Source organism: Diadema antillarum, unplaced genomic scaffold, assembly GCF_040938485.1.
Source record: "Diadema antillarum isolate AM-2024a unplaced genomic scaffold, OU_Dant_1.0 scf00000071, whole genome shotgun sequence".
Classification (NCBI taxonomy): domain Eukaryota; kingdom Metazoa; phylum Echinodermata; class Echinoidea; order Diadematoida; family Diadematidae; genus Diadema; species Diadema antillarum.
The window spans coordinates 10,801,326-10,945,504 of record NW_027270960.1 but is presented as its reverse complement, the minus strand read 5'-3'; the positions used below and the strand labels follow the sequence as shown (position 1 = coordinate 10,945,504).

Below are 144,179 nucleotides of genomic sequence, written 5' to 3'. Positions count from 1 at the left end.
GGAATTACATGTTGTTCTAATCCTTTAATATTCACATGAATAAATCTCAACAACTTCTGTATGTGGCTTTCCATAATCCCTCCACACCTGATCTAATTCTTAGTATTGTAACTAATTTCCAAATGCTACTGTATGCTCCTATGAATTGTCACCATGTTAGGAGTCGTATTTACGTGCTTGTTTGTTTCTTTGTTGTTTATATATAGCCCACATCGTGTGTTCTCAGGAGGAAATCAAATTTTTCAGAAATTCGGAAATCAGAAACAGAATCGCACTAACCTTCCACTGGAAAGAAAGAGAGAAAGTAATAGAGACACACACATGCAGACAGACGGATAGATATAGACAGACAGAGATGATAGAGAGATAGATAGAGAGATGGTCAGATAGATAGATGGATAGATAGATGGATAGATAGATTGAGATATAGATAGAGGATTATGAAGAAAAAGAAATAGAGAGATAGATAGATGGAGAGACAGATAGATAGATAGATAGATAGATGGAGAGATAGATAGATAGATCGATAGATAGACAGATAGATAGACAAAAAACAGATGAATAGACAGATATTTACATAGATGGAAAAAGAGAGAAAGATAAAGGAAAAAAAGATCAAAAGACTTCACAATGAATATACTGACCACATTCTGAAAGCAGTTAGACTTTAAAAAAAAAAACCAGCATGAGAACGAGAGATAGAGATAGAGAGGGAGGGAGGAAGGGAGAAAGTGAAGGAGGAGGAAAATGCAAGATTCCTCATGGGACCACTACCAAAGGAAAGCTGGATGAAACTGGGCACCACCAATTGGCGAAAGTGATACGGAAGGGCAAGAACATCTTTGTTTATTCGCCGATGCTGTTCCCATTCAGACACGGAGGACGCCGCGATCAAATAGGAGAGACAATGGCGAGCAAACAGGGGGACCTAACTGGGCACCTGCCTGACCCTGCACCTAATGTAAACCAGTTGCTTTACCAAAGAGAAAAAGAAAGGAAGGAAGTGAATATTTCGGGGGAGAAGAATGACCAAAGAATAATTTCACTCTGTGCTCAGCAAAGAGAGAGGCGAACGCACCCAAGGTGCACTATCCACATCTAACGCAGTACCCGGATGAAATGACGCTAGCAACGACACACAAGAGAATCTTCCGTTACACTGTCTCAGCGGCTACTTAGTTTTTCTGTATCCTTCAAATCCACCAACTGGTCTTTCCGCTCCCCACCTCAATCATTTGTAAGAGAAACATTAAAAAAAACCCAAAGGAATGAAGGAGAAAGACGAGACATTAAACCAACTACAACTCGTATGATTTCCAAATATCAATACCAAAACATTCAGGATGCTGCATGCAATGACAACAGACTGCTTCTGTGATGTATTAAAATTCTATGGATGCTTTGTTCACAAGCGATTGCCGTAATACTACAAAGCTTGCTGGAGGATTGCCCCACGTAGCAATCAACAACTGACAAATCCTACGGGAATTCCTGCCTAAGAAACTTCATTGAAGGGAGCATGTAATTCTATGTGGTTCATTACTAGGCTGTACGAAAAGGAACATCTATGAATTCTAAGACATTACAGGAATGGTCTTTTCTTGTGAAATCTACTAGTACATCAACATGAATGAACTATATCTAAACAATATCCGGAATTCACACTGGTGCATATCACATAGAAGGCATACTAGGATATTTCTCTTGAGTATGAGATCAAGTGTACCTTCTGATTGTTTGCCTGATAAAAGCATGTGGTCAGAACTGGATGTGGATTGTGCAATGTCCATCCTGAGAGATTCTTCACCAGAATGCAACAATTACTTCAATGACCTTTGGAAAAAAAAAAGTTCAGAAAAATACTGATGGAGAACATCATATTTGAGAATTCACTGGAAATTTGGGATAAGTCAACAAATCACTGGAAATTTGGGGGGAGTCGATAATTCACTGGAAATTTGAGAGAAGTCATCAGGAACAAATGCAGTCAGCTTTTATCCAAAAGTGTCGAAAAATTCTGCTTACTTTGTGCAATTTTTGTAGCACTCACATCCACGAATGTCACTACTCATCCACAGCATAGGCACAAATGTGCCACAATCTTTTTTTTTTCATTGAAAAATTTCCGACAAATCCTGCATGATTTAGCATCTTGCAATCCCCTCCCCCTTCACATCCGCCATACATAATGCATACATCAGGGCAACTACCTCACCAAACCATGTGATAATGACTTTGGTGTTCAAGCCAAATTCCCACTAACATGTCACCTGGCTGTTTTTATCTCCTTTCTTTCTTTCTTTTTTCCTCTGATCACTTTTCCTTTCAATGTCTCTCTATCACTCCACCCCACCCCCTTTTTATGTTTATCTCATCCAGCAGCACTTTCCAACTTGAAGATGTAAATCCCAGGGCTTCCCTACAAAGGCTTAATGCTTCCGCGACAAGAATAATAAATAATATAATAATTCCCCTCCGTCGGATCATTTATCACCTACTTTTTTAGCACTCGTCGTCTGGCCGCGCGGCTCGGGTTACGCGGAGCTGCCGCGGATCGGCACGCATCATGTTAGATTTGTCGGAGTGAGGATGATGCCCAAATGATGCGGTGTGGAAATCCAGTGCAAATTGATTCACTGCCTCTCCATGTTCTTCTCTCGCTCTCATACACTCTCTCTATCTTTCTCTGCCTCCTTTACTCTTTCCCCCTCTCTCTCTGGCACACACAAGCACACACAAATGCACAACAGACACAACCTTAAATGGTTGTCATAAATTAGCTTTACACTGTTTTTTGAACTATCCTCTTGTCACATTTACCCCCCCCCCCCCAAAAAAAAAAAAAAAAGAAGAAGAAAAGAAGCAAAAAAAAAAAAAAAAAAAAGCAAAAAACCCCCAAATACTGTGAACAGTCTTTTTTACAATGAATATCACGCTCAGAATACAACTGACTGACAGGATATGCCAAAGGAAAAGAAGGGGACATTTAGTCCTGAGCAATTCCATTGTAAAAAGTACATCAGTCAAGTCAAGGCATTTTTATGTTAACATCAAAGATGCACTACCCTTCGACAATAGTACTATCAATGGTTATTGGAAAAAAACAAACTACTGGAAAATGTTGTTTGGCAGGGTACTTTCTCTGGCACCAATGATGAATATACTAATGTATACTTTTTCTCAGAAAAGTCAGTCCAAGAATTGCAATTAACACCTTCAGTCACATGGGCAATATGCAAACAAATGGTGTCAGGAGGATTTTAGGATGCTGGGCCTGAGATACTTAAGAGCATCCAATAAGATATGACTTCCTATATAGGTGGTTTACATCTCGCCACAGAGAATGCATGAAAAGAGACCAATCAGTTTGCAAAACTGTAAAAGCTTTTATTTTTGTAAGGGTTTCATTTTTGTGAATTTCATGAATCACTGTTGGGCCGCGAATTCAACAACACATAAGATATTTCAAAAGGACAGGCATTAGTGCACTTACGATAACCTGTGTCTAATCGCGAAAACAACATCTCGCGAAAAACGTCTGTGACTTCTTCATTGCAAAGATATCTGTATGCCTAAATAACAGTTTTTACAGTATGTAATTTATCAGGATTGGAGCTGATATTCATTACTACATGTAACTCCAACTCTGATTCTAATTTGATGCACATTTCAATGAAATGTGTGGTTGTATTGATCTACAAATATTCCATTGTGTATAGCAGTACTAAACACTAAGTCCCTTGCTGTCTGCACATCCTACCAATAAAGAAATGATTTTCATCCACACAACACTGAATATCTCACGCAGTTTTGTCGTGACAGACAAAAGAAAACCGGATGTTGATAAGTGGTATCATTATGCCAGTAACATGCTGTTGAACAACATTCATTCCCCTTCACTTCCTTCTGTCATTGAATTTCTGGAAGGAAAACACCAGACTTTAAAGAATTGCAAAAGGGGAAGTAATTCTTTTGATTGATGCAAGCCAACTTTTCAAGCACAATCAAATAAAAAGTATAGTTATCCATGAGAGGGAAAACGACTAGCCTCTTGAAATGTGCTGAACAATTGGCTGTGATCCCGACAACAGATTTACATTTCTACGTAGTCCTACATGTTAGTGACTGCTCATGTATTCAATTTGCATACATGTTTGCTAACATTGCTAAGAAAAAAAAAGAAGAAATCGTTGATTTCATCTGAACTGTGTCCTAAAAAGTATGTCAACATTTCCTCATCTTGCTTTGAAATATTTGCTCCCTTTGTTTACTCAAGTGTTCTACGAGAGGAAAATGCTATTAAATCAGTATTTTGCCTTTACAACATTTACCCCTCCCCCTAAAAGGTAAATTATCTTTAAAATGCTTCTACTTGGTAATGGGGTTGGACTTTACCCCCCTGCGAGAAAGAGTGGTCACTCCACCAGCTCCTTGGAAACACCACTTCACAAGATGTCTGACCTCTCTGTCTCACTCTGCTTAACATGAGAGGACGGACAAGAACAACACTTATCCTCTCACAACGGTGATAGCCTAATGGCTATCACCTAATGGTGGGAATACACTCAGAACCAGTCCTACACCAGCACTTGCAAGATGCCCCGACCCTCGAACAAAAAGTGTAGGCATGTCATTGTCGTCGTGGGTCGAGCATCTGTTGCAGTCCGCGGAGGAGGAAAGACAGGGAGAGGAGAGGGGCGATCGGCTGACGTTTGGCGGTACCATCGGGGAGGAGGAGGAAGCGACAGTTGGACACCACAAGAGCCCACCACATGTCTCATGTTTGCCCCACCTCATCCTAGCCCAATGAAGCCAAGTGGAGGTGGGTATTTGGGGGAAGGGGGTGACGGTAGCAACCCGCTGCCCAAATTGCCCCCCATGAATCAAACACTCAGCATGTCGCAAGAAAATGGTGTCCAGTACTCTTTGCTAATGCACGCTCTCCGAGAGACAGGCACCACCACAGCTAGAGTACTTGCAGTCTTGGCAGCTCCATTCTCAATTTTTCTCATTTTCTACAAAGTTTGCCAACAGGCAAATGATCAGTAATTGGCGTATGGCAAATTTAAAGACATTATTTACCATTTGCAAATGAAACAAAAACCTAGCTTTAATGCTTAAAATTGTTCTAAATTATGAGTTAAGGATAGAAAGAACCAATTTAAACATCTTTAGCATGAAAATCAATGTCACGTACTGTTAATATACAAAATGTGAACAATAGTTATAATAGAATTGTTTCTAGAGTAAACCATCTACAGTTATGGTTTAGTGAGAAAAATAGTGATATCTCCTTACGAATATATTTTAGGTTTTATCGCAAAATTTGTATATGCTAGGATGTTTTGTGATACAACTGACCTGCATGTGCATTAAATGTGATATCTCTAACATCTTTAAAATCACTGCTCCCAATGATAAACTGTACCTTTAAGATGTGACCCATTATTTTGACAAACTCCTTTACAGACTATTAGCATGTTGTTTTCCAAGAGGTGGAGAGCATCAACTTTACAAACATCTCAACTGACAAAAAATTAATCTCTATCCTGACATCCATAGCAGAAAAAACAAAAGGAACACTACAAAAGCAATGTGCAGCTACTCCATAATTGTACATCATCTTCTATCAGTTTACCTCAAGACACCTAACCTACTAGTAGAGGCTACTTTATTGGGTTTGTATTCTTTTGTGGGTGTTTTATGTTCTGCATCGGCAAGTTTGAGCCAAATGTGACAAAACACCTTGATAGTTTGAACTTCATAGTCATTATTTTTTAAATTGAATCCCTCTAGCATGCAACAAATATACCACTGTAGTTTGTTTTAATATTGATGTTAAAAATCATATTAGGTTAATAAATGCTGAGCTCTGATGAAAATAAAAAACCTTATCCTGTCACTCCAAAGAACTAAAACACTATAGAAATTCTGTAGATACCATAATGTACCACCTACTCAGACTGATCATGAGCTAGCAATTGACAGGACCAACAGTGGGCTGGGGGAGGGGGAGGGGGATGAGGGGACAAATGCTCAGATGTACCCTGCTTTATCTACACCTGCCACACAGAGCAAGCTACCACCACAAACTAAAGAACAAATCAAAACAAACTAAAAAAACCAAGCGGAGTATTGCAAAATAACTATGATTTTTAGCACACACGACACAGAAAGGAGCCAGAGCGCACAAAAGCAAGAACAGATCATAATTGCCCTTGCTGGTGTTGGTGGCAGGTTTTATTTACACTGCAAATTAAACAAGCCATTCCCAATAAAACTGTCACTGGAGCTGCTTGGAGGCTGTTTGGTGAGTGCGAGGGGCACGCAGAGCAGCTGACATTTATGAAAAATGATTCGACATATGTCTCTGGCCAACAGTCAACAGAATTTTGGAATATTGGGGGCCCCCGACGACGTGATGGCTACTTTTCGCAGGCCAGAATGTTAAGATTAACTTCCGAGCAATCACAACTTTCAAATCTCATTAGACTAATTATGCTCGTCAAACCAGGGGCATAGCTTAATAAAGCTCATGCTTTATGGCAACAGGTTTGGATTTACAGCAAATTAAAACCAATGTGGCAACCAAGCATGAAGAGGAGAGGGGTAATTGAAGCCAAGCTGCTGATTTATTACAGAATGGATTATTTTCTTGTCATCAAGCAACAAAATTAGCAAGATTGCACGTACAGGTAGGGATATTTATATTTCCTACTGAATCATTAAAGACATACAGGTTCATGATAGTTGCCTGAATTCTTCATAAAGTTGACAAACCTTCTCCATTGTACATAGGAAGCTTCTGGTTTAAGGTAAAACATAGTTTTCATATATGACTGCATAAACTGTTGATTTTTGCTCCAAAATGGAGACATATGCATAAGAAATGTGTGAAATACCAATGTGATAATACAATTTTCATAAATAGCACCAGTGCGCTTAGATATACCCATATAAAGAACCATAGTAATGCAATTACTATTTATTATTATTACAATTATTATTATTATTATTATTATTATTATTATTATTATTATTATTATTATTATTACTATTATTATTATTATTATTACTATTACTACTATCATTATTATTATTATCATTATTACTATTATTATTATTATTGTTGTCATTGTTATTATTATTATTATTATTTTTATTATTATTATTATTATTATCATTATTATTTTTATCATTATTACTACTACTACTACTATGAGTCATACTCTACCTATCCATTACTGAAAGGGGAGGGTGCTTCAGGAAAAGTCATGGACATTCATACTACCATCAAAATAATTCAAACATATTTTATCTCAAAATATCGCAAAATGACTTATTATCCTGGCAAATCACATCAGAAAGACAAGTTTCTTGGTAGACCCTTCTGATGTATTGCAGGCAAATTCTGAATGGTGAAAGATGAATTTTGAGTACTTCTGAGAACTATGCTTTACCTTTAAAGGAACATCAATTACAAACATTCTATTTGATAGTGTAAAGATAAAGTTTACATGGCAGCATCACCATTTTGCCGATTCAGATTTGAAAGGTATAACCGAAACATGTTTATTTCACAACATAACCAGCATCATGTAATAAAACATGAACCTTCAGACAATCTTGTTTTCTTTGTCTATTTTCTCCAATCAGCTAAGTAGTTTTGATCTGCGTTACGTGGGGGAATTACAAAGTGAATGGGATGCGAATGAAGGGAATGACAGTCTGCATAAAATCACCTAATGAGTATTTTGAAGATCCCTGAAGATTTGGTGACAAATGTGCTGTCAAGTCTGTCTCACAGTATGTTATCCATCAATCGGTTCGAAGACACACGTTTTCAAACGCACTTTTCTTCTTACTGGTAAATTGATTGCATCAAAGGGGTACTTGCAAACACACACGCACCCGCACACAAATGCACACATATGGTAGGCCAAATAGACCTGCTTCCATAGGATGAGAAGTTGTATGTCCGAAACCAACACAATTTCGTTTATCAAATCTGCTCATACGAATGGTCATACATAACATAATGGCCAACTGTAAGTATACTCACGACTCTTTAATCAACCACAACTAAGAGTGCGCAACAGACATTACGATTGTCAATTCAATCTGAAAGAGTTTCTGCAGGGAACTACTGAATTTATCAAATTTTTTTAACCCGTTTTTACCCATTATGACGTTTTTCCAAGTTTAGTAAAAGAAAAAAAAAAGAAGAAAGTTTACTCAAAATAAAGAGAAAACAAGAAACTAATATAATCACTTGAGATTGACTGCAGGTCTGAAAGTAATGCATATATACATTTATATGAAAATGTGTTTTAGAGATAGAAACAATTTGCAGTCCTCTCCAGCAAATCTACCAGTAATTGTAACTCTAGAACATGTGGTTTTGTTTTGCTTTTGCTTTGTTTTGTTTTTTTCAAGGAAAAGTGTGATCACTTGTTGCATTTAAATCTCTCTACAATTCTACTATGAATGTTTAATAGTTTCCATAGCTGTCTGGACCTGTTAGCTTCTTCTTGTTCTGAATCAGGAAGTCCATGTCACATTAAAAGCAAAGCATTTCACGTTACACTGAGATTTACTGCCGACAGAGAAAAGGGGGAATATCTCTGAATAATGGTGTTTTGACAAATCACTTACAGCACTCAGCGGCACTCCAAAAGCCCAACAAACTGAGTGCCCTTCCAAAGGCTGTCGGTGATCGCCGGAAAGGATGGCGCAGGACTTTCAGGATGCGCGGCGGTCACAGCAGAGGGGAGAAATATTAACGAACGTGCGAGAATGGCGATTGGGGGCGGGGCTGGAGAAACAACAGGCAATTTACGTTCAGAGAGAGGCATTTTGTCTCTCTCCAAGCCGAAGAGCTGATTTGACAGGGGGAACATGGGTGGGTAAGGTGGTGGTGGAGGGGGATGAGGAGGTAAGGGGGTGCACTCGTTTTCAACTGGTCTCTCCAAGATCCTTTTTGCACTGTTTGCAGACACCAGTTTGGCCACTTGACTGCCTAATGGCAGATGGTATTTGCATATCTCTTCAAGACATTTCTGCACTAAGCCCCGGCAAGAGCGCAGGGCGCAACATTGTAGTTTTCATGCATATGAGCATATCTTTGCATTGTGCATTTATGTTCGCCATCCCCCTCTCCAGAATACACAGAAACACAGAAAATTACCATCATCAGTATCATCTCTCCTCAAAACTTTGGATTCTCTCGATGCTAAAAATTTGGCAAATGTTTTCTTGGAAGGACACTCAACCTCTTGAAATATTCCTCCATTATCGCTGTTCTCTTACCACATTCCGAGTGCTGGGGCTGTGTCATTCTGTCCAATCGCTTGATAAATGACAGACCTCTTGTGGTTTTAAACTCCAAAATCAGGGATGCTAACTCATAGTGGAAGGGAAGACAGGGTAGGGGTAGGACTGGGGATTGTCGGGAGGAGGAGGAGGAGGAGGAGGAGGGGATACCAGAAAGGAGATGCTCTGCCATCAATGGTTACATCCCATCCATAAGAAGGGGAAGGGACACTCCACAGGGAATCCATTCGTTGGAGTGGCTGGTATGTTGGGTAAATATACCACAGAGCTTGTGTCGGCCAGAGCTGGGAAGCTCTCTAGGCTGACTGCATGGAGCCCATTAGTGACAAGCCTACATGCATGATGATAGGCGACGACTGAAATAACTTCATCTGTTACCAAATACATGCAGTTGGGGGAAAGGGTGTGGGAGAGAGAAAAAAATGAGGTTTCAATGCGTTTAGACTAAGGCTAGGAAATATCTACAACTCTGACTCATTTTTCACCCATTTGCAAAAGGGATTTTAAATTCAGCTAACACAAAGAAAACATGAAACGCCATGTATGAGGCAAGTAATCACAGATGTATGAAACAGCACCTGGAAAATAACTACCATCACTTGAATACCAGTGTTGCCCTAGCATTTTCTAAGCTTGAAAGTATCAAGATCTCCTGAAGATGTGGAAGTCATCGTCTTCTGATGCTCTAAACCTCGTGCTAAGGAGTCACACCAGGAAGATATACTGATGTATATATGAAACATTTTCTTTACTATCTGATGCTCAGTTGAGTTTCAACAAAATATTGTCATCAGTAAATTCTTACATGATCCAAAGCATGTTCTCATTATTTTTCTTACTTCACAATACATATAGCACAATCAAAACATATGAAAGAATTCTATGTAATAGAGGTTGTTTGTTTGTTTTTTCCTCACCCCGTGGCAATTAAGACAAATGGTGCACCATTCTGCATTAAGCATTTGCAGCTAGAGAGTACGGCATTGCGTCTTGCAAACTCTGAAAGGTAACAAATGACAAATCTCTATTGTACGTTGTCAAGTCATGCACATCAATTATACCTGGTACAACGTATGTCCTTACTGTTTTGGGCCAATATCTCAGATATTACACCTAGAGCAATTTCACTACATTGACAAATAGTCTCATTCACACAGAAGCACACACACACACACACACACACACACACACACACTCAATCCCTTCCCCCTCCACACCAACATTTTCCAATCACTACCAGAAAGCCAACTTTGAATAACAAGGAGAATTTTGCAAACAATATGGTTGACTATTGCTAAAACATTAATCTCCTGTCCACTGCCGCACAAGAGGAAAAGGCTGGACGGGCTCTTGAGAGAGGACGACGACTTTCATACGGGTGGTGACGCACTTTGCGCACACGAGGGGGTGGGGGGTCCTGGTATCGAGACGACTTTAATCAATGGACGGACCGTGTCACACCTCTAACTGGATTACAAGCCAAACCCCCACTGCGCAGGGCAGGCTCCCACAACTGCCTTTGACAGCGGGATTACAACCAACAATTCCCAAATCCCCTCCTACTGCCTTCCCTGCGAGTCACAACGAGGCAAAGATTAGGCACCAAGAAACGGGAGAAGAAAGGCAACTGGCGACGGAACAGAGAGAAGCTAGTAAGCGAGGGAGGGAGAAAGAAGAGAGAGAGTAAAGCAACGAGTACAAGTACACACAAAATGGATACAGGAACACTGGAAACAGAAGTGAGGAAGAAAGAAATTATGACATTGCTCATGCATTAAGCACAAAAAAAAAATGTACTAATGGGAACAGCAAAATTAAAGAAGGAATGGATGGTTTGAAGGGATTAAAGAAACAAAAAACATGGATGAAATAGGATAAAGGAGATTGACAGAAAGAACGGAAGGAAAGAGAGAGATGGACAGATGGGCAGAAAGAAGGGAGGACAAGCTGAAAGAAAGAGATAGAGGGAAGAAGTACACCCATGACTACCAAAGCGGTGTTTTAACTCTTTGAGGGCGAGCTGGTTTTGTTTTAACACATATATTCCAGAGACACCTGCCTGAGCATACTTGAGACTAGTCTGCAACGGGCTAAAGAGTTGATGAGAACATGATTCAAGAGAAATCACTAGGCGCGGTCAGACTGGCAAAAGATCGAGAAGTCTTAAGATCGCGAAGTTTGGGCCATTCGTATGCGCGCAAGAAAGAGTGCGCCGTCCGATGGCTAGTGATTGTGATATAACAATGCACATCTGTACGCTGTACATGATAAAGGCCTCACGCTTCAGAGACACCGCCCGCAAACAAATCGAGAAGTTTCACGAGAAGTTTCGCGGGAAGTTTGCGGTCACACTGGCAAAACTTCGAGATCTTAAAGATCGCGATTTTAAACTTCGCGATCTTTTGCTAGTCTGACCGCGCCTCCTGATAGACACTATGGATAACTCAAGAAGGCTATCACTATAAAGGTGTGACATTGCAACATGTCAAAGTTTTGTGTCAATTGCATATGACAATGCATTCTGCTGATGGAAAGTGTAATGTCATGAGTCAATATATTTGATTGATGCAAAGGTGTCAATGTTATGTGCCAGTGTTTTGTGTTAGTGTAATGTGGCAATGTATCTGGTCAATGCAGCCTGCCATTGTAATGTATCAAATATTTTGTGTGTATGTATTTGGTCAATGCACAGTGTCAATGTAACGTGCTAGTGTTCTGTGTTAGTGTAATGTATTAATGCATTTGGTCAAAGCAGTATAATGTGTCATGGTGTGCGGCCAGTGCAATGTATCGGAGCGACAGTCAAATTAGACAACATGTCTTTGGTTATCATGGCAATGCACTATGTACGGGTCATTGCTACGTACATGTAGCAAAGTTATGCAACAACATAAATTGAGTCCATGTTCTAATATACCACGTACAGCTCTGACATGAACAGCCTACATCAGGATTTGTTAAAAGCAGAATATTTCAATCTGGTCATAACAGATGCAAGGATTATAATTCTTCCTAAGCGGCTTACTGACCCTCTACGGACCAGTAACTCAAAATGCTGCTGATACTGCATACAACAGGGTCTTCAGAGGTAATGCCAGATACGGTATACTTGACGGGAATCCTGCAAGGAGCGTTAGGCCATTTGCTCTATTGTTGTGAGCCAACATCACCTGTTAATAGGATTAAAAGTACAAATCTTAAATATGTACCGGTGCAAGCCTACTCAATGGAGAGATGTATGAAATTTATTGAAAAAAAAAAAGTGGGTGGGGGACCAGGTTGAGAGAGGACGGTTGCAATGTAAATAGGATTAATATTTCCCGTGCCTGGCATGAATCAAGGTATTAGGCAGGAAAATGGCTACCCGTGTCAGAGCTGACACAAACTGCTAAAATCAAATGCAACCACCAAAAGAGCTTTCACAGCACGCCTGACTTTTAAGCCTTAGAGGATAGGGTTCAGGGTGGATATTAATAATGCATCACAGTTCACTGGCAACAACCCATTTTTTGTCTTTTTGCCTTAAGTCTGTCCATACTATGAGCATTCATTCTTCACTGAGCGGGGATTGGTACATCAAACTACTGGTATTGAGAGTGTTAAGATGTGGGGGGGGGGGGGGGGGGAGATGGAACAAAACAGGTTGAAATTGCAGAAGGAAAGTGCCACTCTATATTTGCAAGAGAATATCTGAATGAGGCTTACAAATCTCAGAACAATACAAGCTGTGTTTGCACTCCCACATTTGCACCGATTTAACTGAATTCATTACAACTTATTTCTTTTTTTTTCTTTTTTTTTGGACAGCTAACCATGTTATCACAAATCCTGGCTCAAGGTTTGCGGCTATTGCATATTTTTCCCTAGCAATTGCCAGAAATCACTAGGATTTCATCTGTCATACATTCGCATTCCTACCACTGCCTACCACAAGAGGAATTTTCCTCGCAGGATCCAAAGTGCAACATTACCTCTATCTATCAATTAGTCACCGTACATTCGCTAGATCAAAGGCAAGATAGAGTCGGTTGTTTCCACTTATGACCGCTGCCGCAGCTGTGCCAATCACGGAGGTTGCTCCGTTACGTCTCTGCATGGATAAACTGAGGGTCAACACATATCCTTATCATTTGATAATCATCATCTCATAAGAAACAACATAAACAAGAGTTGTGTACTGCCAATCCAATGCTTTTTTGATACACAACCTACACAATGTATCTCACTCAGTACAACTTATGTTTTTCCTAGGCAACTCAACAAACATGTAAGAATTGAGTCATGTTAGAAATTACACACAAGTAGATATGAAAGTTTTCACCTTTTCACCTAAAGTTTTACCCTCCTTTACAGAATCTCTTCTGTACATAAAGTCATGTCTGAAGTGTACAGTAAAAAAGCAAACCTACAGTAAGATCTTTTTTTTAATCAAAACTTTTTGAAAGCACACTTCTATTTGCTTTGTTGCCTTAGTTTCAAATGATAAAAGAGTACTGATACAGCTTTTGATTCATTTGGTTCTCCACTCATTCTACACTGAACTACCGATCAGAAGAAAAGACATTTGATGCAGTTACAACTTGGATGAATTCGCAAGAGCTGGGCATTTCAATTGTTCTCAATTATGTCTCAACATATCACTTCTCAGTGAATTGCAATGTTAAAGATGAAGTTATTTATCTATTTTTCTACCTCCGCAATATTCAATTATCTGGCCATGTTGTAAGTGTACCGTAATTGTATATCATGTTATTTTTCTTTTAATGTGTCTACAATGTATGTATTTCATGATGTATGTTATAGCATGTGTAGGGCCTCTGAGAATAACAGTGTTTAGCCACTGACAGAGCTACCCTACTGAAACAAAACAAATAAATAAATAAATAAATAAATAAATAAATAAATAAATAAATAAATACATACATAAATAGATAAATCAATCAATCAATCAATCAATCAATCAATCTTCACTGACATTAACCACCTTTGGACAAGTCCATCTAAAACTTGCCTCATCTACTGGCCACCAAAACTGGGAAATTAGACCAGTGATCACACTGTGCCTCTGATGCTATCGTCTCACTCCGGTGAAATCATGCAAAATTTGTTGTAACAATGTTAGATTTGAGGGAGAGCTTCCTTTTGTATTGGTGAAGCCATTGCTCACCCGGAGAAGCCACTTCACAAAGGAAAATGGTAATTCAATGTTTATAGGACACTAGCCTCGATAAATTGACAGTCAACTCTAAAGGAAGATAATCACAATTGTACATCTATGACTTTTGAAATCTTTTTTGAGAACTATACTGCCAAAAGTACGCCTGAGAACGGTGACCGACTTTGAATCCTCAGTGAGTCAATCTCTGGTTGGCTTCGAGAGGCGACAAACGACAGATATGTAAATGCGTCTCGCCAAAGCCAGTCACGGGATGCGTTCGAGGACTCGCGGCTCGAGCCTTCCACGAGTGCACCAAAGTTGTCAGAGAAATGATATTCCGGTTTTATATACATGGGTTCCACCTGACCTACTCTTATTGAATAGACACGATGAATCATGCTCAGGAAATCGCGGCTTGATGAGAAGGCAAAAGGAATTTGAAATGGTGACAGGACGGCAATGAAAAAAAAAAGAAAGCCAGAGAGAGAGAAAAAAAAAATCAGGTGACATAAAGACAGAGTGAGTGAAGAAGAGAAGTTGGAGGTAGAGAGAGAAGAAGAGATAGAGAGAGCTGAAAAAGAAACACTAAAAACAAATATCTGCTTTTGAAATCTGCTTTTCAGGCAACCCTTGCCAACAAGCATGTGTACCCGGGGAGTGGGGAAATCAATTTTTCGGAAGGCTGTCCATGGTCCACTTGAGCCGGCGTTTGCAAGCAGCAGCAGCGCTGCTACTCCTGCCCCAATCCCGGGGGGACCACATAACAGTCCCGGTGGCCTCCTTCAGATGTAATCCGAACAGCCAAAGCTAACAACGGTCTTCCCTAGCAAGCTCATCTTCCCGTCTACACGCGAGAGGGAGAGAGGGGGAGATGAGGGTAAGGGGGGGGGGGGGGGGGAGTGTGGCAGCTTGAGCTAGGGGAAAGTGGTATACCCTAATATCTCCTCTCCCCTCTCTGCCTACCCCCCCTCCTCTTCTCCCCCAACTTTCACTGAACAAGCTGTGTGCCACCATACACCCAGATCTGCATCCATATTGAAATGGTCGACGACAGTGCTCCACTTGTGAAAGACCAAAGGAATATTATCATAATCATAAGAAGCAAACATCTCCCCTCTATATCTCTCCTTTTTCCACCGCTTCACATCCCCCCCCCCCCCAACCAGCCCGCACACTTCTTTTGTGAGCTGGACCTTGTTTTTGTTGATTGGCAGTGGGGATTTCCTTGTTCATGTCTGACACCTAAGACACGGAGGAGAAGCCACTCCAAACCACACGAGTACCCTCAAAGAGCTTGCCTGTACTCCCAACGTCATCCTTTTTTTTCTCTCTTTCTCTCGCTCTATCCATCTCTAATAAATTTCCTCCCGACTCCCCTTTCTCTCATACCTGAATATCTTATTTTCCTCCCTTTCTCTGTATTTTTTTCTCTTCCTTTTTTTTTCTTCTTCTCCATCTTCCCACCAACTTCTCACGTCCTGCGTGGCTCGAGCGTCTGTCGATGCACGGGTACGGAAAAGATGATAGCCCACGATGGCTGTCGCGGCCTGCGATAAGGATTCACTCCACGAGATGTTTTGGCAAGATTTATGAGATAGTAAATCTGCCTCTTCAACCACCCTTACCCCATGCTGACCCCCTTCCCCCTCTCTGCCCCCCCCCCCAACACCTTCGCCATCTTCTCATTGGTGCGTGTAAAATGAGGGCTCTCTTCTCGATCAGTGTTCACAACATTGGAAGGTCAATTGCACACAACACCCAATCAGGCTCGTCTCCAAGACAAAAGGCTCTGCATCTTCCTCCCCCATTCTCACCTTACTCCCCCCCCCCCCCCCCCCCATCCTCATGGACTTCCAAGAGATAACGATGGCACGGGCCTACAGAACTATCGGACATACAATACCTCTCCCATCATCTATGAAACGAGAGACCGGACAAGGACTCAGCCAATTGATGAGCAGAGATTGGCACAAAACAACATTTATCCCACTGCCAAACCTTCCCCAACTTGAGAACTCCGACAATAAGTATAAGGATGAGAAATCTTTGCTTTTGTAGTATAGACCAAAGGTTATTCTGTATCCTGGTAATCACACCATATCAAAATTGTAGACTTCACATACTGTTTGATTTTTCTTTTTTTCTTTTTGAGAGTACCATATCCTGCGATTCCTTATCTTAATGGTTAATGGCGATATCTGTACGCAGTACAGCAACCTGCTGCTAGGAATAGTTTCTCATCTAATGGAGACAGCGAGTATCAACTTACTATTGTGATGTGAGTTTTCTGAACAAAATCTGTTCAATGTTCAATATTTGCAACAAATGTAGTGGAATCATGGAGTTACACTGTGTACATAATACATATGCGTTTGAATGTAAGCTTACTTCACGCATGTGTATTTACATATGTACATACATGCCTAAATACAAATGTACTGAGCCACGACTGTACTTGCCATCAATGCATGGTATTACTCCCTGTATATCATAACCGTAAACTTCAAATAAGAGCATGACATTACTCTCTGTACATCTATTTGCGATTGCATTATCTTTTGAACATAAGTACCCTGGAAGAACAAAATATTGCTCAAGGATTTATTTGTCTTCTCTCTCCCTCTCAACAGTGTTTTCTCTATCTTTCTGTGAGAACTGCTCTCATTTGCTTTTAACGTCACAACTGAAGTTTTCAATTTGTTCATATCCCGTTAAAAATCCATTAAAAGTTTTTAACACTAGCACTCATGAAATACTGCCCTTTGGAATCCATGCACAGCTTTTGTGTTTTGCTCATAGAAGTTGCATGTTAGCAATTAGATGGAATTACTGAAAACTCCATCTACAAATACAAAATTCAATTAAATTTGTTTTAGTACCACATCAGTAGCTGACAGAAGAGAGAGAATACAACCTAAAAGGTTTAACAATCACATCAACCTTACGTGTTTTACGAAGAGCCAGCAAAGACTGCATTAAATAAATAGAAACACACAAACTGAAATCCACCAATCAATTCATTCGCTACAAAACAAAACAATGTTTAACCACTGGAAATATAAAGAGCCTTCTTTGACCCCCTACCACACTGAGAATAGCAGAAATGACTGTAAACCCAAAGAGTACACATAGTCCCTAATTGAGGATTGCAAAGAAAGAATGGAAATGGGAACATCAGGGAACAGAGACCATCTCATAATTTTCCAAATTTCCTGACAAACTTCTAGCTCCAGAAATGCCATCAGCTTTATCACAAATGGCAGGCATTCATCAAGAAAAGGTCAACAAATTGCCAGCGACAAACCATATTTCTTAATTGGATAATTACCATAAGACAATCAGCAAACAAGAGTAGGTAAACACAAAACACCTAGTCAGGAGACTAATTGATAGTTCTGACTTTAGTCCCACTGCTTCTACTTCCTGTGGTAATGGAGACAAAATTGTTTAATCCTTTTCTCAAACAATCTCCCTTACCGGAGCAGGCTGGAATAGTGGGCCTTGATTGAATAATATTTCCATTGCAGAAACTCGGGTCTGGAGAATTTGCCAAAGAATAGCATTCACTAGTAAAGAATGATGCTGATGACGATGTTAATATTAACTTCAACAAAAGAAAAACCAGAAATACTCCCATACATCCTGAAACTTTCGCAAATTTCATGAAAATAAAATGCATGTGAAAGTTTTTTGATTGCACGATGCATTGAATGCCAGTGGTACTTCATAAAACTTTCATGCTGAAAAAAACAAAAAAAACAAAAAACATCGGCTCAAAATTCTTGAAAAGTTTCACGCTGTGATTGTTCTTGGTTTTACTTAACCAACAAAACAATAATACTATTTGTTACTAATGTGATTATATACATCTTATTCTGAGTCTCCATGTCCTTACTTCATGACACAGAACGACACTCCATTACATCACTGTGCACAAAGACTGGTGTAACTTTTATATTCAGATACCAGAAGACAAGACATATACCATGTTTTGTTTTGTTTTTTTACGAGTGCATGAGAATTTTCTGAACTTCATGAGGAGCCAAGATTCACAAAAGTAAAACAAATATCTGCAATACTACTACATGCAGTATACTCATAATCTCTTCATGGTTGGCAATTCGCAATGGTTTCATGCTGCGAAAAAGGCCATCTGCTCCAATTCAGAAAAGTTTCATGTTGCGAATGGTTCTGGTTTTGCAGTATACCACACGATGCAGCTACATGTAATGTCTTAATATTCTTGTGTCAAGAACTCTTGATTGAGATTTTCTCTGCATTATTTTTATGTCTATGACGTGGCTTTTTTTTAGCTGCTGTCTATGCATGTAGAAAAGTTTTCTCTGCCTGTAACTCTCCTATCAATGATATTTGAGCCCCAAAGCAAAACATTGTCAAACAATTGTACCTCACAATAATCTCAGTAACCATGGCAACAGCTGGTATGTACACAACAAATCAGCAGTATATATGTAAATGGTTACACCTGTAATTCCAATCACTGTCACTAAAAAATTATTCATGGGCACTTTTTCATCAAAATGGCACCAACATATAAGTTTACAAGTTCTATGTGTGTGTGAAAGAACTGATTCATATACTGCACAGTTTCTTACGCTTTTTTTCCCTGAAATTATCTATCTTACGTGATTCAACTGAAATCCAATGCCATCATAAAATAGGAACTTTTTTTCACGCGCCCTCTTAATGTACTCTGGTTTATATCACCTATGCATGGGAGCTGAAGAGGTGTGCTGCCTTTAAAGTTGGTGGCGAAGAGCGGAAAGGGAAAAGACAAGTGAAATTACATGCAGATCTTGTCAGTTTCTTGCATTCCAAGAATGACTAAGTAGAGCCGCGCTAATGGGATAATGTGTGTACATTTCAATAATTCACCCTTCCTCCGGACCTCGCTCTAAATGCATCCATTTCCCGCCGAAGGATGGAGGGGTTGCTAGGCGACGTGGAAGCAGCCTGCTTACTCAGCTCTTTCTCAAACAAGCACTTTTTGTCTCCCCCCCTCGTTGTTCTCACTGAAACCACGCAGCGCTCTCATCGCTGTCATTTTCTCTTTGACTTTGGAGCGAGAGCTATTGAGGGCGAGTGTTGTTTCAAGGCTGCGAGAGGGAAAGAACTGTGATTTCTGGCGAGGGCGGGCTTCCCTGTGACGACTGGGATGACTCTGTGCCATGACATAGTGTGATACATTCTACCATTCACTTATCCTAAATGAAGAATGCTGATAAAAGCCCCCCACTAGCACACACCCTTCTTCTGCTCTCAACACACCTCCATCCCACACGTAGCAATCAGCAATAGAACAGCAACAACTCACAGTTCAGATCAAAGTGATTTTTACAATACTTTTGTGCACTTCTGCAAACAAATTCAAAACTTTGACATCATCTCTTCTGCTAATTGCCATATGCAATTGCTACTTATACCACAATTTTGTGAAAACATGTACGTATCCCATCATTTTTCCCAATTTCTGTCCAGGTTTGATGAAATTTCCATCATTCTACTTAATTGATTTTAGCTCCATTTTTCCACTTTTTTTTAAGCATCAATCTGGGCATTGTGCTTTAACCCAACCTGACTGTACTTTAGTAGCCAAGCTGCAAACCATTTTTTATACTCTGTACAGGTTTTAAATCTATCATGAAACCATTACTGTTGGTCTTCGCCAATGGCCATTTGAATATGCATGGCATCATTTCTGCATGAAGCAAAGCAGTCTTTGCCAGGAGTCTACCCAGCATTTAGAGCATATTGCACTTTTAAAGATTCACAATTTGACCCATTTTCAAGCCTTTTTGGAAATTTGAAATTAATGACCAGGATGAGACTGCATGCACCTGTTGGTAAACCCTTCATGGCGATTCCTTTTTTTTTTTGTCCTCATCTGATTGACACGGCAACCATGAGGAATGCATCTATTCCTTTGATGTCCAAATGATCGAGAACTTGGGGCCAGAGGCCGACCATTTAAACCAGGGTGGTCATTGTTTCGGACACACAATAGCACCCCTTTGAACATGCGAGGGAAACAAGACAAGCTGGTGCACACACCAGTAGCTCGCTCGCTGCAGTTAATTTAATTATCACAGAGGTATTCATCGATATTTCATGCTGCCTCTTGCCATTATTGGCACTTCTGATCAAACACGCCTCTATTCTCCACATACCATCTCTCCTCCCCTTCCCCCACCCAGTTTGTGGGAGATGAAATAATAGACGGATGGCATCAATGAAAGGTCTTCATAAATTAAGCATGCAATATGGGTGAAATACATCAGGCAGGATTTGAGCAACAAGAAGAGAAAGTAACACACCCTTGATGATGGAGAGACGGGAGAGAAGAAAACTTCTGACAAAATTCGAAAGAAAATCACAATTCTATTACTTGTTTCAGCTCTTCTACTCCTTTTAGTTCTCTATCTTGCTCTCGCTCTCTCTCTCTGTGTCTTCAGTGATTCTGTGTGGATATACTTGGGTTGCCATGACAACAGGATGAGAGGAGAGAGATACTAGGGAGATGAGGAGATGAGATGGAAGAGGGGGAGACAAGGACATGGGCTGTGGAGAGTGAAGTCAAATTCAGCAAGCAGTGGGGAGAATGGGCACAATCTGGTATCACAGTGAGAGATACTAGACATCAAGGGAAGGATAGACAGAAGGGAAGAGGGATGCAGTAAGGGGAGAGATGAGAGAGAGAAGAGACAAAGAGAGAGGAGGAAGTGAAGAGAGGAGATGGCCATACATGCAGAGGACAGAAGAACAGGAAACCAGAGGCAGATGGACAAACAGACAGACTCACAAAGAACACACACAGATATTCAGAGCATGGCAATACTGTGGGCTAAAACCGACACAGAAAAAGGATGACAACATGAGGGGGGGGGGGGGGGGGGGAGAAGGAGGAAGGGGAAAAAAAAGAAGAGAGAGAAGCAGATTTATAGAAAACATATTGCAAGAAAAAAATATACAGATGAAGCAGGGATTTCGGATAGAAGCTCTTTCTGCGCTGTGGACACCACCAGCTCACTGGGCTGCCCTCGGGGTGGAAGTGGCGGGTGGTTGTAAGTGCATTATTCTCATTTGGGGGTTAAATTGGCGCAGACGTGGCAAATCCGGATACGAAGGACATGTCCTTCCAGCACACCGAGGCCGGGGCATTGCGACGGAAAAACGGGATGAAGAAAGCAAATGAAATGATAGAGCACAACAAAGACAAAAAAAGGAGGGAGGGGGGTAACCGCAAAGTAGAGAACAGGTCAAAATGAAATTGCAAAGGACATGTTCTCTCAGCAAGTCACACAGTAACAAGATAACAGGGAAAAACATAAGATGGAAAGACAATTTCAACAAAAGCAAAGAAGCAGCTTCGAGAAGAAATCAAACCCTAAACACACTGCTGCATTACGCATGGTATGGTAGGTAATTAGTTCACTGAGGAGGCAGTGAAAAGTTGAATGGACAGGTGAAGACGTGAGGCAGAGATTGTCGTTTATAGAAACTGGAATATTATAGTTCCTCTTTGGTGGATGCAATTCTTTGCTTTTGAGGTAGATACCCAACAAATTCCCAAGTACTGACTGAGGATTGTAGTGTGGGAGACAAATGCATACTGACAGAAAGAAAATTAGAAAACCTCGAAAAACGCAAACTATGACAGACATTATGCATACACTGAACAATTCACAGGTGTTACGTTCATTATTTCCCACCTTGTAGATGGTATACATTGGATTTACAATATGAGAAGTAATATCTTATCATGTTGCCGAGTTTGCAATTTCAGTCATCTTATGAAATCTGTGAAAAATAAAACCCCCTTAGTATGATACATAGCTCAGAGCATGTACACAAGCTAAAAATGCATGACTTTACAGCTCCAAAAATAGTGTAAATTGCACTCTGTCATTAAAAGCAATGAAATCATCTTCTTATGGATATACCTCATCACTGAAAAAACCAAACAAACTAATATTTAATGAACACATGCAAAAGGGATTGATAAATGTTTTTTTTTCTTTCTCAACTGGACATGTCATTTTCAGAAATGTATTGTACTAGTGTAAAATGTTCCAAAAGTTGTTTTTTTTTTCTTCACCTGGAGATTGGGTTGGTGCTCCATTAAGTTCAAAGAGAGATGAAACGGATCACTGCTCTGCAGATCTTTTACCGACTATCTTACAGACGACTCGAGAAGAGTGTCTTCCTCTTTAAAAACAATTCCAGATAGATTTTGACTAGCATTCGTAATGCTATTTTCAAGGTATTCTGCCATGAAAACTGGGTTGTTGTAAACTTTTATATGAGCTGATATCTCCACGGTGAGGTGAATAACAATGTATTCTAAAGTGCTGGTGTTTTGTTTCAGTGTTTTGTTTCAGTGTCTTGTACTGCATTGAAATGCATTTCAGTGTAGTGTAATGTCATGTGCAGCTGCATTCCATACTGAGAAATGGTTTGAATAATTTGAGTTTAACAGGAAAACAATAATTTCTCTGAGAATTCCACTCAGAATTAGTAATAAATCAGAGCTTTTCATGAAAGTTGTCAGTCTCTGACAATTTCCGTAAAATCCTTGGTTCAAATTGGTGAGAAGCTCTGGTCACTGACTGTTACTATAGTTATTGTCAGAGACTGACAACTTTCATAAAAACGGTGCCCTGGTACCTTCTCATGTAACTTGTATGTTTGTCTGCACTGCAAAATAGCCAAGCTACACTACTCTCCATCATTCCATTCCTTTGTTTCAAGTGTATAGAGACCTTCACAAAGATATGATGCACTACATCAGAATGGCTGTAGTCATAGATTGCCATCATCAGCATCAGCAGCAAAGAATGACTCAGAACCTACGCATGATAGCTCTAACATCGCGCTACACATAGCAGATAACTAATAGTCGGACATGCGAAACATTTAATGCAGATCAAAAGTACGAGCCAGTCACTTTACCCACATGCGTAGAACATTTGATGCAGAATTCTGGCTGATAAAAAGGAAAAGACACATATTGCTCTTTACATCTTTTCCCTTTCCAATGGCTGCTCTGTTCCAGGGAAATCGAAATCCCCTGCACGCATTACGATAATTGAATCTCAAACAAGGGGCCACCGCGTGGCACCTTGCCGCTGAGATCCCCAGATGCCGAGGGAATCTCCCGACTCCTGTATTTCCCAACGTTCTAAGTTCTCGCATTAATTTCTCACCACGGAAAGGGATAAATGATGACAGAATGAAAAATTAAAAAGGAGCAAAAAAAGAAAAAGGAAAAGAGGAAATATCCATAATAATGCACCTGCATAAAAATCCATTAAGAGCAGTCACTGCACTCAGTCGTAGAACAGCTCAATCAACAAAATAAAATCAAAAATAAAAAGAACCATAAATTTCAAATCTAAAGGTAGAGTATTTGAAGCATTTCAGCCTTCAAAGGTTCAAAAAAATGTTACATGCGTGAAAGCATTATGCTATTAACACATCATGCTTTACATACAAGCAAGCTTCAATCCCTGGAGATTCCATTGAATACAATTTATAACATCTTTTCCTTTAATACAGAGAAATTTCTCGCAATTCATTTTGAAACTCTATGGAATTTATATTTCATTTTTTCACATCATTTTGCAGATAAAATTATTATATCACAATTATGGTCATTCAATGAAAAGATGAAAATATTTCTTCTAATCTATTATGACTCAATGTCTCTCATGTTCCACTATGAAATATTAAATGATATATCACAGTCACCTAATCTTTATATGAATTGTGATTTGTAGGTCGTAATAAATGGCACAATGTGTGATATGAACTTCCCTTTATTCTAAATCTTTTTGCATGAACTTCCTTGTGGACTCAACAGCATAATGCTATACACTGCTGTCTTGTCTCGATAGCACAGACTTAGCAAACATAAAGAGAGCCCCCAAAGATAACTTTATTACTACAAGTGTACCTACACTTTCAAGGCTAGACTTCTTGGGTAAAGGATTAAATAGTACATTTTTGCAGCATAAGCGAGTCTAATTTTTTGTGAATCAGGACTTCCCAACAATTTTAAGAGTGGTTCAATTCATGATCATGGAGTACAAATAATGAAGGGAAACATGTATGAGTACATGCCGCATTAGCCTCAAGGTCAAAGTAAATAATTTTGCGTGATGTTAAATTTGCGAATAGCACCCAACTCGCATTATTCGCTATACCACAAAACACCTTACAAAATATAAAGCATGGCATGTACAGCATATCACACATAAGAGTGACATGACAATATGGAATTGACAATTGACTGTGTATGTCTCTACCAACAGCTGGGGCTCTTTGCTGAGTTAACACAGTGCTCTCTACTCACACACACACACACACACAAGTTGGCCAACCTACTTTCAGTTAAACACCATGTTATATCTATATGCACACATGAACATACACACAGAACTTGCCCAACCCAAAATACACATACACACATACACTTGTACACACAGACAAAACTTGGGCTCCCCAATTTCAGTTAAGGGCCATGTTGCATCAAATACTTCATACTGTTTTATCCCGTCTATTGCCATTGTCTCCAAACTCCACAGCTATCACAAAGAAAGGTTGGGTTTCTCCGGACACAACCGGACAAATGCTTAATCAATCACTTCTATTTATACACCCAAACCAACAGCATCCAATTTTGCAAAATTTAACAATCTGGCTCCCATGTTGTACGCTGGTGCTATAATCTAATGGGGTGTCTCTCGGTAGCAATATGACGTATACAGAATTTTTGCTGAGACTCTACGTATGAGAGGCTCGGCAGTGCAGCTGAACCAATGGCGATGGCTGACAATATCAAGCCATGTGGAAAAGTAAGGGGCATGTTAAAACTGAGGGCAGCACACAGGAAAGATAATAGAGGCTTGTAGACTGATTGTTCACATATACATGATGGTGCAAATAATTACGTGGCTACAATGCGACAAGCAAACTACTGCCTTAACATCACCTACATGAGCCTGACATGTCATTCTTTGATACTCGTGACAGAAATGTCCTTGGTGTTCAGAAATGAGGTGTTGCATATTGATATACTCACCACTGAAACCCTTCTTTTATATCAACAAGCAAAAACATTAACATGCCTCACATCAGTCCAGAGTAAACTCAGGCTAAGGGTGTTTTTTTTTTTTTTGGGGGGGGGGGGAGGGGATTGTGTTACTGTATAAGCTGTTATTTTCGTGAATTTCGGGAATCACTGTTGGACCGCGAATTTAACAACAAGCGAAAATGTTGCCCATGTGCTGGTGTAACAGTGCACTTATGACAGCTTCATGTCAATTCGTTCAAACAACATCTCACTATGTCCCTTACCTCCTCATTCGCAAAAGTATCTGAACGCGAAAATAACTGCTCACACAGTATCAACACGATTACATCACATTAGTTGGGTTTAGAGATATTCTCCAGATTTCACCAGAGATAAAGACTTAAATGAAACTATGAATTTTGATTCAAGTATTAATTACTTGTCACGAGTCACTGTGTCTAACTATCGGCACTTAATCCGGATCTATGTTGCCTCCTACAAGCAAGGAACGCTACCTTGACTTGGAACTCGCAATCTCTTTTTACTGTATATGCCAAAATTTCGCATGGTATTTATTTTCGAGAATTTCACGAGCCTGGTGCTATTCATAGATTTGAAAACGTGCAAAAATATCAACTCTGATCTTGACGTGAATGTGACATGCACACATACATTTCTTCGTTAAGTACTGTTACTACACAACTGCAAATTTAACCACTCACAAAATTGTCGGGAGGGCCTGATTCACGAAAAATTAGACTTGCTATATCATATACATCGATATATCGGTGATTAAGTTTGCCTTTTCCTCCCCTGGCCACCAGCGGCATGCACCTGGAATCACCACAATTTTTATATCATGTAATACGATTTTCTGTTTGTATTTTATGTCCGCTTGTTTTGTACATGTATGTTGAATTGCCAAATAAATAATAATAATAATAATAATATGGCGCATACAGTATTCAACATACCGTTACGGGTTACAGATAAATTATCTTGGCTTTCAGACTTTTCTTACTCTTTGACAACTGTTCAAAAAAATCATGTCTTTCCATTGCCCTTTTATGACTGAAATAGCAGTCATGGATACAATGCTTCCACGCGTGAAATTCTCCTGACGAGGCCGCCGAAAGACTACAGGAAAGTGCTACTACTTCTCCGAAGAGTGTTCTGAGAAAAATGGGACACTGTTCATGTCTCCAATCAATTACGGATGTGGAGGGCACCCCAACACTTGGCACAAATACGATTTTGATCATGAGGAGAATATCTCAGGAGGGGGGGGGGGTGTTTTGGGGGTGGAGGGGGTGTAAAAACACACACCTGGTTGAAGACATGGGGGTGGCACAGATATTTTCAATCACCGCAGTGGTGGCGCTGGTGGGGGCCGCGGGTTTGATTTCACCATTTGAACAGATGCGGGCGTGCGGTATCAAGTTCTGTTTGACCATCCACAATCAGGGCTTGGTTATCGGCATCTAATATTCCGGGTGGCGCAATTGTTGGGAAATTGTGTATCCATGTCAGTTTGTTTTTGCTGCCGGCCAACCAGTTGTTCTCGCTCCAACATGCAGAACACAAAATAGAATTTTAAAAAGAGAAAGAGAGAGAGGGGGGAAAAAAGAAGAAGAGAAGAGCACAACAGTGCAGCCACTGTTTGCGCAAAGGCGGTGGGGAGGCAAGGGTGCGCAATATAGGCACACACCTGATAATCTGACCGGGCTAACAAGGCACACGCACGCGCAGTGCGTATCAAGAAGGATACAGGTAGAGCATAACAGGCTGAAAATGTGAAATTGAAGGGGTGCTCCTTATCAAACGGAGTAAAGAATTACAGAGAGCAGAGAACATGGGGCAAGAAGACAGAGAGAGGAAGGGGGAGAGAGGGGGAAGAGAGAGGGAAGGTGGGGGGGGGAATGTCAACTTTGTTTAGCCCACGTAGAATGTTTACTGAGCTCAAATGGAGCCAGAGTTTAGCTTGCCATTCTTGAATTACACCGGCGTGCGGGTTTTGACAGGAAAGCACAGGTAGGAAGCGGGTCACGTTTATCAATAATGCATCGAACACTCATTGGCTGCCACAACGCGGCACCGGGGAAACTAGTCTGCGAATCGAAACAACACGAAACATCAATACTCAACGCAGCCTCCGCAAGCTCTCGCCGCGCACTTCCAGAGCTGCCGTCACGAATGCTTAAGTGGGCCCTGCATCATCTGGTAAAAGCCTGCATCCACAGTCTCTCTTTGTCATTTCATTCTTCGTATCCCCCCCCCCCCCCCCGAGAACAGCGAAAGCAACACATGCCAGCTTTCCTGACAAACATGTCAAAAGAGATAACAGACAATACCACCCTGTGTCACAAGGAAATATTCCCCAGTTAAAGGCAGATGACTAGAAAGAATGGAAGAAAGAAAAAGCATTTGAGAGAGGCTAACACATTGGAGGGGGGGGGGGGGAAGCAGCACAGCATCAGAAGACAAAATGATCCCCGAGATTTTGTGAGGGAAAACCCCTAGTGAATAAAAGAGAAAGTATGCAAGAACACTGCAACAGACGCTTAAGGGGCAGGATATACATAAAAGAGATGCCCTAAATAGAGAATGTCTGCTATACACCTGTGGAGAAAACCAAGAAGAAGCTAGAAGCATCACAGGATTTCGACACCAGCATAATGAATGATACGTCTTCATACTTCATGCTCCATCTAACCCAAATTGTTTTCGCAGCTAAAATATGGTAACCTTTTCCCATGGCTTACTAAAATCACAGTCTACTTAATTGTCTTTTAATATAATGCAGTGATGATATGCTTTCCATCAAATTAAGTACAAAACAGGCACTTGGTTATCTTGCTGCATATACATTTATTATTTCTTTTAAATTTACTACATTCATACTTTGACCTTCATCTTTGCCCCTGGCTAGCTGCATATTGGATACAGGACAGATAAATGTGAGTCTCATAAGTTCTAACCACATTACAAAGTTAACTATTAAAGGCATAATGTACCATCTACAGATGAAACAAAAACCCAGCATTAGTGCTTCAAAATAATTCTAAAATGTGAGTTAGGGAGAGAAATCACCATTGTAAAAATTTGAACCAGTATAATCGATTTTAAGTATTGTAAAATATACAAAATGTGAACAATAGTTATAATAACAAGGAAAAGTAGAAATTACGCGGTGCGTAATATATGTCCCCGCCGGAAGTAGCATTTAGTAGCAAAATGTACAATATAGGTAAAAAGATGAAGGTCAAAGGTCAAAGAAGTCAAAGGTCAAAATTCTATGTAGAAGTTTTGAAGCCCTCACCTAGTGCCATCACATAAAGCAAACGGAATCGAAATCGGGTTAGAAATGGCGAAGGAGTAGCATTTTGTAGCCAATGTACAATATAGGTAAAAAAATCAAGGTCAAAGGTCAAAGAAGTCAAAGGTCAAAATTCTGTGTACAAGTTTTGAAGCCCTCACCTAGTGCCATCACTTAAAGCAAACGGAATTGAAATCGGGTTACAAATGGCAAAGGAGTAGCATTTTGTAGCAAAATGTACAATATAGGTCAAAAATCAAGGTCAAAGGTCAAAGAAGTCAAAGGTCAAAATTCTGTGTTGAAGTTTTGAAGCCCTCACCTAGTGCCATCACTTAAAGCAAACAGAATTGAAATCGGGTTACAAATGGCGAAGGAGTAGCATTTTTGTAGCAAAATGTACAATATAGGTCAAAAATCAAGGTCAAAGGTCAAAGAAGTCAAAGGTCAAAATTCTGTGTAGAAGTTTTGAAGCCCTCACCTAGTGCCATCATATAAAGCAAACGGAATCAAAATCGGGTTAGAAATGGCGAAGGAGTAGCATTTTGAAGCAAAATGTACAATATAGGTCAAAGGTCAAGGTCAAAGGTCACAATTGAAATTCTGTATAGAATTTTCAAAGCTCCCATGTAGTGCTATCATATAAAGCAAACAGAATCAAAATCGGGTTAGAAATGGCGAAGGAGTAGCATTTTGAACATTTTGATCACACACGGACGCACACACGGACGGACACACGGACGGACACACGGACACACGGACGGACACACACACGTACGGAGCCCGTTTCATAGTCCCCTGCTCGAACTCGTTCGGCGGGGACAAAAATGTTTCCAGACTAAACCGTCTACAGTTATGGTTTAATGAGAAAAAGAGTGATATCTCATTATATTTTAGGCTTTATTGCAAAATTTTCACATGGTAGGATGTTTTGTGATACAACTGACCTACACATATGCATCAAAAGTGATATCTTGAACATTCTTAAAATCACTGCTCCTAAAGGTAAACACGACCTTTAAAGAAATATCTACAAACTTTTTGGAAAAGAAGATAAAAGCTTGGATACGCAACACTACCTCATCTTTGAATATTAGGATGCCTTTTTTTAAGACAACGTAATAGCAGAATCGGAGGCAAAAAACAACAACATATGCATGAAAAGAAGAAAAAACAATAAACAATAACTTTATTTTGATAGGTAAAGTTCATTTCATCAAAGGGTACGGAATTCACACAGTGAGACATTAACAAGCTGTTGAATACTTCTTTGCTGTCCAAGAAAGATCCGATGAAAAACTGTTCAGGTGAGGAATACAGGCAATACACCAACCAAACTGTTTCAGTCACAAACTAAACGGAAAACAATCGAGTAAAGGGAAATGATACAGCCACACAAAAATACAACTGCCAAGAAGTTTGACTGTACACGTCACGGCGGTGCAAAGTGACATCTCCGCAAGCCAGGATTTTTAAACAAAGAGAAGAATAAAACCCGAGTGAAATAATAATACGGAGAAGGAGGCGAAGATTCGGGAGCGTTGATGGAGCTTAGCACCAAATGAGTCAATACCCTTTGCATGCCACTATTGACACACCTGGTCGGCTCCGTGCAGGTTTCGGGAGACGAGCCGGCATGGATTAACGATCTGCTAGACACGCCAGAGCCGATATATCACGGCCCATCACTGGCAGGTAACTTGGGGGACACCAAAAAAAAAAGAAGAAAAAAAGCAGAAGAAAACAGTCGGTGGTTTCACATGTGCCACAGTGGAGAGGTGATGTGGGGGGGGGGGGGGGGGGGTGGTGGTGGTGGAGGGAATAGTTGTGGTTACCGAGTGTCTGTCACTGGTGAGAATACGGAAATATGTGGATCTTTCATTGGAGGATGTTTCCGCTGTCAAGAATGACGTGAGGCTGATCACAGTTCATGCAGTCCTCAGATTATACCGCGGGCCAAAATATGAAGGATCTGGGACGGCGGCACATGATTGAGAACATACTTGAACTTTGTCAACACAGTATGTCAATCAAAGGAAGTATATATGACTTTATTTCACATTCCACGCTGGTTGCGGGGAAACCATCGAGTATCATAACACAAAAGTACCCCCCTCCCCTATATTCCATGCCAAACTACAGAAAAAATCTGATTTCTCCTTTTTTCCTGCACTAATCCCCTCCCCTCCCCCATACACTGTACTCTCTATCTATCAATCTATCTCCACTGTATCTATCTATCTATCTATCTATCTATCTATCTATCTATCTATCTATCTATCTATCTATCTACTTACATGTACCCATCTATCTACCTATCTATGTATCTATGTATCTATGTATCTATGTATCTATGTATCTATGTATCTATATATCTATGTATCTTTGTATCTATCTATCTACCTATCTACCTAACTATCTATAAATTTCTGCTTCAGCCTTTTCAGAAGATGAAAAAAGAAAAGTGATGGGAGTCAGCCAAATTTAGAAACCTCTGCGGTCGGCTAATTTCATTGATATGTCCTGTGATATTCAGGGAGGAGACTCCATAATGTTCGGAGGCTCTGTACTGTATGCACTGCCATATTTGATACAATGAGTGTTTGAGTGATCTGCTTGGTAGACATATACACATGGGAGTGTTGTCTACAGTAGATCTTAACATCACTTTCACACACAATGGCTCATTAGCTCTCCTCACTCCCATTGGTAACATAATTTCAATCATATTTTATGATGGCAGTCCTTCAAAAGGCTTTAAGAGTGTTGGTCAAAGGAACTATATTCACTGGAGATATGGCCACACTATCTATAACAGAAATAAAGCAGTACATTTGGGGTACGTCCTATACACTTGCCACAAACAAATCATGGTCCTGAAAGTTGCCTGTTTAACCAACACAAATAATCAAGTATGGGACTTTGAAATGTGCCAATGAGCAACTCTATGACATCCAATGAATCAACCAAACGCATGGACAGGGCTACATTTCATAATTAACCCATTGACGACCGACTGATTTTGCTACAACACGCATTTCCCATAGACACCTGCCTGAGTATACTCGAGACTTGTCCTTAACGGGTTAAGTGATGATTTTATTTTCTTTTTTTTTTTGTCATTAGCCAATGTAAATCAATGTTGTTTCAGTGTCAATTTCAAGGAGATTACGAAAAGTTTAACATGAAACAATTAAAAAAAAAAAGATTATCAACTTGCAAAAACATGCAAAAATACAAATTAAGTTTGCTATAAAACTCAGAAAAGTTATCAAAATTCTAACCAGAATAAAATCCTACCATATCCCCCCACCCTGTACATCCACAATTAACTTTCTTCGGTGCTTCTATAGTTTGAAGAGAAGTCGGTGGCAAGTTTTTTTACACAATGAATGTCAATCTGCTATGCCCATCATTTCACTTTACCACATACTGATGGTATCAAGGAACATTTATCTACATTTCCAGGAAATATATACATGTATGTGTAACAGGAAAAACAAAATCTTTCTCAATCTCTAAAATGCAGGGTGCTGGATTGACGGAACAAAAATATACATAAATGAAATAAATAAACATATATACCAAGAAGGGAAGCGGGGGAAGGAAGTTCTCTGACCAAGCGAGAGATAACAGAGTGGTTCCGAGCACCTCACAAGATGTGACAGCTCGTCTGACGTGACCTCATCTTCATGCACCAATGTGTTTCTGCGACCTGATGGGATTGGCTTACCCTTGCAAGAAAAGAAACACACTGTTGCTTTTAAGCTTTTTAGATGGAGCGATAGGACGGGGATACGGTTACCCAGAGGACGATGGGAGAGGGTGAAGTCTCAGTCAAATTGATGAATCTCCAGATAAAAGATTTGATGAAGAAAGAAAGAAAGAAAACACACGGCATGTACCTGGTGCTTGTACGAGTGTGTGTGGGGGGTGGGGGGATGGGGGAGGAGTTGGTGGATGAGGGATAGGGGATGGGCAAGTGGTGGGTGGGAGGATTAGGGTAGATGGTGCACATCAAGTTTTTATGCAATCATCTGAATATCTTATTGGTGTGGGAATTCCCTGTTTGACTGTTTCAAACTTATATCTCTGAGTTCAGTCTGGAATGGCAATGCTACACATAAATGGATTGTGGACAGAATTGACAGTGTACATACCACCCTGTATATTATAGAATACCGCATGTTTATGGGTCTGTTTCCTTCCCCCCCCCCCCCCCCTCTCTCTCTCTCTCTCTCCTGCAACCAGCAACCTGAGATCATTACTCACTGAATGTGGATACCTGTCACTGGCTACATATTCATGGATCTGGCTTTTCTTTTTTGGATCGCTGAAAATCACACATACAACACTTTTTGTTACACTACCTAGATGGATACATGGCATGCTTGCATAAAATGTGCAAAGACAATGTGAATACATGTATGACTGAGAGTCTGATATGTGACATTTATAATATCTACAAAACGAACATACTACAGTTTGTGAATACATAAAAAATCTCATGTTTGGGAAACCTGCTGGTATCTACCACCATTAAAAAAAGAAAGAAAAAGAAAAGCCTTATGCCACTTCCATCCCAAGTCCTCCCCCCCCCCCCCCAAAAAAAAAAGTAGAAAGCTATATGATGAAAATAGCTAGGCACAACTAAAGATACATTGCATGTATACAAAAGTATGCAAATGAAATAAAAAGTTCATGGTACATTGTATGTACTGATACACACTCATACACAGACGCAAGACATAAACCCAAACATGGAAGCTTCTTACCGTCTGCAGCCTCTACAGAGGACTCTACAGGAGCATTGACCATGATAATATCACATCCCACGATGTGACTAACAAAAACAAAAAAGTCCAACAACAACAAAAACCTTCTCACACAACATCCAGAGACCCACAATTCCTGGATGCTATCAGTACAGATAAAGGTGGTGATAGTGGAGGAAAGAAGGAAGGGGGGGGGGGGAACTCCGGCAAAGCTAATGCCTTACGGGAGGAAACAGCTTTTGAGTAAGACATCTTGCTGTGTCTAGTTGGAAAAGATGAGGGGAAAAAAAGGAGCGGAAAGCAAGTCAGAGCTTAATGCGGCCGCTGCATGGTGGGAGACGGAAGGAGCGCATGACCAGGCAGATCCCTCCGGTCTCCTGGGAAGCGAGACTAGCGCCTGTTTTACCTGATAATCCGCTACGAGGCTCTTTTCCTACCCAGAGGGATTCCACCTGGATTAGAGTGGATTAAGCCATAAAGACTCGGGGAAGATGGGGGGGAAACCGGGAAGGGACGCGGGGAATATTCGCATCACCACCGGACGACGGCGACGGTCGCCACCACTCGGCATTGTCATCACGTCTAAAGCCCGCATCACTTTCTCCGGCTCTCCCGCATCCATCAAGCCAAATTCAGATGCAACTTTTGAGTACCCGTGGACTCGCACTGCATCATGAATCAATCTCTCTGGCATGCATAAAATCAAAGGACTTCATCAACTTTCAGTTCACAATTCACCGGGACATGTGTGTCGGGAATAATGAGGGACAAAAAAAAAGATGAGAAGCCACTCGGTTTTAGACCAATATTCTTCAATACTGTGAAACCAGACATTTTCGCAAAATTTAAGAGGAACCAAGATTTGTGAAAATAAAATGTATGTGGAAGTCCTTGTCTACACTATATCCATTGAAGGCCAGTGGCAATTTGTGAACACTTCTTGCTGCAAAAAGGTTGTCGGCTCCAATTAGCGAAAATTACGTTGCAAAAAGGTCATTGGCTCCAATTTGCAAACATTTCATGCTGCAAGAAGGCCATCAGCTCCAATTCTGGAAAATTTCATGCTGCAAACATTTCAGGTTTGATAGTACAAGATGAGTGTATTCCCATTATTTACATAACAAGCAATAAACAACCCAACCCCCCCCCCCCCCATCTCTACAACACAGCACATGGGATCACATGTATGGTAGTAATGACATACGTAGACACACAGAGAATGAAATGCATAATAGATGTGGGTAGAAGAGGCCCTTAGTCTGACAGGTAGGTGCATAGCTACCCCCCCCCCCCCCCCCACCACCACACACACATGCACACAACGTCCTCCATGACTGATAAGGTAGAGGGGTGGTGGGACTTACACAGCCTCAGAGAAATGCTGAGACTTGTCGTCTATTGAAAGCCATATCACAGGAGAGCCCAGCTTGGCATCAACTATTAAAGAATTATCCTGATTAACATTAAAGGAAATTCCCCCTCCTCCTCCCCCCCCCCCCCCCCAAACACACACAAAAGACCAAACTCTCAAGTGTGTTGTGGAAGGAATGACCAACCTCACAATAGACACATTTTTGTTTTCTTTGGTGATTTTTTTTTTTTTGGTCATGTAAAAAACATATGCATCTCAATCTTGAGAAAACCCAATTCACTCTGCTGGATTCTGGCTGAATGAGTGTATTGAATGGCATGACAAAAATACTCCTACATGAATAATCCAGTAAACCTGGAGGCATATAATCATATGCAGCGAATACAGAACAGTGCTCATTGAGAACACTGACAATGCCTCCACCTCCTCCTCCTTCTCCTCCCCTTCTTCCTCATTCTCCTCCTGTTCCTCCAACTTCTCATTACTGTCTCTCTCAATTTACTTCTTATTCTTTAACTCCAGTAAGCATCTTGTACAACCCCTGCTCCATTCTTCCTCCTCCTCTTCCTCATCTTCATCTGCATTATCACCACTGTCATCATCACCATCATATCATCATCATCATCACCATCATTACCATCACCATCATCACCATCATCAACATCACCATCATCATCATCAACATCACCATCATCACCATCATCATCATCACCATCACCATCACCATCATCACCATCATCACATTATCCTCCTCCTCCTTCTCCTCCTCTTCCTCATCATCATCATCATCATATAATCACCATCACCACCATCACAACCATCATTATTATCATCACCACTATCATCACCACCATCATTATCATTATCACCATTATATCATCACCATCATCACCATCATCATCATTATCATCATCACCATCATCCTCATCATCATCATCATCATCATAAATATATGCACTGTAGTTACATATATGCACACACACAAACATGCAAACACACCCACATACAGGTACATATCAATCTACTTCATTATCAAAGAAAAGCCAGAAATGTTTGCGTGCATTTGAATTTTGCGAATTTCACAAGAGCCAAGATTCACAAAATTAAAATGCATACAAAAGTTCTTGTCAACATTATATGCATTGAATGCCAGTGGCCATTCACAAAAATTTCATGCCGCGTAAAATGGCTGGCGGCTCCAATTTGTGAACATTTCACACCCCCAAAATATCTCGCTTTACAATCAATTCAAAGAAACAATGCTGTGTTCACTTGGAGTATTTGAGATATTAATCATCTTGAAGCCATGAAGTCTCTCAGGGGATTTCAAATCTAAACGATTAACTATGATATCCACACACACACGTTGTAAGAGCAAAATAAACTGAATATGTTGTGACAAATTTCTTCGGAGAGCTACGATGACAAGCCGAGTTGACATCTTCTCAGCAGAGAGTAATCCTTTACCTGGATGCAGTTCTCCCCTTCATAGTTGTCGCACCTTGTTTCTATTCAACCGTTTCAAGCCTAGACGATGCACGGCAAATCCAATATTTCTCTTTAGGATTCTCCACAGCGTCAACAGAAAAGACCCGGTAATCCCACCCTGGGAGGAAAACATCCTTCCAAAATGTCACGATGTTTCCACGGGGATACAAGAATGATTTTTTTTTCTTCCGAGGTAACACTTGCTTGTTTAGATGGTGGGCGTTTCAATAAGTCTTTTACGGCATAAAAAGTAGGTGGAATATTTGAATCCACTACATAAAGACGTAGTGTGAGAGCACACATCCTACAATTCTGCTTTCTTCAACTCCTCTCTCTCTCTCTCTAAACAGTGACTACATTTTCTTCAAATGTCAGGAAGGCAGACTTCAACTTCTTGTAAACTTAGCCTCTCACCTTTGACCTTTTGACCTTTCATTTTCATTTTCAGGGAAAATAACTGTGGTTACCTCTATTCTTCAAATTCATGAATCAATCACTTGCAATACTTCTATTCTTCCTTTAAAATTTGCTTTTCACCAGACCTTTCTAGTCAAAGATATGGTGGGAAAATGACACACTCAGCAAATTTATTGACCCTTGACCTTGAACTTAGTTCGATAACCCATATCATTTAATGTAAATGACTGCTAATTCAATCCTAACTTTCCCACCAAATTTACTACTGTTTACCAACCCTCTGCCTGCCCCCCCCCACCTTCCTAGCTCAAGTCATGTCCATAAAATGAAATGTGTCATATAGCTCTGTGACCCATGACCTTCGACCTCAAGGATAATGCACTTAAAATAATCAGCACATGTAAACTCTATGTGCCATATTTTGCACAAGTATGGGAGAAAGTCCACTCTGGGGTTTTGGTCTTATTGCCATAACAAAATGTAGGACATACGGACAGACAGACAGGGGGCAGCTATAGACAGACGGATAGACACACAATGTGAAACATCACTTCTCAAGCACACTTTGGGATAAGAATAACGAGAACCCAGCTTTACCACTTCATTGCCGTTTTTTCCAGATATTAACACAACACAGAATATATATGACCTATATACAGTGCGTATCAAAAAAAAAAACGCAACAAGATTTAATTTCGAATTTGTGAAGACTGTGTTAACTTTACACCAAAGTGAGTAGCAACATCTTAAAGCCACATATCTCCTCTATCCAATGATATCTTATTTATTCTTACACGGTCATGGATGGCTGAGTAATCATTCTTTTTGGACAATGGGTCAAATTGGACTTGGGACCAAGTTTCAGTTTCTGCATTGAACTATGACGTTGATTTTCGTAGAGAAAAGCTGAATGTCTGGGCTGGACTTTGTGGAAACGGTTTGCTCCTAGGGCCCTTCTTCTCTGAAAACAACATGAACGGAAATGGATACTTACAAATTTTAAAGGAACATGTGATTCCTGAATTAATGGAAAATTTTCCTGCGCAACAAAGGGGTGTGTTCAGACGCCTATGGTGGGCACAGGATGGCGCACCAGCCCATCGACTAGTTGCAGTAAGAAACAGATTGGCTGAGGTATTTGGAAATCGGGTGATTGCCTTGTATCATGATGTGGAGTGGCCACCACGATCTCCGGATCTGACTTGTTGTGACTTTTTTCTTTGGGGTTATCTCAAGAGCAAAGTGTTCATTACCCCTCCACCTGACATTGCAACTCTGAGACAAAGAATCACTGATGAGTTTGAAGCTCTACGCCACCAAGCCCCAATGATTCGCAGGGCTGTGCGTGAGATGGAGAAAAGAGCTAATCTCTGTGTGGAAAGGAATGGTGGCCATGTTGAGGGGCATGGGATGTAATGTTAAAAAGAGATATCCGAAAGAAGACAATGGTAAGTGGCGATTATTAATTTCATTATTCCATTTGTTAAGTTAATTTCTGATAAGGTGCATTGATTCTTGCAGTGTCTAAACTTGGTCCCAAGTCCAATTTGACCCATTGTCCAAAAAGAATGATTACTCAGCCATCCATAACCGTGTATGAATAAATAAGATATCATCGGAAAGAGGAGATATGTGATTTTAAGATGTTGCTACTCACTTTGGTGTAAAGTTAACACAATCTTCACAAATTTGAAATCAAATCTTGTTGCATTTTTTTTATACACACCGTATATATGTATTGAAGACAGGATTATGTAGTGCGTCAGTTTCAGTTATATTCTTTCCCATCTCTTGGTTATTATTGTATAATTGTAACTTTATCCAGTGTGATCAATGGAACTATTTTTTTTTTTTTAAGTACAGGCTTGATTGAGGATTGAGAATGGCATTTCCATCCTATTTCCAGCAGAGTGAAATATCAAAGGGTGGCTGGAACCTGCAGCTTTTACCCAATACAGCAACAAACACAAATGTCGACAGAAGATCTTACAGATCCAATCTGATATTTGTCCATTTTAAGATTTAAGCAATGCAAGTTAGGTTTACAATCCAGGAAAACAAGGAATATATAGAGAGTAAAAAACCTTGCTGCAGGAGTAAGCAGGCGCTTACTGGTACATTTGCAAAATATCAAGCTCAAAACATCAAGATATCAAAATATCACGACAGGTAATCTATATTGGTGAGGCCTCAAGACCTGTTGAGCTTGGACATCTTTCAGCTCTTATCAAAAAGGAAAAACAATTTTATCCCTTAGAGTACTGTATACGCCATATATTTCGTGAGTCTCAATTTTCGCCAATTGGGAATTCCTGACGATTTCGCGAGGGGTTAAATTCGCGATCGTGGAGTCTTGCACTGAACGGAGAAATGCGTACATGCGTATGTCACATTCACATCGGGATCAGAGTCAATATTTTCGCGTGTCTTTAATTTCGCGAATAGCACCTGACTCGCGAAAAACCTCACGAAATATTTGGCGTATACAGTATAATGTCATCAACTCAAATGATAGTGAACAGTCAATGGCTTCATCTGGGAATCAATAACAAAAGGCCTGAACAGAGAAAGATAACATAGCTGGAGAAACGCACACCTAAGCTTTCAGCATCAAGCATGTGGTATGCATAGAAGAATTACAAAATCAAGCTCTTGTTAGTGAAATAGAATCAAGGACAGCACGGCAAATATAAAAGTACATAACAAAATTGCAATCCGAGTAGAGTGGAAAATGAATAAATCCAGTTAGTTAGGCCCATTTGATTAAAATCAATAAGCACAAAGAAAATTACAATCAGAAATTACACTGCAATATACAACTAATAATTCCTTGAATATCTCAGTATTTGAATTTTACTTCTCTACAGGAAAAGTACACTACAAATAAACTACATCTGCACATAACTTGCATTCTCCCATGTGAAAAAAAAGACAAAATATACACATTACGCACAATAAAATGTACATTTATGACACATGTGCTGATAAACTGCTAACTTAATTTTTGCCTTGATACAGCTAACTTCTGCAAGGTCATTTCCTGACACAGTTAGATTTCCATCCTTTTCTGCTATTTTCTCAGATTTATTATTTCTTTAGTCATACAAATTTAATTCAGTATGTCACTTAGAGGTCTTCACACTAACTTTGGAACTATGTTGTAAAAGCACATGTATTTGAGCCTCCATTATCCCCCAACGCTGTCTCTCTTTCAATCTCTTTACTTTCCTCTATTTCTCTTCCGTATGTTTCCTCGGCTTATACCTTTCAGTATTTTGGACGTAATAATTTAAAACAGAGACACAAAATGCAAACAGCTATATGCGCTGCCATAGTGACTTCAGGAAAGAAATACAATGACCTTGTAGCCTTATCACTTCTTTTAAATTTCAAAAGTTTATGATTTATTACTTTATAAAATGAAACTTAGTTGCAAGCAGGGCTGAAATTGATGCAAAGTTGTGACTCCCTCAAAGGTGGAACACAGTGGGGTTAATGGCAAGAAAAAAGTGAGCAAACAAAGAGAAAAGAATTGTCAAAGTGTCAACTCGAGAACTGTAGTTAGTGTGAGTGCACTTCAAGCAAAACTCCACACTCTACCTATGTCTGAATTGCTTGGCTCTGTCACACTAGCACCATGCTCGGCTGTATATCACAAGACAAGACATACAAAAGTACAAGTGCAGGTTGAGATGCCGCATATATCAACAGTCCGTACATTTGGTTAATAGTAATTGCTAGTGTATTCTTGTCCTACTGGCATAGACCTAGCCAATGTGATTAAACACTCTCCCTAGTGTCACAGTGACTCACTCATGAGTCATGTGAAATATATTACATATTCAACTTAAACTTACTGTTTTCCCTTCTTCAACACTGTCACTACAACTATTTCAAATTGCTGTAAAATAAGATAACTTCAAATTGCTGTAAAATAAGATAACTTCAAATTGCTGAAAAATAAGCTAACTTCAAATGAATTACAAAACAATTTAACCCTTTGTGGGCTTTGAGTGCCGATTGGCACAGAAAACCCCATAGCATTGCACACATTGTTAGAAGCCCCCGGCACAAAAAGGGTTAAAAATTCAACCTGCTATGAAACATCGACTGACAGCAACTTCTTGATGAGCATCAAACATGGTTACTGAGGGCAAGAGGTATTTGATGACAAATTTTAGTCTCCCTTTTCTTTCCCTCCCCCAGTAAAATCACTACTCTCTTAGCTCACATTCCAATTATCGACACTTGATGAATTACATAAACTCTGCAACCATCCTAGTAAACTGCTATGTGAGCCCTCAGTTGACTGGCCACATACTGGAGTTGTATCAGGGCAATTTCCCCGTGAGAGCACTTACCCCCCAGCTAAATACTGGTTGATATGGTTAGAATAAAGATTAGGGTTAGGGTTAGGTTTAGGGTATAGAGTTTGGGTTAGGGCTAGGTTTAGGGTATAGAGTTTGGGTTAGGGGTAAGATTAGGTTCAGGATTAGGATAAGGGTTAGGGTCAGGGGAAGGGTCCGGGGTAATTGCCCAGGGGGTGATTGCCCTACACCCACTGGACGCTGGGTTTGTGATATTAAGCATGAGGTAAATTCTGGTGGATCTTGGAGGTGATAGGGAGACTTTGATTCGGGACAGTAGGGCATATAGGACAGTGAGTTAACCAACAGTGACCATCTTCCTCTGTCCTGATTTGCTCGCTGTTTAGATTTCTGTGGATGGGCACGCTTGCATGCGCTGCACTTGCGTAAGCTGTCACACAGGTGCTTGTTTTACTCACATATACAGCGGCTAGCCACCCATTCTGTTTACTCGTTCCATATGGGAACCCAGTGGCCTGTGTATTAAGTCTATGGGGATTTCAGAATTCAGTATGGAACGGGTTACCAGACCGAATATCATTTCCACCGAGAAACATCCCGAAAATCAGCAGGATGGAGAAATCCTCGGTTTCGCGCGTGCACAGAATAATTTTACACTCTGCCTCCCGTCCTCTTTGCCAACCCTCCCGACATCAAAACTAACTAATAACACAAGGCAGGACTCAAATGATTGTGGAAACATTTGGCTGAAAGTTCTGTTGGAGGAGGTCTTACCTCTTGCTTTGGCTGCTGTTGGTACCAGTTTTCTCCTTTCTTGATCCCCTAGACGCTCCTGTTAGAAAAGAGATGTTGAAACAGAAATTTCTATTTAGAAATCACTCAAACAAACAGAGCTGCATTTTACAAGCTTTCTTCTGTGATATCTTGAAACACTTCTTAATACATTTAAAAATTTTCTGATAAATAAACAGTAACTTAACCAATCTCGACCCCAACCCCCACAAGCTACTGAAATAAGGAGGAAAGGAAGGGTAAACAAATTTAACAGAAAAGTGAGTAAACTGGTAGTTGCCAACAACAGATATACGATGACAGAATACACTCTGCTTGTATCTAGAATTAGTTTGAATTAAATGCATTCTGCACTGATGGTACTGTCGGACAGTGTCACATGATTCTACTGTATATTAAGCTGTTATTTTCACAAGCATTTAATTTTCGCAAATTTCACAAATCACTATTAAATTGCGAATTTAACAACACGTGAAAATGTCGCCATATGCTATGGTAGCAATGCACTGTAATGATAGAGTCAGTGTAGATTCGCGAAAACGACATCTCGCAAAAATGTCTGACCTCCTAGTTCACGAAAATATCTGTACGCAAAAAATAACAGCCTATAATCAAGTATTGTATCCCTATTGCATATACTGTATTCCTACCACATGTCAAGAGTTTGAGGAAATTATGTGTTGTTAAAAGTTTGCATGATGTTGTAAATGAAGGAAAGAGATTTGCAGTAACACCATGTGTATGTAGTCCTTGAAAGGAGTGTCGTTTGGGAAGAAAGAAGACCCTAGAAAGAGGAGAGTAAAGGAAGGAAGCGATATACAGAGAGTGTAAGGAAGGTAAATGGTGATAGTCAAAGGATAGTGGTGAGCTGGAAGTTTAGGTTGCTTTAATGGAGACGGGAGAATAGGAGACAGGGACAGTTGTGAGGAAGAATAGACTAAGAATCAGGTAAAGGGTTTGGAAGTTGGTGGGAGGAGAAAGATGAACCAGAAACGCAAGAGAACAGACAGAAGGAGAAAGTTGGATAATCATGGAGATAAGAGAGAGAAGTGAAGAAGATGTGCAGATGTGAAGGTAAGAGGATATTGCTACTCAAACATGCAGGATTTGAAATTACAGGGGAGCTAATTCGAAGAAACAGACATGAAATAAACATGAGCTTACCTCTAAGAACACAACAAGCAGGGAGCAGCTCATCTCCTGTTGTAGGATCTTCTTGTTCTCCACGTTGTCATAGCAACAGGAGATGAGGGTAGGGTAGAGGACGTTGACCAGCCGGGGGTCACTGAAGTACTGGAAGGGAAGGCTGCACAGCTGCTGGAGGAGGGTTGGAGTGTTGCCTGTCTGTACGAGAACCTGGGGGAAGGGGGAATGAAAGAAATATGAATAATGTATCTACAGGATTTACTTGATGTATAAGTATTAATTTACTGTTGTGTTAAGATAATAACACAACAGAATCTATATGCATAAAGCAAAAAGAAAATAAACACTTTCAAATATTTTTGGATAACCCAGGCACAGCGCTAAGAAAAAAATAATGAAAACAATAATAATAACTGCACAAAAATGGTGAATTTTTAGTTGGTAGACCTGGGCACCAAATACAGCACTATATTTTCTGCCGTTACCTGGTTGTCATTGCTGAGTACAGTGAAGTAGCCTACGATGAGAATGACTTCGTGGAGCAAGTCTTCGCAGGCTGTGAAGTGACTGCAGTACCACATCAGATAGGTGGCGATGTGTCTGAACTCCAGCGACGTCCCCTCGGCACCAAGGGCGGTCTGTAAAAGAGACGGAGAGTCATTATTTGATGATGACCAGACAATAGAAAGTGTCAGAGATTTGCATTGATATGCCCTCTCTTTGATATTGAGCTATCTATGCTTACTACTTCATATATTCCTCAACATTCTCATATTGTATTTGCTGGTGATAACGCCGCAGCGCCGGAAAAGCCGTATCCCAACTTTGGTGATGAAAAACAGAAGGGGTTTTGTTCTGATTAAAACTTCATTATTTCTCTACATTACATATCTGAGAAATTTTGTTAATTCTCCATCTTTCCAAGGCCTTTCTAATTATGTCTGTTTTATATGTTTGTTTTTCCACTTGATGCAAACTTTGTGTCAGGATTTTGAATGATATTTCTGTGTGTAGGACTCTAATGTGAGGAATGACCAAGAGTGTGTACACTCACACACACTATTCAATAGCCTGGTGTCTTCATTCACACACACTGTACTATTCAATAGCAGATTATTGCAGAGATAGGCCTATTGTGTGATATGTGAAGGATTGCAATCACCGCAGTGGTTATGCACATCATCATGCAAGGTGCTGTGTTTTTTTTTCACACTTTGGAAAGACAATAATTTACTTGTGCTGGCATATAGGCCTCATCACCAACTTTACTATTTCATTTTTGTGAAAAATTGTGTGGCATTATCGCTGGCGAATACGGTATCTGAATTCGACAAAAAGATTTTAGACTCGTGTTCCACAGAAGGGTAATCTCAGAGTGCAGTATTTCTCCTTCTCTGCCAGCATTGCTTCTCACCTGCAAGACATTCAGGTCCAATGTGGCAATGCTGCTGAGCATCTTGATCCCAGCGTTGACCACGCTGAGGGTGTGCTCAGGGATCTCTGGTGGGGTCATGGTGCTGTCCCTGGCAGGGGCTCCACCGTGGAGCAGGATGCCGTAGAGGAGGGAGACGATGCCCCCCAGACCGGTCACCTGGAAGGTGGCCACCAGCTGGGTGGTGTCGTCCTTCTTGGGTGTAAAGATGCCTGCAGCGGTTCTGGAGTCAAACAATCGAACAAACAGACAAACAACTCAATCATGATGTCTTTCTTGATACCTGGGGTGGGGAAGCACCATGGATTGGGCAAAACATTCCTCTAGGAACAAAAGTTTGTCAAGATTAACCCGTTGAGGACGGACTGATTTTGCTACAACGCGCATTTCCCATAGACAATTGCCCAAGTATACTCAGGACTTGTCCTCGACGGGTTAAAGGTACACGGACCACAGATTCAAAAAGGTGCTGATCGATGGCACGACAATCGCCGGCATCTTCATTACAAAGATCAACGATGTAGATCTAGTCAACTGTCAATGAAAGTATATCACATATTTACACGTTTACACGTATTTACAAGTTTCCACAGCTAGCTAGCAAGTGAACTTTGTCTTTGAGGATGCATACGTTTATAGACAGAACCAGCCCAGAATAATGGCCAAATCAAGAGATGAAGTGAGAATGACATGATGCCACACACATTTTTCACAAACTCAGTGCATGAATCGGTTTTATTTAGATATTCGAAACATGACATATGCGTAAGCATTGGTCCATGTACAATGTAACAGCACCTTCTCGAATCCTGGATCCGTTTCCCATCATCAAAAAAAATATGAATATTAACTCCTTGGCATCTCCTTGCAGTATCATTACAATTTCTTATAGTGTGGCATTTTCATAGTTCATACTCTATGATACCAGCACTAAAATACAACCATGCCAATGTTTTACTTCCTGTGAATTCCTAGTATTACCTGTCTATAACTTCTAGTACATTTTGTATATTAGAAAAATGCCACCCATCAGCACTGTCAAAACCATGAGAAAATCTCCTAACAAATCTAGCATGAGAAATCAATGGCATAGATATTTCTAAGTTAACAGTGACTGATCTTGGGAGGTCTCCTTTGCTGTGAATTGTCACAAACTCACCTGTTTGAGGCAGTGGAGATGAATCTCGTCATGGCACCCAGCAGCCCAAGGGCATGCTGCAGGAACTCAGCTATATGGGGCTCCTCGTCTATGGGGTCCCGCACGTTGCTGAAGTATACAGTCAGCTTGTCCAACACTCCACAGCTAACCAGGTAGCTGCAACAACAACAACAACAACAAATCAATAAACAAAGGATTAGTAATGGCAAGGGTGTAACTTGATAACTTGATATCTGATTGAAGATGTAAGTAGTATTTGTGCACGATTAAGGACATATCAAACTCACACACGGACTGTTGTAACTCTCACAGGGCTGCTAACATTGGCACATCAAAATGATCGAGATTCCAAAGAGCAATGAGGGAGATCTTGTGTGTTACATGCATCTCAATGGGCAAAAATAATTCCTGAATCGGAGAGAATTTCACATCTAGATATAAGGAGATATTGAAGTTTTAAAGGAAGCCCCCTGAAGAATCATGGAAATTTGGCAGCTGTGTTCTTATGAGGGATGAATAAAACCATATTTGACCTTACTGTAAGTAATTAGATACTGTATCACTAAGATGTTAAAAAAACTGAATTAAATACACAATATATGAGAACACGTATAAGAGTATCACAAAAACAACAACGAAACATGTTTGCTTCGTTGCGGCAACGAAACCACCCCAACCCCCATCCTGATGCTCTGCCATTGGGGGTCACTGCCCTATAGGTCACAGACTGGACACTCACCTCACAATGTCCATGCCCCACTGGTCAAACGTCTCCTTCTGCTTCTTCTTGGCTGAGGATGGCAGCTTGCCGTCTGGCGTGGACGGGGACTGCGGCCGGTGCTTGACCAGGACGTTGAGGAGACTGGTCAAGAGTAGCATGAGACTGCCGGCCACCACGTCATAGGGTGGCTTGAGGGAGTCCAGTCCCCAGGGATGACCATGAAGACCATCCTCTGTCTCTGGTATTAGAATCTGGGGGGGGGGGGAGGGGGCAGAAAACATATATTAGCCACAGACATTATACTTCTGCAGAGGGATCATTCTTATTTCTCAATCTATCACTGCGGTTCTGAATCATGAATTCAAACATTTTCCACATTGCATTACAAGTTCCGATTTGTAAAATATTGAACTCATTTTATATTGGCCTCATATTTGCTATAAAATTTGAGATTTATGCCAAATATACAGTGTACAACTCACAGGTCCTACAGAGATATGGCTATGTCATTACCTGGTGAATAGGCCTGTTTGTGCTTAAAATCTTTCTCCTAATGCTCTATATTCTGATTCATTAACCCTTCATGTGCCTGGCCAATTAACTAAAAATGCCAAGTTTTTCATCTCGGCATACAGGAATCCATCCGAACTATTAGCAAGCCCACTCAGGTGTATCAATGTACCTCAGTCCAACAGGCAGGTCATGGTGACACAATAGGGATTAGGGAGATTACATAATCTTAATTCACTGACAATTAGCTTACAGACATCTAAATACCAATCAGCAAAGAAGTTACTCTATCATGGCTGCCAATTGGCCAATAAAGCAGAGCAAGGGTTAAAGAAGACAACAGCAAATCTATGATCAAGCTTTTAAGCAAATCTAGACGTGATTAATATGATGGTACACTTTGTACTATGGTGGATGGTAAACTGAGACTTACGGATAGCTGGTGCATAAGGAGGTCTATGAGGGGCGCCATCTTGCCGCTGTACATGGCATACTGGCAGTTGTCATAGTTATTACGGCAGGCAAGCCGGAACACCTCGGCGGCCGAGCACAGTGTCCTGCGTTGAAGAGATTAAATGTTAGTGATGTGTCCGTATCAATGTCATAATACAATTTGCAGATGTATATGCGTACGACAACTACTGCCATGAAAGTTACAAGCACAAGAGAGAGAAAGAGACAAACACACAGACAGACCGAAAGACAGAGAGGTAGAGCGACAGGGAGAGAGATTAGAGAGAAGACAACATGTTGGCAAATAGGAGAAAGACCCAGACGAATCCCCCTCACAAAAATAAAAGGACAAAGCACATTGACTGAAAGAAGAGTGAAAGGAAACAAGGTCCAAAACAACCTGGACAAGAAGATGAATGTATGGGACTAAAGAAGCAGGGATAAATATTAAAAATAAAAGTACTAGACTGGGAACTCACTTCTTGGGAACCACTGCGGGTCTGTCGGAAGAAGCACTGTCTATCAGCATCAGTATCCTCGTCAGGACGGACAGACCACCGTGAGCCCTGAACATGATTTGGTCTGATGGCTCCTACAGTGAAAGTATACACAGACCAGAATACATCATCTAGTGGCAGTCACTATGGGATGACTTTTTATCGATAACATCATTTCATAAAATGGGTTCAAGAACGTAGCCCATCAGTACGGCTGAAGTGGGTCGTATGTCTGCTCTTCATTTTCTTGTGACATGCACTGCTTGTTATCCTGTAGTAGATTAGCAATCAATCTGTGTCTCTGTGTATGGCTAAAACTCAAACAATTGCCTTGTTTCATGCAGCCGTCATCATGGTCGATCAAAGGTCTGCCCCATTGTGCTGCAATATAAAGTTTTACCACCTGATCTGAAAAAATAGTTCATAGACCCATTTAATAAAACAAATAATGCACAGAATTAAGTTTGTGACATTAGTGGAGATGCAGCTCACTCTTGGTCATTCACAGTATTATGCAACATATCATGCACTTACACCATTGTAAATACTCTCGAATGCACTGCACCTCCACTAACACAATCTCTCCTGTGCATTATTTCTAAATATCTAAATATACAAATGAGACTTTCTGGTCCCATGTCAAAGTTTTGGGGTAGAGACTATGGGTTGCAGCTTCAGTAATGGCAAGAAGATTGCAGCTGATTTTCATATGATCATTTGTGACCCATTTCTGCCAAAATTGTGGTACAGTGACACCGGCCAAAACATTACGGAAAGACTAAAACTTTATAGGTAGCTCCAAACAATTTCCTTTTGTTTTTAATACATCAGCACCAATAAAGATATCTATTCTGATGATACCATTGAGAAACTGAGATAACAGCTTGTCAGAGCCACTATGCGATTGACTTTCATTTGGAAAACTGAAAACATTCACCCAAAATAGAAATAAAGCATTTAAGAAAATGCAGTTCCTACATAATCACAGTCCTTGAGAGAAAGTTGATACTGGCAAAATGAGTACCTTTTTGTCTAGTATCCGGTTGACCTCCCCGAGTGCACGGTCCAGCGCCGATACTTTGCTCTGCTCCCACGGTCCAGAGGAGTCGGACGCTTGAAGATACTTGTTCATGTCTTTCAGCAGTTTCTGAAGTCTGAGATGGAGCATAAATTTTGTTATTGCAACAAACTGACAAAATTGCTCTTCACTGACATAGATATGCTTGTAATCACTGAATGTTTAGTGTTTTAGTAGTAGCCAGATCAGCAGCCATGATAAAACTAGATATATCGCTACGGCTACTGATATGCCTCCGCCATAATGCATGGTTCTCCTAATAGGTCTATAGTACAATGTCTTGACAATGTGTGATGACAGTTTCACACAATTGGCAAAATATTAAAATGACAGGTTTGACACAAATGTGCTGAATGTTCACTTTCCTAGAACTAGGTTCAATTGGATGAATGATTAAAATGTCAGAGTGCAGGTATTTGGGGAACTGATGATTTTTACTTGACTTTTGACCCTTTTATAAGTTTATGCATTGAGTAATTTTCAAGGTATTGAGAAAAAGTATAATTTCAGTATCAAATGGGAAAATAGCATTATCTAAACCTGGCCTTTGACCTTTGATATCACAGTTCCAAAGAGAATCACTGTTAGGTTGAACATGCATAAATATGTAAGTTTCACGATGATACCTTGAGTTACTTTCGAGATATGGAGGAAAAAGTGCAATCTAGCACTTTCATTTGACCTTTTACCTTTTGACCTTTGACCTTTTGGCAAGAAACTTCCCCAAAAATATATATTGGGTAATACATGCCATACATCAAGTAAAAAAAAACAAACCTTCAGGCATATTGCATTTTAAGGAAAGTAGTGATATTTTGAGGAGTTGACCTTGACCTTTGACCCATGACCCCCAACTTCCCTAGATAATCACTGCCCATCGGTACAAGCATATATACTGAGTTCCATGAAGATACCTTGAACCATTTGCGAGATATGGAGAAAAACATGAAATTTCAAAAAAAAATTTCACAAAATAACTTGTGACCTTTGACCTTTGACCCTGTGACCCTAAAATCCACACAAAGTATTATCCCCCAAGGATATACCCTCATACCAAGTTTGATGTAAAACCACCACACGGTTCTTGAGATATCGACAAAAACAAAACGGGACGGACGGACGTACGGACAGACGTACGGACGTACGGACGCTACGACGGACGGACGGACGGACGGACGGACGGACGACCCGAAAACATAATGCCTCCGGCCACTTCGTTGCGGAGGCATAAAAATCATTTGCATATCGTCGCTGGGGTGACAAGACCTCGTATCTCAAAAATGTCAATTTTTTTTTTTAGCTTAATGGTCAAATAATGGGTCAAGTGATGTCTTGGCCAAATCCCAACTGTCTTACTTCAAAAATGAAGTCACTATGACATGTCAAAGGAAAGGCTTTCCCATTCACTATAGTGCTTTGGCCGCCATGTTTTTTTGCTCTCCTGAACATTTGACATTTTTGAGATACGAGGTTTTGTCACCCCAGCGACGATATACACTCCGGTTGGACATTTAACCAACGCTTTACTGATCACCAGATAGGTGTCATATCCACTAGACCACCGAGCCTCCACCCGACAACCAGTGCTGGTTCTGATCCTTATAGCATGCAGCAGGTGCTGCATAATTATTCAAATTAATGAATTGTTGTGTCAAGTTGTTGTAATTGCGACTGATTGACAAACTGCTCTTCATTGCCGTAAGATAAACATCATACACTCAGTGTTTCAGTAGTAGCCATGATAAAAAAATCATTGACAATCATACTCTGGTGGGATTTGAACCCATAACCTCCTGATTGCAATACAGACGATATATTCCTTAGACTACCAAGCTTCTGCCCAATAGCCAGTGATGGCTATGATGTCTGTCTAGCATTAAGGAGGTCCTGGGTTCTAAATGCACCTGAGTATGATGATCTGACAGATCTGATGAGAATGTAGACTAGGGTGCTCTCTGAGACTCACTTGGCCTTGTGATGCGAGTCCTGGCCCTGGGTCTTGGAGGGCAAGTTGTTCTCGTACTCCTTGCCCTTGCTGGCCATCCGCTGCCGCAGCTTCCTGGCCCTCTTCCGGCTGGCCTTGGTGCGCTCCCGCTCCGCCACTAGCTCTGGGTGTGGCTGGTCTCCCGGGGCATCCACCACCAGCTTTAGGGAGATCGTCTCCTACGAGGGGGTACACATCCACAAGCAGGGTTCAAAGGTCACGGTGTGTTTTTCTTTTCTTTTTTAAAATCCCTATCCACACATTTACTGAGGCTTGTTGCATAAAACACTCAGTATGATACCTAGGCCCCATTTTATCAAAAGATATAATCGATTTTAAATTTCCTTACCACACAGGCTGTCATAGACTTACCATAGAAATCAACTATATAATCAATTATAACTTTTCATAAAACAAGGCCCTGTAATAATAACTTTCCGAATTTACAATTGTTCAATACAATTTCAGATGACTACACTCTATGCGTTCTTACAATGACTGCAACAATGGTGATTTACTGTGGTTGCTTTGAAAGCTGGAATTCAGTTTCACAACTTACTTTCACAATGAACTAGAAATATCTTGACTTTCACAATACAACAACAGCTAAAACTTCAAGTCTGAGAAAAAAACTTTGATTGTTGAATGTAGTGACCTTTGAACTCTTACTGATACAGGAGTCTCGAAATGTACCCACTGCATTACGAGAGTCTTGGCAGAGTGACAATATGAGTCAGAAAAAGTTTTAACTAGACAAATATCATCAGTAGAAATTCAATCTGTCGTTGTACTTCAAAATAATCTTCTTCATTAAGGGAAAGAATGAAATGAACAGGTGCTGAATGCTCAAATCAGCTCAGGTTGATTCTGGATAAAAGTTTGTCTCTTATATATAAAATGTCAGTACAATAGAATGATGACTAAACTGAGAAAAACGATGAGCATGGTTTCATCAAAACGAAAACCTCCAAGGACATACAGAAATATTCCCTTCCTTTCAACTTTTTAACAGTTACTGCATGCCCATATCTTTTTCTTTTTTTCCATGGATACAAATATGCATTGATGGGACTAAAAGAATAGATGCGATGGCCTTTATGAAATGCTACTACAAATGAGAAATGGCAACTGATTGGAAGCATTTATTGTCCGTTTTGTTCTAGCAAAGTTCAGGGTGCCAGGCCTTTACCATGTCTTCCTCTGAGAGGTTGGACCCCTTGTGGTTCTCAGTCACCCTCTCTCGGTGCTTCTTGCCTCTCAGATGGCTGAGGAGGTAGACCTCCGACGGGATCTGTGGTTGTCATGGGAAGCGAGTAGAAGAGTATGTTCACAGGGCTGCCAACATTCTTCATCAGTCCAAATCAGGGAGATTTCAAAGAGCAATCAGGGAGATACTTTCTTGGGGCAAAATCCATTCCCAATCAGAGAAAATCTTATACTGTAAAAGTGGATATTTACGCGCAACTGATTTTTCGCGCTTTGCTGGGTGAAAAGAGTTTCACGTGTTCTTAATTCCGCGGAATCAAGACAACCCACACAGGAACATTTGGCAAGCAAAAATATTCGCCTGCTTTTATTTTCGCGCTAGTTTCTGGTTGCGCAAAATGCGCGAAAATTTCAACACCGCAAAAATTTCCACTTGTACAGTATTCTCTTATCTAGACATGAAGAGACCTGCAGAGTCAGGGAGAATTGGCAGCTCTGTAATCTTGTACCTTATACAGACTCACTAGTAAAGTGGCCTAAGTTATCATTACCATGAAATAGGATGATGTACAGATTTTTCCCCAAATGAAAATGCAGCATGACATTGCAAATGACTGCTTAAAATTACAAGTATAGAGGCTTGTCGGAGAGTGAGTGATCAAGTCCAACTGGATGAAGTTAGCATAGTTCAAAACAAACTACTCAAATGTATTCATAGAACTACAAATTTACAATGTAGATGCCAAAATAAATCTGAATGATAAGCACGCATAATCATCATCATTCTTGTTGCTTGGTCATGCATGTAATGAGGATGTGACTTGTAGACTCAAGAAAGTTGGACAGGGTCCACTCACCAACACTTTACACAGGCTGCACATCTTCTTCTTCTCATATGGCATCTGGCGCGGCGCCGCGTCGCTCGTGCCGTAGTGTCGGAAGGAGCTCAGTTCGATGGCCTTCTTCTGGATCTGCTCGATCTGCTGGCTGTGACGCTTCATGCTCTCGTCATGCTGTTCAGAGGAGAAGGGGTGAAAAGTCAGTATCTAAGTCAATGCTTTGCATTTGGGCTGGGTCAAATTTAATCCCCTCGTCGTTTGATATCAAGTCAAAAGAAGATTGAAGGTTACGTTTTTGCTTTTGCCTTGTCTCTCCGTGTTAACCTGCACATCACCGAGTGGCAAGAATACGATTTGTGTGTAATGCGCAAAGCAGTAGGCATACCAATTTGTACATATCCCCCCCCCCCCATGGTAAGTGTACCAATTTGCATATGTTGCCCTAAATAGCGAGTATACAAAATTAATGTATGTCACCTTTAAGAGAGTGAGTATGCCAGTTTGTGTGTACTGCACATTCTGAGTGGTGAGTATACCAACTTATATATATTGCATGGAGTAGTGAGTATACCAATTTGTGTATGTTGCCCAGAGTGGTGATTATACCACTTTGTGTATACTGCCTTGAGTGGCGAGTATACCAATTTGTGTATGTTGCCCAGAGTGGTGAGTATACCAATTGAATTTGTGTACGTTGCCCAGAGTGGTGAGCATACCACTTTGTGTATGTTGCCCAGAGTAGTAAGTATACCACTTTATGTATACTGCCCTGAGTGTCGAGTATACCAAATTGTGCATACCTTCTGCTGTATCTTCTTCTGTATTTCTTCCTCCTTGGCACTCTGTGCAGCGGTGAGAGCTGACAGGCGCTGTTCTCGCTCCCTGTCAAAATAATTACAGCAAAAAGAGTAATGTAGCAATACCAACATAATGTCCTTATCATTCACCATAGCCAAGTTCTATCATGAGAACCGGTTTTCAGTCCAGTGCTGTACGAGTTTCTGCTTTCAGATGTACATTCCAAAATGGAAGAAGAGTACATGACCATATTATTCCATGGCCAATCATTCATACAGATGCGAAGAATTTGGTTATACATCAGTAGAAACAAGCGCACATGCTCTTAGGTCAAGCAGCTACATCTCCTTCAACATGGAGAATATACACACTTATAATGACTGTATATTTCATGTCACTTTGAAAATTTTTTTTAGATATCATGGAATTGGCTCGTGTTCCAACTTCTTGGCACTGACTTGGGCAATATTATTAGTTACCCCCTGCTTGTTCACGAAATACGGGCAAATATCTACAGTCTGGTGCCATATTCCATGAGGCCGGAGGCCGAATGGAATATGGCACCAGACTGTAGATATTTCCTGTATTTCCTAAGAACAAGCAGGGGGTAACGATTTTATCTTTTGAAGTGTAAGTGCTAACCTTCTTCTCGCTGATTTCCCCTCGTGAATGATGTTGAAATCGCCGGCTGTCAGCCATGACCATGTTGACTTAGGCCTACGTCTCGCGAGCTGATTACTGTATGCGCGCATACAAATACGTACACGTACACGCCATAAGATACTGCAGTAGCCAGATAGATATAAGTTGCTGTTGTTTATCAAGCGTCTAGTGGTCTCAGGTTATGTGCGTAATATGCTTGAGGACCGCGCACTGTCCATTTGTTTTGTACAGGATTAGCGCGCACTTTCCTATAAGCGTCTTTGGTACATACGCAGCTGGCTGTGTAATACAGTATCATGACGTCATATCACGGAATACAGGATATATTCAGTGGTTGATTCACAAATGAGATTACAGAATTCACGATCACTAAAAGATAAACTAAAATATGTTGATATCTGTGACAGCGCACAATCACTTGGTAACACATGAAGCATGTGATGTACACATGATCATTTTGCAAGTTCCCAAGAAGGTTCAATTCTTTCTTCTTAGTCACAACTCTGCATTCACTCTGATCTCAGTGGCAAACCATGATATCAGTGTTGAATTTTAATCATGGAGCTGCAACAAACTCTTGACAATAAGGTAGACGCATCAAATGGAGCACTACGACTTTGCCCCTTTCTAGATCATAATATCAGCAGAGAACACAATGGGCCATATAAGCATCTTCTGTCAAACTAGCAACATTTGAGGCATTAAACTTTCATGAACTGGAGCTAACGGCCTTTTCTTAGAAACCTTCTTGAATTGCCACTGGCATTCATTGCATTGTGTAAACAAAACCTTTTGATCGCATTTTACTTTCATGAATTTCGGCCAACCGTGAAATTCGCAAAATTTAATTCGTCCAAAAATTCCAGGCTTTACAAAATTCAACTAAGATGAACCCTCCCTTCTCGTTAAGTGGGGGATGTCAGCCTGTGTCTGATAAGGTACCTTGCTTTCTCCTTCGAGGCATGCTCCCTGGCCCTCTCTCGCTGGTCTTTCAGGGCGTTCATCTTCTCCTCCTGCTCACGTCTGTATTTCTTCATCGCCTCCAGCCTGGCTATCCGCTCCTCTTCAAGAGCCTTCCTCCGCTCCTAGAGAGTCAAGATAACGAGAAGTCAATGAAAAGAATGATTTTGCAACTGATCGACAAATTGCCCTACATCGACAGAAATAAGCACTGAATTGATCGGTGTTTTAGTAGTAGCCATGATAAAAAATCATGGGCGTACATGCTCAAGCAGGATTCGAACCTACGACCTCCTGATCTCCGGACAGGCGTCATCTCCACTAGACCATCGAGCTTCCGCCTGACAGCAAGTGTTGGTTCTAATCCTTATAGCATGCAGCGGGTAGTGCGTAATTATTCAAATTCATGAAATTCTTCCGTCGAGATGTTTTCATTGCAACTGATTGACAAATTGCCCTACATTGACGTAAATAGGCACTAAATTGATCAAAGTTTTAGTAGTAGCAACGATAAAAAAATGGAGATGTAGGGCAATTTGTCAATCAGTTGCAATGAAAACATCTCGACGGAAGAATTTCGTGAATTTACAGAATTACTTCGTTTAAGTCCCTAAAGACTGCAAACTACCAACAATCACAGAAATAAAAGATTGATTGATGTCTCAAATGTTGTACCATCGTTTCTGCATACAGAAAATAAACAAATCAAAGTGGAAGATAGCTCCTCTGATATAATGAATTTTGCATTTTTAAAAATCATTCATGACTGTTCTACATTCTCTTTACATTTTTGCACTCCTTTTATGCTTTTTCACAAGTTAACCACAATGCAGTAAATATGCATATATGCAAGTGGTGGGTGGATAACCGAGTTTGGACTGTGTAAAATTTCTAGGGCAAGAATAGAAATAGCTGGAAAGGTCTTAGGTCCTCACAGAGAGAAAAAAAGAGTATATACAGATGAAAATAATTGAGTAAGTAAACCTGCCAATCAATGGCCCTATAATGAGTTTTCTCCCCCACCACATCCCACCCCTTTCAGTGAGTTAGCTCAGTCCGTAGCGCGTCTGCCTCATGATCTTGAGGACCTGGTTCGATTTCCGGTTCCCACTGAGCAATGTTGTGTGTAATCATACTGTCCCCTCTAGTAACAGGCAAAACACGCTTTCCCTCGGATAGGACATGAAATTGAGGTCCTGTGTGTGAGAGAGTCACAACTCATGCACATAAAAGATCCTGCTTCATTTCTTCATCACAAAGAGCAGGTTGTTTAGCCCAGTGAAGTGGTCCCACTTTACATCCAACTGGACTCCACTGAAGACCAGGAGGGTGTTTCATAAAGCTGTTTTTAAAGAAGATCAGTTCTGATGTGCTATACTTATCAGAATTTCAATAACTCAACACAAAAACTGATAACCAGTCGAAGTCATTTGTAGCTTTAAAGGGTGTGTACAGTTCTGGTCGAGGTGAGGATTTAGCTTTTAACATTTTGCAGAAAGCAGTCTATGAGATGTCAAAGAGCATGCAGTTCTAAGGGGTATCAAAAGTTTATTTGATGAAATTCGGTTTTGAAATGGCTCAGATATCCAAAAACAAGGTGAAACAAAGAGATCCTAATAAAGTTGTGGCATGTCGCCTTTTATTATTAGCACTTTTTTGGATATCTCAGCCATTTGAAAACCAATTTTCATCAAATAAACGTTGAATCCTTCTTAAAATTACATGCTCTTTCATATTTCATAAGAGGCTTTTCATTATCTCACTTAGGAATGTTCAAAACATGAATCCCCACCTCAACCAGTTCTGTACAGTCCCTTTAAGAACAGCTTTATGAAACACCCCCCAGATATTGCAGCTGAATGTGGGCTATCCAGCCATCTTCTAAAATGGAAATGAAACAAACAAACAAACAAACAAACCCCATACCACCCCAACCCCATCCTTACCTGAACAGCCTCCTCCTTAGCTGCCTTCTCCTCATGCTTGCGTTGCCTTTCCTCTAGGATGTCATGGTAACGGGCCTCGTGGCCCTGGTGCCGAGCCATGATGTCGTGCTTCTTGTTCTGGGCCTCCAGAGTGTTGATGAAGGCAATCTCATTGGCCTGTGGCACAGTGAGATGCATGCATGGAGAATATTGGTATGAGATTAACCCTTTCTGTGCCAGGAACCTCTGGCAGTGTGTACAATGCTATGGAGGTATCATTTGCCAATCTGCACTCAAAGTATACAGACCACTCATTTTAAGCGAGCAAGTCTGCCAACATTCCCACATCCAAATCAGGGAGATTCCACACAGCAATCACGGAGATATCTGTGTGTTACATGTATTTAAATGGGCAAAAATTAATTTCCAAATCAGGGAGATTTTAATATTCTCTTATTCAGACATGAACAGATTTTGACATTTTCAGGGAGACTCCTGCAGAATCAGGGAGACTTGGCAGCTCTGCACATTGCATCAAGATTCTACCTTCGGGTGCAACTTTGCACATAGGATTTTACACAAAAAAATAATTTAACGAAAGGAATTTACATTCGGATACAAACCAATCTGTGTTGAAAAGTGCCAGTAAGAATGTCATTTGGTGTAAAGGAAGAACATACTTAGTTTCCAATGTCAGGACTACTAAATAAAGAACACCACCACTGACAACAGCAACAAGAAGAAAACATGGTGGTGTGAATACAGAAACAAGTCTTGCAACATTTACTGGTAACCATGACTGCTACAGTCAGAACTCTCTGGCCTCTTACAATGTTGGATAATGTCATCAGAAATAAGAATACAATGTATCCCTTCATTTCCAGGCCTGACTACATAATGCAGTATCATGGAAATCCTGCTAGCACATTTGGCATAGTCATCTTTGGCCCAAATGTTTGTGAAGAAAAACAATATCAAAACAAGGGACAAATTTAAGCACCTTAATGAACAAATACACAAGTATCCCTTCATTGTGAAAGGCTATGTACTGAAACATTGAGGCAATTCTGATAGCATAAATAACCTTCCATATCCACCTACTGTAAATCCAGAAACATTTGCGGCATGAAATTCTCACGAACTGCCACTGGGATTCAATATATTGTGTAGACACGTGCTTTCGCATGCATTTTACTTTCGCAAATCTTGGCTACTTACAAAATTCGCGAAAGTTGAATGTGCACATGAAAATTTCTGGTTTTACAGTATGCCTCTACAATATGCGTAGAACAAAACTAAACACTGCAACTGATTGACAAATTGCCCTACATCGACGTGAATAAGCACTGAATTGATCAGTGTTTTAGTAGTAGCCATGATAGAAAAATCACGGGCGTACATACTCGAGCCAGGATTCAAACCTATCACCTCCTGATCTCTGGAAAGGCGTCATATCAACTAGACCAACGAGCTTCTGCCCGGCAGCAAGTGTCGGTTTGAATCCTTATTTACATCGATATAGGGCAATTTGTCAATCAGTTGCGATGAAAAACAACTTGACGGAAGAATTTCATGAATTTGAAAAACTAAACACGAGGAGAGAAAAAAAGGTCATTCACCTTTGCTTCCTCATCCTGTGCTTTGCGGATGACTGCCTGAAGCTGCATCAGTCTCTTGTCTTCTGCTTTCTTCTGTTTCTCCTCCAACAGCTTCTTCTTCTGTCTGATCAGTTCTTCCTTCCAATCAGTGACTTCCGCAATCTGGCAGATTTAAAAAGTTTCCACAAGAGGAGAGGTTACAAGCAATGTTCATGCTTGTCTTTTTGGCCCGAATTCACAAAGGTGGTACAACTGAAACCATGGTTTAAACACTGGACAATTTGTATGGAACGCCCAGCGTCGTATGGCCTATTTTGTTACGAAATCAGTCATTTGGTCGATGAAATGATCATTTCGTAACAAAATGACAACATTTTGTCTGCGAAATGATCATTTCATTAACGAAATGGTCATTTTCTCGACGAAATGACTGATTTCGTAACAAAATAGGCTATGCGACACTTGGTGTTCCATACAAATTGTCCAGTGTTTAAACCATGGTTTCAATTGTACCACCTTCGTGAATTCGGGCCATTTAGCTTAACTCTTTTTAGTTTTCTTTCTTTTTCTTGTTCCTCCACTCCTTCCTTTCCACCATCCCTGTCCCTCCGTCTTTCTGTCTCCAAACATTACTCACAAGGTCCTCACCATTTTTTAATCAAGAATGATATGGGAGGTTTTTTGTTGTTGTTTTTTCCAGGCATTCACCTAGTGATGCCATATGAAAGTCATGCTCACTCTCAGTATGCTTCTCAGTGTTGATGGAATGATGTGCAAAAGAAACAATTTTCTGGAGGATGGTTACAAAAAATGATAATTTGAAGAGCTGTGTGATGAAAAAAAAAAAAAGAAGAAACTTTGGATATCACCTTTGAAGTTCAGGAATGAAAAGAATTATTGTCTTTGGTGCCAATAACCCTCTCACATCCATTAGAGAGGACTCTCGTTATAACCAAGTCCTCGGGACCGGCAGTTTTCTTTCATAATATCAAAATTTTGTTATAACCATACAAACAAACAAATTTAAAAAAAACAGTGGAAAATATTGTGGTCTGAATTTTTACTTTGTTGTAACCAGGATTTTGTTATAACTTTGTTCATTATAACAGGAGAGCAGTGTATCATACACTAGCATTGATATCATATCTCACTGGCATCTTGATATAACCACTAGTGGTAATGAAAGTGTTAATGGGGAGCTGATACCTACCCTTTCATGGAGTGTCTTAAGTCTCTGGGCCTTGGCATCCATCAGACATTCTCTCTTGTGCTGGGCTTTGGTCTGACGCTCCTCGTGACGCTTCTGAGACTCTTCTCTGGTCCTACATAGGTCCAGATGAGATAGAAAACAACACCATGATGGAACTGGGGTCACTACATATGAAATATTGACAGGGTTCCTCTACGGAACTTTTCTAATGATACTCCTTGCAGCCTACCATCATTTGCTGTCATGCTGTGTTTGTGCCATTTCCTAAAAAAAAAAAAACTGCATGCACATAATTTCTCATTGACAACTACACATCTTTCAGTTACCCCAATATTCATTAGATATGCCGTATTTTATACAGTGGTCCCAGCTTAATCAGGACGGGTTAGGATATGAGTTTTTATCCTGTCAATTCCGGGCTCCCCTTCAACCATTGATTCATATGAACACAACAGTCTTGATGTACATAGGTTAATGACATTAGACAACTGCTTTAGGTAGAGACTTCCTATAATGCCAACAGAGAAAATGGCAATAGTAATGGGGCAAACAGTACTTTTGTTTCACACACACAAACAAAAATCATTTTAAAACATTAAATATTAAGACTGCACAATTGAAAATCTCAGCTACATTAGAAAGTAGCCAGCACATTAAGAAAGTTGTATCTCTATGAGTATATGTCTGAACTCAGTCATCATTTTGACACATTAACGAGATACAGTGGCAGCATTTAGGCAAGAATATGTTGGAAAGTGCGCAGGATGTGGCCCCGATAGAAAATAACATGTAGATTTGTTGCATAGAATTTGTTTGTACTTCCACTGGGTTCCTGCTAGAATAGTTTGTAATTGTCAGATGAGCACTACGTACACACATACATCACATGACTTTTCTCGAATGAGGCACTTTCTCTTCATCTCAACTGACATGATTTCTGAAACTTCTGATGACCCTATGCTACTGAAGGCTACCCCTTGAGCAGTGGATGGGTTAAAAAAAATAACATAAAAAGCTTGGTTCCCCTACCTTTTCCGTGATGGGGAGGAGAGCTTTTCATGCATGTGGAGAGCATATCCCGGAGTACGGGCCGCTTCCACGCCCTCTAGTTCCACCAGCTCGGCCCAGGAGGCCCCTTCGCTCTCCCGCTTCTCAAAATCTATGGCCATGTCGGCCCAGTCAGATGCCCTCTGGGAGCAGTCTAAGGAACTCATGGTGTTCTGGGTTCAAAACAGACACAGGAAAATGAAAAAATATTCAGGGAAAATCAACTATGAAAGCCAGTAAGTCGGTCAAATTTCTTATTCAATCTCAGCCGAACTGTGTGTTAAATTTCTGGGTCATTCATGATGAAAATACAGACTTTCAGGAATGAATCTTATCTCTGCTACTGTGATTTCTATGTCATCTACTCACCAATCTTTAACAACACCAACAAAAACAAAAAAGCTGACCTGATTTATACTAACCTTCTATGGATGGTGGAGGGAACTATAATATCAAAGTATGCAGCATTGAGAAACCTGTACTAGTAAATTCACTCTGGTATGCAAGGTATGGTTGAACAAAAGGAATGCTGCAAACAACATCCCGTTATACACTATTTCACTAGTACTGACACATCATACCATTCATAACTTGGGAAGCACAATGGCATTAATCCAGCAGATTTTAGAGTGTTTGATGTCTCTCTGATTCTCAAGTGAAGATAAAGTGATGATTCTTCCACTTCAACAGCACAAAAAAGAATAACAATAATAAATCCAACAGACTTGAGAATAATACCACAAACAGATAATCGCATGGCAACAACAAACAGGACAGAAATAGATTCATGGGAAGGCATCTCACCCCAAGGTCACTCTCAGCATCATCCGTTTCCACGACGATCTCCGTCAGTTCTTCCTCCTGGATCTCCTTGTTGAGGTTCTCCTCCTCTGCAATGGCCCTAGCGAGGGCTTCCTCCTGGCACTTTGCCAGCTCATTGGTCAGAGTCTCCTCCTCGTCCAGTTCTGTGTCAGGATTCTATGGATTCATCCGTAACAACACTCAAATTAAATATCATACATAGCTAATTGTCAGTAATCAACATTCTGAAGTTTAACACGAAACATAGCTTTATTTGTAAGAATCCGATGTCACCGACATTTACTTACAGTCACGACTTCCTGCAATCTGTTCATCAATAGTCTAATGTTTGTATACAATACTATTACGAGTACATAACTTCAAGCCATGAAATTAGGTAACTAGGAATAACTGGGAGAAAATCATGCAATAAGAACTTTCACCAAAAACCTCTATATCACTAAAGGCAGATGTTTATAAAATGGGAAGAAAAGGTTGAATGAAGCTCTTTCTTTCCTTAAAGGGACATTCCAGACGATTTTCATAATTTCACATCATGTATTACATAAATTGACAACTCCATGTATAGATTTGTGGAATTTAAAGTGGTTTTTGAGCAGGGAAACAATACTTTGAAAAACCTTAAACAAATTACACTGAACAAGGATGATGACATAGGAGGTTCACATATGCCAGAAATGTAGCAGTGTAATTCCATGACAATACCGCTTGCTTGCGAGTTCACCTGTGTATAATCTATGCATGCCTTCTTCTTTTGTTCTGCTTCCTTGAGTCCCAACTCATGAATTCTTATGGTGACTCTGCCATGTCATCATCCTTGTTCATTGCAATTTGTTCTAAATTTTGAAAATGTTCTTATTCTTCATCCCAATCATCATAAATTCTGAAACTCTGTCCTCAGTATAACTAATTTATAGTTGTTCAAATATAAAAATCTGAAAATCATCCGGAGGTCTCCTTTAAGAAGACAAATAATCCAATTAAATGGGACAACTGGTAAGGATTCAATTACATTTATACTGCACAATGGGACTAAAGTTGTCAATGATATATGACTGCATACAAATGTACATAGTACTTGCTGCATTCTACTCACTCCTGAATCCTGTACATTATTGCCCACAAACATTTCTATACCTCCCACATTCTTAGCCTATGTCAGCATCAAATACCTAAGTAAGATACATACAGCATTACAGAAGTTTGTTGTTAACATTCACTTTGAGTTTGTCCACATCAATGCCAGCTCATGCTTAAGCACTGTTCCCAACTTTGGAACATGTCCATTACATACTGGGGTATACATGTATCTTCTGGCATTAGCTTCAGTATTCACTTTGTCTAAAATAATTTGATATGGAAATTGGTCATGTCCTTAGCACTGCCTGTAAAGGTTACACAGAACACCTAGCAGGGAATGACCTTGGCAATAATAAGTTACAACACATCAGAAACTGTGCTCTCTTAATATCCGGCTTGACTGAGTCTTTACATTGTCATGATACACTCAAAAAGTTCCAGTATAATGATTCCATGCTGCATATTCAAAGGGTTGTGAGTGACTACGAATTTTTCAGCACATTCTCTTTATATCAACAACCCAGACAAAGGAAGACAAATGCCAAGGGAGGTATTCTTTGACCATTCAAGAAAAAAAAAATCATATTGTCTTGGACATACACCTGCAGTCAATATTGTATAGTAATGTACACAATCTTGTAATGCAGGTAGCTGCATCACTGATACACTGATATCATTAATTACCACCTGTGAGTGTGAAAAAACTGTTAAATTGTTAGCCACATTAAACCAATCACTGCAATTGGATGCAATAGGCTGAACACAGCTCCAAACATCATTCTGAACAAGATGATTAAAAGAAATCAAAATTTCCAAACAGCAAACTTCCAAAACTGAACACTTTGTGAAGGGGTGAGGTCATAACAGCAGATGGCTTGTTAGAACAGCAATAACTCAACTTCAGATATTTTTCTCTCCTTTTGCAACAAGGAAACAACACAGAAAAATCATCACAACTCATAATCTATATGTGCATGTTTGCCTTTGATCTTTTGGGGATGGGGTGGTAGTTAGTCATCACCGCCTAGAGGTGTTTGGGAGAAAGTGATGAATTATCGCTGCAATGAAAATAAAATATTTTACTGCATTTCATTTGCCGCATTTATTTAATGGGTGCTTATGAGCTGCAATGGGAGGTTGTTCAGACACACGTTTTGTTTTTGTTTTAGAGAGAGAGAGAGAGAGAGAGAGAGAGAGGTAGATGAGAAAGGTTCCCTCTGCACACTTCCATGTGCTCTGCATAAGATTTTGTCATAGAGAGCTGCAATGCGTCTTTCGTGCACGGTAAGGCTGCTGAGGGTGTTAAGGTACTGCAGGGTGTTTTGCATACTAATCACGTTTTATGTAGAATTTCTTACTCTAAGGTCTCTGTATAAAATATTACAAACTATATATAAACAGAAGACCACAAAAGATAAGTCACAAAAGAACATATTTTATGACATCCAATATTTGCCTGACATTGAATATATCAATATATTTGATACCATATTTTTTTCCCTCATTTTCAGCAGGAAAAATAGATCAGATACAGTCTAACGTAACAACATGTAAACATTTTATCATTGTATCTTCAGTACACAGAACTGGTCGAGTCCTCGATTAAGGTATAGAGCATAGAAAGTTTAGGTGAAAGTTACAACTATTACATGGTGCTCTTCTTTTCTTCACATTTCAATGGGTGATGTCCGTATGAGAATGCACTGCTAGCACTAAATGTGACCATCGTCGGGTGCCAAGAAGAAACTGACAGATTAAATAGAAGTCAGGGAGCTTTTATGAAATGCACGCATGACAGGCTCACTGTGGCTGGATGAATTTGAGTTGACTTATTGCGCAACTCTGCAACTTTAGCAAGTTGAGAGATAGATACACATTTACTAGAACTTACAAGAAGAAATATATAGTAGCTGCTTCCTTACACAACATAATTTCTTTGTTCATCAAACTCAGTGCACAGAAGGAAACAGACGCTGCTCTTAAAACTGTACAACCACAAACATTTGCCACATGAAAGCTTTGCAAATGGGAGCCTACGGCCTTTTTGGCAGCAGAAAAACTTTCGCATGTTGCCGCCCATGAAATATTTACAAGTATACTATATGTACTGGATTGTGTACAATAAAACTTTCATGTACATTTTACTTTCGCGAATCCTGGCTCCTCGCAAATTTCGAGAAAATTTCATGCACACAAAAATTTCTGGTTTTACAGTACTATGCTAAAATTTCATTTCCGTTATCCCACTGTTTTGTGATTGTGCTGCTGGGTTGGGCACACAGTCATTGGGATAGAAATGTCAATAATTGTCGTGCAATCACTCCTCTCAACGGTGACAAATCACATGTGATGCGAGATACCACATTCTGATCTCATGATTCAAAACCTTTTGTGCCATCAAAGCAAAATTTGTGAGGATTTTCAGGACAAGTAAACCTGTTTCCAAATTGAATGCTGCAATGACAAATCCAGACCTTGTCAATATCTTGCTCGGTCACAGAAATAAGCAAAGCCCAGCCCTTGTGAGCCTAAAACAATTGTTATACACACTCATATCAGTACACCTCTGGCAATTATTGACACTGGCTTGATTTGGGTTAAATGATCTGAGATGAACGCATGTACCATTTTTGCAAACACATGCTGATTAACTGGCAAAGAAGATAAAACTGAAAACAAGAATACCAGATCTGCTTGTGAAAAATGATTTAACCCTAATCAGGCTGGGGGGGGGGGGGGGGGGCGGAATCCGCCCCCCCTCGACGTTTCGCGCAATATCTTCGCAACGCGATAAGCTCCCGCCGCGATGTTTCATGACTTTTTTCTTTCAAGTATCGCGCAACTTTTGAGACCCAAATTGTTGTGCCCGCACGTACCGTTTTGACGCAACGCCCGTTCAAAAAAAATTTGTCAACCCCAAAATTGCTCCAAAACGTGATTTTGTGTACAAATCCAATGCAAAATTGTGTTTTTTCAATTAATTCACATAAAAATTCATATCTTCACTTAGAATGGCCGAAATTAATATATTTTAGCATAATAATGCTTCGAAAAATGTCTGTGACAAATTTTGGCCAAAAAACAAACAAAAACAAAAGGTCAAAAAACAAAGAAATACATAAGAAATTCAAAAAACAATAAAATACATAAGAAATTAATTTCGATACAGATTTTTTTTTATCCTATGTCTCAGAAGAATGACACAAGAAACATTTTAAAAAAGAAATTAGCTTAATTGGAGCATTAATAAGTGATTTAGAGCCCAAAACTGATTTTATGCATAAATAATTAATTAATATAAAATATAAGAAAAATCTTTCGGAGAAAGCAACCATACGTTTTGATAGAATACGTCGCGGGCGTCGCATGTGCCGATTTTCGGCGTGATCGCGCGTTCCATAGGCGAGATCTGAAGGGAGGCGGAATCCAGCCTGATTAGGGTTAATCAAAGTAGTACTGAGAGAGAGCCAATCCCCAACTGAGTTAGTTAGTGGCAAGCAAACCAAAACAGCAAAGTCAACATAGAGACAAAAATGCAAAAATTTGTAGGAATAGTGCTTTTTACCAGACCCAAGACTTGAAGAGCTAAATTCAGGTCCCTGTAGACAAAACTTCCTCTTGCTAAAGCAAAGTATAACTTAATATCATAACACTTGCATCATCCAGGCATTAAAGATCTTGTCATTCTTTATTTCTTTTCCACTTTGTCATAATAACCAGCTGGGGGTCTCCCTTCCTTGAATTTCTAGAATAAGCAATCATGACTAACCGCTTCACACACAAAAAAAGTGACTTTTAAAAATGAATTTTAAAAATTTCATCTCAACAAAACATCCTGATGACATGCCTCATCCCACTTTCTTCTGAGACATCTTGGAGGTCTTTAGAGAGTACCTATTATTCTTTGTTGTGTTTTTTTTGGTCTTATAGAAAGGCTACTGAACTGAAAAATTCCATGCCTAGATAATGTCCCGCATACATACCAGAGGAAACATCAGCATATGATTTCTTGTAGTCTACAAGTGGAAACTTGACAGAGCATTGGGCTATGGCGGCATTTAATTCAACAGCTGGCCATGGTATATAAACTTTTTGATCTCTGTAACCTTTTACCTCCATGGTCTGATTTAAAAATTACAACAAGTTTCCCATATTAGAATCTTATTTAAACCTAAAAGGTCTCCAGAAATCATTATTGCAGTACTGCAGGCTTTGCACCAATTTCATCAGTTTCACTTGACATTCTATGAAATAATAGTAAAATGGTTTTAAAATCTTGATTGCTGTACATTGACTGTAGATATAAGTTACTTTTACAAAGTTAACTCCTCCATGAATGGATCAAAGATAAATTTCTGGATATTATCATAAGTTCCTGTTTGCATCCTGCAAAAAAATACGACATATTTTTATCTATTTCACAGTTTCCATTGCCATGTGCTCTGAGCATTTGAAGATAGATTTGTTAGTGATGGAATGTTAGTAGCAAAGAGTGTTAGAAGCACAGCATACCTCCTCCTCCTCCTCCTCCTCATTATCATCACTATCAAGTTTCTTTGCCAATACCTCCTCCTCTTCTTCCCGCTCCCCATCGTCCGATGATGACACCAAGGTTTTACCTTAAAACAAATCGAGAAGAAAACATTATAAGTGTATTTTCTTTTCGCTGTTACCCTTCAGAAATAGGAAGATCATGTGCTCGATTAGTATGACTGTAAAAATCTTAATTTTCAAGTATTTTGTGCAACATGAAAGTAGTGCAGAAATAAAAGAGCACAACTAATCATGCTTGTAATATGTCATATTTTATCTCTTTGATTCCATGGAATCACTTGCAGTCTGATGAAGTTCGAAACAAATTTTATACTAAAAACTGAACATTTGCTGTAAGTAAATTCATCATGTAGGGTATATATCTATGTAATATTTTAACAAACCTGTACTACCTGCTCTATCCAAAGACTTGGTAATTCAGAGCTTTGTATGATGTCAATACTTTCTGCACTGAGTATTTCTGATCCCCAGATTGAGTTCACGGCTAAGATGGATATTTTTTTTTCCCAGTCAGGATTGAATGATGATGCAACTTGTATGGAAGAGTGTAGAAATTATTGATATCTATATCAAACAAGGATTGAAAATGTAAACACCAAAATTGACTTATTAATTATATAAAAAATTCCTGATATCACTTTTGACTTGAAAGGAAACCATTCTACCCATCCCCCTGTCACTCTTAGATCACTTACTAGTGGATGCTTGGATGATGGAGGGGTCGTCATCCTTAATGTCACCACTCTTGGAAGGGGTAGGGGGCGGCTCATTCTGCCTCTCCTGCATCAGCTGCCTGACCACGCCCCCTCCTGACGTAGACGTAATTTGGTCCACCTGTGTGTGTGTGTGTGTGTGTGTGTGTGCCAGTATGTGTGTAGAGGAATAAAAAGTTTGGTGACACAGAGTTGGGACCATGGGATGCTTTCATAAAAGATTTAGGTCCGGATTGATGTCATTCTAAATGTTCAGATATTCTCTGCAGATACTGGAAATATGAACAGAAGCCAAGAAAATTTACCGGTAAACTGCTCAACAATAATGTTGTACAACAAACAAAAACAACCAATAGATGTTGGCAGAGTGGCTGTTGACAATGTAACATTGCAATGGATAGCCCAAGAGATTGAGTCACTGTGTTCATCTTTAGAGAGAGTGTTTTTACCACATCAAAACACAACAGCCTTCAAAAAACCTTCTCATCTATCCAGTCATCACATTCTTAGATCTTGAGGAAAACTTCCTTTTTCCCCTTCTTTTATCTATCTCAGTCTCTTATCCTACCCTATTAACAGTGATGATATCAATGTCTCGCTACTTTAAAGGCTATGATCTTCACACAGGAGTCTTCTTCTACACACTTCTCTACCATTTGCTTACTTTTTCTGTGTTACATCTTCCAGCTACTTTAGCTTCATTCCCTTGTCAATACTCTCCTTTAAAATCTTTTGTCTGATCACTACTCCATTCTTCCTACAATTGCACACGACAAGTATTTTGGCGCATGGGGAGGGGAAGGGGGTTATCACTGAACATACAACTTTAGAAATGTCCATGCTGCGGTTGGAATAAGGCAAGTACTTAATGACTAACATGGTTTGGTCTGTTTTCCTTCTCACTGTCGGCCCGCTCTCTGCCCGTCGAGGCAGAGGGGGGCTTGGGTGGGGCAGGGCCATTGGCCAACCCCGCCCGCTGGCTGGTGCTGGTCTGTACAGAGGTGGTGGAGATGTGGTGGCGGCCACCGGAGTGCTTAGCAGAGGACGGGCGGGACCGGTTCTGTTTGCTTCTCTGCACCGTTTCCCATCCCTCATCATCCGCATCTGGAAGAAAAAATGAAAAGACGGGGAAAAAAAAACAATGATTTGTGAAACTTTCAACTGTGTGTGTATACCAATCCAACTTGGTGGCATGATCTGCCATTACGGCAGTGTCCTGCAAGTGTGGTGAATGCAGTAAAACGAGGAATGTTCGTGTGCATTTTAATTTCGCAAATTTCGCGAGAGCCGAGTTTTGTGAAATTAAAATGCACACTAAAGATCTTGTCTACATTATATGGATTTAATGTTAGAGGCAACTTGCAAAAATTTCATGCTGTGAATAAGGCCGTCGCCTCTGATTCACGAAAATTCAATGCCGAGAAAATATCGTGTTATACAATATTGCAGCGCGTGTGACCAGCTTGCAAAACACCACAGTAATGTTGCACACAAATCAAACCTCAGATCAGTGTATGCATGATAAAGAGTTTTCCAGTTACACCATGTAGTAATTGTCCACAGAAGGACTTTTGGGGTATACTCCACTAATATATCAGGGTTTTGTTTTTCAAATCTTTAAAGGACTCATACCTGCATGATGTAACCACAAAACTCTCTCTATCTGAAACGATATATCTGTGAACGGATCACAATTATCAGTACTACAAGTCTTACAGCAAATGTCTATATTTATAGAGGCCAAAATAGTGGCATATAAATCACCTTAATGTAAATGAAGTTTCAACTCTATGCCTAAATAATCATGACAAAGACAGTCATCCTTAAAGCACCTTTTTTTAATAATAAAAACGTACCTTGTAGAAATGCAGGGTATAACTCCATTGATGAAAATAAGCACAATCAAAAATTACATAACTTGTCCCGACAATATGTGAATGATGCATTCTCTGGCAAAAAACAAAAACAAAAACAAAAACAAACTAGTTTTCTCTAACACAACATTTCACTAATACATGTACCTTGAAGACATAAATATACTATGTTGTAATAAAATCCCTTAAATCATCGGATTCGTGGAAGATATTGATTTTCCATACTTGTGAATAATGACCCAAATGCTTCTGCATGCTTCAATACCAATTACTACTACAAAATTTGCTGATTCACCAAGTACACAATTTTTTTTAAAAAATCTAAAAACTTGTGTTAAGGAAATAACAGACTTCCATACAATGACTGTACGAGGGTAGGAACACAGTGACTGAGATAGCTAAGGCTTACCTTCGCTGTGCGTTCCATCCACACTTGGCACACGACTGTCACGAGTTGGTTCCACACTGGTGGAGGCTGGTGGTGGTGGTGGTGGTGTTTGGGTGGCCTCCACTTTGGGCAGTTCCTTTTTCAAGGGGCTGGTCGGGACTGGTTTAATGGTCTTTTTCCCCTTCACCCTGTCAGCCCAGCTGGTACCAACTTCTGGCACTGGTACAGGGCTGGCGATCAAACATTGTTTAATTTACACGTCAAAAGTTGCTCGGATAGTCAAAAATACAAACTTGAGCTGATCATAGGTATGATTGACATCAATCTAGTTACTACCATACATTATGTATATACCTGGTATACCACACTGTTGTTCAGTCTTTGCAATCTTGTAGTATTCACATAGTCCTATTTCTTTAATCAATCAGCAATGCAAAAGTCATTCATAAAATCTGCATAATACAGAGATCAGGATGACTCTTCAAACATTCTTTATATATATATATATATATATACAGCACTGTGGACCCTCAGGCAAAAATTATATGAAATATTAAGCCTCATTGTATCTGTCTATTCTCCATGAAAACATTTTACATTACCAGAAAATTGTACTAAACTGATGACTACATCAAGCAAGAATTACATGTTTACATTCAATGCCCTAGCTTTACTACAGAACATCAGTAGATAGAAAGGCAAACAATCTTCACACACTGCTTTGAGCCTCCATCCCCCCCCCCCCCTTGAAAAAAACAGTTGATAATTACTCATATATTAGACAATCCAGGTGATTATTCAAGGCAACTTTACATATATATTCAAACAACTGATCAGGAAGCATGTAGAAGGGCTTTCATACTGCCAATTTTGGTTTTAATTGTTGAATATCCTGGCATAGTTTATGGGGAAAAAAATTATGAAAGGTTACAATTTGTGACAAGACCAGTATACTGTATGTCCCATTAAAAAACTAGATATATCGCTACGGCTACTGATATGCCTCCGCCATAATGCATGGTTCTCCTAATAGGTCTATAGTACAATGTCTTGACAATGTGTGATGACAGTTTCACACAATTGGCAAAATATTAAAATGACAGGTTTGACACAAATGTGCTGAATGTTCACTTTCCTAGAACTAGGTTCAATTGGATGAATGATTAAAATGTCAGAGTGCAGGTATTTGGGGGAACTGATGATTTTTACTTGACTTTTGACCCTTTTATAAGTTTATGCATAGAGTAATTTTCAAGGTATTGAGAAAAAGTATAATTCCAGTATCAAGTGGGAAAATAGCATTATCTAAATCTGGCCTTTGACCTTTGAACTCACAGTTCCAAAGAGAGTCACTGTTAGGCTGAACATGCATAAATATGTAAGTTTCATGATGATACCTTGAGTTACTTTCGAGATATGGAGGAAAAAGTGCAATTTAGCACATTCACTTGACCTTTTACCTTTTGACCTTTGACCTTTTGGCAAGAAACTTCCCCAAAAATATATATTGGGTAATACATGCCATACATCAAGTTTAAAGAAAAAAAACCCTTCAGGCATATTGCATTTTAAGGAAAGTAGTGATATTTTGAGGAGTTGACCTTGACCTTTGACCCTCTGACCTTTGACCCATGACCCCAAACTTCCCTAGATAATCACTGCCCATCGGTACAAGCATATATACTAAGTTCCATGAAGATACCTTGAACCATTTGCGAGATATGGAGAAAAACATGAAATTTCAATTTTTTTTTTTCACAAAATAACCTGTGACCTTTGACCTTTGACCCTGTGACCCTAAAATCCACACAAAGTATTATCCGCCAAGGATATACCCTCATACCAAGTTTGATGTAAAACCACCACACGGTTCTTGAGATATCGACAAAAACAAAACGGGACGGACGGACGTACGGACGGACGTACGGACGGACGTACGGACGTACGGACGGACGGACGGACGGACGGACGGACGGACGGACGACCCGAAAACATAATGCCTCCGGCCACGGAGGCATAAAAAAAAAAAATACAATGGGATCCTCCGCAACGATAACATAAAAGATAGTGAATCAATCCAAATACAATTTCAAGGCATGAAACAATAACTTATTACCCGTATCTTACAAAAAAACCCATCCAACTTGTTCAGTGGTCAAAGAGAAATGAAGATTTTTGTTGAGCATGTCAGGAATCCCTTCCCTCCAAGTTCTACATTGTGTTCACACATTAATATGCAGTTCCAAGAGCATCCAAGTGCTAAACTTGGAAGAATCAGACCCATGACATTCTCTACAATGATTCACATTTCTCTGTGACCACTTAACCAAACTGAATGGGATTTCAGCAAAATATAGCTCAGATGTTATACTTTAAGACACTGAAATAGCATTCAGACAGTTTACTCATATTAGAAGATATCAATGTGAAAATCCGATTGTATTTTCTTTTTTTTTCTTTTTTTTTTCTTTTTTTTTTCTTTCTTTTTTCTTTTTTTTTTTTTTTTTTTGGGGGGGGGGGGAATGCTGCATATATCCATACCTTGCTTTGCCGGTCTCAATGACTGGCTGCACACCAAAGGTAAGGGACCTGTTCACTGGGCTAGGGGTGCTCCTATACCCATCGGGGGTGGGGCTGGCCCCGAGGGCCCGCCCTGGGGAAGTCTTCCTTACTTCCCATGCCAGAGATGTTGGTCTGAAAAAAAAGGGAAGGGGAGGTACTAGGTATGACATTAGCAATGAAGAATACCAGATATAGAGTACTTGTTGATAAAGTAAATTGTGAGTGCATTTATTCTGTGTTGAAGAGAAATGTGCAGTTTGTTTCTCATGAGTTAATACTCTTTCATTGAAGCTGCTTCATGTTGTAATGTGGTGAGAAGTGTCACAAGTGAAACAGCAGAAGAGTTTTAAAAGTCTTGTACAGAGAATCAGGACATAAAGTTGGTTTTTGATATCAAGTGACTTGTGCTTTTTTTCCCCCTTTTTTGGGCATGCACACATATTAGGACAGTTTTTTCAGCATGAAATTTCAGTGACCTGGTGAAAAAGGCTTGTTAATTTTCACTTTTGCTTTCAATGCTTTTGCTTGTTAGTTTACATTTCTGCTTTCTTTTGCTTTCAAACTCAAGCCAAATTTGCTAATTAATAGAGAAAACAAATATTAAATGAAGTCAGCATAATTGTCCGGGGGGAGGGGGGATGTTTCACAAAGAATTTACGTCGAGCTTAAGACTTAAGATTGACTAAAAATTATGGCATGTTGTGTGTGTCTTCGATGTTGCTCAACTTTCTAATGAAAGATTTTGTAGATTTTTTTTTTCATGTAGCCACTGATGATACAAGATAAGATAAATACCAATGGAATTATTCTGTAAACATTAATGATAATTTGAAGTGGGTGGTGATTAGGCTAATGAAATTGATCAGGGAAAACAGTGGCATACCACAATTTTTAGTCAACCTTAAATTAAGTTCGACTACGTGAAACACCCCCCAGGTCCAATGTCAACAATACGAAACAGATGCTTTGCCTTATACTTAAAATAGTAAACCAGGTTAGTCTTGCAGTCACAGCACTGTCTCTTTACAAATAATGTTGACTTCCCCAAAGAGTTAAAGGTATTGTTTACCAGTGGGAGCAGTGATTTAAAAAGATGTTAAAGGATCACATTTGGTGCATATGTGTAGGTCACTTGTATCCCAAAACATCCTACCATATAAAAATTTCGTAATAAAGCCTAAGATATGAGGAGATATCACTATTTTTCTCACTAAACCATTTTTAGTTTATTTCAATTATTGTTCACATTTCGTATTTTTAACAATACTTAAGATTGATTACACTGATTCAAATTTTTACATTGGTTGTTTCTATCCCGCATTCACCTTAAAGAAGTATTTTGAAGCACTAAAGCTGTTTTTTTTTTCATTTGCAAATGGTAAATATTGCCTTTAAATTACCAGAATCAGTGGAAACCTAACTGCCTCTGGACAGAGAAGGATGATAAGGTGCATTCTGGCTAGTTTGTTGCTGAAGAGCACACACATTCAAAGCCTCTTCTTCTTTAATGTGCAGCAGTGCTCAATGGCAAAGTATCATAGAAAACTCTAAAAGGAACTTTCATTGAAACAAAACTCTTATGATTTATCTAACGAGCATGCTAGCACAGACGCAGGGTTCGTGCATGATGTAACAGAAAGTATAGATATCAAATCTTTTATCTTTAAGCAAACAGGATATTTGTTTACGTTTATATTTACATAAAGGAAATTTAACAAACATAAAAACTCACTGCAAAACAGCAAGGCCATCTCATCTAAGATGAGGCACATCATATTCTCATAAGAAAAATGGCCCTAACAAACTGGCATTAAGAATGCTTGAAAGAAACAGACAAAAATTCTAATTCAACCATGCATATATTAAGACCTCTGCTTGCTTGTTTGTTTTGATTCAAGGCAAAAATAAAATGTTTTACTAGCATAACCTGCACACCTGTCGTTATCACGTACTTGTATGATTGTGCTGCATGTGCAACCAAATTTGCTGTGCAAAAAAGCTGGTAAAGTTGACAACAGTTTTGCGCCATAAAATGTACACTTTTAGCGGTTTTTGCCAGAGTTAACCTCTTTTTGTTCTTTGAGCACACCCAACACCACATGTTTGGGCGATATCCACATCCATTTTGCATTTATCTCGCTTTAAAACCCATGCATACTTCATACATGCTCCATAACAAAACAAAACACAGACAAAATACATTACCTATCCTGTATTTCACAAATAACATTTGACAATTCTCCCTATCGCATATAGCTCTCCGAATCTGAATGCGTGTGGCGCTCTAATTTTTTTACCTTTAATTCTTGGCATATAAATTTCCGGTTATGAATGCGCGATGTCTAAATGTACGCTTTTATGCACATTGAATGCCGAAGTACTAGTATTCACAGATCGTATCAAATTTTGTCTTACAATCTGTCGAATAATCAAGTTATTTTCTAATCTGTAACTTTACATTTGATGAATGGGATTATTCTGTGAAGCGGCCCAATGCTGGGCTGATGATGCGAAACAACAAAATTATGGAAAATATCCATAGATGAAGGACGTGACGAGGGTAAACCGCAAAACCAGAAGTGTATGTCCGAAGAGCAATCAACCAGATATTGGTATCGTGAGGTGATATCGCATGATATCGGCTGTATGCGATAGGGAGAATTAGGGGGAGGGGAAGAATGGAAGAGGGACCAACCGTCTGTGGGTAGAAAATCTGGCCTCGGCGGGCCAGCTGGGGGCTCTGTGCTTGGAGGGTGACGAAGACGACTTCCTGACCTCCCAAACAATGGAAGTCGGTCTGACCCCAGAGTGAGGTTAGTCGCAAGGTTGGGTGAGGTTTAGGGTCAAACGGCACGGCAATCACAGAAAAAAGAGTAAATCGATGGAGGAAAACACAGCACACAATGCATGAATCTCATGAAGGAGAAAACAAAACACTTGGAGTTAGTATTGATTAGACTGTATCACCCCTATACAATTCCACACATCAAAAACATTATGAAGAACATGGGTCAAAGGTTAAAAAAGAAATACTGTAAAAGTGGAAATTTTCGCGGTGTTGTAATTTTCGCGCAACCCGAAACTAGCGTGTAAATAAAAGCACGCGAATATTTTTGCTTGCCATATGTTCTTGTACTTACTGTCTTGATTCCGCGGAATTAAAAACACACGAAACTCTTCTCACCGGGCCAAGCGCGAAAAATTAGTCGCGCGAAAATATCCACTTTTACAGTAGTAGCTCTTTCAAAAGAGTTTTGCTCTTGGAAATAAAGCAACTGCCCAAGTGACATTTATTTGTTTCTATAACTTGCTTGCAGTGCAGAGAATGCAAAAATTGATTTTTTTTAAACAAACAAACAAAAATTCTGCCCTGTTCATATGATCAAGTTGGTGCAAATTTAAACCATTATCCAGGATTCTGCCATAGATCTAAGGAAAAGGGGCGAGCACTGTTGCAAGAAGAAATGACTGGATGCTACATGGCTATAGTCGTCATTATGCTCTCGCCATAGGTTCCTCCAAGAAGGTACAATTGTAGCACATGCCTCCTTGGTTCTCTGTATGATATAGAGGCTGCAATACTTTCAAGCCTAGCTCATGCCATCATTTGTGTCATTTTTGAAGGGTTTTTTTTTTTTGGAAAGTTTACTCAATTGGGCATATCAGCTGCAAACGTTTAAACCAAATCCAAACAACACTCAACACTTGACCCATTATACCTTCACAGTCTTGTCATAACACAATAGTAAGAAATTAAACCAAAGTAATTGAACCAAAAATTGAACTAAACCAAAACATGCAAATTTGTTCTCAGTCTGCACATCCATATGCATATACACAATACAGCAACCTCAAAGCACAAACATGCTAGAAACTCTCTCCCCCAGAAAATTTGGTAAAGCCTTGTGTTTTTCAAGGGGGGGGGGGGGGGTGGAGGGAATTGTTACATAACATTCCCCCACTCCACTAGTCATTGTAGGTACTCCTGAATCTAAGATAACACAGGTGCACCAGTTGCTCTGTTTCTCTTCAAACACCAATAAAAGTTAATCCAGAACTATTCAAACTTCTGAAATCAACAATAACTGTGGGCCCCCTTCTGGTCCCTCCTGGCTGACAGATTAGGAATTTGACATGACACTCTCAAAGGACACAATTTAGCCTGATGAGCATGGCGCATTTTACGAAAGAAAATGCCTGACCATTAGTGTTGCAACATAGTCTGTAGTCTGGATGTGTTTACTGAATTCATTGAATAATTCACACCCTTGCTACAAACAAAAGCAAACAAATTAAATGCATCCACTATATTAAGAGACCATTACAGAACAGTAACGAAGAGAGAAAATATTATGTTAATTTGTACAAGCTCTAACGTGAATACACAGTGCAGTCACCCCAGTTAATGTAATTAAAGAGATGAGGATCTGGCCAGTACTGTGCCCCATTAGACAAAATGTACTATCAGCAAATAGTCATTGGTATCAAAACATTACTGCACTGATTCCACATGTACAGCAGCAGGGTATTCACTTATCATCCTCAATAACTGACTTTGACACACCAGCAGTGCTTTTTTCTCTTGCTACATTAGCTCACATGCACTTTGACTAATCAGCCATCAACCAGATTCACCTTTGGGGTAGCTGCTAGCAAGCGTGGCTAGTGCTCATTTATTTTGGTACTTGAAAACATAAAACATTGATAATTGTTTGCCATTCATTTCTGGTAAGGGTAGAATTCTAAAATAAGCAATTAGCAATAATTATGCTGAAAGTAAATTCAGTTAATCAAAAAAACTAGATCATTCATTTGAAAATTTGCTAAAAATTTTCAAGGATGCATTTATCAAAGCAAAATTCTTTGAGCAACAAAAAAATAAAACAGCTATTCAATTGTGAAATTCAGGTTAGTAAAACTTCGAAACCAAGTGCGTGGCAGCACATTGCCAGCTTTGCAGTGCCTGTGCAGTTAGTATTAAAAGGAACCTCTCTCCACTTTTTAAAAAATAATTCTCAAAGACCATGCCAAGAGAAACACAGCAACTTGGGGTAAAGGTAAAAAACCCAAAAGATGACAAAACTCTGAGGCATCAAGATGGTATTTGAAACCATCGTCTAGCCCACCTGTTCTCAGCATCGGCGTTCTCAAAGTCCTTCTGAACGGTAATCCTTTTAATGAGGGCATCAAAGTCTTGTGTGGCACTCTTCAGGATCATAATCACTTCCTGTATCACAAGGAGGAGATTAAGATAATCCTGGTTTAATCTATGCCATGGGTCATCACAAAGCTTCAGGTCACAAATCAGGTAACAACTTTGCTAAAACAGACACATGTTACTAATGTATAATAAATATCAGCAATACAGTGTGTGTATTTCTTTTAATAGCGTCTTATGTACAGTATGAATTAGAGCAGTGTTAAGAAATATTTGGCTACTTACTTCACCTGTACTCATTATTTCAGGTGCTGACTATAGGTCTTGAAGGGGTGTAATGAATGTCAAAATAAAAGAAAATCAAGACTGAGACACAGTAACGTCATAACAAAGTACTGAAATTTCACCTGACTGTAATCATGCTGTATATCATCAGTGTACCATGGAGCCATGCAATGACATACCTAGCAATGCCGCAAATTATCAGTCAAACATAATGTTTAAAATTCCACATGATCAAACATAGAGAGTTATTGGCCACTGTCAATCTCCTCTTGCCATGAAACATAATATGTGCTTCTAGCTTAGTACTGGAAACTGAAAGACAAATCAGCTTTAAAGTGTAACTTTGCAACATGTTCACATCAGCTTGAATGAAAAGAGTAAGGCCAGACGGACAGAATGGCAGAGGTTTTCTTAGAACTGGACCTCAAGTCAGAAGCTTCTCTAATTTCAAAGCTATCCACATTTTACTGGCAGCTGTGATGTTGGCTGCAACCACACTCTCATATAGGAAGAGGTGATGATGTTATAACATCAGAAATCTTCCACTGAATTGGACATGAGTTTTTCATTATATTCTCCATTTCTGAAAAGAAATAAGTGAATAAGTTGTATAATTTCATCAAATTATTGTCTTGTAATATCTTATCCATATTGACTTGTACTTGTACATGTACACGTAGATGGAAGGAGTTGAACTTGCTGAATTATATCAACCAAAAACATTACTAACAGATTTTTTTTTTTTGTGTGTGTACACAGCAAAAGGATATTGATGACTCCATCAACTTATCAGCTTTGAAATCCAATACCCTTCTCATATTAGTTCCAATTTTGATGAAGCACACTATTTGTCACTGTCAACAATGTCACGGCCGACTTGAACATGGTGCAGAACTGCACTTTAGAAAGTGACAAGAAAATTCTGATGTGACAGTGCTCATCTGATGATCAGGAACCGCTTTAGCAGGAACACCAGTTAAACAGGAGAAAAGTTTTCTCTCTCAACCCCTCGAGATTACGTAGAGTCCACTGTACCACACTAACCTTGCACTCGACTATGCTCTCGTCCACCTCACACGTCTGGTAGATTTCATCCACTGCCCTCTGCAGGTTGTCAAAGAGGAATGCCCAGTATCGAGCTCGTAGGTCCACCTTCTTAGCAGCCTTCTTACGGTTGGGGGTCATCGCTCGCTCACTTTTCTCCTGTCGTGTGAGTAATCCAGTGTAAACAGAAAACACTTCAGCTCACGGCATATCATTAAGAAAGTCAGTCTCCCCAGTAGCAATACTAGCAAGCTTTTTAGATCTGCGACGTCAATCCTGTGACACGGCTATTAGGCAAAAATGTTGTTTCACACATACGCAAGGCAGCTGTTCCCATTTTACAACCAGGGAGGAGGTGTGCCACAAACATTAGCATTGCAGATGTATCTTTAAAAGCTTGCTACTTACAAAACTGACCGATCAATGTATGAATGCAATAATGGTTAAACTAAAAGATCAACAAATATTTGATCAATATGGTACCAAGTAAAAGAAGTTCTAGAGTAAACGTAAGCAGCATTTTATGATACAGAAACTGGTGATTTCCTGGTCATAGTGTGATGGCGTTGTATCATAAAAGACTACTCCCGTAAATGGTTGCACTTTGTTTTCTTTGCAAGTTTCCATGTTTTGTTTTTCTAAAGAGCATGATGTAAATATAACAGTCCTTGAAAGAGTACACTGCACAGTCTAAAATCCCAGCAGGTCTATTCATAGCATATCTTTCCCCATGGAAACACCATCTAGGCAGTGTTTTCTCAGCTGAAACAAACTTCCTTAGACTTAACGTTGCTATCTTACAACAGCATTGTATAAATATCCACACAAAGGATATCTACACACATTATCAGTCACTTTGTGATAACATAAATATGTGTTTGCTTGTACTCTGTAATATCTGATTCTGGTTCAAAGTTGGGATATGGATGGTGCACTGAAGATCAGTCGTATCTGCACTAGCATTTGTTGAATATCGATGCTAGAACAATGGGAAATGATAATGTGCCAGCTGGTTTGAATTTGTTTATTTTTCATCATTGTTGAAAAGAGGAAGTGAAACAAGAACAAGATTTCTATTGAAAAATTGAGAAGCACTATGAATGCGGTGTTCATGCAGATCAGCCTTTAACCTCTCCAAGTCTCTATGTGCTAGTACCCACAGCTGAACATGATATATACAACTATTTCATTAGCTTTTTATTGACTGTCATCTGCAAATAAAACAGACCAAGAAGAGTTAGACAAAAAGTAGCAATAAAAGTGTTCAACATGACAGCAAGCATGATACAGATACAATTACCAGAATTCCACAGTTCTTATTTCATGTCGATAAGTGTCTGGAAAAGGTGCTTATCAATGGAGAAAAGACATTCGTCACCAGATTGGCTGTAGGATCATTTACACACACTGAAAAATTGTGATACGAATCGTGATTTGGATCACGCTTGTTTTGTATTCTTGGTCACACGTACATTTGCAAAAACAAAATTAAGATCCAAATTGCAACAGTTCCAGTGAGGCCTAGCTGTACAAGGGCAAGTCTCGGGGATTGACGTGACTTTGTCCAGCATGCACCTTGCTTTACGGGATGTAAAACAAACACATTTCACACCACAAGTAATCGCTACTCTTTCGGAAATGTCCCACTAATAGTTTATATGTGGATTACAATTTTAATCTCACTGATGGTCGCAACTATTATGTCCACACACATTTAAAAAAAGGAAATGTTTTTTTTTTATCACCATTTGAATCACAACGCAAATAATAGCGACCATCAATGGCTGTGTGAATGGGTCTTATGTGGCAAACATGTTATAGTGACGGTGAAGGTAGCTTTTACCTGGGTATCCCCACAGCTGGAAGATGCCTTCTGCTCTCGGGGCGACTCCAGCATCGAATGTGGTTTCTTCCTCACCTTGGTCAGCCCTTGGGCATGCTGCTTCCTGCTCCTCCGCTTTGTCATTTCATCTATGGTAGCATTAAAAAAATAATAAATGAATAAATCCTTATACACTTGGATTACAATATGCAGATGTTGTGCAATTTGCAGCTCTGATATATACTGAACTCACTAAAATTGTGAGACCGAGTTAATCTGCTGGACTGCATTGCCCAGAGAAAGCACTTATGACCTCACATTTACACAGGTACATACATTGATAGACATATTGTATAGATGGACACATATTGTATACAAAATAAACACATTTTTATGTGACGTTTTTCATTAGGTTTAGAGTGTTTACACTATATCTTATGCATGATAAAATGACACATAAAATATACTACCTGTATCTTTTATCTACTGTATCTTTACTGCCTGAGTTCTTGTAGATAGTATGAGATGAGTGGCTCTTCACCTAACCACTGCTCACCAAGATTTGAATAGGATTAACTAGTCAACAAAGGAAGTATTATAATCAAATTAGCTGAGGCAGAGTCAAACATCTCTTATGTTTTATACCGGTATTCTATTATATAGTCAGACATATTTGGAATAAAAAAATACACTGTTGTCATCTTCTGTCAGATTCTTTTTTAGGCACATGGTTTTTCCTTCACTACATTGGACTTACATACAAAAGGGAAAATATTGTACTGTATTACATTATGTACATTATACCAAGTGTAAGTTTGCTTTATAGTCAAGCCATTTCCGTCAAATATGGCATACATTTTTGCTGTAAAAGGATATGTTTTTGTTTCTGCCATTATGTGAGTGTTTCAAAGATGCAGATTGCTATAGCACAGAAGAATCAGTCACTTCAACAGAAAGTGAAATTTGATACTACAGCTTTGCCATTTATTTTCCTTGCTTTAACACAGCTAATAAGCAAGCATCTCTGTGTATCAATGTAACAATAAGGCTTAGTTTATTGCTCTGAATATATAAAAATCTGGTCAAAGAATCATTACAATGAACAAGGCACAAATCCTACAGCTTTCAGTTCCCCAAAAAACATAAATCATACACTACTATTAAAAAGAGTATCATACTGCCTTCAGAGCAAAGCATGATTTTCAGCATTTTTGTTTCTTTTTTTTTTTACCCCGACTTAACCAGGTAAATCATAAAATGAACACGTAATTATAAACACTCACTGAAAGTAAAAAAAAAACACACACGTGACACACAAACACAAATACAGACACAGACACAGACAAAGACAGACATAAACATAACACAAACACAAACACAAACACGAACATAAACGCCTCATTCGTACTACAGGGTGTGTATACAAAATACCAAACAAGCTTACCATCATTATTGTCGCTGTCATCACTCTCCACGGGGACGTTCCATGTGACGAGGTTGCGAGCCATTCGCCCCTCCTCCTTCACTAGTCTCCGTACCTTGTCATAGCTGGTGGATCTTTGGTAGGCTCCCTACACCAAACAAGATTTCATTTATTCCAGAGTGCTTATTCCATCCAGAAAGTCATTAGCAGGAAAGGACACGACATAGACATTGAAGCATTTCAGAATGAAAATCATAAATCTATATCTGCCATGCTCCCTGCTCACAACTGGCTGCCCATAGATGTCTACAACTATAAAATGTAGCTGCCTGAGATACACGTGTTGTGATGTTGATTCGGTCTATGCGATTCAAATATCTGGGTACCATACATCGCAGCTTCTTCTCACAAAAATCAAAATCTTCATTCATTGCCAAAGGTTCTGTTTCTCTCCATAGAAGACCTTTGGTGTGCACCTGTTCACACTTGCTGGAAGCCAACAGTCACACTGGGGTAGCTTACAAAACTGTTAATCCATAAACCTCAAACATGGTCATAAGAATGAACACATACACTGCATCCACAAAAAGGTATCCAAGAGTATCAAATAGCACTCCAAGTCTGGCACAGAGTGCGAACTTCTCATTGATTACTCCCTCCACCTGAGAGCACTTTCTACGACAGAACTGGCGCACACCAAGCCATGTTGGCCTCACCCAAGGAAATACTGAGGGAAGATGTCATGTACCCTGCACGCTGCTGGTATACTGCAATGGCAGGAAGTAAGGAAAGCAGAGCGAACACACAAGTGGAAGCTAAAGAGTCTCCGAGATCAGTTTTCGAGGTACGGAGAAGGAAGTGAGATATAATGAGCTTCGGAAAGTTTCCTTCCTGTACACCAACTATAAATCTTTACTGACTATCACAATAAACATATTTCAAAGCTCTCGCTTCCAGTTTCAATACGACTAAATCCTTTTGTTTTAAGCTCATCTTTGTTCTTTCCATACATATATCCAAGTACTTTCTTGTTTCTTCTGAAGATATGACAGGTCAAAGTTTATCAGATTCATGGCTTTTATAGCCATCTCCATCATCTGATGCTTTAAGAGTTCATTATTATGCACTGTTCGCTGGTATTTTTTTTTTTTTGGGGGGGGGGAGGGGGGGTCCTCCTTGGTTCTTTGTCATCCAACAGTGCTATTATACACTGGACACAGTGCTTTAATAGAGAACTCCTTTCTGTCTTTCTGTAGACTTCAGGTGTAATATCACTGGGTCATTACGAGTCGCCTTTAGTAAACCATGAAAGAGATCATCTTTGCATACAACTATTCCTTGTGTACAATTTCCGATGACCATATCACTGGCTTACCACTTTGCACTTTGCCAGAAGTGATAATCAGTACCAAGCAGGGACCCATTACCCTGCACAGATGCTCAGCACCTCTCCCAAAACATGCGACCTCAGCCTCCCACTTATCTGCAATGTTCTACATATAACTATCTGAGAGACAGAGCTTGTTCCCTTTCTGGAGAGGGTACGGTATACTCACATTACACATTTGACTTTCATGTGACACGACTGCGGGAGGAAACGAAAACCACAGACTTTAATAGTTGCAGAGCTTGCTGCAGCCAGTTGCCCTGTAGATTAACACGACCATACACACACAGTCTTTCTGAGCCTGGTATATCGACAAGTTACATCTTTCTCTTGTAAGATGTGTTTGTTTGCACACCACCTTTGCACAACGCTATGAAGCAAGTACCACATCCAATTTGTCAAAATTCTGTTTTTGTGGAAAGACTGGTTGATGTGCATGGACTGCATTGATCTTCCAGGCACATATTATGAACAAGTGTAAATACAATGTACAATGTATGCGATGCATTGTACATCTACACGTATGCCTTTTTGCATCAAGATTTTGTTCTAGATACAGTAGTATAATATATTGATAACACAATTTCCGACATAAGCATGTTCGGTTTACACTCATGCACAGTACTATGGTTGGGCTTGCTAATGTGAACTTTTACCAAAAGTTTCATTTTGTTTTTTCTTTGAAGACACTCTAAAGACACATCAAGGTCAAGTTTTCTTTATAATCAACTACACTTGTACTTTGTCATGATCCATTCTTCGACATTTGTCAGGATTCTATCTTGTCATTATGATTTTTCCTTTTTTCTAAGTCCATAACCTCACCAACCCTGCAGTCTCATTTTAAACAGATTAATGCAAAATTATACACACTCAGTAAATAGCAAAGCCCAAACCATATCAGAGATGAGTATTGCCCTATTTGATTCAACGTACACTGTACAAACATTATACATCTGTATGTTAACTGTTAAAACCTGACCTTTGATCAAAACCACTAAAATTTGATTTACAAGGCAGGAAAGTACACTGAAGCATGATCAGCTTCCATAAGCTTCAACAGCAACAGCAAAAACAATGGGGCACATCATGTAACTCAAAAGCACATACGCAAATCACATTTAAATTGGTCCGTACATGACACTAAATTTCAATTCAAAACACAGACCCTACACCGAAGACTAATGTAAAACACGATATATTCACAGCATGAAATTTTTCGTAATTGGAGCCGACGGCCTTCTTCGCAGCATGAAATTTTCGTGAATTGCCACTGGCATTCGATGCATATAGTGTAGATAAAAACTTTTGTGTGCATTTTAATTTCGCGCATCTTGGCTCTAGCGAAATTCGCAAAATTAAAATGCACGCAAACATTCCTCGTTTTACAGTACATTATAGACAATCTGTCACTGTGATTTTGGAGAACAATGTACAATTTACATTCATACTGTGAACTTGTAGGTATGGAGTGAGTATGTACATTAACAGTATGTTATCAGTTGTGGATTTTTACAGCAATGCTAAACATGTTGTGACATGTTATTACTAATTCAGGTTCAATTTGAAAACAAAACTTTAATACAGCGAACATAGCACACGTTAATATATTTCCAAGGTATCACATAAAAAACTAGAAAAGCACTCTGAGAGCGCAGACCTCCACCAAGCATGCAGCTTATTTCCACCACTGATCTTGTTCTTCCATAGAGATATCATACGTACACACAGCATCGGTGCTGAAAGTCGCAAGATTTCCCAATATAAATGCCTTTGTTACATCATAAACCCTCAGCTGCACGGCGCGCCTCGCCCCAACAGAAACTAGAGCACGCACTTTAGTGTGCGCAGGCAAACCTCAAATACGCGCAGCCTGAACTCCCAAGTTCATTGACCCTACCTGCCAAAATATCAAAAATCCTTCATAAATTCCCCCAAAATTCTCGAATCATTACCAAACGTTAATCGTTTGTTACTTGTGTCATTCTCAACCTTTCCTGCAAGTTTCATCCCAATCCGTTAAATACTTTTTGAGTTATTTTGCACACGGACAAACAAACGAACGAACGAATGAACAAACCAACGGTAACGAAAACATAACCTCCTCAGGACCCACGATCATGAAACTTTTTTACTGAACAGCTAAAAAATGTAAAACACAAGTTTTACTGAACACCTTTCACATTACACATACATACTCTATCGATTAAACCACAGCATTTACCCCGTACTCACACAAAATGTTACACTATTTCACTGCATTTCAGCTATCAGAATACCATGGATTGATGTTACTGCAGGGTAATCAGTATATTAGACCTTATACCTGGCATGATACAACAAGTGTATTCAGCATTGTAGAGATCTACATTGTATCCCAACACACATTATATTACTCACTTCATCATCTCCAATCTCTGCATCAGGTTTGGCTTCGGGATTTGCTTCTGCCATTCTATCTCTCCACAGCAAGTTGTCAACTTAGTTATAAATCCACACTAGCCACCAACTCATCCCCAGTTTACACTCGATGGGAATCACTGAGACCAAAATCAAAGACGATGATACTGCACTGACGTGTATAATCCGTCATGTATTCCTCACAAATTCCAGCACCCCTCTGGTAGAGAACATGGAGGAGAAACGTCCAGCAGCGAGTCACTTGCCCAATTTACCCAAGCGGGATAAAAATAGGAGGCCAGTCACATACTCGTGGTGCACAGCCTGCACCTTGACTCCAATAATATACACAGTGTGGTGCATGCAAACGTAAACAAACAAAGTGGAACCATCACCAGGCTGGGCAAGAGGAAAAAAAAAAAGGAGACAGCCATCAAGATTTTGGGCAAAGTTCAAAGCTCAATTCAGAGCATTTTCAGTTTCGCATAGTAACATGTAGCACAAACACTAAAACTGTCTGGTGGGTGCAAAGTACGACCAGATCAAATTCCCTGCAAACCTGTAATCCTGTTCTACAGTGTACATGTAGGTGTACTATCTGAAAAGACTTCCTAATCCACGAAAGGAGGAAACACTCAGAGCTTATTGACATATTTAGATGAGAGTGAATGCCTGACACACACAATTGGGTTGTTGTTGTTCTTGGTTTTTTGTTTTTTGTTTTTTTTTTGGGGGGGGGGGGGGGGAGGAGAGAGGGGGGTTCTGTCAACTTTAGTAGGTAAAGCTGCACTTACTGGAATGTAAATTTACCGCTGCAATGGTATGTCCAATCATGTATGGCAGCTTACATGCTCAAAGTTCCAAACACTTCTGCCAGAGTGCTGGTGTCAATCGCCATGGTTACAGACTTTGACCCTTCAAAGTCACATCATGATGTTGCTACATGATTTTATCAATTCAAGCGCTTGATGAACCAAATACAAAACTGGCTCCATAGCAAGGAAAATTCATGAGGCATTCCATAGTACTCACTCACTTCCATGACAGTACCTAGTAAATCCCGGACACCTATTCTTTGGATGCACTGATCCATGAACACAAACATACACACACACACCAGTCAGCGCACTGTTTGAGTGTCAGTCCTTCTCTGAGTTCTGACTGCCATCTGGCAGATAGTGTACACAAGTTCTTTACCAAGACATCAGCACAATTTCAAAAGATACAGCACTTTTGATACATTATATGCATGTGACAGGTCACATTTTACCTCTATCACTGGTAACCTTGTAGAAATTATACTATCCCCGAGTACTAGTCAATTGTACACACTGTACATGTACTGTACATACACTGTAGTTGTATACATGTGCAAATGTACAGTGTATATCAATTTACACTGTGATCATCTTTTTTAAATCTTTTTATGACAATTATTGATCTTGAAGAGCTACATTGACACTGCACTTGTATCTATCCCATTAAAGAAACATACTAGGTAAGTGCAATGCCTATATTGTAATATAGGGCAATGTTTGAAAGAATATAGACACAATGTACAATTGTACATACTGTACACATATCAAAATAATACATTTTGATCAAACATTTCAAAGTTTGGGTGATTCTATCTTGATTTTTTTTTCAGGATTTAGTGTTTTTCTACACTTCAGATTGAGATGTATTATTCATTGACTGGTGAGATTTGATATTAGAATCCTGCCTTTAATGTGATCATTTCCTATTGAAGATTATTCCACGAGGCAGGTTGCTTTGTTTACATTGGTTATCAGTTCTCCCAGCACTCACTATCTGTGTGTACAGCCTATCATGGTCTTCATCTCAGTAAATAGAGGTAAATTCAAAATTGGAATCAGACAAGTGAGCTTTTCCTGTTCAAGACTACCCTGGCAGACGTTGCAAATGTGTGACATGTTCAATTCATGAAATAGTTTCTATCCAGAAAGCAATGAAAAGTTAGAAATTTTGTATCACACAATTTAAAGATCTAGTGCACATTGGTTTGTTTTTTGTTTTTGTTTTTTAATGGCTCACAGGAGCTGCTGAAATTTGATATCATACAACATGACTAATGAAAGCATTGGTAACATTTCAGTCTACTGGTACACCTGTAGATGACAGGTGAGGGAAGGTAGACTAAAAATATACAGGTCTCATAACATCAGTTATTCAACAATTTCAAAACTCTGGTCAAAAGAGAATTTACTATAATTTAAAATCAGAAATATTCACTGCATGAGATTTTCACAAGTTGGAGCCAACGGCCTTTTATGCAACAGAAATTTTCACAAATTGCCACTAGCATTCAATGCATAGTGCAGACAAAAACTTTCAAGTGCATTTTGATTTAACAAATCTTGGCTCCAGTTTGCATAATTCACAAAATTTCTGGTCTTACAGTATTAGTCTAAAATCTGAATTACGTTTATGGTACATGTATTTCACCAGCAGTGTATAAGTAAGCCTGTAATTGAGTGAGAATAGAGCATATTTTAGAATTTTGTTTTTGTCTCTTTTGTCTACGGTTTTTAAATGTTGGGACATTATTAAAAGCCAAAGTCAGATGGACCATGCCCATAGACTCACAGCATAACTGAAAGCAGTACAAAACTATTGTCAAAGAAGAAACAACTGTTACTCTGTATCTACACAGTACATTGTAACATGTAACATGTAACATTACAACATCACTCACTCTCTGGCACATTGCTCGATTTCTGATAATATCTGTATACTGCTCCACAAACCTCAACAATGAATTGAAGAGCTTGACAGCAAACATTGCTGATCACTATGTTTTGCATGCTTACAAATTTGGTGATCACTAAAATGTAAACATAGGTCATTTATCTTGCTAATTTACATTGTGCCTTACGATTCAATACCAGTCAGATTCATACTCTTTCACATGCACATATACACTTGACAATTCATTCACTGTAATTCCCTCTCCCATACAAACGTAAACACACCTGTATGCATGCATGTGTACTGTACATTTAACACAATGTATGTAAAGCTCACAAATGTGGACTGCGATCCAGAAGAGGTTACATGAGGAAACGGAACAGTGTATCCTCCAAACTTTGCCACGGTAGGAAGATACAGAAAAATACTTGACTAAAGATGCCCTCTCTCTCCAAAAGAGAAAATGTCATCTCTGGGACAAATTACAGAAAATCAAGAAGTAGCCATGATCATATGACATACAGAGAAGTAAGCAATGATCTTCATAAACGTAGTATGACATGCCAACTTCAGAAAGCCCATGAAGATCACCTCATCAGTAGTAATGGCTCTAATCTGAGAGGATTTTGGACCTATGTTAATTAGAAGAGGAAATCTAGGACTGGCACATGTATAGGGACTTGTAATCAATGGTGATGGTTCCCCTCTACAAACAGATGAGAAAAACATTGAACAGCTACTTTACAAAAGGATTCACATCTGTAAGAATCCAGCTGATCTGCCAGCATTGACTGGATTACATCTCCATGGTACCACAATCAGTAAATGTGACAGTAAACTCTAGGGCTTTTTACACTTGTAAATTTTTGCTTAGCCCCGGACCAACGGTGGGGCTAAGGGGGGGCCTTAGCCCCACCGTTGGTACGGGACTATCATTAGCCCACTTTCTGTTTACACTCGTTTTTGCCAAAGTGGGCTAGCCCCACCGATAGTACGGTACTATCTGGCCCTGCAAAATAGCAGGGGTTAGCACCACAATTGCGGTGCTAGCACCGCAATTGCGGTGCCAAGCAAGTGAGTGTAAACAGAACGAAAAAATAATCCTGGGCTAAGCGACGGAGACGAAGTCCGACCCTCACTGACCAATCAGAAACGAGGTAATCAAGTGCTGCCGGTGCGTGTGTGTACGTGTACAGTACACAGCGTAATTATGAAAATTCATGTGGTTTGGAAAGTCCGGGGCTAAGAAATACGAGTGTAAAAAGGTCAGTTTTCTCCTTAGCCCCGGACAAGAGATAGTACGGGACTAATTGGCGAGTGTAAAAAGCTGAAAAAATTGGTACGGGACTAACGATAGTCCTGGGTCAGAGAAAGTCCGGGGTTAAGAAACACAAGTGTAAAAAGCCCTTCTGTGGTTGTGGAAAAGAGGCTCCAGAACCTGAATGGAAATGAATCAGCTGGCCCTGACAACCTACTGTACATCCTAGACTTCTAAAAGAAATATGCAAGGAAATAGCAGAACCTTTCTCAGTCTTGTTCAAAAAGTCACTGGAGAAGGAAACATTCCCAGAGGATTGGAAGCTAGGAAATGTTACTCCGATCTACAAGAAAGGCAGCAGAAAAGCAGTCTGTAACTAAAAGCCAGTCAAATTAACATCAGTTGTTGGAAAGATGCTTGAAAGCATTGTCAGGGATGTCTTGATAAAGTATAGATGCTTTGATATGAATGATCCACTCACTGACTGCCAACGTGACTTCGTGATTGGAAAATCATTCAATCAATCATAAACTTTTGTGGGCAATGGAAGAGTGAACCAGGATACTCGATGATAATCAATCTATTGACATTCTGTATCTGGACTTCTGAAAGGTTTTTGACGCCATTCCACATGAAATCTTGGATCTTGAATGTTGGACTGAAGCTGTCTTTTCTAAAGGAAAGAAACACAGAGTTATAAATGGAGTGACATCATCAAGGACTGAAGTGCAGAGTGGGATACAAGGGAGCATCCTTGGTCCCATCCTGATAAAGATCAACAAACTCCCAAAGGAAGTTACCTCTAGGATTCTTCTCTTTGCAGACAACACCAAACTGTACAGAGCAGTGCACAGTGCGGACAAATCTTTGGCATGGCACTATAGTCTGATCTGGAAAACTTCGCCCAGTGGGCCAAGAAGTGGCATCTATCTTTCAACCAAACTCCAAAGTAAAATGCTCTGTTTTACATCTGGGAAGAAACAACACAAAAGAAGAATGCCCCTTGGAAGCAATTATACCGCTAAACTAAAGGAAGCCACCCTTGAAAGAGACCTAGTTGTATAGGGTTGCTGGTAGACATCCAGCTTAATTCCACAAACGTAATCAGAGATACACTGTATAGTAAACAAAGCTAACCAACTCCATGGAATTATCAGATGTACAGGGTATGTACAGATACCTTCAGTCGACTGAACAGTAAGACACTACCCTTACTGTTCACCACATTAGTACTACCACACTTGGAGTAGAGAAGGTATACAGGAGAGCAATGAAATGGGGCTTACAATAACATGGGTGAGCTACCTTATCACCTGTATTCACCTCTCTTATCGGGCCTCTGGAAAGACACAATTTAGTCTTGTGATGCCCTCCCACTTTCAGCAAGCTTCTACTGTGTGTCAAACTTAAATACCTTGACTTCTTTATTGCAGTATTGACTGCTACTGTTTGAGAAAATTATTCTGCAGAGTATGTGAATCTGGCCCCATTTCATAAAAAGTTGATATGATAGCAACTCTTGCTGGAATGGCAATTGTCATAGTAATGACAAGAATCCAGCTTCCTGATTGGCTGTTGCTATGTGAAGTTGCCATTCCAGCAAGAGCTGCCATCTTAACATCTTTTATGAAATGGGGCCCTGCTGTACTTCTTTGACAAGAATGCATCAACTTCTGACTTGAATCTGTTAACTGTAGTTGCTTCCACAGCTGACTTTGGTAGCATATTCCAGGGAGAGTATTACACAAAATAAACTGAAAATTCTTGACCTACACTCTGATACTGTCTATAGCCATAGAGAAGGAGAGATGATGACATCACAGTGTTCTTTTTTAAGATTGTCAAAGGAATAAAATAGCAAGACTGGATCCTATACCTAGCCATTTCTTCACTCTGTCAAATAAAAACACCCACACTCGTGCATCATGGACACCTCCGCCTCCTCAACCTCAAGATTTTCCAGGAAAGGTCTCGTATTAATTCAAGAAAATGCTTCTAACTATAGTAACCTAATAGTAACCGAGTAAATTTAGTGTCTGATGAAAAAAGAACAGCCTTCCTCAAGAAGTAGTGCTCTAGTTGATTCTAAACACGTATCTCTACTAGATCCATCGACATGTTCTAAAGCAAGATTGGATGGGAGATTACTGTGGCCTGATCAGTTTACATTAATACCCTTCCCTGATCAAAACATCCAATACAATCTCCCTCGTGCATGTCATCATTAACATTTAACCTGTTAGACATCTAACCGGGTTGACGTGTCTGTTGAATATTCTACATGGCTGAAGAAAAGACCATTGATCACACACGTACAGTGTACCAGTACTAGCTAAGTAGGACCCCTATACGTACCTCTCTTTGTATTCACGTAATTCAGATTTATGATGACTAGCACTAGGAGCGATCAACATTGCAGTGTTGGGTATCTTTTTCCATCAGTCTCAATAGCTCTCATTGCAGATGAACAGTGCAGTGCAAGGTGCATAAGCTAGGGTAGGTGCACACACAAATTACTAACTAACACTGCACTGCACTGCTGAACAGTGTTGACAGTTGTTCAATCGTGGGCTGGGACATTCATCGCATAATTTAGGTCACAGTATGAGCCCAAATTTAACAGTCCTGAGCATCACAGATCAAGGTAGTCTCAGTGAAGAACATATATCGTATATGGACTTCGAATAAACGTGTAAACCAGGCACGGAATATAAGCAGAATACCGGCAATTTACCTTGAAATGTGATATTTTCGATCGTCCCACTGAATCCCGAGAAGACCCGTTTGCAGCGCAGTCAGAGGGAGAGGCGCCGTTGATGGAGGAGGCAGAGCGCTGACCCTGCCTACTATTCCCCGACGACCGACGCCTGCGGGAGTCGCTCATTTTCAAGCCAGAATGTCAGGTTTTAGTTGGAAATGATGTCAACTCTAAAGCAAAATAAGGTTGTTAAAGACAAAAGCTGCCGCGAGAGAGCTTTCCAGTCCCGGTAATGACGGCATCAAGATGTAGTTACAACGAATTCTACGATAAATTCCCACTTTCTGTTTACATGGAAAGTGATGTGAATTCGTGATATGTTTCAAAATGAACAGAGAGGGCGCCGTTTCTAACATTTTCACAGAGCCTTGGTTGAAGGCTCTGAATTTTCACAGATGAGAGAAGAGCCATTCAGTCTCAATTGGCTGGACCATGGGGGTGCTTAGATGTTTGTGACCAAACTGTGACCAAACACCATCGTCTTATCAATTATTGGCAATTATCGTTAAAGGGACTGTACAGTACTGGTTGAGGTGGGGATTCATGTTTTGAACATTTCTAAGTGAGATAATGAAAAGCCTCTTATGAAATCTGAAAGAACATGTAATTTTAAGAAGAATTCAACGTTTATTTGATGAAAATTGGTTTTCAAATGGCTGAGATATCCAAAAAAGTGCTAAAAGCTAAATCCTCACCTCGACCAGAACTGTACACACCCTTTAAGTACATGTTTATCACATTATTGTTTATTGCCAGACAAGACCAACGCTAAAAGTCAGAGTTTTGGTTCATGCTTACAATGTATGCAACCATGTTTGTTTGTTTCATTGTTTCATTTCCATCTGAGGAGATGGCTGGATAGCCCATATTCAGCTGCAATAGCTGGTCTTCCATTGGGTCCAGTTGGATGTGAGGTGGGACCACTTCACCGGGTTAAACCAAGGAGGTACTATTGCCTAGTACCTCCTTGGTTAGACACCCTGCTCTTTGCGATGAATGAATGAAGCGGGATCTTTTACGTGCATGAGTTGTCACTCTATCATACACGGGACCTCCATTTTAGGTCCTATCCGAGGGACAGAGTGTTTTGCCTCTTGCTAGAGGGGACGGTATGCTTACACACAACATTGCTCAGTCCAGACTCGGGTTCGAACCCGGGCCGCGTGATCGTGAGGCAGACGCGCTACCGACTGACATTCTCGGAAAGAAGCCTTTTTTTTTTTTCTTATCAACTGATTAAACCCGGAATAAGCACCACTTTACGGAATTCCATGGATCCGCTACTGTTATAGGTCTATCTATCTATCTATCTATTTATCTATCTGTCTATCTATCTATTTATTTATCTATCTAGTATATCTATCTATCTGAGAAATGGTATTCATAAACATACATGTAATATATTATATCTATATTTATCTGTCTATCTATATATATCTATCTATCTACTCTATCTATCTATCTATCTATACTTATCTGTCTATCTACTTATCTATCTTTCTATCTATCTAAGAAATGATATCTATAAACATACATGTCATACAATATATCATGTAATCATGAAAAAATAATTTCATTATGCACATTCAATATGTGTGCATTTATGTAGGCCTTGTGTGACATCGTTTACTAAGTAAGTTCTTTCGTTACTTTCGATTTGCATTTATTTTGATGATGTAAATCATAACAACTCCATTAATGTATCATACACACGGACAAATTAAAGTGGTTTGAGAGTATGAAAAAAAAAAAATGTTTTCCGGAGTTTCAAGGAGTCCTCAGCACTTTCTACGAGAGAAAGTGATATGACAATGATTGGAGCACCAAAATACATAACGGTATGTAGGCCTATCTGCACATTGAAGTTTATCACAATTTAGATGTGCAAACACAAATATCAGTCCTTGAACCTTTATAGTGAAGTCTTGATGATCCCAATATTATGGGCAGCTCCTTAAAGGTACAGTTCACCTTTGGAAGTAGAGCGGATTTCAAACATCTTCAAGATATCACATTGATGCATATAGGTTTGTTGTACCACAAAACATCCTACCATAAAAAATTTTCGCCATAAAGCCTAAAATATAAGGAGATATCAGTATTTTCTCAATAAACCGTAACTGTAGACGGTTTAGTCTGGAAACTACTATTGTTCACATTATGTATATTTAACAATACTTAACATCAATTTTACTGATTCAATTTTGTACAGTGTTTTTTTTTCTATCCCTAACTCATATTTTAAAACTATTCTAAAGCACTAATGCTGGGTTTTTGTTTCATCTGCAAATGGTAAATTAAGCCTTTAAGGGAGCGCTCCAGGGATGTTGGAAATGACTTGTGAGTGAGAGGTGGTATGATGAAACAAAAACTATACCTTTTATACTTTAGCTCTAATTATGATAGGAGTGCAATGTGCGCAGGTGCAAGCAAAAATATACGGCACAAACAAACAGACAAACATGCCAATTATTTGCTGAAAGCGTGTCCACCAATAGTATAGTAACGCATCCATCGTGGATACACTGCGATAATTAGGTATAAGCAGGGAGGTGAAGAGTTCCACCTCCCTGGTATAAGTGACGAGAGAACCGCGATGCCTTCTATCCCCCCCCCCCCCCCCACATACACACACATGCACACACAAATAAACATATAAAAAATAGGGGAGGGAAGAGATAAGATTAGCGACTAGCTAACATCCTAATTCTCGGAATTTGTTTGTTTGTTTGTTAATTTTTCCTGCATGCATGTGATGGGGAGTGGACTTGGCTGGAGGTTTCCCACTGGACCCCAATATGGTGCTGTCTAACAAATTCCGCCGCGAATGTTGCCCTTTCGAAATGGTTCTGGGTAAAGAAATGATTTTGAACGAATTAAAAAAGCAGTGAAACAATCAAAAGAGATTTGTAATACATGTTCAACGTTTTCATGCTTCCGTGCGCGGAACACGACTTTTTATTCCTGGATTTTCCTCGGTTGTAAGGAATGCATGCATGCGTGTTCAAGAAATCTCCGATAAAGAGGTTTATTAGGCACGACGAAATCCGGCCCGAGAATTGTAAATAAATGGAAAAAGTATTTGACTTTTCACCACGAGATTCAGTTCTCTCTCCTTTGATTCCTTAGAACTTTAGTGGTTGTTATAATAAATTGAAATTTCTTGATCAAATCACCGGGATCAGAATCCCGGATGCCGGAATTCAGAGTGGTCTCCAAGCCAGAAAAAGACCGCGAAAAGTGGGTTCAGAAATTTTAGCAGTCCCGAGTTAGGAGGTGTTTTCCAAGAGAGAAAACGAGCATACTTTCGATATGCGTGCAATGGGGGAGGGGATGGGAAATCATGCCTCAAAATCCTTCATTAATTCCTTGATAGAGAAGAATGACTCTATCTGTGATAATTAATCAGAAAGTAAGTACGGTTGTATATAATATTATAGCTTTATTCTTTCCTACGATAGGGAAAGTTTTAAAAAGAAGAAAAAGAATAATTAGAGACAATAAGAAGAAGAGGAGGAGGAGAAAAGCAGAGGAAGAAGCACTGATCAAAATCGAACTTTGATGGATTAGATCAGTGCTGTATTTAGAAAACGGATACAGATTAATTTGTATGATAAGAATAGACACATCCACATAAGTATCATACGTACGTAAATGTTCCATTTACATTTGATGTCGAGAATCACTTTCGTTCAATAAACCAAACTGTAAACAACAAAATGGCGACTGACTGAGTGAGATAATATTTCCCGTTTATCTACGTTTTTCTATTGTTTGTTTTCAGATGTTACACATATAAAACTATTGATGATATTATGTTGAATCAATGGTGTGCACAAAGAAAAAAAAAACACAATCCTATATGAGACCACCCAGGCGAAAAGAAGAAAAATGTATCATATTGGCGAACTCGCTATAAAATATAGACAAAGTTGTTAGATGCACCGACAGCCCATGTTCTCTGGATGTCGGTGATTCTCGGTAGGCCTACCAATTAGGTTATTCTATTAACGTTCACAAAATAGTCTGGAACTGATAAGCCTACTTTGATATTCAATTTTAATATTGGTAATCAAAATGTAGAGCCTACATTTACTTAGTACAAAGTAGGCCTACATCTTTGTGGCATATTGGAGGAGTGTACAGTGTACAACGTGTACCTCGATCCAACTGAGTGCTTCTTGAACCGGTACAATACCTTGCACCCCAACCACACAGTGCCACAGGTGTACGATTTTGAGGGCGATCGATCGGGGAGAGCTTCTTTTGTCTTTCTTTCTTTCTTTTTTTCACAGTGTCAAGTTAGCTTGCAGGCACAAACCCTTGTTGGTCATAAAGGAGTCTGCGCCAAGACTATACATGCACCCAGTTCCACATGAGTGGTGCATGAAGTAGTCTGGGCGCAGACTCCTTTACGACCAACTAACATAACACGCACGGGTTTTAGAGTGTCGACGCGACGACAGGTAGCTGACGTGTCGGAGGGGTTGAACCGACTGCAGTGTGCGTCGTGCCACAGAACTAGCATTTTATTTTTCTTCTCCAGATTATTCACGAGCTGTTTACCATAATGGATGGTAGTCATAGATCAGCAGGTAAGTTGAAATCGTATTATGGATTTGTTGTCTCGCAGAGATTGCTACCAATTCAGCCCCGATTCGTCGATACGACTCGAAATGATATTTCACAGTCCCACTCGCTAATATTTATGTGAGGTCACAGTGCAGTGTTCACCTCATTACTTGTGCAGTGCAGTGCAGTGGTAGACAGCTTCGGCTTTACTGTGCTGTGCTGTGGAGTGACAAGTGTGGGATTGAGAGCTACTGTACATATTAACTCCGTAGGCAAGAGGGGCAACTTTGACCTTTATTGCTTGGATAAATGTATGCCACCAAAGCGTCCTGAAGTCTGTCCAGAAGACAAGGGGGGGGGGGGGGGGAATTCCCCAGAAAACGCAATCCTTTCAGTTTGGAATTGGAATGATTTTTTTTTTTCTTTACGGTGGTTTTATAGACCATAGTTCTTATTGAGGTAAATTTAATCAGTTGGTGTGGAGATTTGTCTTTTTAGATTATTGTAAAAGTGGAAATTTTTGCAGTGTTGATATTTTCACACATTTCGCACAACCAGAAACTGGTGTGAAAATAAAAGCTTCTTTTTTTTTCTTTCCATATGTTCCAATATCTGAAGTCTTGATTCCGCGGAATCAAAAACATGCAAATTAAAACTCTTCTTACCCCGCCGACCGCGAAAATATCCACTTTTACAGTAGGTGATAACACATAGATTTGTAGGTCTCGAAAAGTCATTTTTCATAGACACTAATTGTAATAAATTCAGTGAAAAATATTAATTGTGAATGTGATGTAGATCTACTATGAATGGCATGATTGTCAATAGATATCACCTGCTAGTATGCTTTGCATAATAAAAAATACATATAACGTGTATATTACATATTATCAGTCTCATTCATTTGTGATTCTGGTAAGTTAATATGGTTCATCATGCACCAAATTCTTTCTGCACGATCCAGGCGTTGGTGTACACTATTAATATTATGGCTTTGTTAAGTATTTGTCGTTGTCTAATGCACATTTAAATTATTACACAGAGTCATCAGTTAGACAAGGTTACCAGTTGCTTATATCAACTTGAACTAGATCTAGTCTACACTGTGGGCTGCAAATATGATATGTCTTTGAATGAGTAATACTTAGGTGTCTATAGTTGGTTGGTAATATCAAATAGAAAGTTAAAGTGTTTTATTCTTTTTCCCCATCAGGACACATGTCAATGGCAGACCTCAGCACCAGCCATCTCTTTGAGAAATATACAGTGGAAGAAATTAGAAAACTTGAAAGGGAGACCAGGTTTGTATGCATCTGATTATGGCCACATGTACTCTAGATTTGTGCAATATGAACATGCTTGTACTGCTAGTCTTTAAGAGTGAAGAATATGATATTTTTAAAAAAGAAATTACACAAACAAGAAATGTATGACCTTCCATCTCTTTTTAAGTACAGAGAATAGAGTGGTCTAGTGAAACTAGGAATGCATCATTTTTTTCAGGCAAGGGAAAAGTAATGTAATATAACTGTCTATATTGCCAGATTTTAATGCTACTATCTAGATATAAAAGTGGTGAGTTTTCACCTACTTCCAGCTGTTGTGAAAATTTAAATAATAACTAATCAGAACATAAAATACAACATCACATTATGAGGCACATTGTAAACACCCAGTTTAACTGCAACAACTCTATGTATATCCAGTAGACTATCATTATTATTATTTTTAATTTCTTTTGTTTACTGCATTTCAATCTAATTACCAAGAATTTCACTGAATCAGCAAAGTTGTGCAGCTTTATTACAAGTTGTGAAGATATTGGACATTTGAAGGATTAACACTAATAGGGATAATTGACAATTTGGAGCAGTAGTTCTTAAACATGAAATAGAATTGTATCTCTTGTATCTTTCCTACACCATTCTATTGCCGGTCTTTACAAAATCTAGCCTTTGGTACCAATTTCTGTTAGATGGTGAATATTTTTGTTGAATGAGCTAAAACATAAGAATGAATGCCATGGAATTAATGGTTCATCTTGCATCATCATCGTTCTCTTTTTTTTTTTCTTTTATTTTATGCTTTAACTCATTGTGTGCCACATTATCCTGAGACTACAACCCATAAGTGCTTTTGGAAATATTCTGTTTTTCAGAGCCACCTAACTTTTTAAAGAACCATTCATGCGAGAAATGCAGTACAGCAAAGAAGTATGGAAAAGTTCAAGCTTTGCTGTGATGTGAATTTTATGACGAAGCTTTGGCTATGATGCCTTCAACATATAGTGACATATTATGATTCATCAATTCTTTTGCACATGGCTGCGCTTTTCAGCAAAATTTGTGAAGTTGGCACGCCATTGCACATAGAGAGTTAAAGTAAGGTGAGGGATGACTCACTAGACAGTAATATGCTCACAAGCATGACATCTGCACCCCAACAAATAATTCTTTGCAGGGCTGACATTGAGAAAAAGAAAGAGGACCTACGACAGATGGTTGGGTGAGTAATATCTTTAAAGAAGATTTTCAGTTCAATATATGTGAGGTAGTTTAAGTTTGTGTGCATGTACTAGTGGTAACACTTTTACAAGACATACCAGAAGGACTCAAACTTTAAAGGTAGGGGATACCTTTTACAGACCTCCCAAAATGCAGCAAAACATTAAATATGAACCTCAGGGGACTTGCTTAGGCCACTGCTTAGAAATTTGGAAGTCAACAGTTATCTAAAATTTGAATAATGCACAAAACTCAACTACTCAGTAGTTCTGTGTGTCAGCCACACTTAAGCCTTTTTGTTGCATTCTTCTGTATTTGTGATCTATAAACACAAATCTAAAAGTACAAGAGCTGATGTAATAACATATAGAGTGTGTGGTAAGAATGTATATAGAAATGTTTGTAAGTGTTGATGAACTTTCTTCACAAAATATACATGATGGACACACATGCAGTACATGGGTCTGCAAAGGTAGCCTAGTAATGTACTGGAATTTACGGTGAGCCCCGAAAACAATTCAATTCAAAATCTAACCGTCAAAAAAATGTACTAAATGTTACCTTCCACTTTCAATACTTTATGGGAGTTTCTAAAATGATATTCTCTTCAACATACCACTGTATTTATACAACTCTTCATTTAAGGCGTGCAAATGGGATTCCCTACCTTTAAGAATGTCACTATGATATTATTAATTCACAGCACACACACACTCCCCCAGACAAATCCTTATCCCTGAGTAGACACATGGTCTGAAACAATTATCATTGTGTATGTATTTTGCCAGCTGTTGCATTACCATTTACTGAGAACAAAATTTCTGGAAAACAGGATTTAAAAAAATATATATTTTGAGACAAGACAGGAATTGTTGTGATGCAAGAAATGTTTCCTCTTTCAGGCCTTATCAACCAGTGAGTTCAATATTTCCCTGTGTACATTAGCATTTATTTTAAGCGGTCAGCTTTATATTGGCTTTTGCTTTGCAGGTGTCGCTTTTCTCGTACCATGTTTGTCTCTGAATATCTTGAATTATCATATTATGCCATTATTTGAATATTTTTCTCTACTTTTATTTTCCAGTGAGCGCTACAGGGATCTGATTGAGGCTGCAGACACCATTACAGACATGAAAAATTGTGCCGAGAAGGTATGTTGGGTACTGGCCATTTGTTACAGATATGTAGTAAAGATATGAGCAGACCTCATTGTTTACAATGAGATGATGAAATTTCCATTTTCTTCTCTCATCTCCTGTAGCATCTTGCAGTCGAAGTAAAAGCTTCAACTCAAAAACACACTGATGGCATTCTGCATTACAAGCATTTCATGGCTATGTACATTCTGTTGGAGTGTTTTTCCTTAACTAAAGAAAACACCATACCGTGAAATAAAAGGGTAAATAATTCTTGATGTGGTTCTTTGAAATTGGGCTTAACACACAAACATGCACAAACATGAAGCTGATACCTTCGTAGACAAACATGGTTGTTTTGATATAAACAGAACATTCTGTCTCTGAACAAGTTAGAGGGTCTTTGTTATATTGGACTTCTTGTCAATGCCAAAATGGAAACACTTAGTCAGCAAAGGATATGTATTGTTTTGATGCTTTGATGTTTCATGCAAACAGTGGTGACTCAAAACAATTAGCATATGGTATCAGTTGGGCGTGTTCATCCAATTAGAGAATTTTTGATTCCTTTGCTTTTTGCTGGAAACCGGGTACTGAAAAATTCCAGTTTGTTTCTTGTGACCATGTTTTTTAACAATTATTTTTGTTTGCATCTTTTTTTTTTTCTCTCTCCCAATTTAGATTGTTGTTTCCATCCAAGACATGCAGAAACACTGTGTCAACTTGCAGAAGACTCACTTCACAAAAGGGATCAGTATATCGCCCAAGAAGGCGGGAAATTCTGGGTATGTGCAGAGCTGTCTTCTCTCCAAACAATGTCTTTCAGGCAGTAACTCTGGTATTACAAATTTGATGTCTTACTTGACAAGGGACTGAATGGGAGACCATGTGTGAGTATTCTTTCAACAACCAAGCAGTGGATGCTTGCTTGAGGTGACAACAAAGCCCTCAGGATTGACAGTTTCCTTTCATCATATCGAAATTTTATGATAGTCAAACATATAAAGTATATATTGCTATATAGACACTATTAAATTTGGGAACCTGAATTTTTACTTCATTCAAATTTTGTTATATCCAAGTTCATTATAACAGGAGTGCAATGTATTGAACAGCATCATGCTAGGCCGTTAATTTCCACCATGTTGATATGTTTTGAATTGTTAACAAATCAGAAATGCAGTCTAATGCGTACTGACTACCACTTCCAACAAGAAGTTCACTCTCCTGTTGAGTCATGTGCATGTGCCATGCTTTGTAAAGTGTCAACAGTCTGTTAAGTTGTCATAACACCACCTGTGCATTTGAAACTGCCATTCCAAAGTTGATTGATATATTTTGATTCAGATCCCAGTCATCAGGCTTCTATGCGATTGCTTCCCAGACCAAACTACTCCTCGACATTCCAGAGAAGGTAAGATACGTCTTACTTACCATTAACATTACTCCCTTAACAGTACGTACAATTAGTTACCTATATTGTTTATGTTTGAGTAATTTAGTGTTTTAAAAACTGATGTGAATTGTAATAATGATAAGTATTGTATCTTATATGACTGAAATATGATAAGATGTTGAATGTAAGGCGTAGTAACAGGCAACTGATTTACATCACTTTGGAGTTCTTCCCTTTACATGTATTTCTTATCAATCTTGAATGTATTTTGTTGCATTGATTGTGCAAAATGAAATGTACTACATGCTTGGTAATGTACAACACCTTGAAATGACTTCAATGTCATTTACTTCTATGTTATAAATTATGTGTACACTCTGTAGAAATATCAATCAGGGATCGATGAATTTCCATATTGGACAATATGTGCAATTTAATTCAATTCATGCATAGAAGGTATCAATTTGACTCATCAGTGAAAGTCAGAGACAACTTACCTAAAATTATGAAACATTTTAAATCTTGTGATTGACTCTCCTTGTGTGCAGATCTGGAGTGACATCGAGAGTGGTGAACACTTACATGCCACCCAGCTGTACCTGCTTGCATGCCACATAGTGAGCAGTCTGCAGCTAGACACGACCACGCACCAGTCTGCCCAGCTTCTGAAGTGGTTCCCGGTGCTGTCCAGGCAGTGGGCTGCCATCTGTCACTTCAAGCCAAGCATACTACAGGTACAGAATGCCTAGGATGAGCAGTCAACTTTCTTCGTGAATAGTGGGAGGTAGATGGTATAGGACCAACAATGACCAATCAACCAACTATTTTCTTAAGTGTAAAGTCAAGGTTTTATGCTGACACATGTGTATGGCATCAGCTGATGATTTTTCACTTGTTAATATAGCCCTGACTTTAAAGATGGGTGTAAACGCTGTCTCTTAACTGTTCCATATTCCAGGCAATCTTCCTCATGCGTATCATCTGATTATTTCTTCAGTGAAACACAATACTGTAAAAATGGAAATTTTCGTGGTGTTGAAGTTTTTGCGCATTTTGCACAACCAGAAACTAGAGCGAAAATAAAAGCACGCGAATATTTTGCTTGCCATATGTTCCAGTAGTTGATGTCTTGATTCCGTGGCCCAGCCGAGCACCATCTTGGAAGAAGTTGATTGACTGCTTCAGTAGTGGTTGCAATTTAAGCAAGTTACTTCACAATTTGATGATTTATTTTCAAGTTGGTTTACAAATTTCCATGTTTTTTGTCTGTGCTCTTTTAGAGTTGCAGAAATGTCCTGAAGAATGCAGATGCACCAGATGTGGTAAGTTTCTAAATTGATATAAACCTAGCTAAGTTTTAATTTTTTTTTAATGAAGTACTGATAGAAAGGTTTATTTTCCTAGTTCCATGATCAGTTGTAGGTTTGTTAATCTCTGAAAGAAAGCTCCACTTCCATTGATTCACAAATGTTTTGGTCCATTTTTTCCAATAAGAAAGAACAACACAACAAATTGAAGAGAAATATAAAATAAGGTATTTAAAAAAAAATGGATTACATAATAATATAGGTCTTACACAAGACAGACAAAGATGCTCTCTCACACACAAACAAAAAAATTACATGACAAGTTTTTTACAGTAATTGTTAAAGTAGAAGAAATGTTTATATAATGAATAATAATACCCAGTGCCCCACCTATTCCCATCTCTTTATAATGCAACTGTTTGGTGAAGTCACTCATAGTGGTTGTCCTCATATTTTGAAGGAGATTGCCAAGTCTCTGTGTGCTATCATGCTCCTTGAGGACACCTCACCTCGTCAGGTCTTCACCGAGTTCCTCCTCGCCAGGAAGGTCAGTCTCAAAACATTTTGATAGTCTTGGCTTGCAATAGAATTTTAATTCATCTGGTAAGATGTGCATCTTTAGCTCAAGAGACGATTCATCCCAATCAGAACTTACGTGTGTGAAGTTGTGGCACTTCTCTGGCCACTCTCTCCAGTCTTTAATTGAGCAGCACACTGTTTGTGATTGGGTAATGATGAAAATCTTTGAGCCAGAGTGTCAGGTGACAGATGGTAGGGAGCTCATTGATTTTGTCATGTGACTGGTCACATGACAAAAGGGACCACCTACGCAGTGTTAGGTCCTCATGTTAGTGTTAGGGCAAGTATTCTGTGCATTCTACACATAGCTCCTATCACTCTGCTGATACACCATGCCCTTTCTTGGGTGAAGATAGTAACTTTGTCTGTGTCTGATAATATCAGGAGGAGACAGCTGCAATAAAAATTAGCAGTAAGATTTAAAAAAAAAATGTTGTTTTGATATTTTTACATGAATGAGGAAGTTTCTTTCATCGCTGATTAATTTGTAAAGTTTTTGTTGATATCGGCTATTTTTCCTTCTCCCTCTCCCCCCCCCCCCTCCCAGAATGCAGTCCATCAGGCCTTCAGCTCACCTCAGTTTGGTAAGCAGTGTCCATAGTGTGCTCTGTAAACGTGGCATTGCCACCATTCATGACAGCATCATAAGCTTAATAAAGGGATAGTACAGTATTTGATGAAAATCGGGTTTGGAATGGCTGAAACATCCAAAAATAAAGTAAAAGAAAGTGATCGTGATAAAGTGTGGGTCCCACACTTCATTAGAACTGCTCTTTTTTTGGATATCTCAGCCATTTCAAAACCAATTTTCATCAAATAAATGTTGAATTCCTCATAGAATTACATGCTCTTTCATATTTCATGAGGTTTCTCATTATCTCACCCAAAAATGTTAGAAACCTGAAATTAGGTCTCAACCAAAACTATATGATCCCTTTAGACAATGCCACAAACGTGACAAGCCTCATAAATACTGGACTAAGTTTCCGAAGTGTAGTTAGTCATAGTTGAGACAGAGAATAAGCCACTTGTATATACCCATACCCAGTAATCCAGCTGGCATATGATTTGATGCACACGCAGAAAATATTATCTTTTGATTCTTCACTTGATTCAGTAGGCTTACCTTGGCCAAATACAGATTAAATCCTGTGATCAGTTTTGAAACCTATATGCAATAATTTGGACTCTTCATTAACAAGGATTAATGGTACATACCATAATAATCTGCTGAGCAATTTCAATGGATTTCCAGCCACCTGGCATTAATTCAATGAGATACATTTGTAAAACTTTGTCATTGTCTTGCTAAGAAGACAAAAACTTTGAAGGACAAAATGCACCCCCCCCCCAAAAAAAAAAAAAAAAAAAAAAAAAAAAAATTGTGGTTGCATTTTACCGGCCACATTTCTTGGTCATTTTCACTCAGATTTACCACGGATATTTTGTCATCGGACAATCAAGATGTCAATTTTTGTTGCTTGTTTGTTGTTGTTGTTGTTGTTGTTGTTGTTGTTGTTGTTGTTGTTGTTGTTGTTGTTGTTGTTGTTGTTGTTGTTGTTTGTGACAGTGCCCTTTGTTGTTTCGGCTTTTGTAGGGGAAAAGGTGAATATGGAAAGTTAACCTGTGTACATTCTATATAATATGCTGTACCGGTTATAGTGAAGATTTCAATATTGAAATTTGCATAGATATGTTTTTTTAAAGGAGAAATATGCGAAATGTTTCGTCTCTCCAATAACTTTTAAAAGAACATAAGTTGGTGCAGGTATACTTGGCATTGCATGGTAACCAATATTTCTAGTTTATGTTTATTTCTACTTTTTTTCCCCTAACCAGACACCAGCGTGAAGAGACAGGTGTGTGGAGTAACAAACCTCATCAACCTGACTCTCAGGCAGATCCATGCTGTCTTCTACCATCAGGAGAATGAGGGGGAAGACGATGGTGAGGAAACACCCACGCATCAATATTTGTCAGATGAATAGATGAACACTTCTACGTCTGTAGCACCCCCTGTGTAATTCATGGTTGCAAAGTGTTGTCATGACAATCCCAAAATATCAGCAATCTGTCCACCTTTTTGTGATGAAACAGGAAATTGCATCCCAGTGTTTTGTGATTTTTCTTTTAAATTGTGTTGTGTTTTGTTTTGTCTTTATTTCACCGTCTTCTACAGAGAAAAGCAACCTGCTTCTCAGTGTTCTCAACAAGGTGACCCAAAGTGGAGGTGAGAAAAGATTTTGAACAGATGTCATTTTTGTCTCGCCCACCGGAGGTGAAGGCGAGACTAAGGGATCCAAATGGCGTCCGTCCGTCGTCCGTCCGTCGTCCGTACGTCGTCCGTCACAAATGTTAAAGTTTACCTGCAAGACTCTCTTATGATGCATAACTTGGCAACTGTTACAGCAATGGCAGCCACACTTGGGTGATAGAAGCACTAGGGGTATCGGTGTTGTCAGAGGTCATATGATGATGTCAAAGGTCATTTGAGGTCATATATTTAAGAGTATGTGCAAGACTCTCTTTTCTATGTTAAAGTTTACCTGCAAGACACTCTTTTGACAAATAACTTCACATAAGTTGCTTGGATTACAACCTTACTTGAGTCATAGATGCAATGGGGGTACCTTCATGTTATGGTGCCGTAAGAGGTCACATGATAAGGTCAAAGGTCATTTGAGGTCATACATTAAAGTTTGCTTGCAAGACTCTGTTATCACACGTAACTCAGCACATGTTGCTACAATGGCAATCAAACTTGGGTGATGGTAGATGTCTCTTGGGAAGTTGAAGGTAACCACAAGGTCAAAGGTTACAGACAGGGTTCAACGAACTTTTAGGGCCCAATGTTAAGTTGTTAGGGCGCATTTCGTTTATGGCTCATAACTTTTGATCCCTTTGTCCGTTTGTGACCAAACTTGGATGGAAGATGTCCCATGGGGAGGTGAAGGTCGTCACAAGGTCAAAGGTCACAGACAGGGGTCAACAAACTTTTAGGGCCCAATGTTATGTTTTTAGGGCGCGTTTTGATTGTGGCTCATAACTTTTGATCCCTGTCCGTTTGTGACCAAACTTGGACGGTAGATGTCCCTTGGGGAGTTAAAGGTCACAGAAAGGGGTCAACAAATTTTTAGGGCCCCATGTTAAGTTTTTATGACGCGTTTCGATTATGGCTCATTACTTTTGATCCCTTTGTCCGTTTGTGACCAAACTTGGATGGTAAATGTCCCTTAGGGTGTTGAAGGTCACCACAAGGTCAAATCATAAGCAGGTCAATTAACTTCTGGGAGTTATAAAAATATAAATTCCTTGTACGCGAATGGGCGAGACACAATTTGGCGATTGCCTTGTTAAATTATCTCTTCGATATTTGAAATAGAGAAATTTGAAACTTTGTCTAGCATGTGTTAAAACTAAGTGTGATTGACTTACTGTAAAAGTGGAAATTTTCGCAGTGTTGAAATTTTCGCGCATTTCGCGCAATCAGAAACTATCGCGAAAATAAAAGCACGCGAATATTTTTGCTTGCCATATGTTCCCGTGCGTTATGTCTCGATTCCACGGAATTAAAAACACGCGAAACTCTTCTTACCCGGCCAAGCGCGAAAAATTAGTCGCGCGAAAATATCCACTTTTACAGTAGTTATTTGGAGAGTTAGGGAAAGACTGAAGGACATTTTTTTTAATAACTTATGTGTGTATATATTTATGTGTGTGTATGTTATGTGTATGTGATCAATCTAATCTTAAGTACATGTATACTCATTTGTCCATCTAGATGGTCAGACTGTCCTTGCTGAGGAACTAGCCGTGGGCACTTTCTCCAAGCATCTCCCATCCCACATAACAGGTTTGCCTCAAGTTTTCCTTCCTGTCACTATTTAATGTGTTTGCTTGCATACATATTTCAGTCCCCTGTCAGTAGGAGAGCCCTTTCCACATACTGTACTGTACTGGTCTTCCAAGAGGCACCTACCAATGTATTACAATGCAAAATGGCAATTTGTGAAATGAATATCATAACATAATACTTTTAGAAGAAACACAAAGGTGAAGTGTTGAGATATTCATCCGCTATTAAGACATCAGATTGCTTTATCTGCAAATGAAAGCTATTGCCCTTATCAGTGCCTGCAATCAAATATTGTGCACGATCATGTTTTGCTCATTTAATTTCATATGGCTTAACCCGTTGAGGACAGACTGATTTTGCTACAACACGCATTTCCCATAGACAGGATATTTGCAAAGCTCACCTTTTTCATCTATTTTGAGTAAAAGTATTGCATGCTGTCAGCAGTCTCTAAAGAATGGGAAAATATAGTTATGGCTGATTTACAAAGTGCCCTTCATCAACGTAAATAATCACTGATTATTCAGTATTTTTAGTAATAGCAGGGCAGGATATGAACCCAGGACCTCCTGATTGCTAGAAAAGCTATCATGACTTTTGTTCAAAAACACAGAATAATCTGTGTTTATTTATGTCAGTGAAGGGCAATTTGTCAATCAATTAAAAAGACCAACAACAGCTTGGTGCAAGAATGAGTAATTTGAATGAATATTAAGCTGTTTTTTATCCAAAGGAGATGGATGTGTGACTATTGATTGGGACAGATAGACTGAATGTGTTAACAAAGTGGCTGTTTTGTTTAAATCTCTTCCATTTTCTATTCTTAAAAAAACATCTCCAACAAACAAGAGTTCCACCCCAAGCTCCGAGCTGCTGCTACGCCCATCGCTGCCACCTTCGTCCAGGAGAGCGTATCCCAGTGGGTAGAGACCTGCATCAGTGATGTTCACGATGGGATCAGCAGGTTGCTAGGATACGTCACCTCCATCCGAGGCCTCACCAGTATCAGGGATGCCGTGTGGGACCTCCTCCAGGAGGTAAGTGATACCAACTGTCTCATGGGACCTGTTTCATGATGAGATGTGCAGTTACGGCAAGTTTTTGGTCAGTAACTGCAATTACCATGGCAACAACTAAAACACTTACATTTGATTGGTTATTGCCATTGTGCTACCGTGGAGAGTGCAATTAGGTTACATTGCAATTCAAACTGCTGTATGGAATATGACCGAGCAGGACTCTAGATTCATTCTGTAACTTTGTTTTTGGATTTGTTTGTTTGGTTTTATGTTTTCATTTTTAGTTGCTTGTTTGGGTGAGGTGAGGAGGGGAGAAGGGGGCTTGCGTTTGCCAGATGAAGTGTGCTAAATGTTTTCTTGTCATTGCACACACTCAGTGACCTGAACTTTAGATGATGGATTAGATGTGTACTGCCAACTGTTAAGTTTAAAATGAAAGCAGTGGTGTCCTTTTTTTGCGTGTCTCAGTTTGTTTCTTTTTTTGATGGGGAAGAGAGTGGGGTATGACTCACCAGTGATCAAGTTTGGAAAAGAGGGATGAAGATCATTTAGGGGGACTTAGATGATAGATGTAAGTATACCATGTGTGAAATGGCATGTAAGCAGATAATGAAACATGCTGGACATTCTTAAGTGATTTCCAAATTCCACTAAATCATTGTTGTGTGTGTCTATTCTCGTTGTTATTCCAGGCTGAAGGTGATATTCCTCTAAACACAGTTGCTAAGAGGGTGCTGGGACGCACTCTTTGCCTGTGGGGGGAGTTTGTGCGACCTCTCTTCTTGACCAGAATACAGGTGAGGGTATGATGGGCTTGCAATAGGATGTGTTGATATTTTAACATGTTAAAGGATATGTGGAAATTTTAACATTGTACAGAAGTGAATGCATGGATAAATGAAAGGTAGAAAACAGGGCAAGTAAGGGACAGAATGAAGAATTAAATAGTAAGACTTATGAAAAGCATGCCAGTCAAATGTCACATAGTTTTGCATGATGCAATGATTTGTTTGAGTGTATGCCCTGGGTAAACATTATGGCCCGAATTCATGAAGGTGGTACAATTGAAATCATTTTTTAAACCATGGACAATTTGTATGGAGCGCCAAGTGTTGCATGGCCTATTTCGTTACGAAATCAGTCATTTCGTCGGCAAAATGTTGTCGTTTCGTTAACGAAATGTTATTATTTCGTTACGAAATGATAACGAAATAGGCCATGCAATACTTGGCGCTCCATACAAATTGTCCATGGTTTAAACCATGGTTTCAATTGTACCACCTTCGTGAATTCGGGCCAATGTTATTGACATAGACAGTTTGATGTTCAGTGCATACTTTGTGGTAGAAAAGGAGATGTGATATACATACTGTATACACACACACACACACACACACACACCACATTCCTTTTGTTAACTTTGTATACATTCTTTGACTGTTTGTTTCTGTGGTCTGATTATCAGGCCATCATCCAGGAGTCACTTGACCAGACACTGACCAACAGCCACCAGCTAGTCATCCAAGCCTCTCGCGAGACGGACAGCTCTCCGGCCGACCTGGATGTGGCCAGCCACACATGGACGGAGCTAGCCTCGGATGTGCCCAGTCCCCTTGCCTGGCAGGCCGGGCCAGCTGCCAAGGATGTCCTAGATGCTGGAAGCCTCTATATGAAGGCAAGAGCCTTCACTCCCAAGACCCAGAGGTAAGCAGACCATGGACTAAGTGTTAATCAGTCTACTTTGTATTTTTTTGGTGTGTTTTTTTTAGATGACAAGTGTTATTCACACTCATGTTATCCACTATTAACTCTTTATGTGCCACGTTATTCTGAGACAGCACCGTAGTCATGCTTTGGGGAAACGTTCTGTTTTTAAAATCCATGTAAGTTTTATAGATTTTTGTTACCCTGGACATGTCATGAGCAATACTGTAAAGAAGATACCAAGCTTTTCTTTGATGTTAATTGTATGACAAATCCAGTATTGTTTTTCTGTCAAATGACCAGTACAATGTAGCTCTATGTTATTGTAGATGCATGACTTTTGCACACAAACTAAGCAGTGACAGAAACTTAGTATTTACTAGCAAATCCCGTCAGGAACTCAACTTGATGGTCAATCACCACATAAAATTAAAACCAAATGTGACAGGAATGGAATTGCGAGAAACGCTTTCATTGTACTGTGCCATTTGGTGATTTATCGATCGGTGTGGGCGGGTTTGTGCGTTCAAGTAGGATGTATGCGAAGTTGGCAGGCCGTGGACTGAGTCAGGAGTCCAAATGTGGCAGATAAAGAATTAAAGTTATCCAACTTACCACTTCCTGTCATCGTCTTTCCAGCATCTGCTCCTTCATTGACGTCAGACTAAAGAGCCTGTTGGAAGACTTGGGATGCTACGCAGACAAACAGACAGACAGGCAGACGGACAGACCCCAGCAGCAGCAGCAGCAGCAGAGTGACAAACAGACGGCAACCTCCAGAGGGGCCCAGGGTCCGTTTGACAAGTACGCTGACACCACCAGTCTCCACAGTTTCCTTCAGATTGCCTGCACACAGTGTGTCAATAGGTAGGTGGTCCAAACTTTGTACACTACTGTATACGCTGATGTTTTCGCATACTGTAAACGTCAATATTTTCGCGCGATTAATTTTTCGCGCTAAGCGGCTCGAAAACATATTCGCGGGTTCTTAAATTCGCGCTCCGCAGCAGGTTAATACACAGTCGCTGTTTTCATCCAGCGATGCTTGCCAGCGTATGAAAAGCGACGTAGCGAGCGGCGCGAGTGTGAGTACAAGCGCTCAACTACGTAGTACACTGTACATGTATTTTACTCGATACATGTACTGTAGTACTAGTACTGTAGTCGCGGAGAAGTAGCACACCAATCGGCCGTGGGCTCGGTGCGTGCGGTGCGTGCGATGATACTGCTATATGCGTAAACATGTCTGTACTACGTAGCAGTATCATCGACGAAGCGCACGCAATTCAGGCCGTTCAAAATGTGCATAGAAAATTGCGAAGATATATTCGCGCGTTTTTGAATTCGCGCTAGCCGAACATAGCGCGAAATCCGCGAAAATTAATGTACCACGAAAATTTCCACGTTTACAGTAGATGTTTTTGCGAGTGGGCAGTTTGATTGGATATTTTCAGGAGTTGTTGATTTGAGCTGTGTGGTGTTCTCGTTATTATGGTAATTGTGAACAAAGAAATTGTAACAAAAATGTTCAGAAAAAAAAGTGTGACTTCTTATATATGAAAATGTGAAAATATCAGCTGTAATCCTGACATAACTGCAACATGCATGTGTGCATGTCTCTGTCCATTGCTATACTCCATGATTGCGAATTTAACCATTTGCGAAATTGGCCCCAATTCGCGAAGAATTATACTTGCTAAATACATGGTGTATACAGTATATAATACAACTCCTCTTCTTGGTGGAACCAATGCCCACCCACTATTACCAGTATTCATTTGTTGTTGTCTTGCAGGTTAATTGAGCACATCAAGCAGGAGTTGACTGACTGTAAGGGCGCCCTCGACGCTGCCCATGAGGCCAATCTTGAGGAACAGGCAGTTGGTACAATCAACAGGTAAGGCATTCATTACTTCAAACAAACATCGTACTTGTAACAACACGGAATCATGACCACAGAAATGTCCAGATTGTATCAAAATAATGTCTGGTAAAGTCACTGTTAAGTGTTTATTTCTTACAGTAGCTATGAAATCAGCAGAATTACACACTGAAAGTATAAAAATACACCAGTTATGCACACTTTGCAATTACATTTATTCATGGAAAGGAACTGCCATTAATATTTTTTCTTTTTGTTTTGTTATATATTGCTGTGTGCATTTAAAACATCTTCCATTTTCCTTTTCGATTTGGTATTATTCCCTGATGGTTAATTTCATGTCATTTCATGATTGATTTTTCTGAAGAAAGTGTCATGAATTGAGATAAAGGTGCTTTTTTGGTACTTCATTTTGTCCTTCCCCCTTCCAGGGTGGTGTTCTTGGGTCGTCTGTGCTCTGCCCTGACAGAACTCTCGCCCCACCTACAGCAGGCTGTCCTGATCACAGAGAAGAGAGATCAGAGATCGGAGCAGCAGAGGTAGGAAAAATATCTTGCAAAATATCTGTCTTTTGACAGAAATTAGGTGCATAGCAACTGAGTGTATATGGTTTTCTCTTTTACATACTGTACATTTCTTTTGTTATTCAGTGATTTCTTATGGAATCTGTTGGATTTTTATCAGGATTTCTGAGCAGAATGCTGCTACCAGTAGCTCTTGTCAGCCCTCAGAGAAAATAACAGAGCTTTCATATTTCCCTGATTCTTGAGACCAGAGATTTCCCGGTGAATTAGACAAATTTTCTTGTCATGACAAGAGAATATAAAAAGTCTTACTGATTTAGGAACTATACCACAGCTATTAAGATGCATGGAAGACTCAAGTTTTGCCCTGATAGCTCTTTGGAATCTCCTGATTTTGATGCGTAAATGCTGTCAGACCTGCAAAAAGTAACATTGAATTCATGTCCCAAAAGAAACATCTTTATGAGGAATAATTATCAAGTGTCTGTGAGGTATAATTTTCAAGCTTTGTATAAAAATTTTTGTCAGATGCATGAAATATCAAATAAAAAATGCAAATTTTTGACATTTAGGTGTTAAAGTTTGCCATATAATGATCAATTTTTTTTTTTGCACACCTCATCAAATTATTCCGTGTACAGAATAAGAACCAAAATTGCTACCAAGAGGGACAGCAAATCATCAGTGGTGAGTCTCAATCAGTCATTTATCCATTGCTGTTGCCTTATTACCTCTAGCTTAGAAAGCAGACGGTAATATCAGAGACTCCAACTCTCCTGCTTTCGACGGGAGATCTCCCGCCGAAAGCCCATTTTTGCAAAATCTCCCGTTCTCTCGCTTGAGATTTGATTTCTCCCGCCCTGGCTCTGTCTCTCCCGCTTGAAATGATTTCTTACTTAGTGTCATCGTATGTTGAAAATGAGCTCTAGATAGCACGAGAGAGCATCTAGAACCCTAAAGTTGGAGCTGGACCCCGGCCGCAAGGAACTTCGTGCTTCGCGCTCGAGATGTGCGCTTTGCGCACAATAAGTTGGAGTCTCCAGTTTGCTAGGGGTTTCAGGCGGGAGAGTCTCCAGATCGGAAGGTGCTTGGGGTTGGAGTCTCTGCAATATGCGATTGTTGTAATTTACAGATCATGTCATGTCATGCCCTAAGACCATGAAGAGTGTATTACACTCTGTCTGTAGTACTGTATACACCATATATTTAGCGAGTCTAATTTTCCATGAATCAGGACTTCCCGACAAATTCGCGAGTGGTAAAATTTGGGATTATGGTGGACAGAACTGAATGGAGAATTGTTTGTGTTAAAAATTTTTGCATGTTTTTAAATTTGCAAATAGCGACCGACTCACAAAATGCATGAAAATAAAAACCACACAAAATATTCCGTATATGCAGTAGTTTCATTATTCTGTACAAATTTATACCTTCTCCAGGGAAGTGAATGGTGATTGTGTGGAAAAAAAATAATGGTTCGCAAATAATCACAAAACACATAATATCTAGGAGTGATATAATATGTTCTGGGCCTCCAAGAGGTGTGCATAACTTTAGTTATTTTGTCAATAAAAGTAAATTAAGTTCGTATTTTATAATTTTACATTGGCATTACTATTTAATGAGCCAATATGCACAGACATTTGTGTTGAAGAACAGTCACACTGTATTAGACTTTTGTTATATTATATTCATTTCTCTTTTTGTGATGAATTAGTTTCCAAACCAGCCATCGATAGCTTTTTCAGTCAATTTCCTCTGCAAGTTTTGTCAGTCATGATGAACACTGCTAGAAAAGAAAAGGTGATAAAAAGTGATATTTGGATGCTAATTGGTACGGCTGATTTCTGTTGTTCTTGCTGTAGTGAATGTGATATCCCATGTAAATTATGTCTCCATGACATATGTCATGTACTTGTTTTGAATAAGTTTGTAAATGACAGATATGTTCACTTAGTCTTTACCACATTAGTTGTTCTGTAGGGCACTGTGGCATAGTGGATAAGACTCTTGACTTTCAATCACAGGTCCATAGTTTGAATTGCATAAAGTGCGTACTATGTCCTTAGATGGGATGTTTTATACCCACCGTTTCCCTCTTGACCCAGGTGTATAAATGGGTAACTGGCAATGCTAGGGTAGTAATATTGACAGGGCCTACTGGTAGAGCAGAGCTAACACTGAAGAGGGTAAAGAAGACCAAATCATTGATGTTATTATTATTACCTTTGAGATACTGTCTATTCCCAGTTCCTGCATTTGTGACATTCTGATGTGGTTGTTATTTTATTTTATATACAATAAAAGACCATAGATTATAAATGGGTACCTGGCAATGCTAGGGTAATAATAATGGCAGGGCCCTCTGGTAGAGCAGTGACAACACTGGAGAGGCTACCCTTGATAAAGAAGATCATATTCTATTCACTATTATCATTACTTCTGAGATATTGTCTATGCCCAAGTACTTTGTTTGTGATGCTCTGTCTTGACTGTTATTTTATTTCCTATACAATACTAGTCCACGGATGATGAGTGGAGCAAGTCCAAAGCTGGATTTCTGTCTCAGTCCAACGAGGCGTACAAGTAAGTAGTTCACTCAGAGCTGTCTGTTCATTTGAGGTTTGTTAGATACCTGTTAGCTAGAGGCCAAGCTCTTGCTCAGCCTCAAGTCTGTGTACAGATTCCATATGTGTTTTGAATGCGGGAAAATTCAAGAAAGCTGATGAATATGATCACGTTTGTAAATACCAATGCTGGGTTTGCTTGTTTATTATTGCAAAGATGTTGTAGTTTGTTTGTTTGTTTATTGTTGTTGTTGTTTGTTTTTGTTTTTGTTTTGTTTGTTTGTGGGTGTGTTTTTTTTTTTTTTTTTTTTTTGGGGGGGGGAGAACATTTGGATGCACTGAGTATTGACAACTAAAGCACATTCATACGCCACACCTGAAAGAAATAGAAATAGACAATAAGAAATTTGTGTCCATACCAACACCTTGTATTTCAAATTTTGGATGAAGGAGATCTTCCTATCATCATAAATTCCAGAAACACTGCATATCCACTCAGCTGAAATGTAGAAGAGCAATAAATCATCCTTGTGTAATTGCTAGTTGAAGAGCCTAATGCAGCATATTGCGTATTGTTGTAAATTGAGGCATGAAAAAGGGTGTTTGAAATGTAAATGTGACATCTTTATCATCAGGGCATGAGTTTAAAGGCAATTTGATTTTACTTGTGGACATATTGAAAGCAAGATGTGTTTAAGTACAATCTGACGATGTAGCTTCCTTTTTCGACAATCTATATAACTCTACATTATGAGCAAGAGGGCACAGTATAAGTCACCAGTTAATGTGCTATTGGTAATGATTAACTTTGGATCATATGTTGGCTGTAAGCTGAGAATGTTCGTGATATTGACGATTATTGCTGGGAAGCGTTTCCTTACTGTCACCATCAATGGAAATACATGTCCTCTTTATGTTACATAAGATATGAATAAATTGCTGTGACCAATGCTCTGTTGTCTTTGTTCTCCACTACTTCCACATCCCTTACCTAGACTCTGGAGTCGTTACACCTGTACATCGCTTTTGGCAGAGTTCAAAGACAACCTTACTGATACCTCGCCTTCTGCCTTGCTGAAAAACTCGACGGTGAGTTCTGAAGCTGGACAAGAGTGGGCTTGTATACTCCATGATTGAGATTGAGATGACATTTGATCTGAAACTCAGTTATAAGAGAGAAAAAAAGATGGGGAGGGAGAGAAGCAGCCTCAAAACTAGTCAGAAAGATTCTTCTTTTGTGTTACATCATTAATCTGCATATCTTTTTGTCTGCTCTCTTCAACATTACTTGTATCTTTCACATATTTTCTTTTAAACATTCAACGCATGGAATGAACAAATATAGGAATGATGTAACTAGTTTACTCTAAATGCATGATCTATATTCGTACTTTGGCCAGAAGTCCTCTTTTTGATAATTTCTTTGAATATTTTGTGTGTGTGAATTCTCGTGTGTTTTTACCTTTTTACTTATTGGGGCTTCCTCTCCGTGCTTGAGACAGGAGATGTAATTTATGTTAGCCTTATCTTTTTTTCTTTCTTTTTCTTCAGCTTGAGCTTCAATTGCTAGTAATTTTCATTTGCCTGGGCACTACATTTTCCTCTTCAGCCTAAGGAAATTCCTGAAATTAAGATTCTAAATAAATTTGAAACAATGAGCCTGTCGATTCTAAAACCATTGTAGTAGACTTGATATCTTGACATTTCACATTTTTACCATTTTTGTGAGATGTCTAGGAAAGTTCCCATGATTTGATCTGAGATTTGGTGCTTTGTCAAATGAGAGCTCGTAAGGTGAATTAAGAAAGTATCAGTTAAAGACCATGTGCTGAGCTTGGTCAGAAATGTCTCTTCTAAGCACAGTAGTGTTTGTGCAAATTTGTATTGCAGGCATGGGACAGCATCGACATTGAAGAGGAGACTGAAGATGGCAAGAAAGTGTCCTCCAAGATACGTCTTCCAGTCCAGGTATTTATCATACTATATACATTGTAGCTTTAATCCTGCTCTCCATGCACCGTATCAGATACTTGATATTTTAGACCTAGTTTGATATACTGTCAACTCTGCATTATTTGAATCTGTTTTGATGGAAAAATTAGCTTTGACATACACAATATTGAACTTACATACTTTGTCTACCAAACATGATCATACATTTATCAAAAACTTACATGACTTTGGCCTCTGCACACTGACTGCATCTATTCACTTATACCATGATTGATGTACACACTTTGTATTTTGTAATGGTATTTGCCCCATTTCTAATCTTCAGCAACATCCAAAAAAAAAAATAAATGGTTTCTTGTTGCAAACAATGTTTACATATAATATAGTTATACTGTTAAAAATGAGAGTTGAGTAGGCCGACATTAGCTTCTTGGTTTGTGTGGGTTTGGTTGTTTGACTGTTTGTCATTTGTCACAAAATGATGTGAAGAGCAGGAGACATTCTTTCATAAGTTGTTTTGACTGCAATGTTTTACTTGAAATAATCATCAAATATTTCAAACTCACTTACAAGAAGAAAACTTTCCTAGAAATACACCTGACACTCTCTGTCTTCTTGTTCTGCAGTCTTCTTGGTATGTACAGTCACTCTTATATGGCTTGTGTGAGGAGATCAACCGTGTTGGTGGCCACGCCCTTTCCAGGTAATAAAGACACTAAGGCTCGTATTCATTAAGGTGGTTTGAATTTTTCTCCGTACATGCATGTGACTGATTGTGCATGCCAACAGACATCCAATGATAATCATGTGTTGATACGTGCATATGAACAGTACGCCTATTTCCTGCTTATCTTAGTCCATGGACTGAATTTAAACCATGGTTTTGATTTAAATCACCTTCATGAATACAGACCAAAGTGTCTGCAAAGTCTCATACTTAATTGCAGTAGCTCAGGAGTATGTCTAATGTTCCTTGTTTAGTTCCAATCATGTAGTCTGTTATTTGGACAAATGAGAAGTACAATGGCAGTGAGTGATGTATTTGAAAGAAACATAAGATGGCAGTAGTATATTCCTGTAATGTTTTCAGTCTTTTATATCAGTCTAGCTGCATTCCTTTCAGATCAATCTATGGACTTTCTTTGGAGTTTTATGTCTTAGATGTATGATGTTTCTAAGACATGAATTTGTATCCCACATATAGAGGACATATCACATATCATACTTGCATTATAAATATCAGTCTTGCATGCCTATGTTTCCAGAGTCTAATCATTTATGATATTTCCATAGATTTGTTTTTCTATTCCGTTTTATTCATACTTCTGTGTAAGTGGGTAGAGAGATGTATTGGAAACAGACAAGAGCCTCAAAGAAGGTGGAACCACTATGCAAACATGCTGAACGATATCTTGAAACCATTCCTAAAGGAACTGTTCAGGGCCAGCACTATGTTTTTAAAAGTGAAGAACCCCAGTTTATATTTCTGGTGCCACTTCCGGGGTAAAAAAAATTGGGGGGAGGGGCCCAAGTGGTAAGGCCCTATGTATTATAATGTGATGTTCATTCTATGATTGTAGAGGTAGAAAAAGTTAATGGAAAAGAATTGCCATTTTGTCCCATTCAGCTCTGTAGTGTCTGAGCTTGTAAAAGCTACTGGTGATGGTCTCCTTCACACCTACCAAACCATCCTGAAGGGGAAATCCCCCAGGGGCAGGGATGCCAGCCATCGACTCACCCAGCCACAGGCCCTGCAGCTTCTCTTTGACATCCGCTTCATTGGCAGCATCATGCTGGGGCGGGGCGAGGACAAGAAAGACCAGACCAGGTTCAACGACCTGCTGCACGGCCTGATGGACACCTTGGAAGGGTTCGTTGACCCCTTTGACCTGGATGTCTTCACCCCACACATGACCTCCAACCTAAACAGACACGCCCATAGGTGCTCGGTAAGTGAGGAACTTTTCTTGGATAAATGTAATTAGACAGTAAATTAGTGGATTTTGTCTTTTTTTTATACTTGCCTTAGTCGACTGCTGCTATGTACTACTGATTCGCTAGCTCTTCATAGGGATTATTTCAGCTAATTTCAAAATTAGGCTCATCTACAATTATCAATTTCTTAGTTTCTAGCAACGAGGTCCTGAATTCAGCATTTACTAACCCAGTGTATGCCTTGACATACAACAAAGTTTTATCACATTCTTCATTTCTGCTTGTGTGAAGTTATTGTTTGAGCTGTGTATTGTGGTGCAGGATTTGATATTTTGTTTTTATTAGTGTTGTTGGAAATAGTGTCGAAATTAAGCTGTATTTAGTATTGGCAAAAGAAGAGTACTATATAATTTTGATAGAACATCAAAGTTGAGTTATATAGAATTAATTGACCGGTCATTTTCCACTCTTCATGACACCAGCTCCTGTTGGGATTCTTGACCAGTCCGGAGAAGCACCTGTTCTCGAGTCAGCGGTCATCAGCGGCTGGCTACCAGGAGCAGCACAATGTCCTGCCACTGTCCAGTCCCCAGGTGCGCTTCAGCCTTCTACCCCTCAGCACAGCCTCTTCGCAGACCAGCAAGCTGACCCTACAGCCGGCACTGCCCCGGCAGAAACAGCCACAGGTTTGTATTCTTATTACTTCTTTTACTCTTTATTCTTTTTCCCTTTTTTTCTATTTTTTCTCCTTTCTCCTCTTCTGCTTCTTGTTCTCCTTCATTTCTTCCTTTTCATTCTCTTCTTTTTCTTTCTCATCCTCCTCTTCCTCATCATCTTCCTTCAAGCTTTTCTTCTCCCTGTTCTTTTGTTCTTATCTTATTGACAGCACAGTTTCTGATTTTCCTTGTTTTTTTAATCAAAAACATTGTTTTTTGGGAGTTTCACCATGGAGGAATGTTTCTACTTTCCCTTCATTATGTTATATTATTTATTAAGGGTTTGTAATTTTCCTCTTGTTCTTTTTTACTGGTTATGTTCTACCACTTTTTCCCACCTCATTCTCTTAACCCGTTGAGGACGAGTCCCGAGTATACTCGGGCAAGTGTCTATGGAAAATGCGTGTTGTAGCAAAATCAAACCGTCCTCAACAGGTTAATTGGGGTTGTGCTGTCAAACTTGAAAATATGTCATTTCCATTTCTTGCCAGTCACATGAAACTCTTGTCTGTTATTGTCAATATGTACTGTACACACACCTATTGGGAGAATAATGTGAGATGGTGGAGGCATACATGTACCAGTCACCAGAGTGACATTTCTAGTTAAGTTTGTCTTACTTCGGAGAGTAATATTTCTCTCCTTACTATCAAAATTTGGGGCTTGTTAAAAACAAAACAGAAATCAAGGTAATAGCAGTTTCTCTGACCATATTTTTTTCAGACAGGTGTGCTTAGGCGCTGATTTCACTGGGTAGTAGAACATTTTCATTGATCCTTCTGCACAGCATGCTTGAGTTACCCCAATCTTTATGTCCTCTTTTCCCCATTTCTATGAAACTACACCTGCTAGCTCTCTTATCTCAATCACATTTTGAAAGGGTCAGGATGGTCCAATCCTAACAAGTTAGAATTTAAAGCCTAGTGCTTGCTCTCTGAAACTGTGTAGAAAGGGGAAATTCATTTTGACCTACTTTTTTGGGTTTTGAGCCAGGTGGTCACAAATATTTGTAATTTTCTTGTTTAAGTGATTGTGTTCTTGCACCCTCCCCCACCACCTCCAGGTCTCATCTATGGCCACGCCCTCCCCCATGGATGCCATCCTGCACAAGTCTCGCTCTTCTCCGGCATCGCTTTCATCTCGTCTCAGCTCCAGCCTCAAGTCCGGTTGGCTCTCCAATCTCGGGGGTCAGTCATGAGCAAGGAGCCCATCCGGGGTTGTTGGAGCTGGTTGCCATGGGAGACCAAAAGATGGGATTTCTTAAATGGAGATTGGACATCACAATCTCAAATATAGACCTCTGTCTTTGATCTCCAAGCCAGTTGCCAAGGGAGAAGAAGAGATAAGAGTATTGTGTGGAGGATAAATATTTCTTCCACAGTCTAAACAAACCTTGAGGAGCAAAGCCAGTTTCCACAGGAAATAGGAGGGATCTTAAATGGAAAATATTCTCTCCTGTAATTTTTTTGTTGCTAAATGTGAATATGACTTTGTTATTCCACAGCCATACATAAATCTTATTACTGCAAAGGCGGATATTTTCGTGCAACTAATTTTTCGCGCTTGGCTTGGTTAGAAGAGTTTCGCATGTTTTTAATTCCGCGGAATCAAGACATCCCGCACAGGGACATATGGCAAGCAAAAATCTTTGCGTGCTTTTATTTTTGAGCTAGTTTCTGGTTGCACAAAATACACAAAAATTTCAACACCGCGAAAATTTCCACTTTTACAGTACACCAATATTTTACAACTATGGCTATTATTATATAGTAGCCTCCATCCACTATAAAATATACTCTTTATCCTTTGCAGAAATTGTTCTGATCCGAATCTGAGCTTGGAAATGGTAAGACATGAATATATAAGATGCCTTAATCTACCATCATTCATCAACAATTTCTCAGCCCCTTACTAGTTGATTTGATTATATTTCCCTCATATTTCTCATTTGATTCTGGAAAGTGTACACACAAAGACACACACATCATGTCTCAATTCTAAGCCTTCTGCTTTTTTACAATACTGTAAAAGCGGAAATTTCAAGGTGTGGAATTTTCATGCATTTCACAAAACCAGAAACTAACACAAAAATAAAAGCATGCAAAAATTTTTGCTTGCCATATGTTCTAGTAATTGATGTTTTGATTCCACTAAATTCACCTTACCCAACTGAGCGCTGAAATTTACTCGCACAAGAATATCTACTTTTACAGGATTTCATGTCTGTTTTGCAAGAAGAATAAAACAATGATGAGCCATAAAAAAATCCATACTCTAATGGAATGTAATATTATGGAATCTTGAACATTGTTCTGTTTAGTTTATGTTCTAGTACATTTTCTCCACTTTCTTGCTGCCAGGATTTTGACTACATTTCGTGAGGATATAATTTGATTTTTAGATGTTTTAAACTCTATGTGTTTGAAATATTGCTCAGATCATGTTTGGGAGGTGAGACTCATTAAATTTCCCAAGAGAGAGGCAATGGGTTTCACAAAACTTAAGCAATTTTGCAAAAATTTATCTTATTCTTTATGATTGATCAATGCAGTCCACTTTTCCTCGAGGAAGAAATTTGTCTCTAGATTTGATGTCGAAAAATGAATGTTTCTATAGAGGAAACCAGGGCCCTGTTTTATCTAAAGATGGAATCAATTTTAAATCTCCTTAACACACAGGTTGCCATAGACTTATAGAAATCAACTTTATAATAAATTTTAACTCTTCATAAAACAGGGCCCAGTGGTGATTTATTGGAGACAGGAAATGTAGATTTGTGGAAGTTATAGTTATCCAAGAAACACTCAGCCTCACTAATCTACCCTACAAGGGATTTATCCTTTTTGTCCTAGGGCTTTTTGACAGTGTATACAACACTAAGAGATTTTCTGTATCAGTTAGCACTGAAAGCACACAAAGGGTTGAATCATCTATTGGCTTTACCTAGGGCAATATTCTATGACTTACTATCATAGACATACTATAGCCAATCCATATTCTAACACTTTGGTTTTATGTGTTCATATCAGTTTATAAGTGAGTTGTCATTTTCAATTACATTGTACTGTAAAAGTGAAAATTTTTTGCGCATTTTGCCAACCAGAAACCAGCACGAAAATAAAAGCATGTTAATATTTTTGCTTGCTATACATGCCACAATGTAATGTCTTGATTCGACTTAATTAAAAACATGCAAAATTCATCTTACTCAGCCAAGCAAGAAAAATTATGCAAAAATATCCACTTTTAACAGTGAAGAGATACCACTTCACCCGTAGAGGGCGCTATGAATACCGGTATATTTCTGCACACACCATCTGTTCATGTCTTGCAAATAAAGACACCTGCCTTTATGTTCATATGTTTCTTCATGCCTTCATCAAAACATGATTTTTTTTTTTCTTAATGATGAACTATTTGAGTATCTCATCTGTAATTTTGAAATGTCATGGTTATATTTGGTGTATTTCTGTCCATGGAAGAATTTCATTCTTTATGTTAATAGTACCAAGCTTTGAGCTGAACAGAAATATTGGCACATTTTCCTTATTGTAGCATACTCTTTATGGTAATACCAGACTATGAGCTGAACAGAAGTATTTGTACAGATTATGACATTATTACAATCAATATTACAGGATGTATGACTTGAAATAAAGTATTCCTAGAGAAAGATACACTTTGTTCTTGTTATAGTCAATGTCATGTTATTGTCAATATCAGGCCCTGTTTGGCTATGTGACATATACAGCACTCATAAACATATGTCATAACTACTGTAAAACATGATATATTCGCAGCATGAATTTTTCGCGAATTGGAGCCGACAGCCTTTTTCGTGGCGTGAAATTTTCGTGAAATGCCACTGGCGTTCAATGCGCATAGTGTAAGCAAGGACTTACGCGTGCATTTTAATGTCGCGAATCTTGGTGCTCGCGAAATTCGCGAAATTGAAATGCACGCGAAAATTCCTCGTTTTACAGTATTTTCATTTCAAAAATCCCTACAGGGGACAAAAGTCTCACATAGAATGGAATACTCAATAAACTCAGTAAACACACTTGTTATTTCTTGATCTTCTCTTCATAGAATTCATAGCTATGCTGTAGATGTTTCATTGGCATGTTTCATTTATTTTATTTCATTTACTTTTTTCCATATCCAAATAGTACAAAATAATTGCAAAGTAGCATAATTGATTTGTACAAACAGGTGAAAAGGTGAAATGTCATGAAGCATTGATACAACTGCAAACAATATTACAAAAGTATAGTACATACACAGCTGCACCTAGAAACACATATAGATACACGTGATTAACGTAATTTGATCATCATGTATTAACTATTAGATGAAATAGCCCTTGCCAATAAGGAATATGGGGGGGGGGGGGGGGGGGGGGAATGGAGGTAACTTGCCAAAAAAGCAGAGCTTGTACAATTGGCAAGTTCCCTGAGTAAAAAGAAAAAGCGTGTCTTTGCATACATATGTACATAAAGGAGTGGGCATAATGATTCAGAAGGGATAAGAGGAAGGGGTACAAGTAAAGCAATGGGACAAAATGACACACACAGAGTGATGATAGTGATAATGGTTATCATTTTAACAAATTATCACAATCAGAATCACTTTCATTATGTTCTGTTCTATTTGTAATACTATTTTACAATGTATTTTTCGTAACTGTACATTACTATTACCACTACTACAGTACTACTACTACAGTGGACTCCCGTTATAACAAAGTCTCGGGACTAGCAGTTTTCTTTTGTTATATCAAAATTTTGTTATAACCGAACAAATAAACTATAAGAATATATAGTGGATAATGCTTCGGCCTAAATTTTTCCTTCGTTGTAACCGGAATTTCGTTACAACCATGTTCGTTATAACAGGAGTACACTGTACTACTGCTACTACTACTACTACTACTACTACTACTACTACTACTACTACTACTACTACTACTACTACTTCTTCTAATAATAATAATACTACTACTTCTACTACTGCTACTACCACTACAACTACTACTACTCATATAAGTACTTGTTCTACTGCTGCTGCTACTACTACTACTTCCATTACTGATAGTGATGCAGGTGACCTGTATATTGAGTTGTAACAAAGTCCTCATGACCAGCAGTTTTCTTTCGGAATATGGTATTGAAATTTCTTGAGCAAAATTGAGCAAAGAAAATGGGATTTCATTAGGATGATTATAGATAATAATTTTGGGACATGAATTTTTACTTCTTTGTAATGAGAGCTTTGTTTATAACTGCATCTGTTACAGTAGGAGTGCACTGTAATAACTACTTCTACTACTACAAATACTACCACTATACAGTAATTATGTAATTATGCAAAAATAGAACAAAAGCTGACAAACAACAAAGTAATTTAAGACGACAAACATGTATTTACTGAGACATTTCAGAGAGTGGTGTAATCAACAGATCGATGCCTACAGAGGCCTTCTTAGGTTAATTCAAAACGAGCACAATATAGAACTACACGGAGAGCGATACAAAGTATTACACAAGCCACTTAACATTATCAGATAGAACATGAAAAGAACAAGGCAAATATTCTCAATGCAAGAGTATGTTGTAAGTTATACTGCATGTATATTTGAATTATGGGCCATTTGACATGCTAAAAAAAAACCAACTAAGAATATGATAAGAAAATATGGGATGTCTTTAATCATAACTCCAAGAATATTCCTTGTTATTCAACAAGTGATGTATCAATGGAAAGGTTTTATTTTGCTCTGATGATGGACATACTTTAAATTCTTTTTTTTTTTTTACTGCAACTGATTAACAAATTGCCCTACATCAATATAAATAGTTTACATTAAATTTTGTCAATTGCAAGTTAAAAGAAAAAAAAAACTTGACTGAAGAGTTTCATCAATTTGATTGAATCTGCACTTAAAGCCCATTTGACAATCAAACTCACACACAGAGAAAGAGAGATGTGTGTATGTGTGTGTGTGTGTGTGTGTGTGTGTGTGTGTGTGTGTGTGTGTGTGTGTGTGTGTGTGTGTGTGTGTGTGTGTGTGTGTGTGTACATACATTGATTATTTACACGCTTTTCGGTCAGTGAATGAGAATGGGTCTGAAACGATTACTAGTACCATGAACTGAAAAAAAAAGAAAAAGAAAAAGAGGTGTAGCCCGAGTAGACCGTGGTGTGAACGCATGTCTGCTCATTTTCCTCCTGGACGTGCTCAGCCCTGTTTGGTTGAGCAACACACCCGAGAACCAGTTCTCTTGATCCTACGGGCTCAGGAAGCTTCACCGGGGCAGGAAAAACAACAACGACGGGTCCAGAAAGAGTGTGAAGGTCAGTCAGAGTGGTCAAGCCAGCCAGCTAGCTCGCTGATTGGCCAGAGTGACCAGACCAAACACCCGGAGGGGGATGGGGTGGATCGAGATAATCGGGGACGCGGATGTGAAATTGGCGGGATGGAAGAGAGAGTGCTTGTTGTTACTCGATAAAGGTCAGCGTCGGGTCATCTTGTAGTGACCTCATCAGGTCAGATTTTAGGACACGGGTCACCCTTTCTTCCCTGGCCGTTCTCCCTGAATAATCGTACGATACCGAATGCGTCAGTGATTGGTTAGAAATAAAAAGCGACGATAATGAAAAGTCCCAGATTTTCACCTCTATAACATTGCGCCGCGTTTTCATTCATAGAATGTTAAAAAGAAATACCATTTTCGAGTGATCCTATATATCCTCAGTGTTTTTTTTTTAGTAACATTGTATCGTATTCTAATGAACTATGGCTACTAAAGTCGTGTTGCGTGATTTTTACATAACACCGCTAGCCGAGGCTGTGGCGACCGATGCACTTTTTTAAACATCATGCGATGACGGAATATAGGGGAAGTTTCTCTCAATAAAATATTAATATCAATAAAACAGATATCAATGCAAATTAAGCTGTGAAATTCAGAGCTTTTAGTAGTACATTAGTGGAACAATGCATAAAAATATAAAAAGAAATTTCACATTTCCTTGAACCAAGGAGCCCACCTCCATGCTTGAATCGTTGGTGACGTATTTAATTCTAAGGCGAGTAATTCCCCATAACTTAACAAAAAGTGTCCTTTCGATGTCCTTGAAAAGTGATTTTTTTTGTGTGTGTGTGAATTTCCCCTCACGTTCCTCTATAAAATTGTAGAGCAGACGGATTGTTATGTGTTGTTTCCGTTTAGAGAGGTCGGCACTTCAAATTGACCAGACATCTGAGCATTCTCAGCATTTGAACGATATTTTCTTTTGAATTTTTTAAATAGTGTTTCACTGATTATTGTGCATACAGAAAAGAAATTTAAATCTAAACGTCGTGGGCGTTATATGCGATCGAAACGTGCCCACAATTGTTTTGAAGAAATAGCGCCATCTTATCACATTCCGCACTGGCCTCACTTATGTGGGCCTACGTGCACTTGTGACTTTTTTCTTCTTCATTTTATCATGATGTTCCTGCTAGCTTGCAAAAGATATTAAAAAATAGTTTCATAGAACAAAAGACTTTCCTTAGCAAACACAAAACCTGTTCTTTCATAGCAACAAATCACACAAAAAATATAAACCAGGTGTAGATTCTCAAAATTACCTGAAGGAAGCATATTGTAAATTAGAAACATAACGAAGCTTCCGACCTTTGTGAAAGGTTGTATAGGGCCTAACTAGCTTTATTTTCATCACTCATTGTGACACGTCACGAAGATCTCGGACTGTTTTGTAGATTTTTTAATAAGAAGCTGTCTGTCTGATAATAATACTTTGCCACCCAAATGGTTCAGTTTATGCAATCTCATCGCATGATGATAGATTTTGACGGCTCTTCTTCTGTTCAAGGTTCACTTACCAAGAGGCTCAATTTCATCGCCCAAAATTATTGTTATAGGTCCTACTGACAGCGTGAGAGCCTATATAGTTAAGCATACAGAGGAGCTGAACTGGTTGTGTCTTCTTTGGCTTTTTTTAGTCAAAATATTCGACGTGGATTTTGTTTTCATGGTTCTCTGGGAATGCATCGTCTTTGGAGGACACATGCCACTAATGGTCATCATTCTATTTCAGTCAAAGGTCACTTTCAGAGGCTTCATAAAACCTTTTCTCTCTCTTTCTTGTTGAGGGGTTGGGTAGAAGGAATGTAAACATTCCAGCCAGTTATGGATATATAGGTCAACTGGACATAGGCCGAAGAAAGCCAAACGGGTCATGGCTACTCAAACATGATGACCTTGCTCAAAACTGTAATGTTCTCGTGAACCAGGGAGGTAAGTCCCTCTCACCTCCCTGCGTGAACAGAATGTGGAGTACAACCAAGGAGGTACTAGGCGAGCTCGTACCTCCTTGATACAACTATACGTGAAAAACAAACTTGTCATTTAATTCATAAGCTTCATTATGGCCTTTCCCTCCTTTCTCTTTTAACCATAATAATATTACAAGACCTCTGAGCCCTTCTGTTAAGTTCTCTGTTTATTTCCTATTTCGCATCGACTTTAAACAAAGGCCTAATTTCCAGATTGTAAGAAAGAGATGATAAGTGTAAAAGCACGCATTGTATTTGTTATATATCTTTATTTGAAATGGAAATGAATAAACAAAACGAATGAATGTAAATATTTGAAGAGTTTTATCGCAAAACGAGCTAAATCCATCCTTGTTAAGTTGAGCTGTTAAAAACGAAGAAAATAATAAGAAAATACAGGATATTTTTAGTCATACCTTCTATTCCTTGTTATGTCACAATATTAAGTGAGATATTACTGGAAAGGTTTAATTTTGCTCTATCTGATAATGGACTTACTTTGAAATGTTTAAAAATGCATGGTGCCTAGCTCATTTTGCAATAAAACTCTTCCCAGGGGAAGTATAGGTGGAGTGGGTCTAGGCTGAAAATCAGGTGGCTCTTTAACTTGTCCCCGCCGGTAGAAGACACACCACAAGGTCATATGCCTGCGCGAACACACACATGGAGGAACAGACGAATATATGACTCACACATAGAGGCAGATGAAAGTGAAGATGACCTGCACTTGTAGGGAGTTTATAGGGAGACTATATGCCCTATTCATATTTAAATCGTCATTTCAAGTCCAATTACTCAGAGATTCCAGGCTACACTGACCAGACGTGTCCTCCTACCAAGGATCAAGCTCAAAATATCGAAATGCTGAATGCTGGCATCCAGCAACGAATGCTCAGTTGCCAGAAGCAAAAAAATACTATAACCAAACACAAAAGGGAAAACAACAAGAAGAGCAAGAACAAGAACAACAAGAACAACAGCAACAACTACAACAACAACAACAGGAGCATCAACAGCAACAACAACAACAACAGTTAGTGTAACAATAATAACAACAGCAGTATGTAGCAACAGCAGCAGCAAAAACAGCAGCAACAACAACAACAGCAGCAGCAACAACAACAGGAACAACCCCAGCAGCAGCAGCAGCAGCAAGTGCAACAACACCGGCAGAAGCAACAGCAACAACAGCAGCAGCAGCAACAACAGCAACAGCAACAGCAGCAACAACACCAGCAGAGGCAACAGCAACAACACCAGCAGAGGCAACAGCAACAACAGCAGCAGCAGCAGCAAGTGCAACAACAACAGCAGCAACAACAACAGCAGCAGCAGCAAAAACAACAACAGAAGCAACAACAACAACAGCAACAACAACTACAACACGGACTTGTTTCCCGCCAGACCTGGCATGAAGCTTGCAAGCTGGCAGAACCGAGCTCGAGGAGCCCGCCGCCCTGCCCTTCCTTCTCACCAGAACTTTCGACGGCGCGCTGGGCGGTAAAAATCGAGTCGGGCGAAAATAACATTTAATGGTCATTTTCAGAGGCCAGTTTTGTTTATTGCACAGTCATAAATATTCTGGAAACGATGGTTGAGGTCGAGCAGCTGTCGAGTTTTCAGACGGTGATAACCAGCGTACATAATTTTCTATCCAAAAAAAAAAAAAAAAAAAAAAAATAGCGAACGATACGAGTATAGCGAAGTAAAACCTTGTTCCTTTGGCTATATCTGAATTGGTGTTATTCGACATTGCACAATATACTGTGATCACGACGATTGATATCATGCTCACTACTACAATCTTCTGTCGGTAACTAGGCATCTGGTCTGCTTTCCCCAAAGAAAGAGGAAAGGGACTTTTGTTTGGATGTACATAATGGGCAGGAGTGAATGGCCATTATAGGCCCTACTCTGTCATGAAAGATCGAAATGCCAGAGGGATTAATAGGCCTAATTCGACGGCGAATTTGTCATTTTTCGGACTCCATTGATGTGTTGTGTCATTTTACTGTCTCTTCAATCATTAAAGAAGATGAAAAGTAATTAGGGCCTACGTCGATCTCTTGTTTCCGCTGCATAATCATGAGTTAGTGCTGGTTTATGCTCATGGAAATATGCATTGTTGATGATATCATTTTTAATGTAGATATTACACGTACCACACTTTTATACGCCTCTTCTGGAGATTTGCTTTGCTAACGACACTTTTTTTTTTACTTTGATTCGGGACTGTAAATAAGGCAGGATAGGTCTATACATTAGCACAGATTCCATAATCATGTCACGTTGGTGCACAATGACTGCAATGCACACTTTCAGTGCAAAAGATATACCTGTCATACAAAAAAAAATTAAGTAGAATTAAGTTGCTTTTGTAACCGATCACTGTCAAACAACAGTGCATACAATACAGTAGAGATTAAGAGGATTCACTAATCATTATTCATTGATAATTAGTTTCTTGTCATCGATGTCCCTCGGCATTATTAATATAGTAATTACTGAAGGTCACTGTTTTATCACATTCTTCTGTATACCCCCGCTCTTTCTACTCGTTGCCTCTTTATACCTCAAGTATCTCCATAATGAAACTGCGTGGATTGTGGGGCGTGGTGATTTTAAAGTAAACTCGCCAAACCTACATCATGAACCGATTCACCATCGCCAGTGTCTCGTGAAACTCCACCAAGGGGTGGACGTGATGACTGAGATGTTAATACTCGTCGGACATCTTCGCATTGTTGGCGCGTCTTCCGTAGGTCTATGAGCGGGAACGGGCTGGCCAGGCCAACCTTAAAGGTTGCAGTGCCCACCCTCATCCCAGAGCAATCTTCCAAGTTTAAAGGATGTGATATTCTGTTCAAATGTTGCATTTAAGTTGTAAGAAACTGAATATCATATCTCCATTCTTGAGAAGCATAAAACATTGCTTCATTAACTTGATTTATGTGAATGCTTATGGCGTCTTCCCGTCGGCTTCCCAGAAAGCTGTGCAATTTCCTTTCCTATTTTGGCAATCATGACCATGAGTGAATAGGAAGTGAGAGGTCAACCATAATATACACTTGTACACGCAGACAACTGTGAAGTTATAGATAATACATCTGCATTAAAGAGCCCCATGGTTATTCGTAATCAAGCCCCCTACCCAATTTTTTATTTGAAAAAAAAAATCATGCTTTTTGAAAATTGCGTTTATTGTCCTTTCATGAGTACCCCTCCCCCGTATCGAAGGAAAGAAAAAAGATGTAATTTATAACTGTTTTATCCCTTCAAAGATAGCTTACTCAGGTCAAGTTTTCGGGTTTACTCTCTGCGTTAGATGTCGACAAACCTCCTAGGAAGGCCTGATATGGGATTGACAGGTCACTTGCTGCGTAAGGCCCGTGGATCAGGAGACGTGCAGGTCAGTGAATAACTAGTCTGGAATAGTAGACTCATTGGACGCATTCCCTGTCACTGTCTTGAATCCAGCGATTTTTTTTTATCTCCTTCGAAGATTGAATTTAACTTCTAAAAGTGTGAGAATGGCATGAATCTACTAGATTCGCATATTATCATAATAACACTATTACAGGGTTTATACATGGAAAAGAGGAGGCATTCGCGTTTGAATGTTGACGTTAAAAGTCGCTATACTTTTCTTTTACACGGACATGTCTAAAGACAAACTGATCTATAATGGGTCTGGGAGGAAGAACAAGGGCAAGGCTAAGGACCCTGGGTCTGTTGACCATGTCACATCGTGCAAGCTAATAACCTGCAAAGAGTCGTCAATGGCAGGTTAGATCAAATTTCACGCAAATATTGACCCTCCCGCAAGCGAACAGACCCTTGCCATTGCTGTAATTCTTAGCACCAGACATTGTTTTCCTATTATGTATACGAAACTGCTATCATCTTTTGTAGTGTACCATGAGATTGTTTAGACGCAATGATAAGCCCCTGTATTATACGATACATCTCAAAATGAGAAATCTTCATAAACTACTAAAAATAATGATAGGTTTCAAAATTTCTCCTTTTAAAACGATCAACCCCCCCATCACGTCCAGTCCGTAGTAGGCCTATGTTTATTGCTACAAAGAGCGTATACGTTGGAGCAAGATGTTACTCACCTCAGAGGTCACATTTTGACGTTTTGCACTCTTATGTGAAACACCTGATTTAATTTGCAGGGGAGTCTTTGACATTTCGATGGCTCGTGATATGTTATGTCTTAATCAACCGCAAGTCCGCAACCCAACATTAGCTTTGAGCGTTCTCGAAATTTTCGATCTGTCCAACATCGAGATGGAAAAAGGTGTCCTGGAAGAAACAATAAATTTGAAAATGAAATCGTATATAATTATGAAGTGATCTGTGACAGATCGCTTCACATTATTTCAATCACGTGTAGGTTTGTCAGATGAAGAAGAAATAAAATGATAATGATGATGATTGACGCATTCTGAAAGTGAGACACGCATAATAAAATGGTATCATTTCGCTCTGGTGTGTATAGTAAGTAGGAATTGTCCGCGACTTATGATAATTATGTGGCGTAATCTTGTTGTGTCCCTCGATGATTAATTTCATTGTGTTTGATTCTCAACGCATTCATGTCCAATAAACATTAGTTTCCGTTTCCGTTTATGTATTCTGCTCTACATTATTGGTAGAAGCGCGCAACAAAGATTAAACAAGGTATATTTCACTACGCATGTGCGACTAAAGTTACCAGTGATGAGAAAAAAAAAGACCATCAGAACAAAGCCAGAAACAGAAAGCTTTTTTATAGTTGCAATTTATGATTTATGCAGATGATGCAACTGTTATGCTGTTTCAAGGACAGACTATTATAACAGGTGATTGATTGATTTATTCAAACAGTGACATATCATATTTCATTTCGTCTTAGTTATGATGTTGCAATGTTATCATATTGTTATCTCTCTAGTATTTAGCTTATTTTTTCCACGCCATTAGAAAGAAATATATTGTTTGTTTGTTTGTTTGTTTTTTGTGCACCTATATAAAGGAAAGATGATCAATGTCACTGTGTAGGGCTTTACAGGCCTATATTATTTCTTTTTCCGACGAGAAACCATGCATGCATGCGCACTTTTTTTTAAACAAATAATTTATTTAGTTCATTTCCAAAATCAATTCCACATATTACTTTTTGATATCTAGCAGAATAGTTGTCTTAGAATTCAATATAAATATTTGTGTGTGTTGTTGTTGTTGTTGTTGAGGTTATCGAAATCATCCAAAATGTCTTTCTTTCGAATATTAAATTATCGATTACGCAAGGACCTGCTTCTCTGAAATATGAAAAATCATACATCAATGCATAACCATATTGCACGATATACATTGTACAGCAATCCACACTCATACGCCTACTACTACTACTATATACCTATATCCTCTCACGACGCCCTTTCTCTCTTCCCTCTCTCTTTTGTTTATCTATCTATCTACCTATCTATCCACCTATCTATCTATCTATCTATCCACCTATCTATCTATCTATCTATCTATCCACCTATCTATCTATCTATCTATCCACCTATCTATCTATCTATCTATCTATCCACCTATCTATCTATCTATCTATCTATCCACCTATCTATCTATCTATCTATCTGCCTATCTATCCACCTATCTATCTATCTATCTATCTACCTATCTATCCACCTATCTATCTATCCACTTATCTATCTATCTATCTATCTATCCACCTATCCATCTATCTATCTATCTACCTATCTATCCACCTATCTATCTATCTATCTATCCACCTATCTATCTATCTATCTATCTATCCACCTATCTATCTATCTATCTATCCACCTATCTATCTATCTATCTATCCACCTATCCATCTATCTATTTACCTATCTATCCACCTATCCATCTATCTATCTATCTATCCACCTATCCATCTATCTATCTTTATATCTATACTTATCTATCCACCTATCCATTCACCTATCTATCTATCCATTTATCTATCTATCTATCTATCTATATATCTATCCATCTATCTACCTTAATCTCATTATTTTCGCTATGTATCACACTATATCTATATACAACATGACTGTGATTGTTTATCTATATATCTCTCTCCCTCCCACCTCTCCCACCTCTCCCTCTCTCTCCTTCTCTCACTCGTTCTTCCTGATGGAAGAACACACTCCGTTCTAACTTCCTCTCTCTTGAGTGTCATCAAGAAACCTACAGAATCAAATCTTACTGAGACTATAAGCGGGAAAATTATCCTCGTTTATCAAGCGGTAAATCAACGCAAACAATGAAGAGTCGACTCAAGTATTGTAAATTTGTACACTAGAATGAGAGTGGCGAGGAGGTCAATAATGTTTGTAGTGTAGTTGACTTGAAGAACTCTGTCAAGATATTTTCACAAGTCAGTCAAACAAAGAAACTATAAAAAGATTTAGAAACAAGGGTACGTGAAAGACGCAAAAATAAGAGCCCATGAAAACAAACAAACCGCAGATAGAACAAAACGAAAAGAAGAAAAAGAAGAAGAAGGAGAAGAAGAAGAAGTAGAAGATTGAAACAGGAAGTGAATTACAAAAATCACTTTTCGTTTGTCTTCATTTTTTTTTTCCGAACGGAATTCACTATGTGGGTATTTTGAGATCACATGATATATCGCCAACATACGATTTCACCAGACTTGCTTCGAGAATCTTTCTCAATAATCATAGGGAAATACGCCTTGGCAATATATTGTTCGTTGTTTGTTTGTGCCTAGATTGTTTTTTCTCTCCATTTATTTTTTTCCTCTCTCTCCTTCTCTGTCTAATGAAAATATATCTGGTTGCGGTATGACATCACGACTATCATCGGTGAAACAAAATATACCTTCCGTAACACGAGTATTACAATTTCAGCTTTATCATTGCTTATATACACAGCACTTCCAAGAATACATGTCATCTTGAATGCATACCTAACTCGATTCTGGAAACAATCACACCTCAGTATAAAGTATAGCTGGTAGGTATACGGGGTGAAATTCGACCTTATATTCCACTGGAAACGACGTAATTTGGGTGATTTGATCAAGTTTGCGAACGGAATAATGCAAAATAGTATGTATTAAAGCTGACATTGTGCACATTAATTTTATAGGAGGCACATACGAACACAAGGAGCTTTGATTGAAGAAAACAGAAACGTCAAAATTAATGGTGATTGTGTTAATTTGAATAATATCATCAATGTCAGTGAATCTCGGGTACAACATTAACAGCAGAAATGATAATGATAATGATAATGATGACACTGAGGGAAATAATAGAAACATTTCAACGTTCACCATGCACGCCTTTAATAATGCCGGGTTGTTTTTTTTTTTTTTTTTTTGTACTCCGATCGACTTGTCGTTATAATTTGTTTTTCTCTCCTTGTTCCTGGTTTGTTTCACTTGGCGTCGAGCGGAATGTCTGCCTTCACCCTGTGTTTACAAACACACGTCCAGACCAATACGACTATCAAAATTCAAATATTGACCAGGAGTGTCGATAGGAACCTGTTTTCTGGCCAACCATCAACAGCAATCATTTTCAACTTCTTCTCTTCTTTTGTTTCTCCACCTAATATTTCGACGGGCATTGTTTTCTCGACCATGAGTGTTCCGAGTGCTTGACCGCTAAAAGTTTAAGATGGAATGCCACGATCTACGGCAGTGTGACCCCAAAGGGTTATCATCATGTCTGTAAATGATCGGCAATATGAGGTACCGTAGGGCCTCCGGTCCTGAGGTGAGTCAGAGTTCATTACACTCCCCAAGTTTTGACGAGAACCCGACTTCGCCAAAACTTACGGTCCCATGCGTATTGATAGACGTCAGCAACGTTTCGTCTCTCCTCCCTGGTTTCAAAGACTTCGAAAACATAAAATATTGTATAGTATACGGTGTTTTCGTTGAGTTATCTTACCATATTCTGTCCTGCACTATATAGCTGATCATTTATTCGTGTTCCACTTCGTAACCGGGTCATGTACTCTTAAACGATGTCAATCAATATAGGCCTACATAAAAGTTTCCATCATTGGCTCGGGTTAATGATTTAATGTCATTGATATAATAGTCAGAGGTAATAAGATTCAAATCACTTAAAATCGAGATTACGATCGGTCGTGGCTGAGATAAGAAATATATTTGTACAAAATTGAACTAATCACTCCTGTGTTTGGAAGCCGAATGTGCAACGACAGGGAAACATAATGATCATAATTATTATTGCATGATCCGTGTTGTTTATTGATTTGTAACGTTATGTCAGTCTTACGTAGAAGAATTGGTCTGATCATTTTTCTTAGTATTCCAAGTTATATAGCATCTCATTTTTCACTTCATCCTAATATTATTGAAATAGTGACGCTGACCCTATACCTTATTCTTGTATATTCTCCTTCTCTCTCTCTCCCTCTCTCTCTCTCTCTGTTTATACCCCGCTCTCTCATCATTTATGTACTCGTGTGTTCCTTCTATACCTTTTATATGCATTTCCTCTAAAAGGGAATACTAGTATATTTCATCAGTAAAAACAAACAACAGTGGCTGTAACTATTGCCGTTGGCGCGGAAAGCACTTTCTAGGCTATTTCCTTTATATGGGTTTTCTCCTTCCCTATATAATTATATCCTTATTTTCACCTTCTTCTCTAAACTCCTCTGTTTCAATCCCCCTTGTTTCTCGGTTTTGTCCTTTTCCGTTTTTTTTTTTTTCATCTCCTCCACCCCAATTTCCACATTTTGCTCTGGTTATTTTGTCACAGCGGTCTCCGTCAGCCATTCCCTCCTGATTTGAATTCGCGCGAATGAGGTAAAACAGAGATTTAAAAACAGGGAAGGAAAATGAATGAAACTCTTTCCAGTTTACCCTACGGCCTGTTTACCGCGTTCTTTGGTTACAGCGCGACCATTTGGGATTCAAATCGACTCGTCGGTTTACAATGACGCTGTGAAACCAAGAACCCTGTGTGGTTTTTGTCAAAAAGAGGGACTTAAGTTTCCGCGTAAGAAATTGCGAAAATTTCCTTCAAGTTTCGTTTATGTATTTTTTCTTATTTTGTGTGTGCGTGTGTGTGTGTGAAGTCCAGTAGAGAGGTGCAGGCAGGATGAGGGTGTGTTATCAAGATTGATTGACCGTCACCATGGCAACCCATCCAGGTAGCTGCACTCCAAGCTCACATCGTGCCTGACGAGGTCTGTGGTTTCCAGTATTTCAGTCCTCATTCCGCCCATCGTCGTCACGTGGCTGCCCCTCCCCACTGTATGACAGCATCAGAAGAGTGAAGATGGCAGCGATGAAAAAGGGGATGAAATTCAACAGACACCACGGAGGCCGCCACCTTGTGCCAGGAATAACTTGGTTGGGAAAACGCTGTCATTGAAGAACAGAAGTATACGCACCAAAAGGAGTGGTTATTTGTAGCATCAGATATCGAATGTCTTAAATTATTGCTTAAGAGCGAAAGCAGTTTTGGTTCTTGAACAAGTGGAATATCCTGTAGGTTCAGTAAACGCCTGCAGTACGGCAAATCCATCATGTCAAGATTGTCCTCTTCTCTGTTCTTTTCTGTGTGTTTTTTTTTTTAAGATTTTTTTTTTCTAACATTATAATGTTGGCAGGTGCCATAACACAATAATCCCTTTCTCGGTATAGCAATGTATATGCAGTGTTATTTCGACAACTAGACAGCGCCAATTTCACTTAGTAATATAGTTAATCTTTTACGCACACACAGTATCATTTTTAATGTGGTCTTAGACATAATGGCGAAGAACGTTCCTGTACAGCAGAAACAAGATAATGCAGTACAAATGTAATGTGCATATAGCACCATTTATAGCAATCTACATCTATGATAAGTGTTCACCTTTAATTTGACTACAAAGATTATGTGAAACAAATTATTTTGACGTAGTTACGCCCTTTTCCCTCCCCTATGTAAAAGGGCTCGCGTGTGTCAACGTTGCAGTATAGCCTATTGATGCATTATGACCGTTTGGGCATAAGTGTGTTCTTGTACATCCGATAAGCCAAAATGCCCCACCCTGTTGGTATGCATGATTAAAAAAAAAAAAAAGAGGCGCCAAAGGCTCTTGTCCTCATTATCATCACATTTTGTGAGGAAGTTTCGTTTCCTGGTAAATTCGTAGCGAGATACATTATTCGGAACAAAGCGTTTGAATCTAGATTAGCTCGAGAACGATGCAGACGTGACCACACACGGCTCAGTGGTTTTGGCAATAATATGATTGAATGTGCGCGTTTCAGAAGACTTCTCAAAACGATGCAAAAAATAGAAGGACGACATCACAGGACACATGCGTGCCCATGCATGGTAAAATACATGTAATGATCTAAAAATAGAAAGCACGTATTCCTTGCAGCTTTTCTCATTCCATTTGCCGAAATGACCAATTGTGCGGCAAATGTCGTCACAAACTCCCAGGGATCTTGTCAGTGGTGTGTCCTTCTCTCCTCCTCCTCCTCCTCCTCCTCCTCCTCCTTCTCTCCCTCCCTTCCCCTCCCCCTCTCTCTAGTAGAGACAAAACGATGCCCTGCTACTGTGTGTCACTCGCCCTTCCTCGCGATTACGTCAACCAATGTTAGTAAGTCAAGTACGCTGAGTCATCCGCGCTTCTTTCGGTGCACCTGTACGGTCGTCTGCTAGTAGCCACGGATTATGTCACTAACATCTTCTCCGTCCCTGCATTTCTCAAGTAAGACCATCACCAGGCTGCGATGACAGAGTGAAGCGCTCTCAGTTCGCGGAAGCAAGACATTTACGTCAATTTGAAAGCAACGAAAACGATTCTCAAGTTACGTCAGTGCATTCCACTCACCAAGAACGCATGATTTCAGAAAACGAATTAAGAGCATCTGGATGTGCCGGCATTGTACAAAGTAATTGGTTTATCCTGATTAAATGTACTTTATTTTATCACTCTCTCAGTGATATCGTTGGGATCTCGAACAGAAATAAGCTCTCGGCATATATAGCTTACAACGATGAACAGTTATGCCAATGTATTAACCTTCTACTTAATGCACACTTGCAATAAGATGAGAATAATGGAGAAACTATACCGAGGAAATTATATCAATCACTTCCCATGCAAATAGTAGTCGGCAAATCTATTGATAACGTGACTGCAAAACACCTTTGACCTAAAAGGAAAACATAAAAGATTTCGGGAACCATTTTACTTCTCTTTGCATGGATCTTCGACGAGCACTTCATTAGTAAATTACACTTTGCAGTGTTTAGAACTTATCAACGTATATAATGGAACTGAATTGCCGACAGGGGCAACGCTTGTATCAGAGTTGATAAAATCCTAAACATTATTGTGAGAGTGACAAGGTACTGGCGTCGATAAAAATATAATCATGAGCAGTCATGATCTACGAATACAGCAGACGATTGTGTGAGAGTTTCATAGTCCCATTAACATATTATCAACAGAGAGAAAACAGAAAAATGATATAAGAATATTATGTAAACAGAGAACAATACTTCGAAACCAATGCGAATAGACAGACAACTCTAACAACGAATCTAAGGCAGAAATTGAGATCCAAAAGAGTCAGACGGGCAGTTTAGATTGAGTTTTTGAGGAAAAACAAAACGATTACGCTCCCATATACGCGGTGACGATGGTGATGATATAGCTGATTGATATGGCGATTGTGGAGAAGTAATTTTGGCACTGGTCAAAAAAAAATATATCGACGATGACGTAAGAGATGACGAAGAAAATCAATAAAAGCACATCACAGATAGATGGAAGGGGGGCACAGATTCCTGAAGGACATGCTTAATAAGGGTAAGTCATTTCAACCGCAAATCATTATTAGACAAAGCAGTCTCGCCCCCAGTGAAAAACATCTAATTCATAAACAAACAAAGAGACCTGGGCACTATCGAACACATATACGCTTATTAAAGCAGACTTTGTTTCTCGTGTGCGCGAGTAATGCTATAGAGTTGGCAGATACACATGACTCATACCATTAACCTACAAACATCTGGCAGAATTATGTTACCCTTTCGACCACATTTAATTGCATGGTTCAGTATCTATTGTGACGAGATTAAAAGAAATGAATCTCATAAGCCGCTATTCATGTGCCATGTTTCATTTCAATTCATGTCCAATCAGGTAGATTCCGGTCGATTATCATTCTTCTTCGGGATACAAGGCTCAATTGATGAAATTGGGGCTTCTATCGGACAATACGAGTAATTCGACGGCTTCACTTTGCTCGAGACCATCGAGCCAGCGCGCGTGCGCTCTCCAGGATAATTTGGCGGGGTTATTGACGGGACGCGACCCTCTAGCATGGCGTAATAAGTGATTCAGACATTCTGGCCACTTTAGAATACCTCCATAGCGCTCGCTCCGGCGCTAACAGACCTATATGTGGTACAATCATCCGGGCAATGAATCACCACTTAAAGTTTAATCAACAAAAGCAGTGGAGTGACTTCTACATCGGCGATGATGACACGGAGCGAATCGGCTCCTTGCGTGCCCCGATGACTCTCGGCCGAGTCATTCTGACTGAAGATGGAGGGGAGACGGGGTGATGGACATCGAGAGAAACCTAGGCATTATAGGAGCTATTAATAGAACAGACAAGTCATCAGCTAAAAGATGGTATAGTCTTCGAATAGGCAGACCGTACTTGCAGAGAGAAACCACCGATTTTATAGACAAAACGGTGCCCAGTTTGAACATGAACAAAATGATGCCGATCTTGACTTCCGCATGATTAGTAATGCCAATGGAAATAATGCATGGCATTCGTCAACAATAATTATGGCAGTGACGAGGATAATACAGTAGACTATAATACTGCGTATAATCAGAGTAATCATGCGCTATTGTATGTACAATATGATATGTGCACTGTATGTGTCTTTGCTATTTTATTATACTTATACATAATTACGAAGGTAATTGTTTTCTTGTCGATGTATGTATTGCACCTTTACATGTACAATATACTTGCAATATATTAAGGCACCGTCCTCGTACGCAAGCGTACTACACCCTTTTAATATAATTATAATCTCTGGTTTGACGATGAATGTGTGTGGAAAATATTTACGTAGGAGCGCAAGAAGAAACAGACTACTATAGCATCTATTCCATGCGCCTTGTCTTGGACGCCGCATTGGTATTCCCCCCCCCCCCGCCTCACCCTCTCTCTCTCCATAATATACTATGAGTCATCGTATGGAACGATAGTCACCACAGGTCATCAGCGGTAGATCGTAAAGTAGTAGCGTTTTGCAAGGCCACTCGGAGCCGTCAGAGAATGCGTGATTAGACGGACGTCAAACGGCCAGCAAAGGAGCGAGGACAGAGGTGCCAACGATTAATGATCATGATTAATTAAAAAAAGAAACAGATCTGTGGATCAATTTGCACCTTAATAACGACAAGAATAAGACAGCGGGAATTGTGCATGGCTGTTAGTAATGTTAGGTGTTGTTCAGTCAATTGATTGTTTATGGATTATATTAGTTTTTGTCCTCTCTCTTTTTTATTTTGACGACTTGATGAAAAGAAACTAGTCTATTGTCAAAAAAGAACAGAGTTCTCTCTCCCTCCCTCTCTTTCACACGCAAACACACACACACACACACACACACTCACACACACACACACACTCACACACACACACACACACACACTCACACACACACACACACACACACTCACACACACACACACACACACACACTCACACACACACACACACACACACACACACACTCACACACACACACACACACACACACACACACACACACACACACACACACTTACAGGTGCACTCGTCCTCCCTCATGCCGAGAGAACAAAGCATGTATATATCAAAATCTATGTTAGGAATTATAGTAAAAGTGTATTGTATGATTATGCTATTATGATTGTATACACATACATAAAATGATTGAAGATGATGATATTTATATCTATCTATCTATTTTATGTTTTAGATATAATTGTTTTTAAAGACCAGACAACTCTTCTTTACCCGAAAATGGATGTGATGTACAAATAAGGTAACATGCAGGCATCTTGACATAATCTGTCAATTACATCATATTATACGCGCCCTCTTTTGTGCCTTCATTGTCTCTCGGTCAAGCGAGCATGACGGGCATTCTCGCCGTCATTGTCCGGTCATGACATCAGGTGAAGATGAGAATGACCGATCACAGCGACTGGGCAAATTCCCAGAATGTCTCGTAAAATCTTTTCGTTAACAAAATATACGGAGAAAACGGCTGCATGAACTAAATCGAATTCCGGCAAATTTTAAATCAAGCGTAAAGACAGGCATAAAAAATGTGAGAACCAAGGTAAAAAAAGAAAAAAGAAAAAATACCATATATCATGAAAAGAGCGAGATATTGAAATAATTACGTACGACCAGAAACAGAATACGGCTGCAGAGTTGGACGAGGGAAGGAACTGGGCATTGCACTTTTATTTCGGGAGGTCAAACTCAAACATTATTTGGCTCTTCTTGCACTCTAACCTCCGACCACTCCCTCTTCTGCTTCTCGAGTGATGATGAATAGAGCCATGGCAAGCTG

At 39.3% G+C, this 144,179-nt stretch overlaps 2 protein-coding genes and 1 non-coding gene across 3 annotated transcripts; 1 reads left to right on the top strand and 2 right to left on the bottom strand.

The window, feature by feature from the left end:
* Positions 1–42,251: 42,251 nt before the first annotated feature.
* On the bottom strand, positions 42,252–93,824 carry LOC139717080 (S phase cyclin A-associated protein in the endoplasmic reticulum-like). Its single transcript, XM_071628588.1, is given in 30 exon segments — positions 42,252–42,281; positions 43,233–43,424; positions 43,700–43,852; positions 44,629–44,858; positions 45,798–45,961; positions 46,545–46,777; positions 47,470–47,593; positions 47,969–48,081; positions 49,011–49,140; positions 51,031–51,227; positions 52,238–52,339; positions 53,112–53,267; positions 53,894–53,975; positions 55,497–55,639; positions 57,461–57,616; positions 59,059–59,199; positions 60,248–60,359; positions 61,277–61,467; positions 62,099–62,272; positions 67,763–67,815; positions 68,446–68,584; positions 69,341–69,567; positions 70,747–70,955; positions 73,267–73,419; positions 75,983–76,084; positions 78,414–78,514; positions 79,775–79,933; positions 81,618–81,745; positions 83,041–83,167; positions 93,508–93,824. Coding segments are annotated over 30 exon segments (4,371 nt in total). The 5' UTR covers positions 93,658–93,824.
* On the bottom strand, positions 55,778–55,850 carry Trnas-gga (transfer RNA serine (anticodon GGA)). Its single transcript has one exon. It is a non-coding gene; the product is annotated as a tRNA-Ser (tRNA).
* Positions 93,825–97,987: 4,163 nt separating the features above from the next.
* LOC139716928 (conserved oligomeric Golgi complex subunit 1-like) lies at positions 97,988–122,379 on the top strand. Its single transcript, XM_071628453.1, has 27 exons — positions 97,988–98,126; positions 99,317–99,404; positions 100,564–100,608; positions 101,692–101,758; positions 102,425–102,528; positions 103,091–103,157; positions 103,688–103,873; positions 104,420–104,461; positions 104,907–104,993; positions 105,573–105,609; positions 106,865–106,972; positions 107,205–107,255; positions 108,807–108,878; positions 109,731–109,922; positions 110,600–110,697; positions 111,366–111,604; positions 112,244–112,471; positions 113,400–113,501; positions 113,918–114,025; positions 114,652–114,694; positions 116,532–116,596; positions 117,573–117,666; positions 118,468–118,545; positions 119,157–119,233; positions 120,158–120,479; positions 120,948–121,151; positions 122,245–122,379. The coding sequence occupies exons 1-27, from the start codon at positions 98,102–98,104 to the stop codon at positions 122,377–122,379; spliced, it is 2,964 nt and encodes a 987-aa protein (XP_071484554.1). The 5' UTR covers positions 97,988–98,101.
* Positions 122,380–144,179: the final 21,800 nt, after the last annotated feature.

What these genes read in the sequence shown, in the direction of transcription:
- LOC139716928 (XM_071628453.1), top strand. Translation starts at nt 98,102, where the DNA reads ATGGATGGTAGTCATAGATCAGCAG. An exon ending in GACCTACGACAGATGGTTGG is followed by an intron (nt 100,609 to 101,691) that starts GTGAGTAATATC and finishes TTTATTTTCCAG; the next exon opens with TGAGCGCTACAGGGATCTGA. An exon ending in TTCACTCCCAAGACCCAGAG is followed by an intron (nt 111,605 to 112,243) that starts GTAAGCAGACCA and finishes TCGTCTTTCCAG; the next exon opens with CATCTGCTCCTTCATTGACG.